The sequence below is a fragment of the Hakea prostrata genome, chromosome 5 (assembly GCF_041222555.1).
Source record: "Hakea prostrata isolate BN-2017 chromosome 5, UWA_Hpros_2, whole genome shotgun sequence".
Taxonomy (NCBI): Eukaryota; Viridiplantae; Streptophyta; class Magnoliopsida; order Proteales; family Proteaceae; genus Hakea; species Hakea prostrata.
The window spans coordinates 17,969,537-18,078,999 of record NC_142604.1 but is presented as its reverse complement, the minus strand read 5'-3'; the positions used below and the strand labels follow the sequence as shown (position 1 = coordinate 18,078,999).

The window sequence follows — 109,463 nt, the reverse complement described above, 5'->3', positions numbered from 1 at the left end:
GGTATCGTCTCTATAATTTTCTGCATCTCAACAGGCTCTTCATTTAGGTACTTTTCTTGTCGCATTTAGATCAAAAAATCGTTTTTGATCATCAATATCTTCCGTCTGCTGGATTTCGGTGATGATGTTTGGTAGCTTCCATGGATGTAGAGTAATTTTTTTTTTCTTTTTCGGTTGAAATCTTTGGAGAAATTTCTTGGTGGCTTGTTTTTGATGCTTGCTACATGCCCTCCGATAGTGTTATCTACTTATCTTGGTTCCTTACATAGCAGTAGGTCTGGGAATAGTGTAGTTTTATTGGTTTTATGCACTTTTGGGTGTTGGTTTTCAATATTTTTCGATTTATATCAATCATTTCCAACATTCATTACTTCTCATTGGGTCTCCCACAACAATGACAGGGGAGGAGTAGTGGTTGTCAACAGGGCTGGGGTTTATCGTTGGATTAAGTGAATGAGAGGATATTTTGATAATTTGATTAATAGAGAAGTATTTTAGGCAATTCATCTATAAAATTAACAATCAAACATTTAAATTCCTACAATGGATAACTTGAAATTTAATGAAAGTGAAAAATAGACAGTTTAGAATTTTGAGTCAAAATTAAGGCCCTACTTAAGTGGGTATGTGTAATCTAGGGATTTGAAATGAAATAAGATTTCAAATTTAAGGATTCATGGTTAAAAAAATTAACTGTTTGATTAGTCTCAAATCTATCAAAGTTCATAGAGTTTTGTTGGGTTATTCTGCATGAATTTGCAAATATTTATGGTGAAATCTATGACTTAATTCACGTTTTTTTGGGAAAAAAGTGAAAACCATTGGATTTCATAAATCCAAGAATGTTTTACAACAAACAGATATAAATCTTCAATTTATGAATCTTCTTTGGATTTAGATAACCAAACATGCCTATTGTTGTGACTAAAATATCCCAATTCCGGCTCAAGCTGGTTCTTTCCGGTCCAATGATAATGCGATTGGGTTCAATTGTTTAAATAAAGTAATCTATGGGTCCGCTCAAGATTTACGAAGAAAGGTTAATCATAGTCATCCAGTCATAAGCTACAATCGATGGTCAGAGTTAAAAACACTGCAGGTGGGAAAACCTATATAAAGAGGAAGCAAAGGACTCGTCAAGGGTAAGTCTCTCAGATCAATCTGAACACTGGGTTCTTTTCTGGTCTTACTCCATTAGAACACCACAGAAGCTCCTTCAAGCTCTGAAAAACTGACTTTATAAATCTAACTAAAACCGTCGGAGACGCGACACTGATAAAAACGATCGGCTCTATTTCTAACCGATGTTTCATTTTCCAATGAACGAGAGACTAACAGAGGAATCAAACGAATCAGATCGATCTAGATCTGAAGAGCTTGGTGTGAAGATTGCGGTTCAAAGCTATTGGCAAATTTAGCACAACACCTATAAAAGCATCTAACCATGAGAATCATGACTAAGTTGTTCATAAACAACGCAATTTGTTCATGTAACAGATATTTTGGGAATCAAATTTTGGCTATATTCTTTGCCTAAAAAAAAAAAAAAAAGTGTTTATATATTAATATTAAATTATTAATAACCTAATGCAGGATAGATGCTAACGCAAGCACGTGAAATACGTGGTCTTCTGTCGTGCGAAGCCAACGTCTCAATTAAAGGTCGTATATGTAATTTTTAAAATACTAAAAACAAAACAAAAAATTACCCCTGTTTGTAGAGAGAGAAAGAGAAAGAGAGAGAAAGAGAGAGAGCCCACGATGGGTAAGGTAGTGGAGAAGAAGAAGAAGAAGAAAGGACGACCTTCGCTTTTAGATCTCCAAAAGCGAAGTCTAAGACAACAGCAGGAGCAAAATCAGCAAAAGCAGAACCCTAATTCTAACCCTTACAGAAAACCTACTTCTAACCCTAACCCTAATGGTCGATACACTCGCCGTAATCCTTACCCTGACGGAATCTCGGCGGCAGCCCCGGAAGGAGCCGACGCCGGTGATGATGATGACGATGACGATAACGAGGAAGATGAGGATAATTCTAGTGGTCAGCGAAGGGAGAAGAAGCTCAAGTTTGTACTTCGACTGCCTTCGAATCAGCAACACAGAACTTTGAATTCTTCCTTGAATTCTGGTTCGTATGGCTCTGATTCGAACGCGGATGAAGAGAACTCTGAGACGCTGCAAAAGAAGAGAAAGTTTAATACTCTTGTTGACGGATCTGACCCAGGCCATGCCAAAAAGGTGACGGATATCATGCTATGTTATGACTTCTCTGAGAGAAAGACATTCCCTTTTTGTTTGAATCCAGTTTGTGTCGTAGAAATTCCTGGATTTTCTCAATTTAGAACTGGCCGATATTTTCGAAGAATAGGGGCAATTTAGTTTTATCTTTTATGTATTTTAAGGTTCGGAATCTTTAGAAAGAATCTTTTAGTAGATAAAAGTTCCTCGGAATTCGCTCTGAGCTTTTTCGTTGGCTTTTGAAACTTGTGTGTTTGACTAGGTCAAGCATTAGATTGTTATTTCTTCTTTTTTGTTTTTTTGTTTTTTGAAGACTGGAGTCAGTGACTCAGTGATAATGGTCATCCTATTTTTATTTTTAATCTCTCATTTGCGCTCGAACCATCATCTCTGAAGAAAGTTCGACTTTGTCTTTTCTTCTTCTTCCATGCTCATCTTTTAACTGGACTTATGTTGGTTCTTCAGGGAGAGGAAACTAAGTCGGGCTCAGAAAGGGAGGAGGTTACAGGTTCGCTCTCTATCTCGTTTACTTTGCTAAAAACAGACATTTTTGAAAGTTGGGAAGTCTCTATTTATTGTCTTTATATATTTATATTTAAATATTTGGCGTCTAGGTTCATTGTTGGAATCTGGACCCACAACACCTTTACCGGATAAAAAGTTGCTGTTGTTCATCCTCGACAGGCTTCAAAAGTGCGTGGTAGATTCTCAGATTTTTTTTATAACTCTTTTTTTCTAATTCAGGTTGACAGTTGAGTGTGTATATACTGAGGGTTGCCATCCTTCTTGCAGGAAGGACACATATGGGGTGTTCTCTGAGCCAGTGGATCCAAAAGAAGTGCGTCTTGAGAGTAACACATTCATCTGGATACATTTTTCAGTTTTCTTTTCCCTTATTTAACCAGGAAATCTTTTTACAGCTCCCTGACTACCATGAAATCATTAAACATCCAATGGATTTTGGAACTGTCAGGAAGAAATTGGATGGAGGAGCTTATGCAAACTTGGAACAATTTGAGGCAAGTGTAACATACTTGTTATTACACTGTAGCTTATGTTGAACATTGTAAGACCGCAAGGAATATGCAGTAATCTTAAATTTAAGGTCCCAAGTATGAGGGAGGGTGGGGGTATTGAATCATGTTGGTCATTTTTGAATAATTGTTCAGAGAATTAGGCTTAGCTGCACTATTCTGGTGTGCGTGCGAGAGAGGGTCTACTTCTTGTTTTTTCACTCTTCCCTCCCTCTCGGGTAGGTGTTTTAATGGGGAAAGTAAGAGAGAGATTGTCACGTGCAACAAGGTACTCTAGGATGCTGTTTGGGTAGGGAAATTGTCTTGAAGTTATTCGGCTTAGCATTATTTGTGGGAGGTAGTTTCAGTAAGGAGTTTATCAGTCATAGTCAGCATAGATTGAGTAAGTTCAACTGAGGCCAATCTTTGAGATTTTTAACAGAATCAATTATAAGGGGGTCTGGTTTACGGTTTTATGTTCGCAGATGAGGCTGCAACTTCGTATTATGTAAGGTGTAGGCATAAGCTGTAAATAATTTGATTTGGGAATCTTCTCATGGTCAGTTTTGGGTAGAGTTTAGGTTAGAAATTAGGAATTGTTGGGGAAAATGGAAGTATAGATTCTAGAAATTAGGAAGTTAGAAGAAGAAAATTGGGGTCAGGGATAATTCAAATTTTTTGATGTCAAAGATATTCTCAAACAGGAAAGAAAGAGAAGAAGTGAAGAGACTAAATCAGAATTAGGATAGCAATACCATATGCATTGCTCTGCGACACCAAATCTCTCAAGTCATATTATTTTAATCAAATCACCCTTCTTGATCAAGGATGAAATACATATAATAAAATTCCTAATTTTACTCATAATCCTTTACTAGAAAGGAAAAGCTTAACCCCAATATTTAACTTATTACAAAACCCAATCTGACTAGGAACTGAAAGGAAATAGACTCAAAATAGAACTCTTGACTACTATTTGGTATACTAACATTACTCTTATTTTCTGGGATTATAAGTTAGGCTCATTACATCAACGGACCCAGAAGTATGAAGCCTAACACTTATATAACCCACCATAGGAAGTATTTTAAGTAAATTAACCCATTTAGACATTCTTAACTGCATCACAGTCATAGTTGGAAGTTATCAAAGTACTGGGTTGGGTAGGAAGAAGTTCTAACCAAAAAGATCTATTTGCCACTTAAAGATGATAACGCAAGTAAGATGGATAGTCTAAAAGTACCTTAATTTATCTCTTGAGGTTCATTGGGAAATGGTCAGCTACCTCCAATTAGCTAATAAGATGCCCTTGTGTCAGTGGTAAAGCAAATCCTGTTTTCATCCGTTCCCCTTCAAATACTTTTCTGCAGATTATCCACGTACATGATAGAGTATTGATACCATGGCGTGAATCTAATCCTGTGGTGCATACATTTATCTAGAGGAAAAGTTTACTGTTTTCTTTTAGCCCCACTTTTATCTTGATTGGTGCAACTATAGGTATATCTTGTTCGATTTTAATGTATATTCAGTTATTCCTTAATGAATGTCCTATTCTCTGTTGTTACACTCTGGAGTGACAAAAGTTTAAAACTTGGGAGTGTGCTTAAGTGAATTTGTGTATAATGATCTCCATTTATATTTTTGTAAGGGATTGACTAATAATTTATGGATGTCCTTGGTTTCCATTTTTAGTTTAATGGTTCAATGACAATGAGTCTCCACAGATGTGTTAATTAACCCTTCATTCAAAGTAGGTCTACATATAACCCTGAGGGGATTGCTCAGTTGACAAAGACCAACACCACATTAAGAAGATGTCATGAGTTCAACTCTCCTGGGGCCGAATTGTCTAAACAAGAAGAAGTAGAAGAAAAAGACAAACAAGAAGACTGAGAAGAAGCAGAAGAAGAAGTAGAGTAATTGTATATATCTCTTAATCATAAGAAGACTGTTTTATGGTGGTACCCTCAATTTGCTACTGACTTGCTATGAGAACCTGAGTAAGAGAAAAGGGTGTTACGAAGTACTGTATGTGGGAGAACACTGGATTTCTTTTTGGTCCCTAATAGATGCTTCTCTCTCTCTTATGAAACTAAAAGATATCTTCCATCCATTTTGATATATTCTTTCATACTTGGTCTACCTAAGATGAGGCCAAAGGTGATTTTGCTATGTTGACTCTTGTCCTTAGTGAAGAAAATGAAATAATTGGAATTACCTTGGTTGCAAAGTCAGGTGAAATGAAAGGTGGTTGAAATAATAAAAAGTTTAAGTTCTGCAAGATTATGGACAGATTCCTTTTGGATATAGAGACCTATAATTCTGGATATTTATTTACCTTCATACTCATCTACCAAAAATGAGATCAAAGGCTAATTTCTCTCTGTTGACTCTAGTCTTTAATGAAGAGAATGAAATAGTTGGAATTACCTGGTTGCAAATTCAGAGGAAATTGAAAATGGTTGATGTAGTAAAAAAGTTGTCAAGACTATGAATAGATTCCTTTGAATATGGAAGTGAAAGATAAATTTGGATACCTTCAAGTCCTGAAGAATTCTACAGCAGAATTTGACATTATGATCCTTGCAAACCCCCACCTAGGCACCTACCCAAACCCTGCCCCCTTCCCCCCATCAAAACCCGACAAAAAGCAAAAGAAGTAAGAACTCGTATCACATAACAGATCAGGATATTATTGTAGTGCCCTGGTTCATTCAATTGTTAGAATATGATACTCCAGTGGCCAAAATCTTCATCTCAGTAGCAGACAAAATATCAACACGAGGCCACATTTAGAAATAAAAAATACAGGAAACTCTAGTATGGTAGGAGGATCCTTGCAATTTAGATCTTCCTAAACTTTTGAAAGCATAATATAAAACTATGGCTTGGTTATAGCAGATCAATATAATCCTCAATAGAGGGTAAGAAGACAGAAAATTAAACCCACAATCTCATGGTAGATGAAAAATCTTTAATGGAAAATTATCCACTCAAATCTCCTTTTCTTGAAGGAACTTGTTAAGTTTTGAAAGGTTGGGGAATTAGATGCACAAACAACCTTCAGCCGGAAATACTACTCAGCAACACTTGACTTTGTTTTCCATCCCTCCATGGATCTGATACCAGAATAATCAAATAACAACCTGGTTACATAACAAAACCACTCTGGTAGATGCCTTAACCAATTTTGAACTGCAGAATCATTGGAATCACAACCAGGAAGCTAACGCCCCTGATAACTCTAATCTACAGTACGGATTAGCCCCAGTCAGACCAGTTGTGGCTAACTAATATTATGTCAATCCTCTAAAGTAGGATGAAGATTCGGATTCCAAGTTAGCTAAGTAATGAAAATAGAAACTAGTTTTCAAAAATATAAACAACGGATATCTTCACATCCACTGATCCACACAACAGATCAGCATAAGGTTATAGTCAAATGTTCCATTGAGTAAGTAGAACACAGTACATAAAAATAAATTTAATCCAGTGGCCAAAATCTGCAAATCAGTGGTGCACAAAAATAACAGCTCAAGGCTAGATTTGGAAACTAATAATATCGGTAATTTTATCTTTGGGGGGGGGGTTGGGGCGGGATGGGAGATTTCAAATGGTGGGCCATCCCTATAAAAATAGGGGCTGAGATTCAGTTTGTTCTGCCAATTTGAGAAGCATTTTATTATTTATTTTATTGTGGTATTTAAGTAAATCTTTAATTTGGGTAGGACAGATAGTTACTTAAATTGGAATTCTGGATTCACATTTTTTGATGGCGTTATATGGTCAAATCCTCTTGTTTAGGAAGTATTTTCGAATGAAGGCCCAGCCCAAGTAATAAGTTGGCTAGATCCTTGACAAAGGTCCAATCTAGCCTAAATAATAGACTTGGTTCAAATTGAATCTTTTTTGTTTGTTATTATTAAGCGCATGTTATGTATGAGTAGTAGGTAGTTGGTGGAAGTTTGTTAATAAAAGAGACTCCATTTTCTAAGGGGAGACCTGTTGCTGAAAGTTGGGTGATTTAGGTGGTAGTTGAGTAAATGCTATGGACTTTGTAGTAGTTTGTTGTCTAATGGGTTAGCCTATAGATAAGATGGGATTCTTTCACACAACATTTCAAGAATTATCAGAGCTTTCTTCTCTTATGAGACTACATGTGAGTTGTCTAGTGTGTGCCTAGGTGAGACTCCTATGGTGAGGCAACTAGTGGGACCCTTGGCTGCCATCTGCCCTCCTCATCTCCACATATCTATCATCATCAAGTTTGTCAAGAAATGCAGCAAGTATTCATGTTCTCCTCATGCCACTTCAATAACCTTTTCTCCCTCTGTAATTGGTACCACAGTAACTTTGGTTTCTCTTTGTTCTTCATTTTACCATATTCAATCTTGGCTGGCATCTTTGTAGGTCTGCACCACGTTGTACACATTGTTTAAGTACTGAAGGACATAAGTAATAATGAATCGGACGAGTAATTTAGCAAATCATTCAAACAAGTTGCCCAATATCAATAATTAGGTACATATATTTTAAGGACATCTTCACATTAATACAAAGCTAAAGTGCTGAGGATCCAACTCTGAATTGGCATATTTTTCCTTTGAAATCAACCTAGGTTTGATAGATATTGGTGTTGGGCCTTTGTTTAATACATTTGAATGGTCATGAGCCTATTTGTGTGGGCTCAACAAGTTTAGTGTCTAGGCGAGGTACGAAAATAAGTCCATTAATTAGTTTAATTGGTCCAATTACGTAAATTCTGTCCAACTTAAGTTATAAGGGCAGATTAGTCTTTATAATGTTTTTATTTCAGTTGTAAGTGTCTTAGTTTAACTCTAGCAGTCTCTCTTTTGAATTAGTTTCTAGTTTTGAGTTAGAGTCCAGCTTGGAGTCCAGATCAGATTGGGACTTTAGCATATGTAGAAATAGACCCCTCCACTCGATAGGGGAGAGAAAAGATTTGAGTGTTGAATTAAAAGCTTCTCTTCGAGTAATTCGTCATGTTTGTTAGTATGTTCTAGTTCTATCACTTGGGAATTGAAGATCCAAAGCTTAAAAGGGTTCTGAAGGTGAAATCAAGCCTAGATACCTGTGACTGGTTGAAAATTAGAGTTCAACCTTCATTCACCATCTGAGTATTCCGTCCTCAAGGCTCCTTTTTGGTAGGCTTTGGTATTACAGGCAGCCTAGATGCCTGTGATTGGTTTTCTTTCTTTTTCTTGGGTTTTCTTGAATCTTCAATGTTCCCAAGACACACAAAATTCAAAGTCGGATCCACGTTAATTTAGCAGTTACATCTGTCCCACTCTTTAGGTACATCATCCCCCAACCATGGTGACCTTAGAGCCTAGTTTGACCCCATTCTGACCATCTGACTTTGAGATATAAATATTTTTTTTGAATTTTTGTGCTCCCTCAAGCCCTTAAAACAAGAACCCGTGCATCTTCTAATTTAACCAGCTAAACCCAGCCAAATGTAGGGGATCCTAGCCCTATATCATTACCTTCATCCCCTCCAATTTTGCCCCATTCCCATAATTTTTCATCCCATATCTCAAGAATGCACCATATATTCCTCCATTCTAAATTTCTCTAAAACTATCACCCTGGCATCCTTGATATTACTCCACGTCAGTTCATCCAATCAAGGAATTCAGAGGCCACTAGTTCAAATCCAGTTGAGGTCATACCCCATAACCCATTCCATATTCCATAACCAAAATTTCAAGAAACCCTTTCTTCATCTCGTATGAGTTGGTTCTCTTAAAAAAATCTTGGAAGAAGTAGCCCTTAATAAATTGGGGCTGCATTATAAAGTCCTAGTACATTGTTTAATACTTTGTAAACGCTAATGATAACTACAATGCTGTCTAGGATCAATCCCACTAAAGGTCTTATGGAACCAATTTGCATTGTTCTCTGAGTACCTATCCTAGGATATGGATAACCAAATTGTGAAGAACTCATTGATGTATTCATATGAGCTATATGATGCTGTCGGTTGCATGTACAGCTGGTGGATTGGGTGGTAGATCAGTTGTCCACAAAGGATGATTCAGTTTACCCATTTGGTGGGAGTTACTCTCAATTACCAAAATTTCTGATTTGAATTGAAATACTGTAATTTCCAAAATTTCAAATAAGATATGATATTTTTCCATTTTAAAGTGGCGTTTCATTGTGGCCACCCTGAAATACTCAATATTTCAAATTTCATTGAGTTGTTGAACTGCAGTTGTAACAACATTAGTAGTAATCCCATGATGGAAAGCCCAATTTTAGGGTTAGATTTCTTTGATGATTCCCTAAAATTAAGGGTTTGCCCAGGATAATCTCCTTTTGGACCAGCAAGTAATTATCAAGTCTAGGTGGAATGGATAATATTGTTAGATAAAGATAGGGATCTAATAGTGAAGGTTATGGGTAAGTTATGGGTTTAACAAAACTATATGGGATGGAAGGGGAAAAAGTTTGAGGCTTAACAAATCTTATGCATTGATCTTGGGGAGGGAAAAGGATCTCTTCTGTTTCTTCCTTGCTCTTCCTTTTCTTTCCTTTTCTTTCTTTTTCTTTCTTTCTTTTTCTTCTTTCTTTTTCTGTTTTTTCTGTTTCTGGTTGTCATAGTGGGTAAGGGAAGGGATTAGGGGAGTCGTGGGGGGGGGGGGTAGGGAAGCTGTTGCCAAGGTGCGGCAGCAAGGGGAGGGGCTGGGGGTTGCTGCTATTGAAGGGGAAGGGGTGCGGAGGCATGCGATGTTAAGGGAGAGAGGAGAAGGGGCTGGGGTTGCTTTACTTGGAAACTTCTTGGGAACTTCTGGAATTTCTGGAGTAAGACAGAGTACTGGGAGAAGAGTGCTAGACAGGTTGTGTTGCTGATCTTTTGAAGAAGAAACCTTACTCAAATCTGCCATGACCCAGGCATACAGGAACCACGGTCCTGAACTCTAATATTCTTGTTCAAATAATCAGACTTAAAAATTACAAAGAAAGAATAGGCTATTTATAGCCTGCTAAAGACTCCAGATCTAATAGGGACTTCTTATATATTAGGATCCCATTACAATTAATCTCAACCGTCTAAATAAATATTTAAAGATCTAATGGAATCTCCTTGAAAATAGATTCCCCCTAAGAGTCAAATACTAAAGGAACTCTTCTTGTAAATAAGATAAGAGTCTATCTTTAAAGAAGACTCCCAAGGACTCAAGAACTTTTCTTTAACTAAAACTAGATTCCTAAATAACCAAGACTCTTCTGAAAATTAAAAAGAAAATTCTGAAAATTGAAATCAACAACTAATTAGGGCTGGGATGGACTGAACTACTCCTCTTGGAGTGTTTGGCCAGGCCTACTTTAGAGTGGCCTTGGGGCCCACTCCAGGGGTTCAGCCAGGGGGTGAATTCTGGTTCGCATCACCTCATCTTCCTTTTGTTTCCTGCAAAACCCAAACTATCCATGGATCACCCATCTTGGTTGTCGTCATCATCATCATCATCATCAGCATCAGATTTTGCCTGTGACCTTTCAACCCATTTGGTGACCTTCCGCAACAACTCCCTCAGTGGCCTATATTATCAGCATCCTACCTACTACTTGATTTCCATTGCTTAAAATAAACCTCTTTTTCTGGTTCCTGCACCCCTTTGCATTAACATTCACTTCATCCCTTTGCCCTCAACTGGCAGACTGTACCCCTTTCGATCCCATCGAAAAAATAAAAAACCTTCCATGTGATTTCTCTTCTCTTCCCTTTCTCTTCTTTCAGTACCCAAACCTTCTCCATTACTGCAAAATAAGTTAATATCAGAAAATTAAATTTATTTCCATGAAAGTGTAGATCAAAGGTAGTATCTCAACATATATTTATATTGGACTCACACACCCATTGTAGAAGATTCTATTTGAAGAAATTCAAATTTGGGAAAAATCTTACATTTGTTGATGATCTAGTTGAAATAGGCTTGAATGATGACAATTTGATGTGTTAAGGATGTTTAGAAGTTGAATCCCCAAAAAATTCCGGCCAAAAATAAAGTTTCCGGCGACTTTTGAGAGTTGCAGCGAGAGAGAGGCGAGATATGCCTCTCTCGAACGAGACGGGGTTTTAAAACCCCCTAAAGCAGGTGGTTGGACTGTGGCGAGATCTCCCATCTCTCCCAACTTGACCCTCATCTTGTCTCTCCCTCTCCAAATAGTGAGATATCTCATGAGATATCTCCCACCATGCATCGGATTAGTTTTAGCAAGTTGTTAAGAGTCCAAGTCAACTGTTTTCTTTTTAAAAGTTTTATTTTTTTGTGTATATATAAATCCACTGTGTTGGAGTTGGAATAGAGTGAAAAGAAGTTTGACTTGAGTAGCCTGATGGTTATTGATTGTTGTTGTATGCTAATCAAAATTAAAACCCTAAGATACTTAACTAAGAGACTGGTAAGCAAGCGGCATAATCCATGGGGAATTGAAAAGCTCAACTTGACAGATTGATCTGCTTGTTATTAGAAATTGAATTATAAAGATCCAAATCTTTGAAGTTCGAACGAAATCAAAATAAAATTAGGAAAAAGATGAATTAATAAGAAAAGAGGTTCTGAATCCATGTTGTATTAATGAACTCCAATACAACCACAATGGAAATCTCTGTTTACCCTTTGCATAGCCTATCCTGTCAAGATTATCGGCTATTGTCATAGCTTAGCATGCTTTGTTTGATTGGTTAAAGCTTAGTTCGATTGGTTAAAGGATATTATAAGCATAAATAGGGATTTCATGGAAATCCTTGGATTGAGTAGAATATGAGAATAAACACATACTAACTAATTTAAATCTGATTAGTTCAACCATACAGGAAGGTGTCTTTAACTGATTTAAACAAATATGCTTACAGCCAGAAATCAAAATGACAAAAACCAACACTTGATCTAAAACCTAAGAATAGTAAAGAGACTTAGCCAATCATGGTGTCATTTATCAGGGGTGAGCAATAGATCTTCCATTAAAACACTACACTGAAGAAGAAGGAACAATGTTGCAATTGTGGATGATCTCTGTCGTCTTGTCTCTGTCGCGCAGATTGTAAAGAAGAAGAAGATATGTTATAGACGAAAGAGAAAGAAGAGAAGAAAAGAAATAGAAGGAAAGCCAAGAGAAGAAGAAGAAAAGATGACAGGGTTGCTGGCTTATGAGAGAGATCTGGAGTTTGATCCTGAAAGAAGGGGAAAATTAAAGTCTATGGAAGGTTGAGAGCGTAATTCCGATCCCTATATCCTGGGCTTATCTCAATAGAAAAGAAATGAAAGTTCCAAACATAAGCCGAGACTAGAGATGGGTACTCTAATCACAGAGAGAGAAAGATGAGGAGAGAGAAACGTGTTTAGAGAAAGTGGAAAGAGAGAGTTTGAGAGAAACTAGGAAGTAGAGATTGAGAAATGATGAGGTATGAGAAAGTGTTGAGTAGGAAGCAGTGTTTTTTTATTTTCTTTTCCCCCCCTTCTTGGAAAACTGAGTCTCTGTTGGAATCTGCATCCAGAGGAAAACTATAACATGGGTTTCAATTGAATAAAATTAGGTAAATACATAGAGAACTAAGGATGTTAAAGTACACTTGACCCCAACCCAATCAGCTTTGTTTGTATGCACTCTGCTCCCCTCCTCTTCTTCTTCTTTTCTTACCCTGCAATTTCTAAATCCTTCCAAGCTCATCTTTTCTCCTGTCATCCCCCTCTCCAATTTTATATTATGTAGACAGTTTAGGTCTTCTTTCAAATAGAAACCATCTAGAACATTAAAAAAACGACTGGATTGTAGCATATCTATTCCCTACAAAATAAGAAGTATGAATTCACAAATGAATAACTCACAAGTTCCACAGTAGTGGAATATCATTAGCAGCATATTCCCCTCACAGATTTCGTCCAGATATTGTAATATCCTCTAAACATCCCTCCTAGTATCTATGTCACCATTCTAGAAAATTGAAGGAATAAATAGCATGAACTTTTCCTTTAGGATATTCTCTCTCTCCCTCTCCCTCTCTCTCTCTCTCTCTCTCTCTCTCTCTCTTGTGCCTAGTAAAGTATAATGCTTCACTATTTGCCACATGGACATAGACTTGCCATGTGATAGAGGATCAGTCAAGCATCTCTCATCGGCTCAATTTCAGACCAAAAGAAATGAAGTTGGTAGCTAAATTACAAGAGATGCCACCTTGTATTTTTATATTCATCTCCATTTGCTGGCATTTTGGTGATTTACTAAAACTTCAAATATGATTTTAAGCAACTTTTTTTACTTCTGACTGAAATTTGGCTGTTGAGATGTATATGGGGCTCTCTTATCACGTGGACTAAACCATGTACTGCAAGTGGCAAATAGTGAACTGTTATACTTCACTAGGCATACTGAGGCTTAGAAGGATCCCTCTTTTACAAATTTTTTTCGTTGGAATATGAAAGACTCCAGTGTAGGATCCTAATGGAATATGAAGCTTCTGTGATATCTTGTTGTCACTTTGTTCTCAAGCAATCAACTTGCTTGAGTTTGTTCTGGAATTGGTTATTATGCTGCCACCTGATGATCCATGAGAACCCTCCACCACAATTGTGCCTTTCAGATTGCAAGACACTAATCTGCCCTGCAAGTGGTGAGTAACTTTTGTCTGGACAACTTTCAGCTAATCTAACACTTCTGTATCTGTTTATATGCTTATCGGATTGACCTAAAATTTCATATTTGAAATTGATTTGTCAGTTTCTCTTGAACTCTAGTGATAACTTTGAGTTCTAAGCCAGAGAAATCATGCTTATGATACTCTGGGTTTTCTTGCTGCAACTGTTCATTGACCATTCCAGCTGCCTTTAATGTAAGGTTTCTGGACTGGGCAATTCCAACCTGAAGATTCAGCAAGCTTTCTAACTTGAACTAGTTCTTGTTCTACCATTGATACTTGCCTCTCTTTTAAGAATCTTTTAAAGATATTTTATCCTGCTGAGTTCTGAGCCTAATAGACAAGAGGCTTGTGTGGTTGTAAAAATTAATCTATAGTTCATGCTACTTCATTATTAGTTGCCTTCCCTAGTCAAATCCCTGGTGCATTCTGTCTCTTAGGGTTGCCATGACAGTAAATCTGGTTTTATGAATGATGTTGCACTAAACACCACAAAGATGAAATAAGGAGAGTGTACAATTTTATGTAGCCACGACCTGATTTTTCTCAGTCTTGCAGTTAATAGACTGACTATTCACTATTGTCTTCAGGATGTGTTAAATCATTGTTTAGTTCATTACTGGGATTGTCTTGGGTTCATGACCTAACTCAATGGAGTGAATTTCTTAGGAAGCAAGAACCCTAGTGGCCCTATCTTGGGTTAAAAACCTTTAAATCAAGTTCTTTTATGAGTGTTTAGAGATAATGCAGTTGCTTGGCTTGCTAGGGTTTAGGGAATAATTATGTAATTTTTAATATCAATTTTTTCATGTTGATAGTCATAAGATATAGTTGTGGAGTATGATGGAAATTTTATTCTAGTCATAGAGTGATCAGGATATTTTGCTTTTGGTTACATATGCAAGAATATTCCATCGAGTCTCAGTTTTGAGATTTGAATGAATCGATTCTTTTTTGGGATGAATTGAATTTATTAGTGAGGTGTCGCTATTCTTTGATCTTATTGAGCTCCTTCATCTTCATTTTTTTTTCAACCCCATATTAGCAGATTGGATTTCTTCTCTATCGTTCTGCTGTGTTTTTTTATTTTATTTTTATTTTTTTTTTTATTAATTTTTTTTTATTTCTTCTCTATCATACTATTTTTTATTGGATTTCCTCTCTATCATTCTACTAAATTTATTATTATTATTTTTAATTTCCCTTGTCTGTCTTCACCATCTGTTTGAGTTCCTTTAGACTGCACATGGCACTAACCTAACCTGTTCGGTGAGGGGGTGGTAACCTTTTGTCATGACACACCTGGTGTAGCACCTACATTTCTGATTACATGCTGATTTTGGGTTGGTCTGGAATTTTGTTTATGAGATTTACTTTGTCTTCTTCTCTTGAATTCTGTTGATTATCTTGTCTCCAAGCCAGATGGATGCTATTTATCATTGATACTCTGTTCTGCATTGCACCATTCCAGCCCTATTAAATACTATTTCCTGGACTGGTTTTGCTTGTCTTGGTTGATTGATTCCATCCTTGGAGTTTCAGGTCAACCTGAGAACATAATTAGACTTATCTTAGTTGAACTAATTTTTTGTTGTTGTTTTTAGTTTTGTATGTGGATGGAATTTTTGTTAAGCCACATTGAATGGGAACCCTCAGATGTGTGTGGAGGGTATTGCAAGGGTAATTCATGGGGAACATACTGAAACTCTATAAGAGTTTGTGAATCCTAGGATGTTATGGTGAACCTTCACCGCATGGTGAAGGAAAACTCTCCTTTGAATATTTTACCCTTGAGGGCCAATTCTTATAATTTCCAGACCCCCTTATTTTCTTATCCTATTCTTGTTTCAAAATTCCAGCTTCATCTTTTTTCTCAAGATTTCTTTACTGAATTGCTCCAAAACATATTTACCTGTTCCAAAAGGGTCCAAAATTGTTCTGAATGGTTATGAAACTGTGACTAATTTGATTTGACTTCACTGGTGGTGGGCCCATGGGATCTAAATTCAAGGGTTCAAACTCTGGAAATTGCATTATTATGCCTGATATAACAGACTTATAGGCATCTCAATGCATGTTTTATCCTTAAAAACTGAATTAGAAATGTTTGTAGTGCATTATATTTTGTCAGTGAACCATAAATATATTGTCTTTGTTGGATACCACTATCTCTTGGGTTTTTACTTTTGTTTAATTGTCCATTAAGCCAGTGATCCTCCCTGGTCTTTGGGACCATGAGGTAGATTCTGGTAGGGTGTGTTTTCCTGTTTGATGGGGCGTGCCTGTATTTTCTGATATAGGATTGAACAATAAAAATGTTACTTTCACTCTTGACATGTTTTGCGTGATAGATATATTATGATTTCTTCTTTCAAATGGATGACATTTACTAATTGCTACTATTGCATCTTATGGAAATTCTAGTATTGGGTGGAGCCCGTTATTTAATTCAAAGTTTCTCTGGTGCTCTTTCTAGTTATTGCTGAAAGGATAAAACTTTCCTTTTCCTCAAATTAGTAGAAAGTAAGTAGTTGAACATTTTTTTCAATGGGTTTATCGTGCAGAAAGACGTCCTCTTGATCTGTTCAAATGCAATGCAATATAATGCACCAGATACCATTTATTACCGGCAGGTACTACTCTAAACCTATTTCATTGTATCATATTGGATTGTATTTGTGAGCAACATTACAGAACAACTCTCCCTCTCCCAGGCACGCTCAATGCTAGAGGTGGCAAAAAAGGATTTTGAGAATTTGAGGCAAGATAGTGAAGATAACACACCAGAACCCAGAGTAGCAAGGAGAGGTAGACCACCGACCAAGCACCTGAAGAAACCACCAGGAAGGCCTCGTTTTGACTGTGCTGGCTCTGAGGACGCCACTCTTGCTACTGCTGGAGACAGTGCCATCTGGCCAGTTTCTTACGATCCAAGGAAAGATAGGTCTGGGCTTTCTGATGCATTTGGGAGGAAGTCTCATAACACTGGAGCTTATACTAGTTTGCTGAGCGAGCGGAAGTCTGAGAAGAATGATGTATTTCCAGGTCTGATGCTTTAATTATGTGGTTTGGTGTTTTCCTCGTTTCTTTCTGTTTGTGTTCTCTTGATAAACTTCTCTGTTGGTTTTGGTTTAAAAGGTATGTCAGTGAAGTATGGGAAGAAGCAATTTATTTTAGATGAGAACAGGCGCAACACCTACAAGCAATTCCATCCATTGGCTGCCGGTCACAAGCCCTCCGTGTTTACCGTCTTTGATGGGGAACCCAAGCAGCTAACAACTGTGAGTGAAATTAATTCTTCTTTTATTTCTTTAACAGAGGAAATTGAAGCCCCCCACAGGTATTGGTAAGAAGGTCTACCAATTACTGTTGGGGGCTGTAATCCATAGGTCCCACCAAGATGATTTCCTGTGTAAACTTCATTAGCCGTGGTACTTCCACTATTTGTGAAAGAAATAAAGCAACATTGCATTGTGGACAGTTACTGGAAACATCAAGTGGAAATGTGTTAGGATCATTCTGTTACATTAGATTTGGGAATGATGTTTCAGGACTAATTGATTAGGAGATTCTTCAATTTCTCCTGCTTGTGCGGCTAATCTACATGCTTATTTTCATTTTATGGTGATCTGAATGTCTCTATTGTGGGCTTTTCTTCATCTAAATCAGGTGGGGCTTCAAGCAGAATATGGTTATGCAAGGAGCCTAGCTTGCTTCGCTGCAAATCTTGGGCCTGTTGCTTGGAAAATTGCCTGCCGGAAGATTGAAAGGGCATTGCCAGCTGGAGTGAATTTTGGCCCTGGTTGGGTAGGAGAAAATGATGTCACACAGCCATGGCAACACGCACAGCCACAACCACCGCCACAACTACAGACGATACCATCTGTGCGGCCCTCTCCCATTTCCAAGGTTTCAATATCAACTGCTACACCTGATGAAGTTGAGTCAAAGGCAGAAAAAACATCAGAGAAGTATTCTTCGAACTGTTTGCCAGATGGCATTCATAGCATGCCTTCATTTCCTTCTGCTGCCATCTCTTCTGCAGTTCCATTTAGAACTCCTGAACTAATTACAGGACGAGAAGAAGCTGCTGCTAAAGGATTAAATTATGACAATGGATCAAGTTTACAGAATAGCAGTGTCGGTGCAATCGGGCCTAGACCTCCTTTTCAGATTCACCAGTCTCACCTAATCCACAATTCTATGAATGGTTGTACTGGTGGATTTGGGATTAACCTTGCACATAATATGGAAAAACTTGCAAGGCCAGGTAGTTCAACCCGGAGCTTTGGTTCTGAGGCTGCAGTGGCTTCAGAAATGCATGGAACAGTTGCCAGAAGCAACAATTTTATGTGTCCAAAACCTTCTAGCCACTCAGAAGTTGACAAGTCTGGAGCTTCAAACATAATTAGTTCGGGGGATGTATTGCCAGATTCCTGCCAGGAATCACAGTTGGTACGTGGAGTAAGGCAGCATCCATCATCATGGGGGTTATTGTCTGTGCACCAGAAAATAGATCCGGTTCCTCCTGACCTGAATGTTAGATTCCAGTCACAGGGATCACCAAGTTCCAGTGTGCCGGTTGATTCACCCCAACCAGATCTAGCATTGCAGCTCTGATGATCATTCAGTTATTTTTTTCCTTTTTCAAATAACAATTAGGAGTTGGAGCTCCAGAGAATGGGAGAAGCCATGGAAGCTCTCTTTAGATAAGCTGGTAGAGCATAGTCACACAATTGTGTTGTAAAAGAGTAGGGGGAGGAGGTTTGTACAGATTAATGTATGCTAATCAATTGGATCAAAATTTAACAGAGGAAAAGCCCAAGAAAAATGAAAAAAAAAATCCATTTGTATCATTCATGGAGTTCAATTTTCTTATTCATAGTCTCTGTTGTGGGCTACAATTCTTGTGAATGGCTTTGATATGCTAACCACTCCCGCAGGGCTTGAAACTGGTTTTCTTGATGATTATGGCTCTTAAGGACTTTCATTGACCAGGGACCCCCCTGGAAGGGGGCAAAATTGAGTCTAAAAATAAGCCCACTTCAAGTGGAAACAAACCGACCATAGCTTCAGCAGTTGCTTCGTGGGTCTGTAACCTTGACGTGTTCCAGTGATCAACAACAGCACAGACTGGCTTTCTTCCAAATCTTAAATATAGATTATTCTCCACGGAAGAAGAGAAAGGTATCTAAGCAAAGCATTTTCATATGGATCCGACGTGTAGAAGATCCCAATTCCAATTCCAATTCAATATGTTTCAAGGAGCTTCTCTTGGATGAAAGTTACTTAACAAAGAAGATTAAGAGCAAATTAAGAACCACCATTTAGGTTGACTAGTTAACGGCAATGATGTTTGACACTTCACGTACTGATCTACTCTGGAGTCAGGGCTTGGAAAATCTCAAATTTCCTTCATTCCTAATCTACTTGAAAACAGATCCCCACTTTGTGGTTGGAAAATCTTAAAATTAAGGAAGTTTTCTTCATTCATAATCCACTTAACTTGCTAGTCCCTAACGACTTACACCAGCTTTATTTTAGCACATCATCAAACCCACTTTACGTGCATTCATATGTTTCAATGCATCATCTACAGCAACCTCATGTTGACTCTCACATGACAAAATCACTGTGTAACGTTTGAACACCTGAAATAATGGCCAAATACCCGCATTAAGTAATGCCTTCAATACAAGATGAATTTGTATGTTAGTGACCAATGTAGGCTTCGTTATTGTAACACTTCAAACATAAACGGTTATTACTTAGAAAAAAGTATTACTCACCATATGGGTTCATTTAGTTGGCTTTGCTCGTGCATGAATCAGCTTGTTCGCAGTGAAAGCCAACTTTTCTCTTTTGTAAATTTAAAATTTCAATGGAAAGGTACAACAAACAAAGAATTGCTTATTTATCCAAGTTCCAAACTCCAAAAGAGAAAGAAAAAGAATGTCAGCTAAAAAAAAAAAAATGTTTCTCTCATCTTTAACTCCCCCCTCCCCCAAAAAGGAAAAAAGTCTCTCATGTGCTGTGTAGATTGTAGTATGAATTCTCTCTTCCTCGTCTCTATGTGCCGTTAGTCTCCTCGTTACACCTTTTTTATTTGACAACGAGCCGGGCTCGGCTGACATTTTGAGTTCGGATCCTTTATTACACATGGTTGGATGCTTGACACGTATCTCATCTTCTTCGATGAAATAAAAAATCCACTTTAACCTTGTGTCATTCATGATTCACCTCACAGGGGAACTTGCTGCATGCCCAAAAGAGATTCTCCTCACCGTTCCTGCCAAGCCATCTTGAACCCGGTTTCTGATTCGGTCCCGAACCATGTCTGGGTAACCAGCTTTAACCTCGTGTCATTCACCTCACAGAACTTGCTAGCCCATCCTTTTGGTTCGATCGGCATCAAACCCAACCCAGGAGTTCTGTCTTTAGATTTGGTGTTCACCTCTTGTGTCCAATCCACCACGTAAGCAGAAACCCTTCTCCTGAACTTGGTTTTAAATTCCGGCCAAGCTTGGTACTTGTAGTGGTTCACTACACCTCCATGTCTGCTCAACCATTTCGCTGCATAACCTTCTTTCAATATGAAATGGTGTATCGCATTTAACAAAGAATCATCAATGGCTTCCAGTAAAACAATAGATTTGTGTCTCTGCTCGAGGGCTCTTCTGCAAGTGTAGCCTTGGGTGACTCCCTGAACCGGATGGACCTGTTGATTCGATGGTCCAAAATCAAGACACCAAACACTGATTTGCCCAACCGGAAGAGAAGAAGAAGAAGAATTTGATGATGACGATCCGGGCAATAAGGATTTGAGCATGTTGGTTGATGGGTATGTGGAATCAAGCCAATCTGGGGAGAAAAGAAATTCATCTACATCGATGTACATCATCCATGTACATGAATCCCTGGCATGCACGGCACAGTGCGAGAACCCAGCTTCTTGGGTTTTCTCCCATGGCCATAAGAAGGTCGTGACGTTATGAGATTCACGGAGGAGCTGTGACACTACTTCCTCCAATTCATCGTCGCTGCCGTTGTCGTATAAGATGAATTTGTCGACGCCGATGCTGGAATGGTAGAGAATCCATTCTTTCAAGAACTTAGCTACGTTGTGCACCATCGTACATGCGCACAATAGCGACTTACCGTCTTCTTGAGAAGAAGAGGCTGCTATTCTGCGCGGGGGTGTGTAGTACGCCACAGATGGCACCATCACCTTCTCCACCTCTCCTCCCTCTCCTCCCTCTTTTCTCTGGTTTTGAAATTGGAGAGAAATTTTAACCTTTCCACGCTTTTTCTCGTGTAAGCGAGCGAGGGCATTTTCGTCAGGATGTCGACACCGAAATACCTCTTGAGAGGAGCTGGTGACTTCCGTTATGGTGCCGTTGGTTTCGCCGTCGTCGAACACGCAGCGGAGCTCCGACGGATGCCGGTTGATTCCTTGGCGATTGTTGACTCCCTTGGCGAACAAGATGACGTCATCTTCCGTCGAGAACGATTCATACACAAGGAAACTCCAGCGTAACAACTCGGCCGATTCGGACTCGGTCCAAGGCCAAATCTCCTTCCTCCGTTTTGTTAGGATCGGCTGGAAGAAGGGGCGAATACGACGGACGCTTACAGGAAGAAGGCATTTGAAGATTGTGGAGTTGGTTGAAGGCAAGATTCCGGCTGGTTTGGCCGGAGTAGTGCGGTTGTTCTGGAAGAGACAATAGTATCGGTGGTCGGGATCCGGTAACAATTGAATTCCCGGCGAATTGACGACGAGGACTTCCCAATCAGGTATGAGAATCGAGACTGTATTGAAATCGACGGCGACAGGTGATGATGGTGATGATGATGCTGCTGATGGGGATGGGGATGGCGATGGCGATGGCGATGACAGGAGGTGGTGGTGGTGGGGAAGGCGGTGGAAGGTGAAGGTGCGATAGAAGTCTCGTTCGGTATCGATGGTGAGGTGAAGGTGAAGATTGTTGGTGTTGGTGAGAATCGTAGAGGTTCCAGCGTAGTTTCCTCTGCCGAAGAGGAGATTACTGGGAAAGTATAGAAAAGAGGCAAAGAGAGAAAAGGAGATGCAGAGAAATAGCAGAAACGCTGTACTGTTCTTCCGGCGCATGTTTATGCGCCAGAGAGACAGAGAGAGATATGGAGAGATAGAGAGATAGAGAGATAGAGAGAGAGATAGAGAGAGGGAGAGGGAAACGTCCGCCTTTTTAAGAGTTCGTTAGTTATGCTTTGTTTGGGTAGGCAGTATTGGATATATTCCCTATTCTCGAATGCTGACATGGAAAGTAGGCCGAGGTAGTGAGGTTTGTATCTTCACGATGGTTACGTGTGAGAGAGAGTCAGAGACACACAAGGAACAGAAAGAGAGAAAAATTTCCTCAGAACCAGCCGCTGATGTCATTGGAGGGTTTGGATTCGTTTGTATCGCAATCGGAGGGTTGAGAACCGGAGGTGGTAGTTGGAACTTGGAATTTTTTTCTTCTTTCAGTTAGGTGGATTTCTGATTGCGGATTAACCGCTCTCTCGTATCATACGGTGCACATATACTTGACACGTGCTTCATATCTGATCGCACTTGGTATGATTTGTTTTTTTCGTTGGTAATATTGGTGTGGTTATTTTATAAATACCTCGAAATGAGAAACAATAATACCTTCTTAAAAAAGAACAATAATACTTTCTTTTAAAAAAAAATAATATATAAAAGAAGGAACTGAACCAAAGGGTTCATGTCTTTTCCATCAGGGTAGATTGTCTCTCCATCCCCCACCCTTTGAATTGGGTTGACACATGCTCTGCTCATGGTACATGGGTAGTTTAACCCTAAGAATGGGGGGACAGTACACTGAGTTGAGAGGATGCTTTGTCTTTGCGGAAAGAGGGTTATGCTTTCTTCACATTCTTCCACCATACATTTAGGAGGAAGATCTACTTCGAAACATTGACAAAGTAAATTAAAGGTGGGCTCCTTATTAAATATGTGATGGAGAGATGTAAGGAAAATATATTCCTTTACCTTTGTGAGTGGAGGATCTCAAGTCAACTAAAACAACTCTTATGGTATATGTTACTAAAAAGAGTTGAAAGCTCATCAATACCTTCTTAAAAAAAAATAATAATACCAATTACCAACTGATTTAATGTCAAAGTCATGCCGTAGATTTACAATTCGACAAGGAAATCAAAAGCTAAAATGAGTTCGGATCATTTCCACCCAGGTAGATCATCTTCCTGTCTCGTGACCCTTTGAAGAAAACCAAAGGATTCATGTCCTTCCCATCCGGGTAGATTGTCCCTCCATCCCCCCACCCTCTGAAATGGGTTGACATATGGTCCACTCATGGTATATGGGCAGCCTAACCTAGAGGGTAGGGGGACAATCTATTGAGTTGAGAGGATGTGGATTAAAAACCAAAAGAAGTGAGTTTGGATCCTCTGTCCTTGCGGGAAGAGGGTTATGCTCTCCTTGCATCATTCCGCCATACGCTTTGGAAGAAAATCTATTTCCAAATATTGACAAAATTGACAAAATGTGGGCTTCCTATTAAAAATGTGATGGAGAGATGTGAGGAAAACATATTCCTCTACCTTTGCGAGTGGATGATCTCAAGTCAGCTAAAGCAACTCTTATGATATATGTTACTATAAAGAGTTGAAAGCTCATCAATACCTTCTTAAAAAAGAACAATAATACTTTATTAAATAATAATAATAATACCGAGTGATTTAATGTCAAAGTCATGCAATAGATTTACAATTCCAAGGAAATTAGAAGATAAAATGAGTTAGGATCATTTCCACTCCGGTAGATTGTCTTCCCATCCCCTAACTCTTTGAGGAAAGCCAAAGGGTTCATTTTCTTTCCATTTGGGTCCCTTCCTTCCCCCACCCTTAGAATTGGGTTGACATATGGTCTGCTCATGGTATATGGGTAGCCTAACCTAGAGGGTGGGGGGACGGTTTACTGAGTGAAGAGGAGGTGGATTAAAAACCAAAAGAAGTGAGTTTGGATCCTCTGTCCGTGCGGGAAGAAGGTTATGCTCTCCTTACATCCATTTCTAAACATTGACAAAGTAGACAAAAGGTGGGCTCCCTATTAAAAATGTGATGGAGAGATGTGATGAAAACATGTTCCTTTACCTTTGCGAGTGGATGATCTCAAGTCATCTAAAACAACTCTTATAGTATATGTTACTAAAAAGAGTTGAAAGCTCATCAATGCCTTTTTAAAAAGAACAATAATACTTTCTTAAAATAATAATAATAATAATAATACCAACTACCAAGTGATTTAATGTCAAAGTCATGCAATAGATTTACAATTCCACAAGGAAATAAGAAGCTAAAATGAGTTAGGATCATTTCCACTCAGGTAGATCGTCTTTCCATCCGCTAACTCTTTGAAGAAAACCAAAGGTTTCATGTCCTTTTCATCTAGGTACATCATCCCTCCATTTCCCCACCCTCAGAATTGGGTTGAACATGGTTTGCTCACTATATATGGGCAGCCTAACCCAGCGGGTGGGGGGATGGTCTACTGCGTGGAGAGGAGGTGGATTATAAACAAAAAAAAAGTGAGTTCGGCTCCTCCATCATTGCGTGTAGAGGGTTATGCTCTCCTCACATCCTTCTACCATTTATTTAGGAGGAACACCTATTTCCAAACATTGACAAAGTGGTCCAAAAGGTAGGCTACCTTTCAAATATGTGATGGATAGATGTGAGGAAAGCTCATCAACAACTCTTTGTGAGTGGAGGATCTCAAGTTAGCTAAAACAACTCTTTTGGTATATGTTATTTGAAGAGTTGAAAGCTCATCAAGGAGGAGAGATTCCATTGGGAGCTCTTGTTACCTGTAATTCATAAAAGAAGTTTTATCTCTAAATTTCATTTTTCAATGTTCCTTTTGAATCTAAAACAGACGGGGCTGTGTAAATTTCCAATAACACATAGTCAACTAGAGATTCATACTTTAACAAAAAAAAAAAAAACCAAAAAACTAAGAGGTAGAGGTTCATAAGGTTTTAGGATACAAGAGATTACAACCATTGAATCTTGAAAAGTCTACATATTATGATACGGGAACTAGGTCAAAAATACTCATATGACAAGAAACAAAAATTTATCATCAAAGGTCAGCTCAATTGGTAGTGACTTAAAGTTTGATCCTCTCTAATAGTTCCCATCCCTTATTTCTTATAAGTTATATAAATCATCTTTAAAAATAAAAATTTGAAGAGGAGCTTTAGAATACACACCAGCGATGGTAATGTGTACGTTCTATTTTTTATTTTTATACTATTTCATGTGAGGGTATATCCTTAGTTTAAAAGTTAAAAGGATAAACAAGTTGAATTTTATTTTTTTGATATGAGGTTCATCCGGGCCAGTTTGCGCGCACCACGATTACATCATCAGGATAGCTTTTATTTTAGGATTACTCACCGTCTCACCCCATCGCTTCTTTTAGATTGTTGGATAGAACAACCAAGAGAAAATTATGATTAATGGGTACCAAACAGGAAAGCTTAGGAATTGAGATACCATATAAAAAGATTTAAATAAGAGGTTGGCGTAGTTGGTAAACATAATTCTCATAATATAAGGTTAAATATTTGAATCTTGGGTTAAGGGCAAACTTTGTTATATAATTAAATATTCATATAAAACTATTCTTGAGGATATAATCAAGATGCACGTAAGCTAGAGTTGACGAAGCTCAATTTGCCCAGAAAAATTAACTAAAAAGCATTATCGTGTTGTTTGAGATGATAACTAAAAATTGTATTGTATTATTTTGATGTCATATATTTAAAAATAGAGTTTTTTAAGTGTCCCTCACTTATGTTGGGTTAGAAACTCTTGTTGGCCCTTAAGTGACCTAAGTTACATGTAGCCCAAAACAAAATTATGTCTGTCCCACAACTTTTTAGTTAGTGCCTAGTTAAGTCCTAATAGAGAAATTAAAGAGATTATGTAGCAATTTTATTATACATCTCGGATACTGGTTTCGGGGGGGGGGGGGGGTTTTTTTTGTTTGGTGGGGGGGGGGGGGTTCCCCCCCCCCCCCCCCCCCCCCTTTTTGCCACCCCCCCCCCCCCCCCCCCCTCTCCATTGAATCACACAAAAATACATTTGCCAGAGCTATACAATACTCGATACAGGATGATACGTCTCTTAAAATCACATGACCGATACAATACTCGAAACCGCTTGGTTTAAAGTATCCCACGATACATACGTACGATACTAGCTATCCATATTGAACACAACCGATACAATATATCTTGAGTCTCTCTATAAAATTACTCCAAAATACATTATAATATATCTCGATACGTCTCTGTAAAATCACATGACCGTTATGATACTCGATGTGATACTTTAAACCTTATCTAGGACACAGGCAAGAGAAAATGAACTTCATCAATGAAATTTAGAAAAATAAGATATGAAGTACGCACTTGAGTCAAGCTCACAAACATGGTGTTCAAAAATCTTTTCTCAGCTTCTTTGTGAGTTGTCTTCATCTCTTGACAACTAAATCATATTATTTGATAATAAAAAACAAAAAGATGTGATTTGAGATATTCTGTGGTTTTCTTAATTTTACTGGAAATTAAGATTACTTCTAAGATATGGTTCTCTTTCTATATCAATTAAGCAATTCCACAAATCAATTTCCACTTTTCCTCCTTTCTTTTATAAAGCCACCATTAGAGCTTCTCCTTGTGAACATAGCATTTAAACCTGATTTTTAGTCCTATTAAGAATGTTTATCAAGTTATAAAGTGACAATTGAATCAATTATTGAGGAATCAAGAAGAGTTTCTAGTCTCTAAATTATGTTGATTCTAACTTTTTCTCATCCAGTTAGTTCTATTGCAAGTGCTTAGAGACGAAAAGTAGAGGCAATCTTTTTGTTGGCAAGTCATCCAACACCATATGGACCATGAAGCTTTAACCAATTAGTCTTATCATCTATATGTTCATTTTTATGTCTTGTAATTGCTTTCATTGAAAAGACTTTTTTTTTGCTGAAGATTAGACTTTATTAGGTATCTCTACATTTTGGCTTCAAAAAGATAAAAAAGCTAGTTTCATTTCTCTATACTTTTTTTTTGGGATAATTACTTCCCTTCTTGATTTTATTACTAATAAAACCCTTCTTTACATTCTCCCCCTTCCTTATACGGTTTGTGCCTTGTTTTTGTATTCCCTTTGTCCTTCTTAAATTAAATCCGTCTCCCCCTTTCACCAATTAATGTCATTTTCCCTCTTCTTTTTTTGTTTTTGTTTTCCACCTTCCCTTTTTATTTGTTATTACTTCTTCTTTGGTTTCCCCCTTCTCCTCTGCTCGTGGCCCTTTTTTTTTTTTTTTTTTTTTGGGTGTGCTTTTTTTTTGCTCCCTCCCTGGTTTGACTTTTCCCTTTCTCCCCCTTGACGAAACCACAAAATCTTGCCGGGGATGGAATTAACGAAGTAGGTGATATTCGGTTTCCAAATTTGAGTTGAATTATATCTCCCTCCTCTTCGGTTTCTATTTTAATTTTATTCAATTATTATTTCTTTATTTTGGTATTTTTTTTAGAGTAAAGCGGGTTATGATTATTTTTTTCTCTACAATTAATTAAGGGTATTACTGTAACTTGACAAAAGGGTAAATAAGTAAAGAGATAAGTAAAAGGGTATTTTGGGATTTTTAAAAAATATGGAGATGCCACATCATCAATAAACTAACGGAACTTAACAGTAGGGGGGCATTAGTAATTATAGACAAAGTTAAAGGTTGGATTAGTAATTTTACAAAATACAGGGGATACATTAGTAATAAAATCAAAGTACAGGGGGGCAATAGTAATTATCCCTTTTTTTTTCTTTACGAAATTCTCTATTCATAACAAAGTACCTTTTAGAGTGAGTGGTTTTGGTTTTTTTTCTTTTCTTCTAGGTAAAGGATCAATTGTATTAATTAAGAAAATGGAAAAGAAGTACAGTACATCCAATAAATTAGAATCTATATCTCGGTCTATTTCATAGCATTCATCATCATTATTTTGAACTATTTCCGACGTTTTCTCTTTTGGTGCTTAAGGAACAAGATAGTTGGCGAAGAAATTAGTTTCCAATTTATCTCATCCAAACATGATCGTAAATACTATCATAGCTGAAATATGAACGAGGACAGGATTCCTTTTCATTGACTTACGGTTGTAGTGAGTGGTTCTTGATTTAAGAAACTCTTCATTCATGATAAGCAAGCGCCTTTTCTTTTTAAAATTAAGATAGAATATACCATCCCCTAAGTATTTGGATTTTAATGTGTTAAAACAATCTTTCCAACGTATCTTTTACTAGAAAATTCAATCTTCTAGAGAGGGCATGGAATACTATTACCAATCTTTCCCCTAAGTAGGATGAGCACTGCCTAATTCAATTCTTGAAGCTTCTTTGTTTATTATTTTTTATTTGATAATGGTTCAAGTCATTTATTTATTTGAGGAAATTTTGATTATTATTTCTTATCCTTTCCTTCATCTATTGGTAAGGATTGTCCCTTGCTTACAAGTTTTAAAAGAAGAATAAAATTATGTTTTTCCTTATTTTGAGAATGGTTTTGGTACCAAAAAGTTTTTTTTTTTTTTTTTAGGGAAAAGTAAAATTGGTTTTAGATGATTCCTAATTTTTTTTTTTGATAATAAAATTTCTGTTATAAATTAAGAGAAAATATAGAATACAAAGAAGAAAGACAAGATCAGTTCAGCACTTCTATTGAATTAGTCATTACATATTTATAATGGAACTAGTATTTTCTTTGATATAGTAATATCATAGTCTACAAAGAAATACAATATATAATTCTCATACACAATAAAATTCCATATTAAATCATTTGGAATTTCAAGTCCATAATAAAGATTTCTCCACATATTGAAGCAAAGATTCCATACTGTGTGTCCACTATCATAAAGATGACATTTGATCTATAATACTTGAAATTCTCTTTGATGGTGCATAATTTATTTATTTTATTATTATTTTTTTTAATTTTCATTTGTTTGGATCTCTGGCTGATTGACAGATGGATACCTCACTCAAAGAAGAAATTTAACATGATTTTGGTGCTCAGTATTAGAAATGACAACATGTATCATCAATTCGATTCAATATTACGTTGTTATTGTTACGATCAATCTTATCACCATATCTCCTCAGCCAACACTTCATTAGTCTTCATTGTAGTGAGCCAAAAATTAGGCACCCCTTTGTCAAAATCAAGAAGAAAAAAACAGAATTATTTATTTATTAGATGTGAAACTGCTATTCAAAGTGTGAATATGGAAAGAACACAACATAACACATTAATGATTTAAGAACATTAATTCTATCAACCAATAAAATTCAGCAACAATCCATTAAAACTATGTTGTGTAGTTATTTAAGAGATGAAGGGATGCAAAAGTTCTTACAATAAAAAATTGTCGAGTCTACCCATTCCAAAGAAATTGAATAATTATTCCTCCCCTCTAAGCTCCAATTCATGTATGTATTTGAGTGCTAGCTGGAAGTATAGTAAGACACAATTAATTGTAAAGACACACAAGCAAATTGGCCTCTTCGAGCTTAAGTTTATAATATAGGAAGAAGAGCTTTACAAAGAAGACTTTGTTGCAAAAGTGCCTTTTCATTTGATGTTGGTGTTTCCAAGTTTTTTTGTTGATGTCCCCTATTGTGACGGTTTTCAGGTGAAGAGCTTTTTTCAGAATACGTGACTTAACAAAAACATTGTCATTAGCATGAGTATTAAGGCTTAACTACCTCAAATCGCAACATGCATGAAGAATGTCAATTTAAAATTTGTAATAACAATAAGATAACAATCAATCAATCAGTCTTGCTTTGACATGGTTTAATTTTCTAATGAGAGGCCCTATGTATTGGCCGCCTGTGATTGGTTCCCAAGTGATCAGTCTTTTATGGTTTTGGTTGGCCATAAGTCAATTCATGCCACTATACATTAAGACATACCGCACTTCGTGATCAGGTCAAATATTGGAGTATGTTTAGATGACCTATCCTCTAGGGGTGAAGTCTCGATTACTTTTCTATCACGGAAGTACAAGTTGCTTTCTTGACAATTTTCAACCACATAATAAAGAGTGGTGCCAATAGGGATATACTGAAATTTTTATTTTTATTTAAGGATAATTATTGTTGTCCCTCTGTATTATAGTTTAATTACTAAAAGGACCCTACTCTTTATGAAATTATTATTGGTCTCCTCAGTTTTAACAATATTAAGAGACCGTTACATTTGAATGTTTAATGTCTATTTTGTCATTCTATAATTAAGAAGTCAAAATACAATATTATCTTCATTTAGAAAGAGTCATATCAAGTACCAATTTTGCGATTCTATTCTTATTATTTTGAATTAAAAAAAAAAAAGACTACCTAAATTATTATTATTTTGGATTAAGAAAAAGATTTTCTTAAAATTGATAACGTTAAATTAGATAGTAAATAAATGAAAATATAATGGAGGTAGGAACCTTCTAAAATTAATAACATCAAATTGGAAAGTAAATAACAAAAACTAAAAAATAATATTAAATTAAAAAGTAAATATAAAAAAACTAAAAAAATAAGGAACTACTAAATTAGGATTAATTTTTTTTAATTACTAAGATAATAGATAATAATGTAATTAATATAAAGTATAAATAACTACAATAAAACCTTAAAGTTATTTGGAAATTTTAAATAAATAAGAAAAGCCTCATCATCATTAAAAAAAAAAAAAAAGGTAATTATCCCTTTTATTTATTTTTTAATATTTATAGGTGGATTTTACACCTATTATATTGTTAAAAAAGGTAAAAAATCTAAAGGTTCCACACTCCATGTAATGCTCTATTTTACTATCTTCATGTGACACGTATTATCATCGATAAACTAAAGAAAATGAAAGACCAATTAGATACTTTTATTTTTAATTCTTTTACACCTAATATATATAAATATTCTTCTTATCAATGCCGAGAATAATCGTTGAGTCGCCTTGATAATAGTATGGTGATTAATTCTGATATTTTTCAGAAACTGTTGCGAGCTGTTGGACTTTTTGCGGGATCAATCTTTTTGATGCACAATTTCGGTGATCTCATGGCCTTTTGAGGGAAGATGGTTGGTATTCTCTTGTTCTCTTTTTGAGTTGGACTATTCAAAATCAAGATGATATTAGGAACTTATCCAAATATTGGCAGAACTTGTTAAACCTTTTACCATAATATTTGAGGCTCTGGTTGTAGTAGATTATATAAATTTGACGATTACATCAACATTTTGGACCACAAGAGATCCCAATCTTCTCTGTTGTACCATTGTAGGTGCCAATGAGAATACACTCTCAAGACTTAACAAAATTTGGATGGAATGTTAGGAGTGTACAACTTGTAATTTTGAGAGTATGCAATCTATAATTTAATGCTTAAAACGTGCAATCTAGAGTTTAAGTTCCACTAAAGCATGCAACCTGTATTTTTCTCTTATTAAAGAAATTAACATTAATGATTTCATCAACCTGTAATTTCATCTGCCAAAAAAAAAAAAAAGAAACAAATATATAGAAAAAATAATGAAGTCAGTAGAAATAAAGTATAACAATACACAGAGAGAAAATTTGATTAAGGCTTAAAAATTGATCTTATTAGTTACATATCACATCTAGGTCAAAACTTTGCAACAAAACCATACAAAAACACTTGAGATATTATAGAATATAAAAGACATGGGAAATTTTTTATATGACATTGATATATGCATGTTTTGTAAAAAATTAGCAGCACATTAGTTAGCTTCCCTGTGCACTACTCTAGAAAAAACAAAAAAAAATAGAGTATTTATTTATTTAGATGTGAAAGTGCTATTCAAAATGCAAATGCGAAAATAACATAATAGAACACACTTATGATTTAAGAACATTAATTCTATCAATAAATAAAAATCAACAATAATCCATTAAAACTATGTTGTGCAGCTATTTAAGCTGCAAGAGATGAAGGGATGCAAAAGCTCTTACCATAAAAAATTGTCGAGTCTACCCATTCCAAGGAAATTGAATAATCATCCCTCTCTTCTAAGCTCCAATTCATGTATGTACTTGAGTGCATATGACAATAGCTGGAGTGCTTTCTATAGTAAGACGCCAAGCAAATTGGCCTCTTCGACCTTGAGTTTATAATATAAGGAAGAGGAGATTTACAAAGAAGACTTTGTTGCAAAAGTGCCTTTTCAATTCAATTTAGTGCTTCCAAGCTTTTTTGCAGATGTCCACTAATGTGACGATTTTTGGGTGAAGAGCTTCTTTCAGAATATGTGACTTAACAAGCACATTGTCGTTAGCATGAGTATTAAGGCTTAACTACCTCAAATCGCAACATGCACGAAGAATGTCAATTTAGAATTTGTAATAACAATAAGATATCAATCAATCACAGTCTTGCTTTGGCATGTTTTAATTTTTTTAATGAGAGGCCCTATGTCTTGGCAGCCTTCGATTGGGTCCCAAGTGATCCGTCCTTTATGGTTGGTTGGCCCTAAGTCAATGTATGCCACATTATATTAAGACAGCATCACTTATAGTGATTTAGTTAAATATTAGAGTATGTTTAGATGACCTATCCTCGAGGGTGGAGTTCGAAAACCCCTTAGGGCTGGGGCAAAGCCCAGCCTATATTAATTATATAAAAAGCGCCTTGAGGATATAGTCGTGGTGAGCGCAAGCTGGCCTGGATGAACCTCATTCCCTAAAAAAAAAAAAAAAAAAACAATTTGCTTTTCTGACAATTTTCAACTACATAATAAGGAATTGTGCCCATTGGATTTACTAGAGTTTTTATTTTACTGTTGTCCCCCAATATTATAGCTTAATTATTATAAGGACCCTGCTAGTTATGAAATTACTGTTGCTCCCTTCAGTTCAAACAGTGTTAAGAGACCATTACATTTGAATGTTTAATGTTTATTTTGTTCTTCTTGAATTATGAAGTCAAAACATAATACTTTCCTCATTTATAAAGAACAATATCAAGTACCAATTTTACGCTTCTATTCTTATTATTTTGAACTAAAAAAATATCTTAATTATTATTTTTTTGGGTTAAGAAAAAAGAGTTTCTCAAAATTGATAACGTTAACTTAGATAGTAAATAATGAAAACCTAATGGAGGTAAGAACTTTCTAAAATTAATAACATCACATTGGAAAGTAAATAACTAAAACTAAAAAATAATACCAAATTGAAAAGTAAATATAAAAAAACTAAAAAAAATAAGGAATTATCAAATTAGAAATTTTTTTTAATTACTAAGATAATAATGTAATTTAATATAAAGTATAAAGAAGTACAATAAAACCTTAAGGTTATTTTGAAATTTTTCAATAAATAAAAAATACCACATCATCATTAACTAACGGAGTTTAATGTGGGGGACAATAATTATAGGTAAAGTCCAAGGCTGATTAATAATTTCAAAAGAGATAACGTAGTAATTAAGCTATAACAGAGAGGGCAACAATAATTATCCTTTTTATTTATTCTTCAATATTTATAGGTGGATTCTACCCCTATTATGTTGTTAAAAAAGTCAAGAAATCTAAATGTTAATTTCTATTTTACTATCTTCATGTGACATGTATTATAGATAAACTAAAGAAAATGAAAGACCATTTAGATACTTTTATTTCCGCGGATCATCTTTGAGTGGCCTTGTTTTTATGTCTAATCTTCATTTTTTGCCTTGGTTTTAATTTTTTTTGGGTCTTTAGTTATTTTGTTCACTGATAAACAATACATGTCATTTTTCTAGGTTATCACATAGGGTAGAGTGGTAGACCATATTTCGTGGTAGCCTTCAAATTGTCACATATTACCATTGGTACTTTTGTGGCTCTTGATTCTATCAGCTTCTTTATTTTGTGAACTATAAATAATAGGAGGTGGTGGTGATGATAAACACAGGGAAAAGTTGAATATAAGAAGAGAGTTGCTAGGATTATTACAAAACTAGCAGCTCTTAACTCTTGAAGAATCAAAGCACTCTACTGGAAACAATTAAACAATTGAAGAATCAACACTCAATGTCATTCTAACATTAAATCTCATCTCTATGCTAAAAGTAGCTTTTAAGTACAAACAATGATTAGTACCTCAAGACATGGGGAAAAAATCGTTTTGCTGTGCACATCTCTCTGTTGTGCACAGCAGTGCGGCACCACAAGTTGACACGTGGCTTATTCCTATTAAACGGTTCAGATTAGGAGGAGGAATTTAAGTGAAATTGACCCATCTTCTTATCCATTTTAACAGAACCCGTTTTGTGACCCGTCTAAATATGGACACACTGATTTCTTTCCGTTTTAGTTGGAAAGTTTTTCGGCGATGATGTTCCCTCTCCTCTGTCTCTCTCGCCCCACCATGAGATTGAACTGCTGCCTGAGGTCTTCTCCATTAACTTGATTAACTTGAAGCGAAACCGATCAAAGAAAAATATAGATTAACTTGATTATTAAGCATAAACTATCTAAATAACTTGAAACGCCTCAATTCTCGATGTGAAAATGAAACCTGCCTAAAGTCCATTGTTTTCAATACTTCGAGCTTTTTCTTTTGGATAAACAAGAATCACAAAATCTTGATTTTCGCATTCCAGTTCTCAATGCCAATGGAAGCTGTTGCAGAAATTCTTGAGCCATTCAATCTCCATTTCTCAGATCTCATGCTATTGTCTTCCTCTGCTTCTTCGCTGTCGTCATCTTGGTTGACGTTGAAATGCTTGATTCTATCAATTGGTTAGAATGTTGCAGCAGAGAAACTTATGTGGTTAGAACGTCATAGTGGGGCTTATGTTCTACTCTCCAATATGTATGCAGTTTCTGGGAAACACAAAGATGCCAAAAGAATAAGGAAGATTATGGAGGAAAATGGGGTGGAGAAGACCCCAGGCAGCAGTTCAATCTCATGGTGGGGCGAGAGAGACCGAGGAGAGGGAACATTGTGTCCATATTTAAACGGGTCACAAAACGGGTTCTGTTAAAATGGGTAAGAAGGTGGGTCAATTTCACTTAAATTCTTCCTTCTAATCTGAACCATTTAATAGGAATAAGCCACGTGTCGACTTGTGGTGCCGCACTGCTGTGCACAGCAGACAATTTTTTTCCCATCCCAAGACATGGTGCATTTGAATTGCAGATTAAAAACTAGGATGTGAGAGCTCATTAAAGTCACAAAACGGCACAAGAAGATACGACTTGGTGTACAATTCCATTCATGTTAAGACTTTTGCAAAGGTTTTGGGTATCAATCTATTAGTTCCTTCCCTCTTTAAGTGTCAAAGTTTCTTCTGTGGAAAAAAAATTCCATGCCGAGTCTACCCATTCCAAAGAAATTGAATAACTAACGCTCTCTCCTAAGGTCCAACATGTATTTCTTCGAGTGCAATGTGACAGTAGCTGAAATACCTTGTGTGGTAAGATAACATTGGCCATGAAGAGACACAAACAAATTGGCCTCTTTGGGCTAGGGTTCATAACATAGGAAGAAGAGGGGCTTGTCCAGAGAAGATTTTGTAGTAGGGTTCACTTGTCCTGTCAATTTGGTGTTTCCAAGCATTGTATGAAGTGGTTTTTATTTCCTTCTGGATTATGTGATTTAACAAACACATTGTGGTTCGGATGAGATGAGCATAAAGGCTTAACTACCTCATACTGCATCATGCATGAAGAATTTAAATTTAGAACATACAATAATAATGATAAGAAGATGACTTAAAATATCAATCAATTCAATTTTCGGCTGAAAAAGTGAGATTTTAATCGGTTTCATATAGTTTAACTTTAGTTTAATTTCATTTTCACCCATTGAGCTTTTAAATCTACACGAACCACCATCGTTTTCAAAAATAATTACCGTGCAAATCCCCCAACCCACATGTTCAACCTCAAGTACTTTTTTTTTTGTTGAACTCCGAACCCTTAAAAACCAGAACCTCTCAACTAAAAATATGAATCTTACCACTCTACCAACCCTACATTGATGTGTGTTATCTCCGGGGTACTACGGCGTCAACCCTCAATCATTCCAATGGCCTCATCCTCCAATACACCCCCACCAGAAATCCGACCAATCCCAACTACCCTTATTCTGGAGGAGGAAGAGGATAATCGCCCTTGTTTTACACCCAACAACACACTGGCTGGTAAGATTGTTGAAGGCAAGCGGTTTCGAACCCAAGCGGTTACCGAGGGCTTGATCAAAGCATGGAACACCGTAGCTCAGGTAGAGGTAATTCCATTCTCAGATACAATATTCTTATTTCAATTTGAGTATGAGTTAGATTTAAAGAATGTATTGAATGAGGGTCCATGGACGGTGGCTACCAATCTGGTTCTGTTAGAACGGTGGAATGCTGAGAAGCACTGGAAATTCGATCACTTCGACATCTGGATACAGTTCCACGATATTCCCCAGGAGGTGGCGACCCCAAATGTGGCGCTTAAACTTGCCAAAATGCTCGGATCTCCCCAAAAGGCATTAACCATTTCGGGCATCCAGTTTGGTGAACAGATACGGTACGGGAGAGTTAGAACTACCATTAAACTCAACCAGCCCATCCACCACTCGCTGCAAATACAGCGAAAAAATGGTGAAACCTCCACGGTGCAACTCAAATATGAAAGGCTTCCATTATACTGTACTTGCTGTGGTATGATCGGCCATGAAGACTCTCGCTGCAACAAACTGTTTGATGCCCAATCGGAACATCAGCGTCTCCATGGATGCGACCAACAGGCTATGTGCGAGGACTTTGAGACAGTCATCTTTGGCGAGCATCTCCGGGGAATCCCACCGGCATCCAGATTAGTAGAAACCGCGATGAAATCGGTACAACTCACCGGCGATGGTAACGAACCCCGATAGAACTGTACTCCGCCAGGAAAAAAGAATGGTACCTCTGCCACAGTGCAAGCTGAACCCATGAGTACGGTCTGCAACACCGATGCCAGGCTGGTTTTAATTTTCCCCTCTACCATCACAGACCCAACACCTGGCCTCCATAAACCCATGCCACCTACATCGCCAATCCCTTTCCCTCTGACCCAGTTTCCTTTCTACCCGATACCATACTATGGCTCCCCATATCCCTCCTCAGTTAACTCTGCTCCACAACAGATACTCAATGAAGAAGCGCTGCTACATCTGTCAAAGCCAGGACCCATAAACCCCAATCATGACCTAACGGAACCATCCCAACCCCCTATACTCATGCCACCATTGGCCTTTTGGCAACACCAGATGCTCCACCTACTACCCCACTTGTCGGGTGTCTCCCTTTCCCAGAATCCACAACCGTTACCCATCCAACAGTTGGGCCCCCATGCCCTTCCATCTCAACCTCACGGATATATTTCTCAAACTGGACTGCCAGCCCAAGCCCATTATCCCAACTTTCCCCATAACCCAGCACCAGATATTCCTCCGTCAGTCACATCACACACCACATAACCTATCAGGTCCAACCAAACCTAACCCACCTGGCCCCACCCAAAAACAGAAAAAAAGAGCTCGTTTCATAAAAGAACCCGCCACAGCCTTACACATCAACGACATTCCAACCCCCCCCAGATCGTCTTCTTCCTCAGAAACTATCTCACCGCACATACACGACAACCCTGGTTCATCCCCAAGCATCCCTATGGACCATGATGCAATCAACCAGCATTTTTTAATGGATATGCCCGTGGAACTGAATCCAGTCAACCACGAGCACTGGCAAAGATCTTAAGCTGGAATGTCCAGGGGTTGGGCAACCCGGATACTCAGAGATATCTCAAAAAATTAAACAAATCTGAGAAACCTGATATCATCTTTCTTATGGAGACTCACAAACCCACCCCAATGGTTCAAAATGTGGTCGATACTTTGCAATTTCCCTCTTCCTTTCACTTCCCACCTGTTAATAAGGCCGGTGGTTTGACTCTTTGCTGGAAAGACCATATCAAGATTACCATTCTATCAGCAACCGAGAGGATGATTGATACTACAATTTCTATCCTGGATGAGACACCATTCTTCATCTCTTTCATTTATGGAGACCCCATCAAAAAGAACCGACACCTTACCTGGACACAGCTAGAAAATATTGGTGAAGTCAGATCAGAACCATGGATGGCTATCGGTGATTTTAATGCACATCTGGGCTGGCGAGAAAAATCTGGAGGGTCCCGGAACATCACTCATGACTGTGATAGATTCAAAAAAATGCTCAATACATGTGGATTCTTAGACTTGGGATTTCAAGGAAACATCTTCACTTGGTCTAACCACCGGGATGGGGCAGCAGCCATTCGGATTCGACTCGATAGGGGATTAGGCAACTCCCAATGGAGAACGATATATCCAGCAGCTACCATGTTTGTTCAGACTCCAATTGGATCAGATCACACTCCAATGCTATTGGATTTAGAAGGTGGAATCACAAAAGGCAGGAGACCTTTCATATTTGAATCGGCATGGCTGCGACACTCAGACAGCAAAACCATTACTGCAAATATCTGGAATAAATCACATGCAGGAACTGGAGCTACACAACTTGGGGAAAAAATGTGTGAGACACAATCTACTTTTTGCGAATGGAACAAATCTACGTTTGGCAATATTCAGAACAATATTCAACGCATCACTGCTGAACTGCATCTGGCTCATAGAAGAAAGGAAGACAGTTTTCTCACCACAGAAGTAAAAAACTTGTCATTGCTGCTAATGGAAGAATTGTCTCGTGAAGAACAACTCTGGCTTCAGAAATCCCGCATTGATTGGCTGAAAGAGGGAGACAACAATACGTCCTTCTTCCATGCTACAACTTTACAAAGAAGACAAACCAACAAAATATTAAAGCTCAAGGATGAAAGGGGAGAATGGACTACGGAGAGGAATCAGATAAAAAATATTATTACGGATCATTTCAAAAAAGCTTTTACCTCAGAGCCGATTGATCCAAGGGATATGGAGAAAATCCTGGCTGCCACTCAACCTTGTATTACTCAGGAAATGAATCAGACATTGTGCTTACCTCCTTCACAGGATGAAATCAAAGCTGCCTTGTTCGATATGAATCCACTCAAGTCACCAGGCCCTGATGGCCTTCCACCGGTGTTCTTCCAGCAAATTCGGCAATCAACCAGCCAAGCCGTGACTAACTTTGTGTTAGAATGTTTTTCTACAGGTACGATGGACCCATCACTCAACACTTCATATATATGCCTCCTCCCAAAAGTGCCACATCCTGAAAATGCAGAACAATTCAGGCCTATCAGTTTAGGCGGGGTCGCCTCCAAAATAGTTTCAAAAATCATTGCCAAGAGGTTACAGAAGATTTTACCAGAAATCATCAGCCCCTTCCAGTCAGCTTTTATACCTTCCCGGCAGATATCAGATAACATATTCATGGCACATGAGTTGTTTCACTATATCAAAAAGAGGAAAAAAGGAAAAAAAAATTTTATGGGTCTGAAGCTCGATATGAAAAAGGCATATGACAAGGTGGAGTGGACATACCTCAAAGCATTACTGGTAAGGATGGGCTTTCAAAATTCATGGATCTCTTTGGTGATGAGTTGTGTAAAAACTGTGTCATACAACCTACTGATAAATGGAAATATCAGCAGCCCAATCACACCCACTCGCGGCATACGCCAAGGTGATCCTCTGTCTCCAGCTCTATTCATCCTGTGTGCACAAGGTTTTAGTGGCCTGATCCATCAAGAAGAACAAGTAGGCTCCATCAAAGGGATCCCCATCAAGAACAGAGCACCAACAATCTCCCACTTACTGTTCCCGGATGACACTCTATTATTTTCGGAACTGAATCTCAATGCCGTCCAAAACTTCAAAGACACACTCAAATGTTACTGTAGAGGGAGTGGTCAAACCATCAATACGGACAAGTCAAGTGTGGTGTTCAGCCCCAACACTCCTGTGCGTTTCAAACGGTGGTTCTCTAGAATTCTGAAAGTATCCTACACAAAAGAACCAACGAAATATTTGGGATTACCACCGGAAATAGGGATCTCAAAAAATTCTACATTTGGTTTTCTCACGGAAAAATTAAACCGAAGATGGGGTTGGAGTTCGTTGCTCTCCCAAGTCGGTAGAGTCTTTATCGGTGCAATGGCCCTTCCGCAATTTGCTTGTGCCCATTTTCGCATTCCGAAGAGCATTCATGGGCTTTGGTCCTTCCTTTCTTCGGGGAGAAAGCTCTCAACCCCCGGTTAGTTGGAAAAGACTCTGTTCCTCAAAGGATGCGGGGGGATTAGGTCTAAGGGACACAAGAAGACAAAACCAGGCCCTCCTTACAAGAGCTGCACATAGATTATGGTCTGAGCCACTACCCGTGCTCTTTCCCTTTACTTCCCATCCCTCTTAGGCCGTGGGTTTCACCCCCTGGCTCGTGTCTCTGGAGGCCCGATCCTACGATTTGAGATGGAAATCGAGGAACTCAGTTGCTTTGCCCCCTCAACGCGGCACCATTACCTTACAAGCCCATTGGATGCATCTCGTGGTATCCGACCTCATCGTGCCCCCACTTGCTCTCTCCGACTTTCCATTCCCCTGCCCTCGGGCTCCACTCTGTTTCCCGGTCTCGTCGCGGTTTTTCTTATCCTCCGCTCTCACGATCCATGGAGATGGTGCGCCTCGACCTCAGATCCCGGTGGTGCTACATAAAACTACCGGCGTTGATTTGGAAGGTGCATCGCTTCCAAATTCGTTCTTTGGTTTGGGCCGCCCTTGGATACTCGCGCCCGCTGCGGGGAATACCGTGCCCCGGGCTTAGACGAGATCTTGGCATCTCTTTCGGCTGCTTTGCCGTGTGGTTTCGCTCCTCTATCTCATCGCCACCGCTCCCCCCTCCTTATTCATGCTTGGCTCTTCCCGTGTCGCCCCGATGGGAGCAGGAAACTTCTCGGTTGGGTTTCTTTACCCTCCGGGAGATCCGCTGCCCGCCTTTATGGCTGGGAAACGATCCCCAATAGGGTAGCACGGGCCACGTTTCATCGCGTTGAGGTCCACGGATACGGTTACACCATACTTCCCCGTTATGCCGATCATCACTTCCTCCGGCTGGCCATCATTCGTGTGCGGCTCTCCATGGCCCAATGTCAAGGGGCCGGTATTTTTATATCCCCGATGGCGTCCTCAGGCAATCTCAAGCCGCTTTTGCACAGTTTCGGGAGGCATGTGCCTGCGTGATGCCTGTGGAGCCATTGGGGGGGATTGGCGTCTGTTACAACGCCGTGCGGCTGGTTCGAATTCTACACCATGCTGGGACGGCTAGCCCCCTGAATCTGCAACCAATCATCGAAGATATCACAACACTGAGATCGTATTTCATTGAATGTAATGTCGGTTTTATTCCTAGGTCTAGCAATAGTATTGCTCATGTCCAGCGGAGGCCTTGTCGTTTCGGGCTCGCTGGCCCGTATCCCTCCTTGGCTGCCTCGCGTCCGGCCTCGCCCCATCTTAATGAAGTTTCTTTACCAAAAAAAAAAAAAAAAAGTTTGCTTGGTAAATTCAGATGATTCTTTTATTTTTTTCTAAGCAGCAAAGATGCAGATTCTATATCAAGATTTAGCTTACAAGACTTAATTTCTTAGTCACAGGCACTAATCAAATTGGTCGAAAATGTGAGTACTCTAGTAATGTGAAATTTGAATTTTGGAAGGTGTATCGAGAGGACAATCCTTAGTTAGTGAGAACTGTAAAATGAGTTTTCTAATCCTGCTAAGTACTGTTCTTCAAGCATTCAAGTGTGGCTTTGAATCAGTTGCAGAGCTACTAGCTAATATTTTACCCGTTTTGATAAAAACTTACCTTATTTCAAGGTGCAAGCAGACCCTGTAAAGTTGACTTAGCTGCCATCTACTTATTTCATGAATAACAACTCTGTATCAGAAGTGATCACAGATGACCCTGATGTGAGGGAAAATAAAGTTGGGACTTATCTTGTTGTTGCCATTCAAAGCTAATTTGATTTGTAATTTTTCACTGATATCAGGGTCTGAATTATCTTCATGTGTTCAGCAACCCAAAATACAACATGAATTTGACTAAGAAGGGTTTTTTTTTTTTATTTTATTAAAATCATAGTTAACAACAAAAATCATCCAAAAACTCCAAGATAAGTTGAGTATTTAAGGCATATACAGTCTCTGTGCACATTAAATCACAAAACCTTGAAGATTACAGAAAGTTCATTCAGATCACAGCATTGAGACACAATTGATTTGAAGGCAAGTACATACAACAGCAGATTCAGTACACCTAGCAGTTGTCAATCTTCTTACTTACAGTAAGTTTCTTGTTTGGCAGTTCGTGTGTGTATGGATGGACCAAATAATTCTTTTTCACTGTCCTAGTAATTCTTCAGTGACATTATACCATTTATTGGTCAAACCTCCAATGTTTATTTTTGCAACTACTACAGAAAGAACTAGAAAAAGCAGACCTACATATGAAAGAAGAGAGGTATAATGAAGGGTAAATGAGTTCAGGGGAATCACACCAGAAACAGGATAGTTAGTCTGAGGAGAGGGAGAATACTGTTTCAGCATCCATAGCACTTGCCAGCAACACTGCAAGGAACTTTTATTCAATTCCAGAAGTTACTGCTTAATCACTGGTGACATGCTTCCGTTAAAAGATAAAAACAATCAAATCCCTATCCTGAAACCAAACTGAAGATAAACACTTCAAATCCTTAACCCTCCCTACATATTACTGTATTAATAAACTACACTTCCAACTCCTCCAACCCTACAGGTGAAGCCAGATTCCATCCAAGATCTGGCTATACCAGCCAAGGCCCTTACAAGCTGCTGCTAGCTCCTTGTGTTGTGGTGAAGACCAATTTTCATCATGGAAAATGTTTCAGGGCTTAAAGGAGCTGGGATGACAATTTTTGATGTGGGCCATTGCCAGGTAAGCATGGATCTGTTCAGAATTTCAAGTTCTTCGAAATGACTGACTATAAGCCCAAATTGTTTGAAGGTCCTGTCTTGCTGTTTTGAGCGTTTTTGGGTACAGAGATATTTTGGTCTTTTTTGATGAAGTTGGGTTTTCACCCATTTTGTACTTAAAAGTCACTGAAAGGAGTTGAGAGAAATCAGCTAGGTTGTACTTTGCTTCTTCCTCATAATGAAATAAACCCTGCTCGGCTGTGGACATACCCTTCGGCGGAACCACATCAAACTTGTTGTTTGTCTGTGTGTTTTTGCTCTACTTCTGTCTAACTAGGCCTCAGTTGTTTCTTGAAAAGCCCAATGATGTAGTAATAATAAATAAAGAAGAGCAAATTGAAATGTACCTCAATACAGCAAGCTTTACTCACTAACACCCCCATTTTAAGTTTCATAAACATGCGTTCCCTCTTTTGTTAGATTTGTTAGTATTAGAGACAAAATGACCATTATATACTTCTACAGGGGTGAGGACTAAACAAGAAAGACCAATATACTCATGAGAACTAATAGATGGAAAGATTCAAGGGAAATGATAATAAAGGGGAGTTTGAGGGCAGTTCTTGGGAGCCATTTTTCCTCCTTTTCTTCTTGTTTTCTGATGCCTTCTTTGATTTCTAAAACCAAAACCTTTATACAATGTGGAAGAATACTCTAAAAAAGATGAATAAGAATTATGAGACAACAGACCCAGACATGGAATCTAATCTATTACAGTTCAACAATCAGCAAGCCCCACAGCACATTATGTTGCAAGTTGCAAAGAAAGCAGACTCGGAAAAGAAATTCAGTCCTTGTGGGTCATTGGATTACAAGGAAAAAAACAATACAATGTTCTGCTGGACTGGAGATTTTCAAGGATCAGCACAATCCAAGTAATGAAACTGAATCTCAAATGAAAAACAAAACCATACCACCCAGCTTAAGAAGATATCTAATTAATGGGTTCAATTAAAAGTCTGGCAGTTTGAAGACTGTCTAGCAATAGCTTCTAGAAGCCTAATGTCATCGACTGACTGATCATCATCGATATTATCTTCATCTTCCACAGAAAGATTCAAATCCAGTGACACAACTGGGACAGGTTTCTTTCACTTTCTTCATTCTTCCCATCCTCCCTGTAGTCAAGCTGCAGAGGCTCCAGGCCAGTGTCACCACCATCGCTTGGCTCCGCACTGCTCTTGTCAGTTGTCATATCTGCACCACAGGCAACGACTCCCAGGCCTTGTTTTGGGGTCTCACCTCCATGGGCCAGGTCGTTGAGGGTGCCCTCAATATCATCCTCACCTACACTGGTGGAGCTGAGATCAAACAGCTGCAATGGTCCTTGTCCCAGCCTGATTGGGTAGCCATTGCTTTCTCACAGTTAGGCTTTTGGTTATCAATGGCAGATCAGAAATTTTAGAGAATGAATGGAGAGGAAAACAATACAAGGTAGGGTAAGGGTGTTATGATAATCTAGTATATAACTAGGGTTAGTTTTGAAATTAAAATTACTCAAACGATGATTTAGCAGAAAGCACTAACAGACTGGACTAATGTGTCCAATGTAAGTCCAACTCTAGGATGCTTATGCTTATGAAACATAAAAAGGGGTATCAATGCATTAAGGCCTCTGTTTTGAATGTCAGAGTGATTTCTGCTAAAAAAAACTTCATCCAATAACCAAAGAAATAAGTGAATAAAAAGAGAAGCTTCCTCACTAGTTCAACCTAGCACTCACAGCTGGTTTCTTCAAGGAGCTAAGAATAGTTAATCAATTCAATATCGAATCCATGTAATCCAATACACATTTTCTTATATTGGTATTATTCATGACATCACAAACAAGAGATGGATATTAAAATTCAAAATAAAACATGGTCACAACACCTAGAAGAAACAAGGGAGGAAGGGGGCAAGCCCAAAAGTCTGCATTCAAATCATGAGATTACAAAATTGAAGCACCCAAAAAGGGAACAAAATGGCACAGGTCTAAGAAAAAGATAACCTAGGACCAGAAAACCCTCTCTCCAGAGAGTTCTTCTTTTACCTGCTAGGCCCATAAGGAGAATAACTAGTGAGCTCAAATGGAAGTGTTCAAGAAATTCCAATTTTTGGAAAGAACAGCAAGGCTAGATATAGATTGCTCTTTGAATCAGTCTAGAGGACAATTGGAGAGAGAACACTGATAGCTAGAGGTCGCCTATTGACTTCCCAACAGTCCGATCAGAACTATGAGACTTCCTGAAGGTTAAAGTTATAGGGGCCTAAACAATGAGTCATAGTAGATTTGATAAATTAAAGATACACACCTAATTAAAGTGAGGCCCCATTAGTTCATGTATACCAAGTTTGAGTTCAAGAGTTATTTCAGTTCCTCATCCAAGCACCACAAAAGCCAATTTTTGGAATGCAATACTGAGTAACAAGTTAGGTTCTTTAATGATAAAACCTATCCTATAACCAAATGAGCACAGTACAGAGTATAAAACTATCAGTTGATACATTACATAGTTCACATTCTCATTGATAACCTCTATCCAAGTTCTTATAGACTATCCTAGCCCAAAATGTATTAAACTTTTTGGCTGATTCAAGTAAAGAGTTCAACAAGACCAATACCATAATCAAATATAGCTTCCCCAATTTCATTGAATTCATTATTCCACATGGTCAGGTTCCTTTAATTTTTCTCCTTCTATAATTTGGATATTATAAAGCAGAGCTCAAGCTCCAAAACTGGCTACACAGAAGATATGGCAATTCAACTGGGAAAATCTAGAAACTTGACAACAAACCTAGGGAGGGAAACGATGTACACAAACAGAACATTCAAAACAAAACGGAATCAAAATTCAGATGCAAATAACCTCCAGTTCAAAATTCAGATTTCAGGGGATATTTCCCAGTTCAACTCCACAAGAACCACAGAGAAGCCAATTCAAAGGAGAGCAAATCAACGAAAGAAACACACGACGAATTGAAATTTTTTGACAAACAACAATATGAAATATGACACAAAGGTCATACAATTCACAAACAACAAAATGGAACTCGCTTACAGTCTATTTACTAAAAAACAGAATGAAAACTACGCGATTTTGGGCGAAAAATCGAATACTGAAAACGAGAGCAATGGAGAACCCTAGATGAGGGAATTCAGGCAAAAAATAGAAAAAAAATTTGGACCATTTCTCGATTTGTGCGTGTCATCCTTGCGCAGGGGCCATGCTAATCTTCTCTGTATCGTTCCAATTTTATCGGATGTCTCCGAAGAGACAATAATGCATCGGACTAGGGGTGTAAACGGATCGGATTCGGATCGGATAGTGGTAATACCATATTCGCATCCTATTATATTCGGACGGATTCGGATAATATCCTATCGGATTTCGGACGGATTCAGCCGGATTCGGATGATAATCGGATAGTTATTTTTTTGAATAAATTATTCTAAATGGCAATGAATATAGATTGAATACAAGTTTCGTCTACCTAGTAACATCTTTACCACTTTATTTGTGAGGGTTAGGTTTCAAATTTAAGAATTTACCAACTTTAGTAGTTATTTAGCAAAAAATCTAGCAAAATATTCACATATTTCAAGTAAAAAAAATATATAAAATAAGTAAAATAAATCCAAATAAGTAACTTAATCGGATAATTTTATCGGACGGATAATAACCGGATAAAAAGGGGTATACCATATCCGCATCCTATTAGTAATCGGATACCTCTAAACGGATGCGGATTCGGTCGGGAGCGGTTCGGTCGGGCGGTTTCGGTTATTCATTTACACCCCTACATAGGACGTGTTATTTCATGAAGAGACTATAGGTTTTTCAGCTCACCTGTATGGGACTATTCTCTAGCTGTCTAACAGTCATTCCCTGTCCATGGTTTGTGGGCCGTAATTGGGCTTATCAATGGGCTTGTAACTCCAAAAAAATTGGATCTCTTTTTCATGCACAATTTGAACAATATTGAGAGAATCACACTGAAGCTCCATCATGCTAAAGCCACACTTCACTCTTGTTCTCACCCCCTGCAGCTCACATATAAGAATATTGTCCTCTAATAAACCAGTTGTAAGTGCAAAGATGACCTTCCTTACGTGATCCCTTCCAATCGCTTTGTTGTTAGACATCGACCCATCACTATTCACAGCTAACCAGCCCTCAGGAGGTTGCAGCCAATGATGGACTGAAGCTGAGTAATTCACAAAGGAACAAGTAATGTTCTAATGATCAAAGAAAGCTCTACTACCCACCGAGTCTTTTACCACTAAGGGATCCTCCATTAACTGAAGCTGAACTAGTCTAATGATTTTACGAGTCACCTGCTCCACTGTCTGCACACCGATGTTATGAAGGCGATTATTCCTTTCCCTCCATAAACAATAGACCATGGCATTAAAGCTTAAACATTTGATTGCTTGTATACCTTTTCCTCTTGAAAAATGAGTTGCAACCCATTTAATCTCATCACTCCAACAACCAATTGAGTGGTTGGGATGACCATTCAATAAAAGAATGTTTGACCAAACCCTTCTGCTGAAGTCACAATCAAAAAATAAATGCTCACAACTTTCATTACCAACTCCACACAATAGACATCCAAGATCTATATGAACTCCCCATGCTAATAAGCGATCCTTCGCTGTTAACCTTCTACAAATTGTCAACCAAGCAATCATTGAGAAACAAGTTTGGCTCTTGGATGCCCAAACCACTTGAGCCCGCACCACTTTAGAGCTAGAACCACGAATGGCCTACATAGCTGTCTTGAGTGAAAATTGACCATTTGGGGTAGCAATCCATACATCACAGTCACCATCAATTCTTTGCAAACAACGAACCTGAGAAATCTCCTCCCACATAGAATGAAGTAGATTGTCACCCAATGGGTTTTCCCAACCACCACCTTCCCCTAAGATGTCATTGACCCCCATAAAAGGGTCTATACTCATTGCTATGTAATCATGCTGTTATCACACTTAAGTATGCCCCCTGGAAACCACAGATCTTGCCATAAAAGAGTAGATGAACCATCATGTTTTAGGTACCTAATACAATTTACTACCACCTGCCGTGTGCTGAGGATGGCTTTAAAAGTGGATGAACCATTAGAGGGCACAGGAAGGGACCACACTGATTGATTCTTGAGTCGTCTCTTCTTGACAAAATCTACCCAACAAGACTTCCGATTAGTTGCCAAGCTCCATAAGTGCCTCATGAGAGAAGCTTTATTCAAAGACTGCAGATCATAAAGACCTAGCCCCCTTCTTCCTTGGGCTTACATACCACATGCCAAGCCACCTTGTAGGAACCTATTTCATCCACTCCACACCAAAAGAATTTTTTTACAATTTTTTCTAGGTGTGTAATGATACTGCAAGGCAACTTGATCAAACTTAGCCAAATAGCCCAAAATTCCATTTATAATATGGAGACGGAGCTTGTGGAAAGGAGGAGAATCGTTCAATAAATCTATTGGCAAAATCAATCAATTAAGGAAAAAAAAAAAAAAACCAAACAAGATGGAGCAAGTTGTGTCACCATTAGATCGATCTTAAACTTCTCCTCCCGCTTGCTTTTATGTGGAGATCCTAAGTAGACAACAAGGAAAAATTAGATGAAATTTTAATAAAAAACCAACAATGTCTTCCAAAATTACAATGAAAATCACTCTCATGTTTTCGTTGGTGTAGCATCCTCAAGATCAACCTCCAATTTCGTACACGGAGTCATTGTCGTTCCCTTTTCCGGCGACGGGATTTTGTCCCTAGTCGGAGCCCCGTCCTGCCGTGTCTCAAATTCTTCAGTAAACGGGGGCTTTGGATTAGATGAAAATGGCCATATGCTAGAGTACAACCTAGGCTATATCTTTGTTCATCGAGAAGAGGTGATTTAGGTTGTAGCATAGAGCTTCGACACCAACAATGAAGAGCCAAATGATGGATTTGAAGTCGTCTTCTTCTTTCAGTGGTGAACTTGCAAATTGTTTGTATTCCGTTTTTTATTTTTTATTTTTTTATTTTTTTATTTTATTTATAATATCTATTTTAGTAGATTAAAATTTTAAAAAATAAAAATTTAAAAGACACAAGGGTATTTTCGTCACAAAATTATTAAACCAACAATTTCTGTTAAGTTTGTCCTTAGTTGATTATTTTTTGAAACCACGGGGGAGCCACATGCAAAAGGAAACTTAAACTGGACTAAAAATGACCAGGACCAAACCTCAAGGGGTCCAGATGAAAATTACCCTTTTTTTTTTGAATGTTGGTCCCAGTATCTACATTGGTCAAGGCTTCAACATTGACTTTTTTATAGAAAAAGTTAGAGAATCCCCCAGATTTCAATATCTCAGATTTCAAATCTAGACTTCAAATCTGGGATAATTTAAAATTGTGTTTGGTTGGGAAGAATCGGGTCTCCTAATTTATTTGATCGCGTTTTGGGTACTTGCTTTGACTCGGCCCCTTCGTGTCGGTTCTGCGTTTCACCGGGTTTTCGTCTGTCCGTTCCCCCGGGATCCCCAATCAAAATTTTTGGCTAAACCCGAACTTGACACTGTTTGGGCTCATTATTTTGTGAACCAAGGCCACCCTTCGAGTTGAAAAACTGGGGCTGGAATAGGGCCGATGGCTTGCCGCCTTTATCAAAAATTTGGATATTTGAGAGCTTTGAGCTTTGTTCCACAATTGGTTGCCCAACTAATTGATTTATTTTGATTACCGCAATACTCCCATGCCGATTTGATCAAGAATTCTCCATTTGTGTTTAGTGATCAGACTAGTATAGCCTTAATCTTAGAGTGAATCTAAAGGACTAGGAGCATTATCAAAGGGCGGTTTTGGGCCTATTGGGTTGTTAATAACATTTCAGAATTTCAAAATCCAAGATGGGTGAATCAAGTGACACTGACATTAATTTCCACAAACCCAATATAGATTTATAGTTGTTTGGTAAATTAGATTTCAGTTGGATTGATCTTCATCAGAAAATGACTTAGATTCCTTATTCATGATTCTAAGTTTACTTGTAAGTATGGGAGGGAAGAAAAAAAATCTCTGCTCGCTTCTGTTGAATAGATATTTAAAACAATTCATGGATAAAAATTCTAAACTTGGGGGAACATAAACATGATTTTGTTTAGTGCCTTATAAATCAGAGCTTGCCATTTTTATGTTTTGCTATTTTCATGATTTGTTTTACGTTATTGAATAGACCAGCATAGATGATGTATAACCCCAGTGGTTTGTTTGAAACAAGATTTAGTGGAATTACTGCAACTATGAACCAGCTAGAGTTATCACTTCTCTCTTACAATCATTTTTATCCTTTCAATCCGTTACTGTGGGCAGCTGTTACAGCTTTGCTTTCCCCACGTATACTCACCAGGGTTTAGGAATATCCCAGAGCTTTGTGATGTGGGAAAACCGTTACCGTGGCTCGTTGATGCTGAGTATTAGTAGCAGTGGAGTTTGGGAATGAATGTCCATATATGTAACCGTCAGGACACATAATTGAGCTTAACCATTTAGGGAGTAGGATTACTGATTACATGTAAGTTTAACATTAAAAAATCAAATAGGACAAAGCAAATTATCATTAAGCCACTTCTTGGAGGCTGAGCAAATACCAAACAGTACCTATCACAGAGAACTGAGAAATACAGAAAATGCAAAAAGAAACCAAATCAAAATGGGGGCAGAAAAAAATAATGGAAACAACACGACCAATTGATGATTACATGGAATAGAAAAAAGTTACAAACTCCTCCGGGAGACTCACCCACCACAGCCGTGGAAAATGGGGTTGGCTAAAAAAAAAAAAAAAAAAGTTGCTAAATTAAGGTGCATAACTGCGGTATCAAAAGAAATTTAAGGAACATACTACCATTGCATTGCCAGAAGCCTGATTTAGGCCAAATATCTGAATGTGTTGGGATTGTCCTCGTCTCTCTCCAGATAATCACGGGTGATTAGGTCTTCAATCCTCTTCTTGATTGTTTTGATGTCGGGCTTGAACATATGCCCAAGCTGCTCCACACACTCCATCACCAACTGTTGATGACCCAAAACCTTCCTACTCTTCATGATGCGGACAATAGTGGCATCAATTGCATATCGCCTATCCTTGTCAACATCCTCTATCACTTTCTTCTTCTCATCCACAGGAGGGAGTGGAATCTTTATCCTCCTCATTTTGTCAGTGAACTTGCCGTTGAACTCAAAAATGTCAGTCGAAGTGATGTTTTTAGTGCTTGGCTCTTTGTTAAGGATTTTGTACTTGGCACAAGACAAGGAGTGTAGAATTCGTCTTACATCATCATCTGTTAAGTTCAACTGAGCCATGATTTCTGAATAACTCAGTCTATCCGAAGCATTAAACAACAGCAACGCAGAGGCCTGATAAGTTGTCACAATTAGCTCTATGGTTTTGGGTTCAAATTTCCCATTGATGTTACAATTACCCAATGAGTATATCCAGGAAAGTTTTCTATGCCTAGTTTTTGTTTGATAGAATTCCTTAAATACCTCAACACACTTAACCATCTCTGCCGGGAGATTGAGATCAAAAGATTTATAGCTGGGCCAGAATCCAGTAGTTAAGACTGTTACTGTCAAATCTATCCCTGGATTTGCGGTTGAATTACTACTCAGATATTCTTCGAAGTTTGCCTGATTTTCCCTTGCCAAAGTTAAATCTGTAACCATTCCCTCCATCTTTGAAGTAAATTGTCCACCGCATTGCTGCTTCAGTTTTGTCAGAATACTCCTTTCATGATCATCATTTGAACTCTTGTCAAAAAGCAGCCTTCGAGCAAGTTTTTTCCTGGAAAATTCTGCAAAGAGGTCTTTATCACTGATGTAGACAAGAAGTTTTACCACCTTCTCAAGTGTCTCCTCAATTGCTTCATCACTTAGCTTCTCACTCCCACCCTTCTTTAGAATATTATCGCAGAAAGTAGCCAGTAGTTCTGCACTGGAGCTGCCAGCAACACCCTTGTTGCAGAAAACCTCAAAGGCCTCTTTGAGTGCCTTGTGAAATAGAGAGTGGTTCAAGAAGCAGTCATTAACATATGCCAAGTACTTGTCGTGTAGATCAATTACTTTCCTCACAAAAACCTGCTCTTGCAAACCAACCACATCCCTCTTCTCTGCCCTGATCTTATTACTTGCAGCATCCTCCGCTTGTTTGACCAAGGCTGTACCTTCTGCAGTAACATGCTGCTTAAATATATCTGAAACAGGTTCCAACCCACGAGGAATTCTGCAGAAGAGTCTATACATCCTTGACAAATCCTCCACCTTGTCGTCTCTGAGTAATGCACGGCATCCTGAGTGTTCTTTTTCAAGCAACTGGTTTGTACACACGGTCAACAACTCGTTCTGCACTTTCTCCAGCAATTTCTGCTCACTGCTAGAATGCAAGTAATGAGACACCCTATCAGTCTCCCGTTTTAAGCAGCACTCAGCCTTGAGCATATAATCAGGACAAGAATAGTCCAGAATCCAATTTGAAGCCTTGCGAGAATAATAAGCACCAGTATCTTGAAGCATGGCTACTTCAAAGTCATTCTCATAATAATCCAATATTTGCCCCGTTCCAATTTCAACAAAGATATCTAGAACATTCTTCAATAGCGCTCGGTCAATCTGTTCTCCTTCACGCTCTTGATCAATCAAAGAGATCACGGCATCTCTGACTTTCCCGTTTATCTCGTTGTAAATCAGATCTCGGAAGCAAGTGAGTCCAACTTCATTAAGTGGAGGAAGCGACTTCCGAGCTATAAAGTATCGATCGAGGTAACGGAAGAAACGCGAAAGCCATCTGACCATAACCTTATGATCTGACCATCTTTTGACGAGCTCTCTCAACATAAATTCTTCATGCTTCTCCCTTAAAGAAGGCAACACCGTTGAAGTAATGTACACCTCAAAGGACTCTCTGTACTTGTCATAAAGCTGTTGGGAATAATCGTGAGGGGGCTTCTGCAAGCACATGTTGTAGATGGTTGAGTAGAGCAGCATGTAATCCTCAGAGCTAAACTGTGGCTCAGGTAGCCCTTGTAGAATGTTCTTGAGCTTCGTGATACCCTTCTGCATAGACTCCCATCCTTGATCTAAATCAATAGTACTTTTACGGTCAGGCATCGTCATCTTCATCGTCATCGTCAGGAGCAGAAATCCACAATCCACAATCCTCGAAGAAGAAAGCCTCGGTAGATTAAAGATAATAAATAGTAGAAACACAGTTTCGGAAGCAAGCGATGATATGGCGAAGGAAGACGGATTCGGTCTCTGTTTTTCTCGATCGGTTGAGAACTCTTTTTCCCTTTGAATCCATATCATACATACATTATATATATATAAATCAAAGTCCCGACCTCATTAGCCACGACTCTACTAAGACGGGAAGAACAAGAGTATCACTCCAAGTAGAACACCAAAGTTCGAATTTGCTTTGAATTAAGAGTCATTAGCCCCATTAGCCACCGCCTATTATCTAATATCAAGATATGAATTTTTGTAGTGCGAGATGCAGTGGCGGACCTTAAATGTTAAATGTCACTATTTTCCCCCTCCCAATTATTGAGAACAAATTTTAAAGGTAAAATGATGGGCATAAATGTCATTCTTAACTAAAAACTAATTCATCAAGCCCCATTTATTCTTCCTTCTCTTCTTCCTATTTATTCTCTTCTTCTGTTTCTATAACTATAACGTGAGTTAAAGGAAATTTTTGAAAAACAATCTTATTAGATATTCAAAAATCAAAATGTTATTTCTAGTTAGAAACTAACTCTTCAATCCCTATTTATTCTCTTGTCTCCTCTCTCATCTATCATCTTTTCTTCCTATTTATGTCTATCCTTTCTAAAATAATGGGTTAAGAAAATTTGGAAAAAAATCGTATTCCACAATTAGGTCTCTTTCTCTTTTTTCTCTCTCTCTCTCTTTTTTTTTTTTTTTTTTGTTATTCTTTTTATTTGATTTTATATTATTTGTTTCTTTATTTCTTCTGCAATTTTTGTTATTTGATTTTGTATTGTGAATAAAATGTCTATAGTTAGTAGATAACTAACTACTATCGATTTGCATCTCTTACCTAAAAAAAAAATGGTTTACATCTCCTATCAAAGAAAATTTTGACTTGCATCTAACTTTTTAAGGTTGAAATCGTATATATATATAATTTATTTTATCTATATTTTGTTAGAAGAAAAAAATATCATTATCAATAATTTACTTTTTTTTTTCAAATATGTGTAGGCCCCACAAAATATATGTAGTCTATCTTTAATTTAATAAAATAGTTTAGAGGTGGGACCCCAAATGAGCCTTATAAGGGCCCACACAATGTGTGGCAAAAGAACATTAGTATTTCTTCAACAGAAAGGTTATCTGGCTTTCATTCTTCGTCCCCCGCCCCCGCCCCCCCACTATTGCATCCTGGGTCCGCCCCTAGCAAGATGGGAGCCGATTGAATTGGTAAATAGCAGTTTGAAAAGCATTGATCCATAATTCTTTAGGAGCGTCTGCATAAGAGAGTAAAGCCAATTTAGTTTCGACAACATGCCGGTGTTGCGCTCAAATTGACCCACCTGTTGAGGAGTATGAGGACAAAAATTTTTTATGTAAAATTCCATGAGACTGAAGGTAATGACTCAGGGTGATATTTACAAACTCAATTCCACAATTAGTTTGAATATTCTTTATGCATGCATTAAATTGTGTTTCAACCATTTTCGCAAAAGTGAAGAAAATTGAAGAAACTTCATTCCTAGAAAATAAAGGAAAGAGCCATGTGATACCGGAGTTTCCTACCCGACCGGGTCAGACCCGATCGGGTTCAACATGCCATGTAGTCAGGACTGTTACCGACCAACTTGATCAAGGCGTAACGTACGTCGGATTTTTATGATAACCACTCTCAATAGAGAAGGTCAACTCAGTAGCCAATTGAACGGGAACAATAACAATGAGGCATAATCCCAAGAGATACAACAGCCATCATCGGGTAAACTTACCAAATACAGAAAAGGTAACACTTACAGTATAAAAATAAGGACATACCCTTCCGATAAGCGTCCAATACATTTTGAACATAGTCTTGTGTAACTCTTCACGGGACCGTAATATGTTCACTGTTTGACTAAGCCATTGGAGGTGATTGCCCGGCACTCGAGCCGGCCCGCGTCTAACCCTTTTTGCAGGACTCATCATCTTGAGAATGAGAGGAGGTTTAGTCGGGAGCAACAATATAATTGTGACGCATCAGTTTGGCACCGTCTGTGGGAACGACAATCTTCAAATCATGGCAAGGCGAGGAGCTAACAATGGGCGCACTCGGCAGGAAATTGCTAGCGAGAACCCTCATTTAGACGATCAAACACACCAGGACGAGGGGGCCGGACGCTCGACCCGAGTAGAACAAGTTTCTCTCCCGAGGATAATCTGATTCCAGAAAATCTGCATGGAGAGGGCACGTCCAAAGGCCCCCAGGGACATGCTACTATAGCAGATGTAGATGAACTTCGAAAGGGAATGCTCGAAATGCAGGGGGTGTTGCGGGACTTGGTCCATCAAATTGGAGTTGAACAGGGACCAAGGAGAAACACTCAGGCGGGAAGGCTGCTGAGAGCTTTCCAAACTACCAGAGGATCTCGACAAAGTAGAGGTATTCCGAGAGGAAGGCAAGCCGAGGGTCAGAGATCAATTCACACTGGTCCCGACCATCGTCAGAGAACACCGAACGGGACCAGGATTAGTGCCCTTCACCGTATCTCGGTACCTTCCAAAACCGGATCTTTACCTCAAAGAAGTCGTCGGGAGGACATAGAACATCAAGGAGAAAGTCAGCCTCAAGCAACCCGGTCGAGCATTTCGGTTGCCCAAACGCAGTCTAGAAGAGGAGATACCACTTAATCTAATGGAAATGGAGCAAGGCAGAACCATCTTTGAAGAAGGATGGCGGAAGTCGAGCGCAAATTGGAGGATCGAGATCATGACGAAGATCTGGACGTAGTTGATTGGGAACCTTTTTCAAATGAAATCATGAATATGCCTCTTCCCCAAAATTTCATCATGCCACCTTTCACGCCTTTCAAAGGAAAAACCAATCCGAAGGAGCATATAAGCTACTTCAAGTGAGTAATGACTATCCTTGGACGGGAAGGCGAATTGCTTTGCAGAATGTTCCCAGCCTCATTGAAGGGACCAGCCATCAAATGGTTCAGCAGCCTGCAACCAGGATCCATTCACAACTTTAGGGAACTTGCCCGGAAGTTCATAGCCCGATTCAGGAGCGCGATCGGGAGCAAGAAAACGTCCGATAGCTTATTTGCTATAAGGCAGGGAAGAAGCGAGTCTATTCGGGACTTCCTGAAACGCTTTGATGAAGTAGCCATTGAGATCAAGGATCTAGACGACCACGTCGCTTACAACGCACTCTGGAGTGGCATTATTCACCAAAGACTTTTGGAGGTTCTATTGACGGACAAACCCAAGACATACTGGACATTGTTGCGCAAGTGCCGGAAGCAGGCTAGTGTTTATGAAGTAATAAACGCTCGGGTAAAAGTTGATCGAGATAGAAGACCCGATTGGGAGACTGAGAAGAATTCTCCGAACAATCGGAACCAAGGATCAAAGAATAGATGGAAGTGTGACCAAAGATGGGAAAGCTATACCCCTCTCAATGCCAAACCATCAAAAATTTTGATGAACATTTGGGACAAGAAGTCTTTGAAATGGCCTGGAAAACTTCATTCTCTTCCAGAAGATCGGGACATGACGAAATATTGTCGCTTCCATAAAGATTATGGACATCACACAAACAATTGTCAAATCCCTAAATCAGAGATCGAGAAATTAATCCAAGAGGGCAAACTTGGCCAATATGTGCGAAGATCTGGAAAACCTCGGGAATGCTCACCCGAGCCAAGAGACAGAGCCTGATCGCCCAACCCGAAAGAATCCACCAAAAAGGCTGACAAAGGAAAAGAGAAGGCAGATCGAGAGGAAACACCAGTCTATGTTATAGTGGGTGGCCCGACCGTGGAGTCAATAAAGAAGGCAAAACAAAAAGCACGGTTTGTGGGAGCTGTACACTTGCCAAAAAAGAGGCAAAACCCAGCATACCCGGAACCCATAACATTCACAGATGATGATTTGAGCGGGATTGTGGTGCCTCATGACGATGCAATCATCATTAAAGTAAAGATTGCAAATCGGGAGGTTCACCGGGTCCTGGTCAATATTGGCTCGTCAATTGATCTGTTATCTTATGAGGCTTTCAAAAGACTCAAGATAGCTGATGACTTACCTACCCCGTCAGCAACTCCCCTCTATGGCTTTGCAAGATCTTCAGTGATAGCAGAAGGAATGATCCACTTGGATCTAAAGATCGGGACGTCACCTCGAGACACACTTGTTCAAGTCAACTTCATGGTCGTGAAGGACTTATTTGCATATAATGTGATCTTGGGACAACTAAACCTCAATGCACTCGAGGCAGTCGTGTCCCCCCAACACATGAAACCTAAGTTCCCGACTGACGCTAGGGTTGCGAATGTAGCTTTGACCAATCTACCTCCCGACAATGCTATGTGAATTATTTAAAGCAAAAACGGAGGTCAGAAAGCTTGGGAAGCGCCTTGACCATTGAAGTTCGCGACGATCAGGACGAAGAAAATGTGCAAAGAGCAGAACCGGTCGAGAAGTTGGAGAGAATTCAACTAAGCCAGTCTCTACCCAACCGGGGGACGTTTATCGGATCTGAGCAACCCGAGGAATTCAAGGAGGAGCTGACCAAGTTCTTATGCGACAATGTTGATATCTTCGCATGGTCAGTAAACGACATGCCCGGGATAGACAGGCGGGTAGCAGAGCATAAGCTCTGGATTCAAAAAGATGCCATCCTGGTCATTCAAAGGAGAAGAAATTTTGCAATTGAAAAACACGAGGTGATCAGAGTAGAAGTTGAGAAACTTGAAAAATCAGGCTTCATTGAACCGATCGAATGCCCAACTTGGCTAGCCAATGTGGTAATGGTCAAAAAGGCGAACGGAAAGTGGAGAATGTGTATTGACTACACTGATCTGAACAAAGCTTGCCCGAAGGATTTTTATCCTCTACCAAGGATTGATCTATTGATTGATGCAACGGCTGGACATGAAGTCCTCAGCTTCATGGACGCTTACTCGAGGTATAACCAAATCCTAATGAGTCGGGAGGATGAGAAGCATACATCCTTCATTACCGATTGGGAAAGTTACTGTTACCGAGTAATGCCATTCGGATTGAAGAATGCAGGTGCCACATACCAAAGAGCCGCCAACAAAATATTCCAAGACCAGATCAGGAAGAACATGGAAGTATACGCGTAAAAAGTCTAGTTCGGGCTCGGCACTTAGTAGACCTTGAAGAAATGTTTGATGTCTTGAGAACATATCAGATTTGCTTAAATCCTGAGAAATGTGCCTTCGAAATTTCCTCTGGAAAATTCCTCGGTTTCATGGTTTCTCAGAGAGGAATTGAGGCCAATCCTGAGAAGATTCAGGCCTTGATTGAAATGCAACCTCCTAGCACAGTGAAAGAAATCCAATGTTTAACGAGAAGGGTGGCGGCGCTAAATCGGTTCATATCCCGAGCAGGAGAAAAATGCAACTCTTTTTTCAAAGCATTGAAGGCTACACCAAGCTCGGGAGAAATCGCGTGGACGGAAGAATGTCAGAAGGCATTTGAGCAATTAAAAGTGTCTCTCGGGACAACACCCGTCTTAGCACGACCAATAACCGGGGAAACCCTAACTGTTTATCTTGCCATTTCACCAACTGCAGTAAGTGCTGCATTGGTAAAGGGAGAAACAACTCAGAACCCGGTCTACTACGTGAGTCACGTGCTCATTGATGCAGAAACAAGATACCCGGACATTGATAAGCAGGCTCTGGCACTTTTAGTGGCCTCACAAAAGCTAAGGCCTTACTTTCAGGCACACCCAATAATTGTCCCGACCAACTTCGCTCAAGAAAATCCTTCAAAGACGTGATGTAGCAGGAAGAATGGTTGGGTGGGCAGTGGATCTGAGCGAATACCAAATCGAGTTCAAACCTAGAACGGCCATAAAAGCTCAGGTTCTAGCTGACTTTATTGTAGAAAACAGCTTGCCACAAAATAAAGACCAAGGGGCAACAACTGAAACATCAGACTTGTGGATTCTACACGTAGATGGCTAGAGTAGCACTTCTGGTTCGGGAGCTAAACTGACACTCAAAAGTCCTGAGGATTTCACAGTCAGCTATGCAATAAGGTTCAATTTCCCAGCCTCGAATAATGAAGCCGAATATGAAGCTGTCATAGCAAGCCTGAGAGTAGCCTAAGCGCTCAGAGTCCGGGAACTAGAAGTAAGAAGTGACTCCCAACTCATTGTGAATCAAATCAAGGGGGGGTATAATGCGAAAGATGAGAGAATGGAAAAGTACTTGGCTATGGTCGAGCAACTTATGATCGGGTAACTTTTCATCAAATACCCAGAAAAGAGAATGAACGGGTAGATGAACTATCTCGGCTATCTTTAGCCAACTACAAGAATCTGGATTCGACAGTTTACATTGAAGAGTTAGATCTCCTGAGCACACAAGAGCCGGAATCTTTCAACATTAGCAACGATCCCAACTGGACAACACCTTTGGTGACTTAGCTAAAGGATAACAAGCTCCCGACTGATCCAAAGGAGGCCAAGAGAATTAAAAATCAAGCTACCTTATTCACCATCATAGATGGATAGTTGTATAGAAGATCCTTCACCGAACCGCTTTTAAGGTGCGTCGGACCCTCCACCTACGCCTTAGCAGAAATCCATGAGGGAATTTGTGGCGCACACATGGGTGGAAAGGCTTTGGCGCAAAAAATATTACGTTCGGGCATATACTAGCCGACTGTGCAAAAAGATGCTCTTGAGTATGTTCGCAAATGTGAACAATGTCAGAAGCATGCAAATGGTCCAAAAGTACCAGCAATACTGATGATGCCTATCTCTAGCCCGACCCCTTTTGCAATGTGGGGAATGGACTTGATTGGGAAGCTACCAAAAGCTTCAAGAACCAGGAGTATCTCGTCGTTGCCATAGACTACTTTACAAAATGGGTCAAGGCGGAACCTTTGGCTTCCATTACGGAAAAACAAATGGAGAAGTTTTTCGAAGAAAAAGTTATCTTCAGGTTTGGAATACCTCGGGTCCTCATAAAAGATAATGGGAAGCAATTTGAAGGATCCGGATTCAAAACTTTATGTGAAAGGTATCACATCGAGCATCGATTTGCTTCGGTAGCTTACCCGCAAAGTAATGGGCAAGTTGAAGTAACAAATAGGACATTCCTGGATGGGATCAAAAAGAGATTAGAGGATAGTCGGGCGCTTTGGGCCAAAGAACTCCCGAGTGTATTGTGGTCATACAGGACCACTGCCCGAACCCTGACAGGAGAAACACTATTCTGCCATGCATATGGTACCGAAGCTTTGGCTCCCGTAGAAGTCTTGGCCGGGTCATTCCTCTACAACACCTTTGATGAAAGCAAAATGACCAAGGCCTAAGGGAAAACTTAGACTTCCTACAAGAAACTCGAGAAAAAGATCAACAAAGAAATCAATTGTACCAGAAAAGGATGGCTCGGTACTACAACTCCCGGGTGAAAAACAGAAGATATCGATCAGGAGATCTGGTACTAAGAAGAATTGGTGCTTCCAACCTGAGGAATCAAGGAAAGTTAACCCCAAGAAGGGAAGGGCCTTATATCATCGACAAAGAAACAAAACCGGAAGCATACCGACTGAAAGATTCAATAACTGGAAAGCCGATCGATCGATCATGGAACTCCACTAACCTAAGAAGGTTCTATCAGTAGTTTTGTATCTTTTTCAAAATTAATAAATTGATTCGGGTCCATCCCGGTCACCTGGCACCTTTCTTAAGGACTTGCACTTTTTTAAGACCAAATTGATTTAGGTCCATCCCGGTCACCTGGCACCTTTCTTAAGGACTTGCATTTTTTTAAGACTAAATTGATTCGAGTCCATCCCAGTCACTTGGCACCTTTCTTAGGGACTTGCACTTTTTTAAGACTAAATTGATTCGGGTACATCTCGGTCACCTTGCACCTTTCTTAAGGACTTGCACCTTTTTAAGACTAAATTGATTCAGGTCCATCCCGGTCACCTTGCACCTTTTTTAAGGACTTGATACTTATTTTGAAAAATAGTTAATCATATGCCAACAGCTCGAACGAGTTATAAAAACACAGCAATTGAGAATTCCAGGTTTTACCAACACTATATGATCAAGTCTGGAAAAAGATTCTTCAAGTCAAAACAACTTCACAACAATGCCAACATTCCCAAACAGAAGCAACAACAAGCACAAAGTCCAAAAAGAATCAAGACAGAGCCAAAATCCAAAAATCTATGCAACAACAACTGGGCCGATCGCTTGAGCCAGTCGCTTAAGTCAATCGACCGCTAGTAGCGACCGCCCCAAAATACGCACGACAGCAACTCTTCAAATACGGTTTTTGGGTCTCATTTCACTTCTACACTTCTCAAAACACATTTTGGGCTCTGGGGATTTCGTGCTAAGGGTTAGGAAAATACTTCCCATGCGACATCTACACGCTACATAGGTAATCTTCTCACAAAACCCTTCATTTCCATGGTTTGCATGTAAGAAACTACAATTTGTAACTATTTCTAGGTTTTCTTTTACGCGAAATGTTTCTTTTACTTCCCAAAACATGTCTAGGTATAGATCTACTGTTCACTATGCATTTTTACGCTAACAGGTAATTACTGGACATCTCATGGCTCTCATTTTGCATCTTTTTTCGCCTAAAAACAGATTTTCTCACTAGATGGCTGCCCGCGGAGGTAGGAGAGTACCAATTCGCGGCCGAGGTCGTGGTCCAGGTAGAGGTGACGCACATGACCCCATCCATCCAGACTACTTCAAGTCACCGGAGGCACAGGAGCTGTTCTTCGGCCACTTCAGCCAGCACCCGATCGAGTATGGTCGATCGGTAGTGACTTCAGAGGTCGAGCATTTCCAGATCGAGAGTAGATTCGCGGTAGTGGGCTGGAGAGGTACCTTGTTCTTGAATGAGGATGCCTATCCAAAGCTAGTCAAGTTATTCTACAGCAACCTGACCTTCCACAAAGAGAGGGTGGGAGAGTATGACACCATGCTAGTGATAGAGAGTCGGGTGAAGACTACAGACATATGCTTCACCACAAAGGAGCTGGCTCACATCCTAGACGTGCCATACATCCACAACGACAGGAGATGGTTCGAGCCGGGGGCTGAGTCAGATGATGTCATCCACTGGGAGGAGAGGGCTCTCGTCTACTCGAGCATCGGCTTACGTGAGTGCAGCGGGGTAGAGTCAGTGACTGAGCTGCTTCCCTTATGTAGGATCATCTCACGGATCATAGTACAGAACCTGCTGCCTAAGGCAGGTCATCAGAGTGAGATTTCACTCATGCAGGCTATGATGACCTTCTCAGTGTACACCCGCTACTAGATAAACTTGGCATACATAATCCAGAATGCCACGATCTATCGAGTGACATATCCGAGGGGAGCGAACCTTGGATACGGGCGACTTTTGACACAGATCTTCGAGCACTTCGGGGTCGACCTAGAGAGAGAGGAGACTATTCCGGTCGGACATGGCTGCACGATAGGTCACAGATTGGTCACTCAGATGCACTTACTGGGCGGACCAAACTCACCTGAGATGCCAGCCGAGCCAGAGGACATGGATGTAGAGGCTGATGATGCTGATCATGCAGACTCACCACCACCTTCTCAGTTCGAGACAGGAGGCACATCCGAGGCTCAGGATACTTCGGAGGTCGCACCACCTTGGGCTAGAGGTCTGTTCACTCGAATGGACCAGTTCGAGCAGGGGCAGGCAAAGATGAGGGGCCGATAGCAGAGTGCCTTAACATACTCTGCCAGATGAGACTAGCACCACCACCTCCACCACAGCAGTAGTAGACTTTGGCTTTTATCCTTTTTTATTCAGTACAGCTGACTTCAGAGTTTAGATATGTTTATTGTAATTTTTATTCAGCACATGTTCATTTCCTATCATTTTGTAAAGCGTAGAGTACGCTCCAAATTATGTAAAGCATTATCTCATTAATGAAGTACAGTTATGTTTGTTGCATTTATATTATTGTCTCTTATGCACTTTCTTTAATAATTAAAATGTGAGAATATATTTCGCTTGACTTATAGTAAGTTATGCAAAAGAAGATTCACTTACTTTCTTAGTTTGTTTTTAACGAAAGATGTTCTATTATTTACTCTAGTTCTTTTGAGTCACTTATGGATCTATGACTCAGATTGCTCATCTAACACTTGTATTAAGTATTATTGATTTTGTAAAACCTTGGCTCTGATACCACTTTGTGACACCCCACCTGCCGGTCTCGGTTACCCGCTCAACAACCCATGGGAGTGATCCATCACAGGATCCACGGTTTCAGTCTATCAACAATATAAATACAAATAAAGACAATCAAGAGCAATAACAATTCAATAAATGAATTAAAAGAATTACAGGAGTCCAAATACTCCAATAAAAATAATAAATGGAAGAATAATGAATTAAATGAATACGAGTTCAGCGGAAGCAATCAAAAGAGTTATATTATTTTCTTTCTACTTTCCTTTTCTAAGGCTAAATAATGTTTTTCATGAATCTCTAGAAAGGGGGTCCTCCAATTCTTTTCCATTCGCTGAGCAAATTGTCTAACCACTTTTCATCTTTGTCCATCAATGGGTGTGATAAGCGCACTCCATGCACTCGCAGGAGCTCCCGCACAGGCTATCTCCATTTCTCATTGTCGGTGCCACATCCTCTTCATATGGGAAGGTTCCTTCATAGGAAACCAGTCCATCTTCCGACACATTTCCTCCATCTGTGCAGGCTAATAAAACATATACAAATAAAGGAGTGAGTTCTAGAGAACTTAGTAAGAACAATTACAATTCCCATCAATTATCCAACAAGCATAAATGCATAAAGAATATGAATGAGTGCAAAGTATGAATGATACTATGATTCTAACTATGCAAGTCTCTAACAGCTGACATGCTTTAAGATATACACCAGCCCTCCCCTAGGTAAGTCTAGTCCCTCTGATCCGACAAGGACTGGTTATCTCTTTAGGGATCCTGGGTAAAAGGGAAAAGTCCACACCTGGCTCTTAAACCATGGCTGGGGTTAAGTCAACACTCTCTCACCACGACCATTGGTAATGAGTATTGGCACATATCGGGGTTTCTAATCCAATGCAAGGTCATACTGATAACATGTCTACATGAAGTCCAGATACATCCCCTATGGCACCAACCAACTCGGTTCAGTATCCTTCGCAACCTAGGAATGAGAATCCTCACGGACTGGCTACCTCTGTTAGACTCCACTCCTTAACCCTATGGTCATCCACATATTATTGGGGCGGATGCTCTCATGACTCCTCACGATACCCGGTCTGTTCTTTGGACGTCCATGAGCCCAACCCTACCATTTATATGACTAACAGTGGACCAACGTCACATCACTGTCATCACGGGTCATCCGGTTTCAATCCCCCTACCGAAAGGGTAGTAGCATGTGGGGTACCTAGCCATGCAAATTCTAGACTCTACCTAAGAATGTCATCCAATAGTCATGACAGTGCTGGAGACATCAGCAGGCATGTGTCCCATTCCACATCCTTCTGATATCCCAAGCTAAGATATCCCAAAGGAATATCTCATCCATCAAAACCACACACTAACCATCATCAATACGTAACATTCATAATTAACAAAATATATATGTAAACAAGACAAACAGTAGTAATATAACAAGTTTAGTATGTAAAACATGACTACAACAACATATATAATGAAAGACTAATGCTAACAGACACTGGACTAGCATGTTTAAGTATATTCATAAAGATATGATTGAATGTCCTTACTTGCATATAAGTAAATTGTCTGTAAAGCGGAATCCGTAAACTAGTATAAGACTTTCTCTTCAAACAGAGAACACCTAAACACAGGGTTACAATAATGTATTAGTCAATTGAATCAAAGTGGATCAAAACCAAAAGTCATTTGGTCACTATTTACCAGCTGGTCGCTTGGGCCGGTCGCTTAGGTTGAGCGACCGTCACTAGTGACCACCCCAAAAACAGAGAGTTTCAATCCGAAACTCAGGCTTCTGATCATCCGTTTTCAATCCGGATTTCAAGTGATCATGACCTAAATCTCGAATCTAACACTCCTATAGCCAAAGGGTGAAAGGAAACCTAACAATTACCATCATTGGATTACCCAGAACTCTCCCCTTGACTGGATCTATCCTTTTCACGAAAGCAGGGTTTCGTTTTCGGATGAATCACATCAAGAAGATTGGAAAGAGAGTTACGATTGATCAAAAGGGTAACCACCATGATGAGGGGATGGGTTAACAGGAAATTGAAAGACAAAGGAGATAAAGGATGAAGGGTGAATCCATTACCTCACTCCAGAATACCAGAAACAGGGAAGGATTGATCTCCAGATCACTACCAGCACTTCAGATCCGCTTTCGGCACTTCTCCGCAGCTGTCTAACCTCAAAAAACGGTAACCACGAATAAAATATTCGTAAATTGGAAGAGGGTTACCTTTTATAGAAGTCAGGGGGCAAAATATGGCAAAACTCCGAAAACAGACCAGGCAGTCGCTTGGTTTGATCGACCGCCACTAACAACCACCCCCATGTATTTTTCCATACAAGGGTGCTTTTTGCTAGGGGGTTAATATCCAAGTACAACCTAGCCTTAAAGAGGAGAGTTGCAATTATTTTTAGATGTTTAAAACACTTATGAAAGGTGTTAGGTAGGGTCACTGATAAAGCATGTGGACTTCAAGCTTTCAGGCCTGGGATCAAAGCCATCCTATCCCCACACCCCCAACCTTATCTGTTGGAGAAAAAGTGGTGGGAAATTGGGATTAGGTGGAGCAACTATACAGAGAAGCGTTTGTTTCTCAAAACTCTGTTGTCAAACAACTTTGAAATCATTTCCACCTTAGATTGGTCTGATTGTAGGAATGTCCTTTAAATTTGCCCCTGTATGACATTCTATTCCCCTTCCTCCTGTTTTTATTATACTTTATACCAATATTTGTCCTTCACAATTTTAAATTGACCCTCATCTTTGCTAAATTGTTTTGCCTACTCCACTCAGCTTGGCAGAACTTTTTAGTTTAAAATCACTGATTGAATGAGAGTTTAACTTGTGGTGGTGAATGCTCATTTAAATTTTCTTTGGATGCATGTGAAAACTTTCATATTTTAATGGTTGATGACTCCTTTCTTTCTCAAATGCATGTCTATGGGTTTCTATGTGGAGTGTCTTTTTTTTTTTTTTTTTTTTTTTTTTTAATTTAATATAAGAAAATGGGAAGAATTACTCCCACAACTTTCACATGCACCAGCAGTCAGCGAAGAGCAGCTCTTTTTATTTCTTAGACAAGTGATGCAAGCAATATAATTCATGTTGTCTGAATTCTAGACACTACAAAGATGGTACCTTGACTTGGAAGTATAAATATGAAATACAACTGTTTTGCACAAGATTGATTTTCCCCAGTGAATTATCATGTTCTACTAGTTATGAATTATTGGATCTTGCAGGAACATGTCAAATATGCAGTCTCTGAAGCTTCCTTACATCAAAACACTTAAGGTTTTCCTGCTGAAATTCAGATCAGTAACTCATTCTAATTTCATCAAATATGCAGCTCTGAAGCTTTTTGCTTGTCTCATGTAAACTCATTTTCTTTAATTTTGAAGTCATGTTTTGCACTCATGGTAAACATCTATAATGCTACACAATCTAGTATGTCCAATACAGCACATTAAAGTGCGAAGGTGAACTAAAACTTTTACTATCATTTGCTGTCTCCTAATTGAGTACTCAACCTTAAGAAAGCCTTACACCAGACATATAGGGTGGCTACCGGATGTAGTTCTAGATTGGTAGGGGACCAGTAGAAGTTAATGACCAGATCTGCTATGAACAGGTGGGCTTAACTAGGCCAAAAAATAGTATTTGGTCATATTAGGGTTAGGATTTTATTGGACTGTGGTTTAGTGAAAGGTTTATGTCAAATGAGGTTGTAGTGGATAACAGTGAAGGTCTCACAATGTTTTAATGGGGGTGAAGTATATGGAATTGATTTGACAGCAATTTACAAGTAGGGTTTTAGATTTCTGGAAAGAGAATGATGTAGAAATTCTTGGGTTTGTCTGATTAGAACTCAACCAAATTTGAATGTTTTTGGTAGGAGTCTATGGGGGGGGGGGGGGTAACCAGTTAGAATTGTGGATAATTCTGATAGTTGGTTTAAGTTTGAGTGAGATTAGGGTTTTGGGAATAAGTTGAGATGGGGTTTGCAAAGGGCTTAATGGAAAGAATGGGCTGAGCGTTGGATTGACTTCTCAGATGGCCCAAGACAATGCTTTTGAGGTAGTCATTGGGAAGGAACGTCCGGGGCGGGATCGTGGTGCAGGTGTAGGAGTTACACTTATTAGTCGTCACCTCACTCAGAAAGACAATGAGATGCGATTGGAAAGAGAAAAAGTCAGCAAAAAATTGGAAAATTGGAGAATGAGATCAAAGACATCAAACATAAATTAGTGGAGAAGGAAAAAGATTATAGTCAACTTCAGCTTGAAATGAACCAATTAACTCAACTTGTAATGGATAGGCTTGGCTCACAAGGTTCAACTCAGGTATGAAAGTTTAGTTGTACTTGTTTCCTGATATATCTTAGTTGGAGCTTATTTGCTTCTCTTCTGCAGCTTATGGAGAATTTTTGAAAGAAAATGGTGAAAAGCCTGTCACTTGGAAAAGAGCATCTACAATGGAAGAGCTGCTCCGTGAGGCTGATTTGGTGAGGTCTAATATCTGGTGCTCAACTGGGACATTTAAAGTGTTACTAGTATTCAATATGTATATTAGATAATCAATAAGTGTGCATATATTTACAAACTTAGATTTTCATAGTGTTAAACTTGCACTGCTAGGGCTTTTCCAATAATCTAAAATCGGATAATCCAATTCTAATAAAATGGTCTTGTTGATGCTCTTTACAGATAAGTCTTCATCCTGTGTTGGACAAAACTATTTATCATCTGATCAACAAAGAGAGGCTCTCAACAATGAAAAAGGTGAGTTATCTATACAGACTACTTTTTCCCAAGATTCAACTGATTATGAGCAGCATATAAATTTAGAGAGACAAACAATATTCTTTACAGGAAGCGATCCTTGTGAATTGTAGTAGGGGCCCTGTGGTTGATGAAGAAGCTCTGGTTGAGCATCTAAAAGAGAACCCTATGTTTAGAGTTGGTCTTGATGTCTATGAGGTGACTCCCATGTCCATGAGTTTGATTCTTTGTTCAAGTCAAAATTCCAAGTCATTTTTTGTTCTCAACTCCTACTGTTTGTGGCTTTTTCAATAGGATGAGCCTTTCATGAAGCCTGGACTTGCTGACTTGAGTAGTACCCCATATTGCATCTGCTTCCAAGGTAAGAGGGATACTAACAATTCTTTTTGCATATTAGGAACATCCTCATACTTTCCTTTTGTATAACCGAGCCATATAATTATCAAATGACGTCTCAACTTTGGACAGGATAGTTTTACAATCCCGTTACTGATATACATGATTTATATGTGAAATCCTTTATGTGCTGCTCAATTTTGAATATAACTTATCTCCTTTTTTTGGTTCTTGTAGTGGACTCGTGAAGGGATGGCAACACTGGTTGCTCTGAATGTTCTGGTATTTCACAAGAATAGCAATTGAATACTCTACTCAAGTTTGATGAAACTAAATTGTAATTTTATGAGTTGTGCTGTTGATGTACAAAAACACATTTTTTGTTTATTACAGGGAAAAATTAAAGGATACCCAGTTTGGTTAGATCCGAACCGAGTAGAACCATTTCTTAATGAGAACTCCCCACCACCAGCTGCTTGTCCTAGCATTTTAAATGAAAAGGCCTTAGGTACAAATTATGCTTTGATATTCATAGATTTTACAGATTTTGTGGTTTACAAATTAGGCTTTGATATTTATAAATTTCGTAGATTTTACAGATTTTGCATGACCAATCTTTCTTTTCAATTGGTTTTTGCAGAAGCTGCTCAAGAATGCATCCATATTCTGTCATTTGTTGAAACTGCAGTCCCAGGAGGCTTTCCTAGAAACTTTTTTGCTCCTTGTGAGTCAGAGGTGATTCTAACCTTGGTGGTTGAGTTGCTTCCAGAGTTATGGAATTATAGTCTTCCTAATATGGAGAACAAAGGCCCCAAGCCTGAATATTTCGCAAAGTTGGACGAAGAAGGCGATGGATATCTTGATATGAATGAGCTAACTGTACTCTACTACATATTAGCAACACGGAAAGAATTTGAACACTATGGGCTCTTTATAAAGGATATGCTCTACTCTTGTGAGAAATGCTACAACAAGATTGATGATCGGTATCACTACAACCTTTGTGGTTTTTGCTATCACAGTAAAGAATTTCAGCACAAGCACACAACCTTCTTGGATTGATATGCACTGCTACAAAGTAACAAGCAGGTAACTAATTATGGCGAACAGTTAATACAATAATCTTTCTTTTCATTACTTCCTTAATTAGCAGCCAATTCTACTGATGTTTTGTGCTCTTGTTAATTTGTCAAATCATCAGCATAGCTGAAGAGGCGTCAAGTTTGTTTTGAGTGCTCAGAGTCTTGTTGAGAGGGAAAAGAAAGTGCCTTCACTTGGAGTAAGTTGGAGGAGAAGTGATGATATGGAGTTGATATTATCTATGGTGAAGAAGCTCACTGGTGAGCAAGTATAAAAATGAAAATTGTAAAGTAGGGATAAAGCAGAGCTTTCCTATTAAATAGTGTACTTCATTTGTAAAATTGAATTTGGATTGATGGAATTGGATATTCATTTGTAAAATTGAATTTGGATTGATGGAATTGAATATTCATTTGTAAAATTGGTAGAATATAGGATTTCAGTTGTGCTTACATTTTGGATTGTTGGTATATGTATAACGGAAAGTGGCACATTTACATTTGTAAAATTGAATTTGGATTGATGGAATTGGATCTTCATTTGTAAAATTGAATTTGGCTTTTTGGAACCAATTTTTTTTTAATTAAAAAAATTATCCCGGCGTTTAACTGACACCGGCATAGGTAACATATGACGGTGTTTATTAGAAACACCAGCATAACATATGACGACATTTATTAAAAATGCCGGTAATAAAGTTAAACTCTTATGTCTACTACGGCATTTCCAAAACGCCGCAAACAAAAAACTCTAATAACGGCATTTATAAAAATGCCGGGAAAAAAATGAATGTTATAGTCTACGGCGGTGTTTCTTAAGTGCCGCGGTAAATTCCTTTTACCGGCATTTCTCGGAAACACTGGCAATATTATGGCACTTCGTTTTCACCCGCATCATATTCTGAAGTCATGTGAAGCTATTGAAAGATATGGTGGCAGTTAAAGCACCAAAGTCGTGAATCAGACGTAAATTTTTGAACATTTTAAATACTTGGTTTGAAATATAGGTTTATATTTAACTTGTCTTTTAACCAAGTTAGTAAAGCCGTCGATGGGCATACAAGAGGGAATTCACTAATGCGATGTCTTTTTGTTTCAAAAGCACTTTGGAGGAAATGGGAATAACGTGGAACTAGATAAAACGGAATGGTTCCATTTTGAAGTTACTTCCGTTTCGTCAGCCTGATCACAGTGATGAAACGGAATTTAAAATGAACCATTTCGTTTCATCAGTGTCATCACAGTGATCAAACGAAATTGTTCCATTTCAAGCACCTTTAAAACGGATCCATTCCGTTTCATCAACCTTGTCACAATGATGAAACGGAATAGTTCCGTTTAAAAATGAACCATTCCATTATATCATAGCCATCCCAATAATGAAACGGAATGGTTCTGTTTTAAACGGAACCATTCCGTTTCAACACTGTCATGGCTATGCTAAAACGGAATGGGTCCTTTTTAAACGAAACCATTCCGTTTCAACCCGGTCATGAATATGATAACCAGGGAATGGTACCTTTTTAAACGAAACCATTCCGTTTCAACTCGGTCGTGAATATGATACCCAGGGAATGGTTCCTTTTTAAATAGAACCATTCCGTTTCAACACTGTGATCAGTCTAATGAAACGGAATGGTTCCTTTTTAAACGGAACCATTCCATTTCATCCATGTGATCAGTCTGATGAAACGGAATGGTTCCTTTTTAAATGGACCCATTCAGTTTCAACATTGTGATTAGTCCGATGAAACGGAATAGTTCCTTTTTAAACGGAACTATTCCGTTTCAACACTATGATCAGTCTGATGAAACGGAATGGTTACTTTTTAAATGGAAACATTCCGTTTCAACACTGTGATCAGACGAAACGGAATGGTTCCTTTTTAAACGGAACCATGCCATTTCAAAGTTGTGATCAAGCTCTGATGAAACGAAATGGTTCCTTTTTAAACGGAACCATTCCGTTTCAACTCGGTCATGAATATGATACCCAGGGAATGGTTCCTTTTTAAACGGAAGCATTCTGTTTCAACACTCTATTTCAACACCTGTGATCGTTCGATGAAACGGAATGGTTCCTTTTTAAATGGAACCATTCCATTTCATCCCTGTGATCAGTCTGATGAAACGGAATGGTTCATTTTTAAACAGAACCATTCCGTTTCAACTCAGTCGTGAATATGACAACCAGGGAATGGTTCCTTTTTAAACGGAACCATTCCGTTTCAACACTGTGATCAGAACGGAACCATTCCGTTTTACCAAGTTTGCATAAACGTTTGCGCATTCATACATACCAAATCTTCATATCTTCATAATTTTTTGATAAATTAGAATAACCACTGTACATACCAACTCTTTATGTGAAGTACTTTTGTATTGGAACCCACAAAAAAAACAATCCCATAATTGAGCAACCAACCACTGTTATGCACATTGAAATTTTCAAATGAAGAATTACAATAATGTATATGGTCTATCATTATTTTATACAAATTAGTACCACTATCCATATACAAATTTAAGGGGGATAAAAAATGTTTCCATATAAAGGTCATGTTTCAATTATTTGTGTCATCCTCACTGTTCATCTGTACAGAATATACAAATGCAGGGTTTAAATTTCGTTGATTGTCTAAATAAAACATCAAGCTTCCGGCATCCCCATATGGCAAATCACGTTGCCGTTTTCTATTCAAATAATTCTACAAATCTTTCTTTGTGAAACCTAAATTTTCATTGGCCCTTGCTTGCAAACCCATCAAATTATATGTCAATCTTGTTCCCATTCCAGTTCTGTCTGCCATGTCAAATTATATGTCAATCTTCATCACCACTACCACCTTCACTGCCACTTCCGCTTGCCTCAACATCTTCTTCTTCATCCCCTTCCTTGTCCTCATCGTCTTCCACATCTTCAACTTCTGGAGACGGCAGTTTCTAGTTGTGATTGTAATCTTGGACTAGGATATAAAGAAAAATTGGTATTTGGCTTGTGTTTTGCTTGGTCTTGATGTTGAAATTGTGTCTGCCCCTAGTGTAATTGGTATCATGATTGCCAATATCCAATTAAACTAAAAAAGCAATCACACATTGGAGCAACAGAGAATATTAACTAAGCTACAAATAAAGGGTTGTGTGAGAACATCCTGATATGCTTATAGAATTTCTCATGATAGTTTTGCAACAAATCAGCCATCTATCTATCATATGTGTCTTGACAGTTGAACAAGAAAATGGCAACATTGTTGAGAAGAAGACATGATCATCTCGTAGATCTGGACATCCTTGGCATATAGTACAAAAAAGGATTACATTATGTGAGTGAAATGACTCAATCAGTAAGAAACAATAGAAAAAAAAATTTAGCATTCATATCTACTTAAATTTTCAACTCTCGCACGACTGCTCTTGCACAGGATACAGACACTGAGCTTATAATCACCACTACTACTAAAGCTACTTCCAGTTTTCAACAAACTGGGAAAAGGCTTCAAGATATATTACTAGAACCGCTTATCCTGAAAGCTCAAGGTAATAACTAAGGTCAACATTGACTTAGCAACGCAGTAAATATGTATCGGCTGATCAACACTCCACAGATGTGTAGGCCCATGCAGACAACTCTGCATGGGAAACCAATCATGCAATGCAGCACCAAGGGGCAAAAGGTGTGAGGGTAGACAACACACAAACCCCTCATACTTGCAATCCAACACCCTGACCTTTTTACACTGATATGATGTTTTAACCACTTATTACAAAAGTTCAAGCTGTGTTCAGCAAATGCACCAGCAACATATATCAACACAATTATATGATCAGCAATATTCAATTCCACTTAAAAACAAAATAAGTCATAGTTTAAGATCATAACTTTCAAAGTTCAATGCACAATTTCCCTTGCAGACCTAGTAAAAAATGACCCATCCCACAATTAACTGAGCCCAATAAGGTTTCTTTTGGGTTGCATTTGCTTTGGACGAATATAGTTTTGCTTAAGATCAAATTAGGCTATGACAAAACGTGGCTTCTACAGAAAACCTCAAGCATTTTAGTTCTGCTCTTGTCCTTGACCTGCCATGCAGCCTCAGTCAATCAGTACAAGTTAATATTAGGTGATCTATAATGAATAGTAGACCGTCATCCTGCACATAAACACAGAAATACTCCAATGAACCCAGAATTAGAGCATTTCAAATTTGGCAGAACATAGAATTAGGAACTCAAATGTTTTGTCGGTATGGCATACATAATGTAAAACTATGACCAAGGATGACTTAGCCAGTTAGCCCCATTTAACCCACAAAGAAAATTCAGAATTAAGACAAAATTAGAAGCCTAAGGTGTATTACCAGACCAGATTGTAGAAGTTCAATAAGGCAGTGTCAATTTGTAGTCAACAGTCGGCCCAGCTGCTCTGTTTTTCCAAGGGAACTAGCACACTAGAATTAGAAAGCTGGTTCAAGGTTCTCTTGCTCCTGATTCTATCAGAAAACTCATTCCTAACATTGAAGTTGTTTCAGCTCAACATTGGAATCATGGGCTGGTGGTCATGTTGTCAATACCTTTCATGAAATGGGCTGCTAGTCATGTTGTCAATACCTCTTGTTGTCTTATTCCTTAAAATTCTTTTCTACTGGATGGGTTCTCTTAATTTGTTGTTTGTTTTTATTAATGGGACCTTCACTTTTGTTTTGTTCATTGCAGTTTTCTTTGTGAAATGAATGTATTTAGAAGTACATTTTTCATGACATATAAAAATGGTAGAATGCATGGTAGTCATGTACTACCAATACCATTCCAAGTAAAATCTAGCATAGACGTCACTGACAATGGAATGATGAAACAGGATTTGCTTGGCTTAAGGCTGCCAACAGAGGGGCCAAAATCCCACCTAATGTACCAAATTTCAGGAAATGGACCATTTGGGTGACCAAAACTCATAAACTTCAATTATTGCCTAGTTAAGCATGTTTACAAATTTTGTGATCATTTTCTTTTCAGTTAATTTCAGTCCCTAGGTTGCTGTTTATAACATAAAACACAGGCTTTAGTTGGATACCACTTTTTCTGGCAGTTCAATTTGTAATGCAAGAAATAAAATGGTGCCACTCTCTCTCACATTTGGATGGAGCAGAATCTCAGATGATGGACTTCCAACCCACTTTATTGTCTTGATTTTGAAAACATCTTCTTTGACGTCAGCTCTAGCTTGATGATGCAGTTTCAACACCAAAATAGGGTTCACAGAGTTGCTACCCAGCACCAAGAGACTACTGCCTAGCAGTAGTGGTAGTATTAGAAGTATTTTCTGTACAAAGCCCTTCTAATTCTCGGTTTAGGATATAGCTTGTAATTCATCCAACTGAAGTCAAGTTCAAAAATCTTTACAGTCGTTTATTTAGTCAATTTTAGTTTGAGGTCTCCATGAAGTAGAGCCTAGGAGTTAAGAGTCCTAGTCCAGCAAGGTTTCAAGTCCTATTCCAAGGAGGGAGCACATTGGAAGGCTGGTTAGCAATCTACAAATACACCCCCCAAAAAAACCAGTTGATGGGATTAAGTTTGCTAGTTGTTGTCAACTTGCAGCTTCTCTGTGAGATTTGTCTGATCAAAGTCTATGATAAGACTGGTACCATAATTGATAATATCCAAGATGCTGGGGATCCTTGGTGAGTAATCCACGGTGTTTTCTTCAAGGCTCTTGGTGGTTCAAGTCCAAATCCTATTGTGGTTGTGGATTCAGCCTACACTTTTCATCAAATCCATTTCCACACAAGAAGACAAGGCTCTACAGCAGGTATGCTTGAAAGCGAGCCCATCCCCACCATTCCTCTTTTTTCATTTCTTGAACCCTAACACCCCCCCCCCCCACCAGACCACTTCCTCTCCACACACACACACACACAAAAAAGAACAGAACTAGATCTCCCTAATCAGCCGCCAGCATCTGACCTTACTTCATTCACAGCCTCATCCATCACAAACTTAACCTCTGATCCTATCTTCACCCCTTTCTAACCCTCCTAACCCTAGAAACCAGCAATTAACTTGTCGAATATTATGAAACCTTATTAACGAGGAAAGCTAATATCTCCTAATCTAACCATCCAAACCCAACCAAACTTGAAGGACACCTCCAATACCATCATATCCATTCTCAGAATAAAGTTTCATCCAATTCTCACACCTAAGAACCCAGTTCCCAACCTCAAGGTTTTCCCTCCGTGTGACATATAGCTCAAACCCTAAACCCAAATTTGTACAGATTCAAACTCCACTCCCCAAGCCATTAACCTTATCCATCACAAACCCTAACATACTATTTGTTTGATGGAATAGAATTGGGTGAGAAAAAAGGGTTGGAAGAAATGAAACTTTTCCACTAAACACAAAAATCTAGGTTTGTTTATTTAGCTGGGGTGGAATAATAAAGAGACAAACCTCCATAATTTAGGGGAAACGTCAACTTACATGGCAAAGCAACTTTTCTCATCCCACTCTTCTTCAAAGTCCCATCACTTTAGATAGGACTTCGTGAAAACAAGAGGGAAAATATTATTTTATTTGGGATCCTCCCCAAAGGGAAAATATTATTTTAGTTAACATGGAACTTGCATTTTCACCACATCCCTAATTCTAAATATAAGATTTTAAGGATATAATTGACATGCAATATAGTTTCTATAAATGAGAGTAATGCCATATTTTTTACTTCTTAATTTTAAGGGTAAAATAGACATTTCATATTTGATGTTAACAGCCATTTTACACCTTTAGAAGTAAGGGGGGCACACTATCAAAAAAAAAAAAAAAAAAAAAAAATAAGGGGGCAATAGTAATTTCACAAAGAAGGGGATTTGATTAGTAATAAAACAAAAGTATAAGGGGGCAATAGTAATTATCCCTTTTATTTAACATGAAACTTGCATTTTCAACTTTCGAAAACCTTTCTTTTCCTATTCTCACCCCCCCCACGGGCTTCTAGTGGGTCCCACTTTTCTTTCCCGCCCCTTTTCCTCTTGCCAACAAATGGTCTGTAAACATTTCAACTAGAGCCAAAGCCCCAGGGCCCCATTTGAGATCACTCTGTAAAAGCACCCCACCCATCATAACCAAACTACCCCAAATCCAACCCCTTTAGCAAATGGAGCTGTTTTTGTTACAAGATCCAGGTATATTTGAACTCCATTCAATTGAGGCTGCATCATTTAATATACACCCCCTATAAATATCCTGATATCTAGTTGTATCTCTTTCACAGTCTTCTGGCCCCACCTTCCTACGGCTTGAGGCTTATGTGGCTCTCCCATGCCCCAAATAGATCCCCTCCCATCCCCTCCCATCCCACCCGGCCCCCCTTCTCCTCCAAGTTGTTGGTAATGAAACTTTTATTCACCAAAAACCATAAAAATAAATAAATAACGGAAACATTTCAGGATCTCTTTCTTGAAGTTTAAATGCACATAGTTTTTTTCAATTTTATCATGGGACCTTAGATGAGTAAGAGATGGATGAATCTTCGGTGATTTATAAAAGAATGTGCATCTCAACTTTTTTACCAAAATTTCAATGTTTCATTAATTTTGAAGAAATACAATAGTCTTTGTATTTGGGATCATTACACGCCCATCACAAGTGAAATATTTAACCGACTTTTCAACATTCAGTCAACATTTCAAACCATGATATTGGTTAAATTCTAAGTTCAAAATAGGTGGGGACTCTCATGGCTTATGGCTCATGGCCTCATAGTTATAATAATGTTATTAACAGGATTTAAGTAAACATGCTTCGACATAGACCATGAAAGCGTTTCTAAAAAATATATCACAAAAAAAAATATACATAACAGGAAAAAAAGATTGAAAATCCGTATTAGCAACTCACCAACTGTATCAAAACTTTGTGAATTAGGTACAACACCACTAATGGGAACAACACCATCCAAAGGCCGAATCCCTTAAATTCCACATTATGCTGCAGGGGCTCTTACACTTCCTCCAGTGTCAGTGCCTGGAAAGAAAATGCCAACAGTCAAAAGAAGGGTTTGTATGAGAACCTCCATCAAGGGGAAAGAAAAAACAAGATGATAGTATATCAAGGGAGTGAATGTTTCAGAGCTAAGGAGAAATCTACAAGGTTCCTTGCCACCGCTGCAGCAGACCCACTTGAAGATCCTCCAGGAATCTGATCTGGGAGAGAAGGATTAACAGGTGTTCCGTAGTGTATGTTTTCCCCATTGAGACTGCAATCAAAAACTCAAGAACTTAAAAAAAGGCAACAAAATATTAAACATAAAACATGAACAGCTCTTCATCCCAGAAATTGTTCAAATAAAAAATAAATAAATGGAACATACCTGTAGGCCAATTCATCTAAGACGGTTTTACCAACAGATGTGGCACCAAAGCATTCGGAGAGAGTCAGAACAACGAGAGCAGTTGATATAGCAGCCGAGTGGGTCTTGACCCAATCCGGATGACCAAATCTAGTCACATACCCTTCAACATTAAATCTATTCACACAAACCCAAAATTTCAAGACAAGTTAAAAAAAATGAAAGAAGTAAACAAAGGGAGAAAAGAGTTGACATGTATTTGATGGCGAAAGTAAGACCTTGGAGTTCAGTAGAAGCAGTTGGAGGAGTTAGTACGAATTTCTCCATGAAAGCTCCAAATGCTGGAAGGAGTACCCAAACTAGGGCTTCTTCTTGTTCAAGTTGCTGTTTCGGATACTTCTTCTTCTTCTCCATCAGAGCCTTGATCGAAAGCTCAACACGAAGTGATCTGTGAGTAAAACTGCTGCTTCAAGCTACTTCTTCTTCTTCTCCGTTAGAGCTTCGAGAGCAACCCCAGGGTGTAAAAAGAAATGAGGTATGAGCAAGCAAGGTTGGGTTTTGTGTTTTAGATTTTGAAAACCGTATATATTGATTCAAATTTTGATCGAAATCAGGTGTAACATGAAAAAAGCTAGAACGAGTTGGATTCGTGTTCAAGCTACTGCTTCTTCTTCTTCTCCAAGATGCAAGCTTCGATCGATATCAGATGTAGCAAAGAAAAACGCTTCAAGAGAAAGAAGATTTTTGTTCAACCTGCTGCTTCTTTTTCTTCTTCTCCAAGATGCGTTAGAGATTCCATCGATATCACGAAATGAGGTTTGGTTTCTTACAATTTGGTTTTGTGTTTTTCAAAAGATTTTGAAAATCGTATTGTTTTGGATTGTATATAAAACGTATCCCTCTCAATTGAGTCGAACCGCCCAACTTGAACCGATGGGTTGTGCTGGACCAAACAATCAAACAGAACGGATGTTTTAAACAAGAATTTGAGTATTTTAGATTATCTTATTGTCAAAATCAAGCCCGCCGTCCGGGAAGGCGGGCTTGACAGTCTTGCTCATTAATTACACAGGACCTCAGCAAAATTGGAGTCCCACGCCTAGAAAATGTTTCAAAATGCATTAATTATTGATGCTCATCGTATTATAGTAAAAATTATACGTTCAACCCTATAATTTACAAAATTACAATTATCCCTCTCACTGCAAATATTAGCATACAAACATCATTTTACTCTTATTTAAATTCAAGTGTTAATCTAAAAGGGGTTTTTTTTTTTTTTTTTTTTTATTACTTTAATCCCGCTTTAAATCTCCATGACTCAAGATGTCAATTTTCTCTAGAGAGGCTAATTATTGTTATTCTTTTGTATATACCATTTACAATACGTTGAAGGACACTTCCAAACTCTCTTGCAAGTTGCAACGCATTGACAAGAGTTGAGTTGAAGAGGTCAAAATACATGGAAAAAATAATTGAACTTTATTAGATAACACACAAACGTTTTCCTAGCATTCCTAATCAATCTTAGTCTGATCATCTAATCCAGAAGGTGAAGAAACACAAACACTGGGAAGCTTTCCACAGTCATAATTTGTGCCATCAAAAACCCTAGGGTACAGAAACTTGTAGAAGATGAAGTCCCTAAAGAAGTTCATGAACAAACTAGAGCCACTTTGTCGCAACCAACCTGCAAGATAAGACCCTGTGATCAAACTAGCAGTTCGCCATTTCCTCTCCTTCACATACTCTTCCATAGCTTTAGCTGCCTCTGCAGCCACAATCCCCCCATTTGAGATGAAAGAATTGCCCAAGTGCCTTCCAAGAACAACTGCATCTTCAAGAGCAGAACCACCACCTTGGCTCATATCTGGTGTCATTGGGTGCATTGCATCACCTGCAACTGTGATGCTCCCCTTGTACACCTGGCCAAAAATTAGGTCCCATGGAAGTCTTAACTTCAGTGGAGCCCAAGTTACTGTTTCTAGATCAGCATGTTGAACAACTTCTAAGAATGCCGAAGGGAAATCCTTGGCCAAGTTCTCCATTACATCCTTCTGTAGCAAGTTCGGGTCTGTTGCAATCTCATTTCCATTAAATGAAGAATTGTAGGTCAGGTACCAATAGAGTTCTTTATCAGTGAGAGGAACAACACCAGCTCTTTTGCCATGGTCTATGAATTGAAGGACTTCCCGCTTATATCCATGGCCTTGAGGAAATACTGCTAGGCCACGCACGGCTGATCTGTTTGAATCCACTGGGTCCTTGAGTCCCAACCAACGCGCAACCACTGAGTGTACTCCATCACACCCTATCAACACCTGTGACACAGAAAAATATCTTATCACAAACTTTCAATTCAAGGTTGTTTTTTTTTTGTTTTGTGAGATCATCCAGTCGCACCTTTGGGAAAAGTTTTTATAATTAATATAGGAGAGACTTCGCCTCTAGTCTCTGACCTCCTACATAGAAGCATAGGTCTTTTATCAACTTAGCCACCTCTGGGGATTCAAGTCTAAGAGTTTAATTATGAAGTTTAGGAGTGTCAATGGGCCGGATTTTGATCTGAATAAACCAGATGGGTCAGAGTTGGTCTAGTCGGATTCTGATGAAACTGATGGAATTGGGTTGGTTTGAATGGATACGGATCCTCTTTGTCCCACTTGGCCTTCTGTTCTATCTTCTGACCATTAGATGGGTGACACGTGTACAGGTAAAATTATGGATGGAGAGGAATCACGCCTATTGAAAACGGACTAATTCCGTTACTGCGTTTCTATCAAACGGTTGATGAATGTGGAACAAACAGGACAGAGGGCAACGCGAGATGGAGAGGAACTGAATTCGTTTTGAACATTAATATTGAATTGCGTACCTTGGCATTGATGACCGTTCCATCGTCTAGATTTAAGATGGTTTCAGAAGTAGCTTCATGATGATCATCCATGGCGACTGTACGGATGGAAGTAAGCTTTGAAGAGAAACGAATGGTACCAGAGTCCAATTCACTAGCTAGTGTCTCCAATAAGATCCTTCTGTGAACAGTGATAGGTCCACTGAACTTCCTGCACACATCATGACATCAATATTTGCCAAAACTTAGTTCAATTATTTCAACATGGGAATCATTCCATTCTATCTGCTCAAATGTTTCAAAATTCCAATTTTAAAGAATTGCAGACATGGAAGATGATATAGCAGAAAGAGACAAACTCACTCGTTGATGCCTTTATAGGAAATAGATTGAGTAGCTCCATTAGCAACACTTGTGACGGATCCCCTATCAAGAAATCAATAATCAATCAAGAACAATGAAAAAAATGATCTATGGATCCTTGAGATAGAATTAAGAAAAACATAGTAAAATGGAACACAAGGGTAGCGGTGAATTACTTTGGAAGAGGGGAATAAATAGAGGTGAGTTTATGAGCAACACCAAGTGCTTGGAGAGCTAGCCATGCATTTGGCTGAAGTGTAATAGCTGCACCAGTGGTTCTTAGCTTTGGAGATCTCTCTAAAACCAAAGCTCTGATCCCAACTCTCTTAAGGGCCACTGCCGTCCCTAACCCTGCGATCCCTCCTCCAACTATCACTACCTCTTCGCTTATTTCCATCTCTCTCTGTCTGTCTGCCTGTTGATCTGGGTTCTGGAATATTCATTCAAGTGCTTGGCAAAAGCTCTTATATAGAAAACCCAAACGAAGAGATCAATAGATAAGCGTCAGCAAAGACGTGGGCATGCAGGGCAACAAGTACTTATTAGTAGAACAAAACGAACATCATCTGATTAGAAACGTCAGCTTAGAGATCAGCAGTTCAGCACCCAAAAGCGAGTTTATAAGTGTTAAAAGTCAAGCTTTGATAATTTGACATCAAAGGTGCAGCAGCGAACATCATCTGAGAAACGTCAGCTTATAGATCACCAGTTCAGCACCCAAAGCGAGTTTGTAAGTGTCAAGGTCAAGCTTTGATAATTTGACATCGAAGCTAGCTAGGTGCAGCAGCCGAGAACAAGAAACAGCTCACAGGCCAAGCAGCAGCCAATTCAAACATGACTTTGGCACCGTTTCAATTTTGATTTCTTGGTTCTAGGTCTTACCTTTTTTGACATGGTTGAACTTGGCAAGGATGACAAATTTATCTTCTTTTAGAATTTGACCTCTGTGGTCTGACGTTGAGATTGAGAAATTCGGAAGTTGATTCCGTATGAAAACCATCCAAAGTTTTAAAATTGTCTGAAAACTTAACGTGCAATTAAGAACCCTAATGGAATCTACGTTCTTGAATTTGAACTCCCTGGTTAGATGACGATTACTCTCAAAGTTACCTTAAAACATGCAATCCAGGAATGGAGCAAGAAAAAAATTTGGACCATTTCTCGAAAGAAACTATTATCTTAACAACATCTTTTCACTTTTCATAATTTACTTAACAATTTTTCTTAGTATTAGCAACTAATACTTTTTTTCCAAGTCATAATTATTCATCAAATTTGGACCTTTTATCTGATTGATATGTGGTAAGTGTTTGACTTTTATGAAAGGGATTTCAAATTGGACAGAGTCATTCTTATGATTTTCAAAATAAGTTAAAAACATAATCATATTGTAAAATGATTTCTCTTTCTGTGTATCCAAATCAGTTCGTCTCGCGGTGTAATAAAGAAAAGTTCATGTCAAAGATTCCGTAAACATGTGTACTGATCCCACAAAAACAAAAAATTAGCATCGAAAGACACAAAGAAGAAAAAAGGAAAACTAATGGTGTCACCAGTTTTTAATCAATGATGCATTTTCTTTGTCCAAACTATCAGTTTGAATGTTTGTTATATCTTCATTCTGACAAAAATCTCTACAATGTTATTGTAAGAGATATTTTTGGATCTATATCTCTGAGAAGGATAAAGTTTGTTTAGTTTTGTTCGAGCTTTGACTCTAAGTCTACTAATGTATAACTAATAATTAAATTGTCTCCCATCTGAGAAGTATGGATCTTTTACCACTCAACCAATCCTGCATTGTCATTATTAGCTTTCCTGTTGTACTGAAATGAATTACAATTTGCTCTAGATGCCACAGATGTCATCAAACTAATTAGATTACCATTTTATCTTCAATTCATAAATAAAATTATCAATCTATCCTAAATACTGGTTACCATCACTAGTGGAATCCAAGTCCAAGTTATCAATGATTTCAGCATTTTGTTTCGGTTTTTCTATCTCTGGTGTTATCGTACTTCATGCTACTCTATCAGATTGATACACCCCCTAGCTTGAGCAAATAAAAAACGGTGACTTTCTAGCATACTCAGCCTACACATAAAATTGAGAAACAAACAAAACCCAATGCAAAAATTAATGATGGGTTTCAATTCAGTTCAAATATCTGAAATGCATTCCCAGTGAAACTCTAATTGTCACAATAGATGTCTATTGGTAAAAGAAGTTTGATTCACTTGCAAATGGGTAAGATCACAAGGATTAAGAGCTGCTATAATGTGACATATTTTTTTTAATCAGCGAAATGTATATATATATATATATATATATATATATATATATATATATATATATATATATATATATATATATATATATATATATATATATATATATATATATATATATATATATATATATATTTTAGTATATATATATATCATCTAGTGTAGAGCTCATTCCACTGCAGCTTATAAGAATATTGCATACATGCTGAGTCTTGTTCTAGATATATTGATAGCCAGAGACCCTTGTTTTTTTTTTTTTTGGTCAAAGAGATCCTTGTTTTTAAGTGCATAGAGACCCTTATTTACATGTCCAAATATTGGGTCACAAAACCATATAGGATCGGTTATTCTGGGAGAGCTAAAAGGTCAAAAAAGGTTATACAGTTATTTCGAACACAAATTTCCTTATAGTCTGCCATACTATTAGCATCTTGTGCCAAAAGGACTCCTTTTGAAACTTGTTAGTAGTTGTGATGCAACTGCTATACTTGGAGAGCTATAGAAGAAGACAAACCTAGTCACTTCACTTTGGCCTTAGGAAATCCCTGCAATTCAGATAGTTGGTATGTTAGAGAAAGTCCACTATATTGGTAGTATTGATTCTAAATCATAGGGCGATTCATGTAGAAGCCAAGACCCAATCCAATAATCTAAATAATTTAACAAAAATTCCAAGGATCTTATGCAAATAAATTGAAGATAATCACAAAACAAATAAAAACAAACCACCACAAGAATAAAATATAAAGAAAAACAACAAACAAGATTTTTAAATGACTCGTTAACCCGAAATGTTCAAGATTAGCTACATCCACAGGAAATGAATCCACTATTTTAATTTTCAAAATAGTACAAGAGATGAGAATAATACAACATTACCTCAAATAGGTACTCCACCTCTCAAAACTCTTCAATCCAAGCTTAAACTTCAATGGAACAACAATGGAGAAGAAAACCCAAGAGAGAAAACCCTTTTCTTGCAAAGACACAAGAACAAGAAGACCCAAAAACTCAATCCCATTTTTGTTCAAAACCCTTCTTGGAACTCACTTGAAACTCTCTTTTTCTCACCCCTATTTACTTCACCCAAACCTCTTAATGATACCAAACCCTAATCCATGTTTGACACTAAGTGTAAATTTGAACCCAAAAGACAAAAGTGATTTTCATCACTCACCCAACAATTCAGACCCATTGGTGAGGAAAACATGATCATATAATTGAAGCACAAAGATACAGGAATCCACCAAACACAAGATAGAATTTGGTCGTAGAGAGGATTCATGTATCAGTTTATTTCAAACTACCAAATATAGTAACAGGTTACGACTATAACTGAGAAAAACCATATTTTATCTTGTTTTGTAAGACCAAAGTTGGTAAAGGCATGAACTCAAAATTGTTTGACAGAGGCAAAACGATTGTAATCAATCAATGTGCAAACCCAAAGGGCCAACTTGCTAAGTACGTATTGACCAACAAGAAGTTAAAAAAGACATGCCATTCGGATTCGAAAGATGAGTGACAGAAAGGACACACGTTCTATCATATTCGGGTGGTAGTAGACAAGGAGAAAGAAAATGGGTGAAGTTATTCTCACTTTACCCACATCTATGTGCATGGTTCAACTTTAAGAGTAGGATTTAAGTTAATAGGCATTTGGGTCATTCACAAAGAAAGGGCACTACAGTGATATTTCAATTTTTGTATGAATTTCATCCTTTAAATTTAGACGAACCTTTAACTACATCAAATTTTATTTCATAGAGCGGAACATGTGTGTGGATTTCCTAGCGTCAGGTTGTTCTAGGTTGAAGTTGTCATAAAGGTTCATTTATTCTTAATTCAGATATTTGTAATGCCCGGCTGTTTAAGGCTTTATTTCCAGCTTCAGACCCCAAAAAAAAAAAATGTCCCCAATTTTGGATTTGTAAGTTTTGTTTTTCAAAATGGTATTCACTCAGTTTAGGCTCATTTGAGGGATGCATATAAAGAATTAAGTAAAAATAATATAGAGTCCCTGAAACTGTGTTGTCTCGTCATTTAGTGATTAAAGATGTCTACCTAAAAACAAAAATAATTAAGGGATGCAAAAGGTCTTACTGTAACCAATTACCGAGCCTACCCAATCCAAGCAAATTAGACACGGAGGCATGATTTGTGATAGACACAAATAAAATGCCCTCTTCAAACTTGGTTCATAACATAGGAGGACTCTCCTATTGCTTTCAATTTGGTGTTTCCAGACACTGTTTCAAGGGTCTAATAGCGAAGAGTTTCAGAGGTTCTTTTTTAACAATGATTTTGGGAGAATTTCCTCTTGAAATGTATGATGATTAGCAAGTAAATTGTGATTCACATGACTATGAAGCTTAACTACCTCAAATTGCAACATGCATAAAGGATGTCAATATAAAACTTCTAAATAGGTTGAGATGCATTTGGAGTATATTCCCATATATGATATAATAGGTTGCAGAGGTTCCTTCTTAATTAATGATGGTTTTGGAAGAAATTTCCTCTTGGAATATATGATGATTTAGCAATTGTAAATTGTGATTCACATGAATATGAAATTTAACTACCTCAAATCACAACATGCATAAAGGATATCAATATTTTCTACCCAAAAAAAAAGGATGTCAATATGAAACTTATAATAATAATACTAATAGGTAGAGACACATTTATAATCTATTCCCATACATGAGAATGAATCACAACTCAGATTTTACCTGAAAATGTATAGAGATGTCAATTCAATGGAAGGCAAATCAACAAACTTGAAAAAACTAGTAAAAGTCAAACACAAATGCCAATGCAGGGTTTGTTGGGTGGTAAGATCCACACTTTTTAGTGGAGAGGTTGTGGGGTTGACCCTTCTTGACGGCCTTTCTAGTATTAAAAATACACTAGTTCCCAAAAAAAAGAGGTCAAACACAAATGAAAACTCAAGACTCATTTGCAATCTATATAAAATGAATCAAAGCTTTGGATATACCTGAAAATGTGCAATCAAGAACCCTAGATTGCAGAATTCAGGCCAAAAAATAGGAAAAAAATTTGGACCATTTCTCGATTTGTGCGTGTCATCCTTGCGCAGGGGCCATGCTAATCTTCTCTGTATCGTTCCAATTTTATCGGATGCCTCCGAAGAGACACTAGGATATGTTAAGCGCGCTATTATAAAGCCTTAATTGTAAATTATATTAGCGATATGGGACTATCCCTCTATCCATATTAGGATCGATACTCTATGGGTCGTGTTGGGCTTAATAATGGGCTTTTAACCCAAGAGAAGGAAAAGGAATTTCTGATCTCACACTTTAGGCTTTGTTTGGTTGAAAGGAAAATAAATTGTGCAGAAGTGAAATATTTACAATCATTGCCCCTGTGGATGTATAACTCACTTAAATTTCATGTCGAACTCAGCTGTGTCAGACTAGACTCGGGACATAACCAGCTGAATCCATCTTTAATCGTGTTGTGTGTCAGTGTGTGTGTGTTGGCTCTAAATATATAGGAATATTTAAACTAAAAATAATGCTAACCAATATAGGTGATTTGATGTTTCAGATGACCCTAAAGATTATTAAAGGAAAATCTGCTAATTAACGGTGTCAATATGGTACTATTGCATTTAGCTCTGACCCTCTGGGTGAACATTGGTGAACCTTTTGATCGATCTAGAACTTATTTACAAAATCAAACAATGAGAGCGGACTGACTATGATGGTTGGGGAGCTACTTCCGATGTTAAAGTCAGATAATGAGTACAATGCCACCCCCAATGAGTGGATGTTGAGGGCTCAAAACTAAAGAGTTGTCAAGCCAAAAGGAAAAATAATGACCACATATAGTTGTTGTAAGTTTGTTACCTTTAACTTAGGTAAATAGAGGCTTTATATAGAGTAACCTGAGATAGGATGTGTGTTGCAAGTGGTCAAGATTAGCATGCACTTGTAATCTAACATTCTCTCTCAAGCTGAAAAACCCTAGTCGCCGTCTCTGCAACACCCTGATCACCGCCGGAACCGCTCGCCCCGTCTAAGGCGGAGAGACTCGCTTGGTAGTCTCTCCGCCTCCCGATCCCACTTCTTCTCTTCCTCTCTGTCTATTTTTCCTTTTCCGGCTCCTTTCCCGGCTTCTTCTTCCCGGCTCCGCCTCCATCTCTCCTTTTCTCTACCGCTCCATCTCTCCTGTCGCTCCCATCTCCGTTTCCGTCTTCCATCTCCATCTCCCATCTCCGCCTCGATTTCTCATTTTCTTTCTCTCCCGTCTCTGCCTCCCCTCTCCCATCTCCGCCTCCCCTCTCTCCCGCTTCCCTCTCTACTATTCTTCTTTTCTTCTCCTCTGCTTCTTTGTTTGCTTCCACCTCCCACTCGGCTCTTCTCCCTCTTTCCCGTCTCTGTTTCCCTCTTCCCCATCTGGTGCTTTCGTTTTATTTTTCTGGTTTCTTCCTCCACTACTCACCTTCTTCCTTTTTCTTTTCCTTGCCGTTTCTATCTTTCCTGTCTCCGCTTAATAACCAGATCTAAGGTTTCCTCTTAGTTCTGTTTGTTTGTTTGTTGTTTTTGGTTGTAGTACTTTGCTTTTTTCTTTCTGTTTTCACATAACAGCTCCTTTGGTTGCACCGTTTCTTTGGTACACATGCAGAACAACTCAAACACTGGGTACAAGTTCTTCTGCGTCGAGCTTGACAGGTATGCCTATACGGCAGAGTCGGATGGTAGGTTCAAACCTTCTCCACACTTTTGTTGCTACCATTGCCACAACTGTAGGATTTTTGTATCCGCCCTTGAGGCGTTTTGTATGTCCCCCTAGGTGGGTGTATGTCTGTCCCCCTTTGTGGGTGTATGTAAGTCCCCCTTTGTGGGTGTTGATGGTTTTCTGGTGTCTTTGTTCTAAGGGTTTTGTGGACGTGATCCATTTTGGGCTTGACCCAACCCTTACCCTGGCTGGCCCTGTCTATTGCATGTACGACAGTTCGGTCATTTGCCTCTCCTTGGTTCGGTTTGAACCTTGTGTACTCATGCAATTGTGTCTGTACTTTTTTGAGTTCTCTGAATGAAGTACTGTTTACCAAAAAAAAAAAAAAAAAAAAGAGATAGGATGTGTGTTGGATTTTCCATGATGGTCTTGATCTTCTTTAAATTTAGCTTGACGTGTTGGATTTCAGTTGGCAATTGGCATAGGTCTAGGCCTGATATTTAATTACTATAAGTGTACAATGCATTCATCTCATTTGGGGTAGATATAATGCTAGAATCTTGGTCTCTCTAGGTATCCCTAAGTTGTTGTCCTTTTCGAACCTAATCATCATGTTATGCCGTTGACATGGGGTTGAACCCCTCGACTGACTTGGGGTTTCCCAGTAAGAAGGCATGAATGCAGTTGGGACATCAGTTCAAAGTTGAGTTGGGTTTGGTATTTGGCCGGTATTGTTCCAGTATGATACGGATAAATTTATCTCATACCATCATCATAATGAATACTAAATGATATTAGTATCTCATATCATTATAGAATGATATTTATTCGCTACAAAATGATTCTATTATCGGTACAACAATCATGCAATGTAGTTCACTTGTATTAGTTTATTCATACTATTATCGTATCATTCATCAAACGATAAAGTTACGTCATATCGATACCAATTACATGATTTTAATTTTCGTAAAGGATATACCATATGAATTGACATCCTTCTTCAACTTGAACTTTATTGTTTTCCAACCTCGAAACCTGAAATATACCCATGGTAGGAAGTTTCAGAGTAAACTTAGTGAAATTCACCTTGTTCGATAGTCACTGAACCGAAAGACCCTCCGAAAACGAGATTTACCAAATGTTTCCGAATAGAAAATTGCCAAACCTGCAAAATTCGCTAAATCATTTGATTCCTCCATAGATTTATCTACTTCTACAATTTCTTCTTCTTCTTCTTCTTTTCTCATCTATATATCCCTAGATGACTTTGTTTCTGTGTCTTGAACAACCGACTCAGCATCGACGGCAAAAGAAAACTCAGATCTTGAAGTCGACCGAAGCAACATTGGATTTCTTTGTTGGATCAGTTGTGTGAGCAACGTCAACAATTTGTGGTTTGCCTAGATTTTCGTAGAACTTTGGTGGAGATGCAAAGATGTCTTTGGAGATCATGCAATTAGTTTTGATAAATACAACGACAACTACTAATTGCAACACATCTTAAAACCTTAAAACTAATATTATTTTTTTATTTCCAAATCCATGATTGATCAAAATAGCAAGAGAAGAAACCAGATAACCAAAAGCGAAATTAACAACCAACAAACAACGTGGCTGTTCACATTAAATCTTTATGAACTGAGAAGCTTTTAAGTTCTAACCTAGGCATCTTGTAGCGAGAAGGAGAAGGTCAGGGCTTGCAAGAGTAAGATAGAGAGAGAGGAGAGAGAAAGTTGAAGGCTAGGAATGAAAGAGAAATGGGCAAAGAAGCGGAGCAAAGGATTCAATCCGCTTTTTTGTCATTTTAAACCAAGTTTGACACTTTGAACTATCTTCACTGAAGTACATCCAACTGCCCTGAAATGCCAGGGAAATATCGCCGACATTTAGGAGTTTTGTTAATTTTACCAACTAGCGAACCCCCTTTTGTTGGTGATTTTTTCGCACCTTGAATATACCTATGGGGGCATTCAACTTCATCAAACCTAATCCCTCATTGCTGCAAAAAAATCCCCACATTTTGGTTGTTTGACATTTCAGACCAGTCCATGAACAATCACAAGACCTGCTGAGTGTTCAACCCTCTGCTGCTGAGGTGGACAGTAAGAAAATTCTAGAGAGCCAGATGGCACCCCAAATGCCACGTCGATTGAACAGAAGAGGACACAAATCAGGCTTCCTCCACGCATACTAGATCTGAGATCTGAGAACTAAACAAAATTCGGTTAATTTTGAGGGGGAAAGTAGAATTGTAATGAGGGAAATTAGTCCTTAAAATAGACATGTAATCGACAATAATGGGTATGAAAATATTATCTCCAAATCTCTTCTTCTTGTCTTTTTTGCTGTTATCTTCTTCCTCTTAATCCTTGTCTTTCTTCTGTTCAACTAGTTGTTACATTGGTCCGACCTGCCGGATAACAATGGCAGAAGGAACTCGAGCACAGCAGAATGCGGAACACCTTAGACAATTGGGATCAACGTCTATTGAACATTCAGAGAAAATTAATTTAATGCAAGAAGCCATGGCAGTTCTGGTTATGAAGGTTACTTCCATGGATGAACGTATGGAACAACTGATACGTAGAAATACCACGCTGCTCCAATGGAACAACGATCAATATTAGGAAGCCCTCCGTCTACCCCAGCTGCTAATTTTTTGCTTCGGCTCTCAATTTTTTTCAGGCGAAGACTCCTCGATTGGATTTCCCACGCTTTAATGGCACCGACCCCATCGGGTGGATCTTCAAGGCAGAGCAGTTTTTTGAGTTCCATGAAATCACAGATGAATTGCGACTTAAGGTAGCTGCGTTTCACATGGATGGCTTAGATTTACAATGGTTTCAATGGTTCAGTCGAGCAAAACAGATCACAACGTGGAATACTTTCACCAAAGCTCTGGAAGTGCGATTTGGTCCTACCGAGTTTGATGATCCCCAAGAAACCATCGTCATATTGGTACAGACCACCACCGTAGCTGATTATCAGGCAAAGTTAGAAGCCCTTGCAAATCGCATTACGGAATTGCCAGAATCTTTTCTACTCAGTTGCTTCGTATCTGGACTGCGGATTGACATTCGGCATGAGATCAAGGTTCTTTGGCCCACCAACATCACTCACGCCATCGCATTAGCGAGACTCCTTGAGGAAAAATTCACAGAATCAAAAAAACTGTTGGTACGAAATCAACCACCAAGTAATAGATTCCTTCCAGCGGTAAACTCCATTACCACCACCACGCGACTCCGTGGGATTAGGTACCCAACCACGTTTCCCAATCAAACATCTCACTTCTTCAAAGATGTAAGCAAGGAGAGAAAAAGGGTTATGTTTTAATTGTGATGAGCGTTTCTCACCTGGCCATCATTGTAAAATCAAGCAACTACTTCTTCTAGAATATGAAGAAGAAGAAGAACTCTCTAATTTCCAATGACAGCAACTGAGACAGTGGAAACCCCAGGTATGACACTTGCATGCTCCAATCAGGTATCATAATACCTAGCACTAGTATTTTCTTCCCCCGTATTGCTTGTTAAAAAAGGATGGAATATGGCGATTTTGCATTCACTATAGAGCTTTGAATGCGGTAACTATTCGGGATCGATTTCTGATCCCCACAATAGATGAGCTATTTGATGAATTTGGTTGTAGAAAGGAGTCATGTATCATTTTATTTCAAACTACCAGATATGGTAACAGGTTACGACTATATCGGAGAAAAACCATATTTCAAACCAAAGTTTATAAAGGCATGAATGTAGAATTGTTGACAAAGTTAAAATGATTATAATCAATCTGCGAACCCAAAGGGCCAAGTTGTCAATTACGTATTGACCAACAACAAGCTAAAAAAGAAATATATGATGATTAGCAAGTAAATTGTGATTCACATGAATATGAAACGTAACTACTCAAATTGCAACATGCATAAAGGATGTCAATATAAAACTCCTAAATGGTTTGAGATGCATTTGTCATTTATTCCAATTAGGGGCGTAAACGGATTGAATTCCGATCGGATCATGGTAATATCATATCCGCATCCTATTATATTTGGACGGATTCGGATAATATAAAATCAGTGTTCGGACGGATTCATTGAATTCGTATGATAATCAAATATTTATTTTCTTAAGTAGATTCTTCTAAATGGTAATATATAGAGATTGAATATAGGTTTTCGACTACCTATTGACATCTTTACCATTTTATTTGTGTGGCTAGGTTTGAAATTTAAAAATTTATCAATTTTGGTAGTTATTTTAGTAGAAAATCTATAAAAATAATCACATATCTCAAGTAAAAAATTTATAAAATCAAGAAAATAAATCCAAATAAGTAACTTAATCGGATAATTTTATTGGATAGATAATAATCGGTAAGAAAGGAATAAACTATATATGCATCCTATTAGTAATCAAATGGATTCGAAACCGCTAAAAGGATGCGGATGTGAATTCAAGAACGAATTTTAGTTATCCATTTATACCCTTAATTCCCATATACGATATAATAGGTTGCAAAGGTTCCTTCTTAATGATGCTATTGGGAGAAATTTCCCCTTAAAATATATGATGATTTAGCAATTGTAAATAGTGATTCACATGAATATGAAACTTAACTACCTCAAATTGTAAAGGATATCAATATTTTCTACCCAAAAAAAAAAAGGATGTCAATATGAAACTTTCAATAATAATACTAATAGGTAGAGATACATTTATAATTTATTCCCATACAAGAATTTGAATCAGCTCTAAATTTGCCTGATAAATGCCAATGCCAATTCAATGGAAGGCAAATCAACAAACTTGAAAGACTAGTAAAATTCAAACACGAATGTCAATGCAAGATTGATTGAATGGTAAGATCCATACTTTTTAATAGAGAGGTCAAACAAAAATGAAAACTCAAGACTCATTTGCAATCTATATGGATTCAAAAATAAATCAAAGCTTTGGATATTATTGAAAACGAGCAATGAAGAACCCTAGATGAGAGAATTCAGGCGAAAAAATAAGAAAAAAATTTGGACCATTTCTCGATTTGTGCGTGTCATCCTTGCGCAGGGGCCATGCTAATCTTCTCTGTATCGTTCCAATTTTATCGGATGTCTCCGAAGAGACAGTAATCATGTATAATGCTTATTTTTATAAAGTGCAGAATCACCTATTAGTTTAGCAATGTGGGACTATCTATTAGACCAGAGAAGTAAAATCCACTTTGGGATATGTAGTTATGGGCCGTATATCCTCTGTTGGTGAGATATGGGTCCAGTTAGGCTTTTATGTTTGAAACTTCATGCAGACGAATGAGTTCTTTTTGGTTCAGAATTGTGTCTGCATCTTTCAGATTACTACTAGGATTTAAATATCCTAATACTTGTTTTAACTGATTGTTATATTGGATTCGTTTTCTTATAAAAAAAAACCTTTAAGGTATGTAAATATCTTTTATACATTCCCTATGAAAATGAATACAAAGCGCCCCCCCCCCAAAAAAAAAAAAAAGAAGAAGAAAGGATTCAAAGGAAAATTAGAAGACAAATCACTATATTCTTAATTTTCAATCATAACTCTCACCAATAAAATGGTAACGATGTCTAGTGGTAGTCGAAAACTGCATTCAATGTGAACTAAATCCGAATCTAGCTGAATATGTCTCAATAGGATATTTTCGTCAAATATAACAGAATGACGAACATGATATTACCACCATCCAATCCGTCAACTCTCCTAGTATAATAACTCAAGTGATAAGGGACTCAGAAAAGCTCGTTAACAACCCATGATTTAGGGGAAAAAGTCCTCTGCTGTGCACAGCAGTGCACTTTTATACCAAATCATAAGCTAAGATTTAAAGCTAGATTTCAAATTTGAAAAGTTCAAAAACCCTTATAATTTCTTTGTTTTCCCAGCCTATGATTCAGTATAAAAGTGCACTGCTATGCACAACAGAGAACTGTTCACAGCAGCAGATGATGTTTTCCCATGATTTAGTTCCTTTTAACATATGGGCACTATTTGGTAACAATATTTATTGAGAGTTTTTTCCTAGTGCTCTCCGGAAATGGTGGCTGAGGCCCACCATTTTGGATAATGCCTATAAAATAAAATGGCATTTGAAAATTCCATTTTCATGAACACCTTTAAATGAAAACAATGTCATTAACTATTTTGTGAATAATTTCATAGAAAAGATCTTTGTGAATTTGAACCACCATCACCTTGAAACACGTTTTAAGTGCCCTACCAATTTTTGCTAAAGACCCATCAAGTAGAGTCTAGAACTTATAAGTAACTGTTGTGGATGACCCGAAGAGAACCGCTGGACCAGGACGGTTCTGCTAGACCGAACCAGCGATTCAAAGGCCCAGACAAATAGTGCTTGCCAGCTGGAACTAGAGACTTCTCGGATAACGGCAGGCGGTGCAGGCATAATTCGATGACAAGCCCAACTGCCTATCGACTTTTTAGTAAAGCCAGCGGCCTTTAGGGGATTTGGAATATCTCCTCGCTGGCGTTGTCTCCCAACATTAATTTCAGCAATAAATGCCTCGGGGGCCCGTGCAATGACAAGAGACAGCTTGGATGCTCCACATTCGCTCTAGAACTACCATGGGTACCGCGACACCACTTTTTATCTCCTTAACCAAGGAGCGATGTCACATCATGCAAATCCTTGAGTTGACTCTCTAATCCACAAGAGGTACTTATAGCTGCCCTGGGAACTGCGGCTGCCAGAAGGCAACGTCACCATGGCACATAAGCCATCTCCACCGTCGAGCTCCTCCATGAGGAATCAACTAGCCATCGCAGGCGAGGAAGGGTCACAGGTTCGTTATAAATAGTGGCGGCACTCCTAGGTAAAAACAATCTCTCCAACCATTACTCTTTCATAACTACATGAAGAATATTATCTCCAGGAATCCTTTGCATTTATTCTTCGAACATTGATTCTCAGCTTCTTCTTTAAGGATTGACTTAATCATTGGAGGTGGTTTCCCGTCCCAAGAGGCGGCCCATTCTCACCTTTGTTCTGATTCCAGGAGGCTAAGGAGAACTAGGTCCGAGGAGAACCTGAACCGTTTGAGGAAGCTGATCTTACCCCAACAGAAACAATTAAACCTTTTCATTGACCGTAAATTCATGACTTAGCCAGAGTAGCATTCCCTTGACTAAAAATCAAATGTATTACGGAAAGACAACAAATTTGGTAGAATCCTTCTTCTTCTCCCTCAACAACATAGCAAGAATAAGAATCTTGGGCTATTTGGAATTGTTTTAATCTTCAGGCATTCCTGCACTATGACATAAACTGAACTTACTATAAGTGAAAATTGCCAATATGATAGACTAAAAACTCTTATAAGATAGGAAAATTTCTTCCCTATCAGAAGAGCCAATGATCTAAATTTGATCGTTTATCTCACTCTTATCACTCTCCACCAAGAGTCGGTCAACTTTTGTACATGCTTCAAAAGCAATCACTCTTAGCCTGCTTTTAAAGATCTCTATTTTGTCATCTAGACCTGCAGACGCTGAGCGAGGTTGTTTTTTTCCCTCTCGCCCACCAAGTTGCACTATTTTCCCCCCACCAGTTAATCCGTGATTCGTACCAAAACGTCTTGGCCTTGCAGCGACACCTAACCGAATCATCATTATAAGTTACCAAATATAGGTTAGTATAAGAAAATCTTAATGACAATTGAATAACTGCTCGATCTCCTAAACCATTGTTGAGCTATTGAATTTATTTTTTTACAATGACTTTGATAACAAAGAACCGAGATAAGGAAAACATACCTAAGACAGAAAGAAAAGGACGCCCTTTACAGTAAATTGCAATTGCTACATGGATTCATACATAAAAGCACTTACGAATTCTAGTAATCCAGTTGATGTCTCTAACACAACTAAGTATAAGAAAGCAAGAGCCCAAAAAACAATTAACATGTAAAACAAGCCACAAACAGAAAAAACCAGTAGATAGGATGGATCATAATATGAAATGTAACACATGTACTGCTGGCAACAGTTAATATATAAAAAAAGTGTTGATCACTAAGCATAGCCTAGAGCACCTAGAATATGGAGTCTTGATTCCACATATCCTAAGAAAATGAGATTAAAATTCACCTAAATCCTTTAGGGCCTGTTTGGTCACATGAATTTAGAGATTTCAAATCTTTGGATTCACAAATGAGAAATTTATACCCGTTTGATTGTGTGAATCCCTAGATTCATGAAATCTAGGGATTTACCATTTTACATTAAAAACGTGAATCTGTAGATTATGGGTATAAGGTAAAATCCAGAGATTTCACACCTACTAAAGTGCTAAATATTTGAACCACAACTCCATAGATGTTTTTTAAGAATGAATCTATAGATTTCATTCCAAAGATTCAAGCTAACCAAACAGTTAATTTTATGAACCATGACTCCATAAATTTGAAATCTCTAGATTTTTTAAATCTTCCAACTCAAATAACCAAACAAACCCTTAACAAGCTTAGCCCAATCATGTGAATATAGAACTTGGCAGTTTTTTTTTTTTCAATTGCAAAACCCATTGTCACATTTCTTTGCAAGGGAGAAGAGAAATGGACTTCAAAGGCTGAAAATTGTCCTTGCCAAATTCAGCAAGATCAATAATAAGGAATCAAAGTTGATAATTGTTCCTAAGCAAACAAAGCCAGTGCTTGGTCGATGGTTCTCTGTTTTTGGCTTCCTAGTTAGGTGTCTCCAGCTTGATCACAATTCTAACTTGAAAGGTTCAGCACTGAATTTGGAGAATTATGAGAACTGTTGATGTAATCCAGAATCTAGGGTTTAATTGATTAATGTAAGCCATACGTCTAGGTTCACCCTCTGAATCCTCTTTAAGTGAATCAGCAGCAATATAGGGCTTGTATTAAGCTATGGTTGGGGAAATTAGGCTGGATAGCAAGTTTTAGGGTTGGGAATAGGTAGGGTTAGGTTTGGCTAGGGTTAAGAGAGTCAAGTCTGAAACTTTGTTGTGACTTAATTTCAGAACTAATCTACCGATACTTATGATATAAATTATAATATCTCACCAAAGCTCAGAAATGACCTGAAAATGAGCAATCAAGAACCCTAGATATGAATTTGGGCGACAAGTTATAGAGATGCAAATTCAACGGAGACCAAATCAACAAACAAGAAAAGACTAGATTTGATCTATTTCCAAATAAAAAAAAGAATGAAAGCTCTAAATTTACCTGAAAACGAGCAATAAAGAACCCTATATGTGGGGTTTTTGGCGAAAAAATAGGAAAAAAATTTGGACCATTTCTCGATTTGTGCGTGTCATCCTTGCGCAGGGGCCATGCTAATCTTCTCTGTATCGTTCCAATTTTATCGGATGTCTCCGAAGAGACACTAGGATATGTTTAGCGCGCTATTATCAAGCGTTAATTGCTAATTAGATTAGCGATATGGGACTATCCCTCTGTCCATACTGAGATCGACACTTTATGGGCCGTGTTGGGCTTAATAATGGGCTTTTAACCCAAGAGAAGGAAAAAGAATTTCTTTTGGTTGAAAGAAAATTAAATTGTGCAGAAGTGAAATATTTACAATCATTGCCCTTGTGGATGTATGTATAACTCACTTAAATTTCATGTCATATTTATACAGTTAGACAATTAAGCAAAAGTCGAACTCAGCCATGTCAGACCAGACTCAGGACATAGCCACTAAATCGATCTTTAATCGTGTTGTGTCAGTGTGTGTGCGTGTGTTAGCTCTAATTATATAGGAATATTTAAACTAAAAATAATGCTAAATATATAAGAATATTTAAACTAAAAATCGATCTTTTGATGATTGGGTAGCTAGCTACCTCCGAGGTTAAAGTCAGACAATGAGTACAATGCTACCCCCAAGGAGTCGATGTTGAGGGCTCAGAACTAAAGAGTTGTCGAGCCAAAAGGAAAAATAATGAGCATACACGTTGTTGTAAGTTGATTTCAGTTACCTTTGACTTAGGTAAATAGAGGCTTTATATAGAGTAACCTCAGATAGGATGTCTGTTGGATTTTCCATTATGGTCTTGATCTTCTTTTAGTTCGACACATTGGATTTCAGTTGGCATAGGTCTAGGCCTAATATTCAATTACTATAAAGTGTATAACGCATTCATCTCATCCAGGGTAGATATAATGCTAGAATCTTGGTCTCTTCTGATAATGGCTCTAGGTATCCCCAAGTTGTAGTCCTTTTCGAGCCTAGTCATCATGTTATCTCGTGGACATGGGGTTTCACCCCTCGACTGACTTGGGGTTTCCTGGTAAGAAGGCATGAATGCAGTTGGGCCATCAGTTCGAAGTTGAGTTGGGTTTGGTATTTAGCCGGTATTGTTTTAGTATGATACCAAATAAATTTATCTCATAGCATTATCATAACGAATACTAAACGATATAAGTATCTCATATCATTATAGAATGATATTTATTCGATACAAAATAATTCTATTATTGGTACAACAATCATGCAATGTAGTTCACTTGTATCATTTTATTCATACTGTTATGGATATTTTATAAGACCTGTCTGGGTCGACCAAAGAAGAACTGGACCGATCAAACCTTGGTCGGACCATGAATAAAACAAAGGCACTAAACAAGGTATACAATTTGAATCATATCCAACCTCCTTAAAGATAGGGATAAGGATTGCGATCAAGTCGGGTTACTCTTAGAATCCAGATCGGAGTCTACAACTACAATCCAAGTAATACTGTCTTGGCGGATAAGATTCTTCTCCTCAGGAAGCTAGCAACAATGACAGAGTTCTATTTGAACTCCATTACTGCATAGTTAAGGTAACCTCTCCTAAGATCTATAAATACCCACATACTCATCATTATCAGGTATGCACTCTTGAGTTATTGAATACTTTGAGAGATTGAGCTGGCTTCCTTTGTTCGTTTGAACTAACTTGTTCGTCGGAGACGAAACTCGACCACACCGGTCGAGCACGTATTTGCAAGTTCGAGCGTTCGATCAGTAGGGACTGAATTCTGCATCAACATTGACGCCGTCTGTGGGAATCTTGATCAAAAAGCCATCGTATAAATCAGATCAAGAATGCCAAAACGGTATGTTTTTTTATTGGAGGGTTTGTCTGCGATTCAAGGTTGCGTTTAATCCCTTCTTATGGGTAAACCGTACGGTATGCGTATATTTCCTTTTCATTGCTACGAATAATTATTAATTTACTCTGCATTGAGGTATTGCCATCGATATGAAAATCACCGAGAATCGGTTTCCTTTTAATCATGCAATTAAGAATCAATATGCGTTAAACGGATGAAATTGCATTCAGCGACAATTTGTTTGTTTTTATATGATTTTTTGAGATTGGCATTGTCATCATTATAATCAGTTTAATATTTATATATTCTGATATGGACAAAACCATAGACAAGGTCTACTTTGTTTTCTTTAGTTTTCTGATCGGGAGATCATGATTATCTTAGCAATGATCTGATGAAAACAAAAGAAAATGGAGAGCTGAAGGTTCTTTACTATTTTTGACGTTCTTTATGAATTTTATTTTGATCGTACCAAACTTGTTCGGGCATCAACAAATATATTCCATGCCAATTGAAGCAAAAAGGGGATGCACCTAGAGAAGAGAGAGAAACTGCTGCAATCTAACTCCAATTCAGGCGATTCTAAGCAGTCCTTCACCATCATGCTCCAATATATGACGTTAAAGGGCGTTCGCGATCAGAATTATTTTTCTTTGAAGGAAGCAGATTTTACATGAGCAGATTTGCCAAAGCTCTTCAGGTTGCAGCGAGGAACCAAGCTGGAAGGGGAGGTTGGTTTTCTAGGCTTGAAGCCAATCACAAGCTGCTGCAGCACAAGAAACGGGTTTTACTAATCGTAAATCGGATTGAAAAGCCAAAGATGATTTGAACAGAAGGATTTTATCGCTCCTGCAAATAGACCAAACATTGCTCGATTACCATTCTAAGAAAACTTCACGTTGAACCCAAGTGTTGTCCGAGGCTTTAATGACATAGTACCAGTTTGGATCCAAGAAATCATCAAAATCAAGAACAAAAGCAGCTTGTCCTTGCGTGCGAAGAAGCATCTCGGCTTATTCTAGTCGAGAATTGCAATATATCGCACCAAAAGAGACAAGTTCATCATGGGAGTACAATGATTCATATTTAACTATATGATCGTTACTATTCTTCTAATGGTGCATGATCGGAATTATTCATCATATACAACTTAGAGTTGAATGTGGAATATCAAGCAATATTACTCTTAAGTCAGCTAGCACTGGAATTCAGTAGCACCAATGTGTTTAGCTTCTACAACAAAAGTCTTATACACAATATTTTCAAAGCCTTTGAGCTTGTGGATAGCAAAATATCATCAAAATTACAAGTATGGAAGCTCGAGAGATAATCGACCATACATGATCCAGAGAAAGGAGTTCTACATACAAGAAAAAGTTCTCGGCTGGATGAAACATAACAGCTCAGAAAAGACTTGACCTATCATGCTCGGGGGAGTAAAGAGAGATAAACATCTCACATCTCGACCTATAGAGAAAGATTTCTTCAGTTCTCAACATTGAACTCCCTGGCTCATTACCATGGGCAGTTCCCAAATTGAACTCCCTTGCTCTTTAGCTCGGCTAGTTCCCAAAATTGAACTCCCTGTCTCATTACCATGGGCAGTTCCCAAATTGAACTCCCTTGCTCTTCAGCTCGGCCAATTCCCAAAATTGAACTCCCTGGCTCATTACCATGGGCTGTTCCCAAATTGAACTCACTGGCTCATTACCACGGGCAGTTCCCAAATTGAACTGCCTGGCGCATTACCATGGGCAGTTCCCAAATTGAACTCCCTTGCTCTTTAGCTCGGCCAGTTCCCAGAATTGAACTCCCTTGCTCTTCAGCTCGGCCAGTTCCCAGAATTGAACTCCCTTGCTCTTTAGCTCGGCCAGTTCCCAAATTGAACTCCCTGGCTCATTACCACGGGCAGTTCCCAAATTGAACTCCCTGGCTCATTACCATGGGCAGTTCCCAGAATTGAACTCCCTTGCTCTTCAGCTCAGCCAGTTCCCATAATTGAACTCCCTTGCTCTTTAGCTCGGCCAGTTCCCAAAATTGAACTCCCTGGCTCATTACCATGGGCTGTTCCCAAATTGAACTCCCTGGCTCATTACTACGGGCAGTTCCCAAATTGAACTGTCTGGCTCATTACCATGGGCAATTCCCAAATTGAACTCCCTGGCTCATTACCATGGGCAGTTCTCAGAATTGAACTCCCTTGCTCCTCATCTCGGCGAGTTCCCAGAATTGAACTCCCTTGCTCTTCAGCTCAGCCAGTTCCCAAAATTGAACCCCCTTTCTCTTCAGCTCGGCCATTTCCCAAAATTGAACTCCCTTGCTCATAAGCTCGGCCAGTTCCCAGATTGAACTCCCTTGCTCGAACTCATGAAGCAAGGCAGTTCCCAAAGTGAACCCGAAACATAGAAGCAATGGAGAAGACTAAAGGGACTATGAAAGGATTAACATAATGCTTGACCAATACATGGTCAACTAAACAACTTCAAATGAAAGCTCAAGAGCTCGACCAGTTTGATGATCCACCCAACCAACAAGCAGCTCGACTAGATCAATGATTTAAGCACTATGAAAATTCAGATGCATTCGACCAAAACAATGGTTTAAATAGAGATGATACAAAAGGCTTGGTTAGTCAAGGTTAATCAAGGAATTTTACAACAGAACAAAGTATAAGATGACCGAGGGCAAGATTTCGTCTTGCGATTTAGCATATGACTTCTCATGGTTGAAAGAAACTTCGTCCCTTGGCCTCGAACATGGAATTAACGTGACCAAGTGACTGAGGGGCTTATGTTATGGATATTTTATAATAGACCTGTCTGGGTGGACCAAAGAAGAACTGGACCGATCAAACCTTGGTCGGACCATGAATAAAACAAAGGCACTAAACAAGGTATACAATTTGAATCATATCCAACCTCCTTAAAGATAGGGATAAGGATTGCGATCAAGTCGGGTTACTCTTAGAATCCAGATCGGACTCTACAACTACAATCCAAGTAATACTGTCTTGGCGGATAAGATTCCTCTCCTCAGGAAGCTAGCAACAATGACAGAGTTCTATTCGAACTCCATTACTGCATAGTTAAGGTAACCTCTCCTAAGATCTATAAATACCCACATACTCATCATTATCAGGTATGCACTCTTGAATTATTGAATATTTTGAGAGATTGAGCTGGCTTCCTTTGTTCATTTGAACTAACTTGTTCGTTGGAGACGAAACTCGACCACACCGGTCGAGCACGTATTTGCAGGTTCGAGCGTTCGATTAGTAGGGACTGAATTCTCCACACCGGTCGAGCACGTATTTGCAGGTTCGAGCGTTCGATTAGTAGGGACTGAATTCTGCATCAACACATACTATTATCGTATCATTCATCAAACAATATAAACTCGACCACACCGGTCGAGCATGTATTTGCAGGTTCGAGCGTTCGATTAGTAGGGACTGAATTCTGCATCAACACATACTATTATCGTATCATTCATCAAACAATATAAACTCGACCACACCGGTCGAGCACGTATTTGCAGGTTCGAGCGTTCGATTAGTAGGGACTGAATTCTGCATCAACACATACTATTATCGTATCATTCATCAAACAATATAAACTCGACCACACCGATCGAGCACGTATTTGCAGGTTCGAGCGTTCGATTAGTAGGGACTGAATTCTGCATCAACACATACTATTATCGTATCATTCATCAAACAATATAATTACGTCCCATCGATACCAATTACATGATTTTATATTTTGGTAAATGATATACCGTATGAATTGACATCCTTCTTCAACTTGAACTTTATTGTTTTCCAACCTCGAAACATGAAATATACCCATGGTAGGAAGTTTCGGCGAATTTCAGCCGAAACTTGGAGAAATTTGCCCGGTTTGACAATCACCGAAGAGACACTAGATTATCTTAAGCGTGCTATTATCAAGCGTTAATTGTTAATTAGATTAGCGATATGGGACTATCCCTCTATCCATACTGAGATCGACACTTAATGGGCCGTGTTGGGCTTAATAATGGGCTTTTAACCCGAGAGAAGAAAAAGGAATTTTTGATCTCACATTTTAGGCTTTGTTTGGTTGAAAGGAAATTAAATTGTGCAGAAGTGAAATATTTACAATCATTGCCCCTGTGGATGTATAACTCACTTAAATTTCATGTCGTATTTATACAGTTAGACAATTAAGCAAAAGTCGAACTCAGCTGTGTTAGACCAGACTCAGCCACTCAGGGCATAACCAGCTGAATCGATCTTTAATCGTGTTGCTTAGTTGTGTCAATGTGTGTGTGTTAATTAGGTCTAAATATATAGGAATATTTAAACTAAAAATAATGCTAACCAATATAAGTGATTTGATGTTTCAGGTGACCCTAAAGATTATTAAAGGAAAATCTGATAACTAACTGTGTCAATATGGTACCATTGCATTTAAGTCTGACCCTCTAGGTGAACATTAATTGGTGAACCTTTTAATCGATCTAGAACCTATTTACAAAATCAAACAATGAGAGCAGACTGACTATAATGGTTGGGTAGCTACCTCCGAAGTTGAAGTTAGACAATGAGTACAATACTAACCCCAATGAGTGGATGTCGAGGGCTCAGAACTAAAGAGTTGTCGAGCCAAAAGGAAAAATAATGAGCATACACCAATTGTTGTAAGTTTGTTACCTTGAACTTAGGTAAATAGGGGCTTTATATAGAGTAACCTGAGATAGGATGCGTGTTGGATTTTCCATGATGGTCTTGATCTTCTTTTAGCTTGACACATTGGATTCAGTTGGCAATTGGCATAGGTCTAGGCCTGATATTCAATTACTATAAGTGTACAACGCATTCATCTCATCCAGGGTCGATATAATCCTAGAATCTTGGTCTCTTCTGATAATGGCTCTAGGTATCTCCAAGTTGTTGTCCTTTTTGAACTTAGCCATCATGTTATCCCATGGACATGGGGTTGAACCCCTCGACTGACTTGGGGTTTCCCAGTAAGAAGGCATGAATGCAGTTGGGCCATCAATTCGAAGTTGAGTTGGGTCTAGTATTTAGCCGGTATTGTTTCAGTATGATACCAGATAAATTTATCTCATCGCATTATTATAACGAATAATAAATGATATAAGTATCTCATATCATTATAGGATGATATTTATTCGGTACAAAATGATTCTATTATCGGTACAGCAATCATGCAATGTAGTTCACTTGTATCATTTTATTCATATTATTATCATATCATTCATCAAACGATATAATTACGTCATATCGATACCAATTACATGATTTTAATTTTGGTAAATGATATACTGTATGAATTGACATCCTTCTTCAACTTGAACTTTATTGTTTTCCAACCTCGAAACTTGAAATATACCCATGGTAGAAAGTTTCAGCAATTTACGCAAAAAATTGGCAAAATTCATGCCTGTTCAACAATTACCGAACCGAAAGACCCTCACAAAACGAGATTAACCAAATATCGCCAGCCAAAAAATTGTCGAACCTATGAAAAATCGCTAAATCATTTGATTCCTCCATAGATTTATCTACTTCTGCAATTTCTTCTTCTTTTCTCATCCATATATTCCTAGATGACTCTGTTTTTGTTTCTCTGTCTTAAACAACCAACTCAACATCGACTGAAGAAAAGAAAACTCAGATCTTGATGTCGACAGAAGCAGCGTTGGATTTCTTTGCCAAATCAGTGGTGTGAACAACATAAACAATTTGTAGTTTGCATAAATTTTCGTAGAAGTTTGGTGGAGATGCAAAGATGTCTTTGGAGATCATGCGATTAGTTTTGATAAAAACAACGACAGCTACTAATTGCAATACATCTTAAAACCCTAAAACTAATATTTTCTTATTTTCAAATTAATGATTGATCAAAATAGCAAGAGAAGAAACCAGTTAATCAAAAAGCAAAATTAAGAACCAACCAACCACAAAGCTCTTCACATTAAATCTTTATGAACTAAGAAGCTTTAAAGTTCTAATATGGGCATCTCGTAGTGAGACGGCGGAGAATGTTAGGGCTTGTGAGAAAAAGTTGAAAGCTTGGGATGAAAGAGGAATGGGCAGAGAAGCAAAGCAAAGGATTCAATCTCTTTTCTTGTCATTTTAAACCAAGTTTGACACTTTGAATTATCTTTATCGAAATACGTCGAAACTGCCTCTGAAATGTCAGGAAAATATCGCCAACATTTAGGGGTTTTGTTGGTTTTGCCAGCTAGCGAAACCCCTTTTGTCGGCAACTTTTCATACCTTGAATATACCTTATGAGGGCGTTCAACTTCATCAAATCTAATCCCTCATTGCTGCAAAAAAAAAATCCCCACATTTTGGTTGTTTGACATTTCAGAACGGTCCATGAACAATCACTAACAATCACAAGACCTGCCAAGGGAAAGAAGCAGCACTCCATTGACTTTGTTCCTCGAAATGGACGATCGCCATGGCCTAACGAATCTGGATCCTCACCCCGTCGGGGTAGCACAGAGTGCTCCCGGACGGGTTCCTGATCACACAAAACGTGGGGCCCACGGGTAAAATTTAAAATTTTTTTTTTGTGTTTTTCCAAAAAGTGTTTTCACCGTGGGCCCCACTGCTTTGTGTGGTCAGAAACCATCGGGGGAGCACTTTGTGCTCCCCGTCAGGGGAGCTGATCCGGACTCTGGCCTAACTACAGGAACATTAAGAAGTAAGAAAACGCGTTTTGGCTCATGTGGTTCTGTGAATTGCTTCCACTGTTCCACCTGTGATCAACTCACTCAGGTTGGAAACTTTGACTTTTTTGTTTTGTTAAACATTTAAACCATAAGATTGTTAAAAAAGGTTTCCTGACTGAACGGCACAGTTCCCATCAAAATACACAAAAGTACACTTTGTTTGGTGGGCATCTGAGACTTTGAGACCTCACTCACTGGCTCATCTACCAATCTTGCCATGCCATTGCGTTTGGTGGAACCCCAGCCACAAAGTCTAAATTACTAGTCTTAATTTGCTTAGAATATGGTAAGCCAAGAGAATAAAATAAAGGCCAAATCACATCTACCCAAGGTTCGACATGTCGACCCGTGTCGCCATGTCGGACCCTGGCGACTCGGGCGACATGTCGCCAGAAGTCTGTCGATATTTGGCTGTTGATTATGGCACAAATGTCGACATTTGCACAGATCTCTTTCTTTCTCATGCTCTGTTCCTGCTTCTTCCTGAATCAGAGCATGAGACTTCTCGCCATTAATGTCTTCTTTTTACTCCTCTGCGTCTTCGCATTTGCTGCAGGTAAGACATACCAGGGAGGTTGGCGAAGCTGCTAGGGTTAAACAACACAAGAAAGAGAGAACACCTACCTGAACGGCTGAACCACACCTCAAATTAAAGAAATTATTTTGAAGAAGCTGAAGAAGAGAGATTTCAGAGATAAAATAGTAGAGATTTGAAGAAGAAGAGAAATTAGAGATGGCATCCAAAGCAATTACAGGTCTTGGGTGTGAAGGAGCATAAACCAAAGGGTCTGTTTGGGATGTGGCAGTTGATGGCATAGCAGCAAGGAGAGGGCAAGCAAAGCCTTTTTGGTCCACCGCAGCAAATACACAGGGCACATATCTGGAAAGTCCCCAACCGCCGGCGAGTTTCGTTCAACACCAGAGACCCACCAACCATTCCTGTAGTCTTGATCAAAGGCACCATTTCAGAACTGCTGCTGTTTTTGAATCACTGGTGCCCGAGCGACCATCGCCACCAGCACCGACACCAATTTTCAGCTCCGTCAGGCACCAGCAAGGCAGCACCAAACCCTCCACCTGCTCTAGCTCCTGTTCCTCCACCAGCATCACCGCCGCCCAGGCCCCAGACCTCCTCCTGCAGGGCTGCACCTCCACCAGCACGCAACAGCACCACCAGCACTCTTTGTCGTAGCCGGAAAGATCATGCATTCGGCGATGGAACCAGGTCAGCCACGGCTAGCTCGGAAAATTTCCCAACTTCGGAGATGGATTCGAGGCCAAGCTCATCCACACTTAGAACCTCATATGCGTTAAGGAATGGGGCTTCTGGCTTGGGTGCCAGAGGTGGGGGTGGAGCGTGGAGGTGGTTCTCGCTTGGGTTCCGGCAGTGGGGTGGAGTGTCGTCGATTTTTCGACTGTCGGCGATATATCGTCGACTTATGGCTTTATCGGTGTCGCTGGGGGGTGTCGTGTCGCCCCCCAGCGAAAGGTCAAAATATCGCCTCGCGTCGGCGATATATCGCCAACATGAGGAACCATGCATCTACCTCCTTGGAGTTTACAAATTATTATGTTTATATCCATAAAATTTATCACATTACAAATGTTCTCTTATACTTTTTTCCTGCTAAAAAGTTCATTTTATTAAATTAAAAATGAAAAAAAAAATCAGTCAATAATTGTTTTCTTATGCTTAACATCCTCGGTTTCAAAATAAAAAATAATATTTTATGTTTTGCTGAATTTCTCATAAAATGAACAAGAAAAATACATAAAAATCAGTAATAGTTGCGATTCACCTTCCTCTCTTCTTTCTTACTTCTTTTTTTTCTTCTTTTCCTTAAAAGTCAAAATGGGTTTGAGGTATGGTAGGTAGTTGATGAGGATAAAATAACATCAAATCGAGTTTAACCATGGTCGAGTCATTGACTCCGGTAAAGAACGGGTTCAATCATGGTCGAGACCGATCCAAAATTTGAACCAATATGTTACGTAAGGGAGAAGGAACTCTACAGTTAAGGAAATGAACATGATCCTGTAAGATTCGGGATACGCAATCGAGTCACAAAAGATAACTGCCATTAACTCAAAAAGAAGGGTAAAAACCCTACAATCGAAGGCTACAGAGGAAGATCATGAATAAATTCAACGATCGAGAAGAAAAGATAAACCCTATATATAAACTATAAGTTCACGCACAACTGAGGTAACTGAACCGTTTCCCTCCATTAGTCTAAGAATAAGGTGCACTTTAATTTGAAAAGGTTTAGACGTAATGGAGTAAATTCTAAGGGTCGTAAATGTATTTAATTTGTAAACTCAGGGACCTATATGAAATTTAGTCTAAAATATATCATATATAGCGCAGTAGGTTTTCGTGATATCAGGAAGGTCTAGTGTGCAACAAGTAAGCATTCAACCAAAAACACCAACCATGATTTTCTCAAGTGTCCAATTCTTCAGTCTTCCACTATCCAATTGAATGTTATACATGACAACCTCATCCGACGCATAGATGCATAATCATTGTTCATACTTCTAACTTTAAATAGAGAAAGGCCAATGAATCATCCATGCGATTATATATCTAATATAGTCGTCTTTTCTCATATATGAAAATTTATCTAATCCATCTAGATGTCGATTAACTCAAACACTGCAATGGATAGAATTAGGATCCTCTCCGTCTTGAGCGTTACCTTTCTCATTTTTGTTTGACCGTTGGATGGACAACACTTAAATTAAGATTAATTTCTCTCCATTTGATGGTTACAGTTAAAATGAGTTCATGTATCACCGGCCCCAAGGGCATTTCGGGACAGAGAGTTGTAAATCTTAGTGGTAGGAGTGTAGTAGTAGGGCAATAATGGGCGTCAGGGTTGGCAATTAGCATATCAACCTGCAAAGATGGTCAACGACCATCATGAAAGTGGAATCCATGTGTCGGCAATATACACTGTATCGTGGCTCCTTCCACGTTAATCTCTATCCAATCATTTAGAGGGGCAACCAACTAATGCATATATGTATTTTGTTGTTGTTGTATTACAAGGATGTTTTCACCTTTGTTGTCCCATATTTCTCCCAGGGGTGGACCTATGAAGGGGCCGAGGGGGGCATGGCCCCCCGGATTTTTAAAATTTTTATATAAATTTTCTTAATTCTCTTGTTTTTTTCACTTTTTTCTCTTCTTATATGTGAAATGTCTCTATTTGCCCCCCCTCCCAATATTGAGAACAATTTTTAAAGATAAAATAATGAGCACATATGTCTTTTCAAATTAAAAACTAATTCCCCAATCCCTATTTATTCTCCCCACTATTCTCTTTTATC

The 109,463-nt window shown here is 38.6% G+C and overlaps 6 protein-coding genes, 4 non-coding genes and 1 pseudogene across 11 annotated transcripts; 3 read left to right on the top strand and 8 right to left on the bottom strand.

The window, feature by feature from the left end:
- The first annotated feature begins 1,704 nt into the window (after positions 1-1,704).
- Positions 1,705-19,232, top strand: LOC149015568 (uncharacterized). 2 transcript variants are annotated; one of them, XM_089154943.1, is made up of 9 exons: positions 1,705-2,238; positions 2,704-2,746; positions 2,853-2,931; positions 3,031-3,076; positions 3,159-3,257; positions 16,482-16,550; positions 16,632-16,962; positions 17,056-17,198; positions 17,587-19,228. In XM_089154943.1, the coding sequence occupies exons 1-9, from the start codon at positions 1,762-1,764 to the stop codon at positions 18,535-18,537; spliced, it is 2,238 nt and encodes a 745-aa protein (XP_089011069.1). In that variant the 5' UTR covers positions 1,705-1,761; the 3' UTR covers positions 18,538-19,228. The 2 variants fall into 2 exon arrangements, with proteins under 2 accessions (XP_089011069.1, XP_089011070.1); XM_089154944.1 differs by having other exon boundaries at positions 2,043-2,238; positions 2,853-2,938; positions 17,587-19,232.
- An 842-nt stretch (positions 19,233-20,074) lies between these two features.
- Positions 20,075-22,132, bottom strand: LOC149015567 (glycosyltransferase family 92 protein At1g27200-like). The gene has a single exon (XM_089154945.1). It carries the CDS (start codon positions 22,043-22,045, stop codon positions 20,198-20,200), a length of 1,848 nt encoding a protein of 615 aa, XP_089011071.1. The 5' UTR covers positions 22,046-22,132; the 3' UTR covers positions 20,075-20,197.
- Positions 22,133-36,079: 13,947 nt separating this feature from the next.
- On the top strand, positions 36,080-36,916 carry LOC149015566 (uncharacterized). Its single transcript, XM_089156556.1, has one exon. The coding sequence runs from the start codon at positions 36,080-36,082 to the stop codon at positions 36,914-36,916; it is 837 nt and encodes a 278-aa protein (XP_089012682.1).
- A 9,254-nt stretch (positions 36,917-46,170) lies between these two features.
- LOC149015565 (U6 spliceosomal RNA) lies at positions 46,171-46,273 on the bottom strand. The gene has a single exon (XR_016173832.1). It is a non-coding gene; the product is annotated as a U6 spliceosomal RNA (small nuclear RNA).
- Positions 46,274-50,920: 4,647 nt separating this feature from the next.
- LOC149015563 (cullin-1 pseudogene) lies at positions 50,921-57,577 on the bottom strand (annotated as a pseudogene).
- On the top strand, positions 56,162-56,965 carry LOC149015564 (uncharacterized). The gene has a single exon (XM_089156554.1). It carries the CDS (start codon positions 56,162-56,164, stop codon positions 56,963-56,965), a length of 804 nt encoding a protein of 267 aa, XP_089012680.1.
- Positions 57,578-72,517: 14,940 nt separating the features above from the next.
- LOC149015562 (amidase 1-like) lies at positions 72,518-78,452 on the bottom strand. Its single transcript, XM_089156553.1, is given in 6 exon segments — positions 72,518-72,637; positions 75,824-75,945; positions 77,588-77,715; positions 77,823-77,945; positions 78,060-78,215; positions 78,292-78,452. Coding segments are annotated over 6 exon segments (810 nt in total).
- Positions 78,453-79,555: 1,103 nt separating this feature from the next.
- On the bottom strand, positions 79,556-81,652 carry LOC149015561 (monooxygenase 2-like). The gene is made up of 4 exons (XM_089154700.1): positions 81,432-81,652; positions 81,256-81,318; positions 80,914-81,103; positions 79,556-80,359 (listed from the first exon to the last, which is right to left on the bottom strand). Exons 1-4 carry the CDS (start codon positions 81,650-81,652, stop codon positions 79,556-79,558), a joined length of 1,278 nt encoding a protein of 425 aa, XP_089010826.1.
- Positions 81,653-86,603: 4,951 nt separating this feature from the next.
- On the bottom strand, positions 86,604-86,706 carry LOC149015560 (U6 spliceosomal RNA). The gene has a single exon (XR_016173834.1). It is a non-coding gene; the product is annotated as a U6 spliceosomal RNA (small nuclear RNA).
- A 6,576-nt stretch (positions 86,707-93,282) lies between these two features.
- Positions 93,283-93,385, bottom strand: LOC149015559 (U6 spliceosomal RNA). Its single transcript, XR_016173831.1, has one exon. It is a non-coding gene; the product is annotated as a U6 spliceosomal RNA (small nuclear RNA).
- A 4,174-nt stretch (positions 93,386-97,559) lies between these two features.
- Positions 97,560-97,662, bottom strand: LOC149015558 (U6 spliceosomal RNA). The gene has a single exon (XR_016173829.1). It is a non-coding gene; the product is annotated as a U6 spliceosomal RNA (small nuclear RNA).
- Positions 97,663-109,463: the final 11,801 nt, after the last annotated feature.

Bases quoted from the DNA above. Each gene is read 5' to 3' on its own strand.
- LOC149015568 (XM_089154943.1), top strand. From the start codon at position 1,762: ATGGGTAAGGTAGTGGAGAAGAAGAAGAAGAAGAAAGGACGACCTTCG. The intron at 2,932-3,030 runs GTGCGTGGTAGA...TCCTTCTTGCAG, and splicing joins ATCCTCGACAGGCTTCAAAA to GAAGGACACATATGGGGTGT. The intron at 16,963-17,055 runs GTCTGATGCTTT...TTGGTTTAAAAG, and splicing joins GAAGAATGATGTATTTCCAG to GTATGTCAGTGAAGTATGGG.
- LOC149015567 (XM_089154945.1), bottom strand. From the start codon at position 22,045: ATGCGCCGGAAGAACAGTACAGCGTTTCTGCTATTTCTCTGCATCTCC.
- LOC149015566 (XM_089156556.1), top strand. From the start codon at position 36,080: ATGGCCTCATCCTCCAATACACCCCCACCAGAAATCCGACCAATCCCA.
- LOC149015564 (XM_089156554.1), top strand. From the start codon at position 56,162: ATGACTATCCTTGGACGGGAAGGCGAATTGCTTTGCAGAATGTTCCCA.
- LOC149015561 (XM_089154700.1), bottom strand. From the start codon at position 81,652: ATGGAAATAAGCGAAGAGGTAGTGATAGTTGGAGGAGGGATCGCAGGG. The intron at 81,319-81,431 runs GTAATTCACCGC...ATTTCTTGATAG, and splicing joins ATTTATTCCCCTCTTCCAAA to GGGATCCGTCACAAGTGTTG. The intron at 80,360-80,913 runs GTACGCAATTCA...TCTGTGTCACAG, and splicing joins GAACGGTCATCAATGCCAAG to GTGTTGATAGGGTGTGATGG.